The sequence below is a fragment of the Trachemys scripta genome, chromosome 22 (genome assembly GCF_013100865.1).
Source record: "Trachemys scripta elegans isolate TJP31775 chromosome 22, CAS_Tse_1.0, whole genome shotgun sequence".
Taxonomy (NCBI): Eukaryota; Metazoa; Chordata; order Testudines; family Emydidae; genus Trachemys; species Trachemys scripta.
The window spans coordinates 833-144,002 of NC_048319.1; the positions used below are offsets into that span (position 1 = coordinate 833).

The 143,170-nt window shown below is 42.1% G+C and overlaps 5 protein-coding genes and 3 long non-coding RNA genes across 19 annotated transcripts; 6 read left to right on the plus strand and 2 right to left on the minus strand.

Moving 5' to 3' along the window:
- Positions 1–10,057: 10,057 nt before the first annotated feature.
- Positions 10,058–50,243, minus strand: LOC117868973. 2 transcript variants are annotated; one of them, XR_004643747.1, is made up of 4 exons: positions 50,144–50,242; positions 48,494–48,541; positions 47,609–47,731; positions 10,058–11,014 (listed from the first exon to the last, which is right to left on the minus strand). It is a non-coding gene; the product is annotated as an uncharacterized LOC117868973 (long non-coding RNA). The 2 variants fall into 2 exon arrangements; XR_004643748.1 differs by lacking the exon at positions 10,058–11,014 and adding an exon at positions 24,930–26,279 and having other exon boundaries at positions 50,144–50,243.
- On the plus strand, positions 14,166–48,789 carry TPM4 (tropomyosin 4). 4 transcript variants are annotated; one of them, XM_034755407.1, is made up of 9 exons: positions 14,169–14,536; positions 24,815–24,940; positions 29,791–29,924; positions 34,507–34,624; positions 35,113–35,183; positions 37,250–37,325; positions 38,887–38,949; positions 39,036–39,105; positions 48,625–48,671. In XM_034755407.1, exons 1-9 carry the CDS (start codon positions 14,423–14,425, stop codon positions 48,654–48,656), a joined length of 804 nt encoding a protein of 267 aa, XP_034611298.1. In that variant the 5' UTR covers positions 14,169–14,422; the 3' UTR covers positions 48,657–48,671. The 4 variants fall into 4 exon arrangements, with proteins under 4 accessions (XP_034611297.1, XP_034611298.1, XP_034611299.1 ...); XM_034755405.1 differs by lacking the exon at positions 48,625–48,671 and adding an exon at positions 42,286–42,508 and having other exon boundaries at positions 14,170–14,536; XM_034755406.1 differs by lacking the exon at positions 37,250–37,325 and having other exon boundaries at positions 14,166–14,536; positions 48,625–48,789.
- Positions 15,669–17,529, plus strand: LOC117868974. The gene is made up of 2 exons (XR_004643749.1): positions 15,669–15,708; positions 17,408–17,529. It is a non-coding gene; the product is annotated as an uncharacterized LOC117868974 (long non-coding RNA).
- Positions 50,244–50,406: 163 nt separating the features above from the next.
- RAB8A (RAB8A, member RAS oncogene family) lies at positions 50,407–68,300 on the plus strand. Its single transcript, XM_034755409.1, has 8 exons — positions 50,407–50,574; positions 52,010–52,070; positions 54,980–55,040; positions 55,635–55,712; positions 57,111–57,200; positions 61,806–61,871; positions 62,600–62,650; positions 63,967–68,300. The coding sequence occupies exons 1-8, from the start codon at positions 50,415–50,417 to the stop codon at positions 64,057–64,059; spliced, it is 660 nt and encodes a 219-aa protein (XP_034611300.1). The 5' UTR covers positions 50,407–50,414; the 3' UTR covers positions 64,060–68,300.
- Positions 68,301–70,108: 1,808 nt separating this feature from the next.
- Positions 70,109–80,363, plus strand: LOC117869056. 5 transcript variants are annotated; one of them, XR_004643765.1, is made up of 4 exons: positions 70,109–73,069; positions 76,702–76,859; positions 78,059–78,422; positions 79,709–80,363. It is a non-coding gene; the product is annotated as an uncharacterized LOC117869056 (long non-coding RNA). The 5 variants fall into 5 exon arrangements; XR_004643764.1 differs by having other exon boundaries at positions 70,109–72,741; positions 72,955–73,069; positions 76,702–78,422; XR_004643766.1 differs by having other exon boundaries at positions 70,109–70,883; positions 72,955–73,069; positions 76,702–78,422.
- CIB3 (calcium and integrin binding family member 3) lies at positions 79,379–95,149 on the minus strand. Of its 3 annotated transcripts, none has more exons than XM_034755549.1 (7): positions 95,023–95,149; positions 94,610–94,712; positions 94,216–94,250; positions 89,546–89,657; positions 88,994–89,141; positions 80,660–80,855; positions 79,379–79,822 (listed from the first exon to the last, which is right to left on the minus strand). In XM_034755549.1, exons 2-7 carry the CDS (start codon positions 94,658–94,660, stop codon positions 79,801–79,803), a joined length of 564 nt encoding a protein of 187 aa, XP_034611440.1. In that variant the 5' UTR covers positions 94,661–94,712; positions 95,023–95,149; the 3' UTR covers positions 79,379–79,800. The 3 variants fall into 3 exon arrangements, with proteins under 3 accessions (XP_034611440.1, XP_034611439.1, XP_034611438.1); XM_034755548.1 differs by having other exon boundaries at positions 94,610–94,725; XM_034755547.1 differs by lacking the exon at positions 95,023–95,149 and having other exon boundaries at positions 94,610–95,011.
- Positions 95,150–98,572: 3,423 nt separating this feature from the next.
- Positions 98,573–101,900, plus strand: FAM32A (family with sequence similarity 32 member A). 2 transcript variants are annotated; one of them, XM_034755486.1, is made up of 4 exons: positions 98,573–98,734; positions 98,931–99,072; positions 99,314–99,367; positions 101,445–101,900. In XM_034755486.1, exons 1-4 carry the CDS (start codon positions 98,658–98,660, stop codon positions 101,511–101,513), a joined length of 342 nt encoding a protein of 113 aa, XP_034611377.1. In that variant the 5' UTR covers positions 98,573–98,657; the 3' UTR covers positions 101,514–101,900. The 2 variants fall into 2 exon arrangements, with proteins under 2 accessions (XP_034611377.1, XP_034611378.1); XM_034755487.1 differs by lacking the exon at positions 101,445–101,900 and adding an exon at positions 99,649–101,430.
- Positions 101,901–103,250: 1,350 nt separating this feature from the next.
- AP1M1 (adaptor related protein complex 1 subunit mu 1) lies at positions 103,251–128,949 on the plus strand. Its single transcript, XM_034755210.1, has 12 exons — positions 103,251–103,472; positions 104,560–104,716; positions 107,732–107,799; positions 111,073–111,203; positions 112,326–112,473; positions 117,523–117,649; positions 118,772–118,914; positions 120,382–120,453; positions 123,698–123,856; positions 124,293–124,418; positions 125,707–125,782; positions 126,395–128,949. The coding sequence occupies exons 1-12, from the start codon at positions 103,431–103,433 to the stop codon at positions 126,415–126,417; spliced, it is 1,272 nt and encodes a 423-aa protein (XP_034611101.1). The 5' UTR covers positions 103,251–103,430; the 3' UTR covers positions 126,418–128,949.
- The last annotated feature ends 14,221 nt before the right edge of the window (positions 128,950–143,170 follow it).

The window sequence follows — 143,170 nt, forward strand, 5'->3', positions numbered from 1 at the left end:
GCAAAAGGTCTCTTGTAAGGTATCATTCCAAAGCTTATAATCTACTGAATGTGATCATCTGATTTGTATAAATGTACCACTCTTGTATCTAAAACTAGAAATATAAAATGTAACTCTGAGGGCCTATTGTAATTGTGTAAAGTGTGGACCATTAATGATGGTTTGGAATCTTGATGACTCCCATTGTCTGCAGATGGCTGTATTTACCTGTGAGTCTTCCTGTATATGTGTGTGCTGGCAAGTGAGTAATGAAGTCTTGCAGTGACATGTGATCATGTCACCTGAACTGGAATCCATCTTTAACCTGGTGCTTTTCCAGTGGGGGGGGGTGGAAACCCAGAGAGACAAAGAGTTCCCGCCTTATGCAAAAGATATATAACGGGGGGAAGAGAACAGAGAAGGAGAGAAGCCATCATGAAGAATCCCCTAGCTACCACCTGAGCTGCAACAAGAGCTGTACCAGGGGAAAGAATTGTGCCCAGGCCTGGAAGGTGTCCAGTCTGAGAAAAACTTACTGAAGCATCTCTGAGGGTGAGATTATCTGTATTTAGTTTGATTAGGCATAGATTTGCGCATTTTATTTTATTTTGCTTGGTGACTTACTTTGTTCTGTCTGTTACTACTTTGAACCACTTAAATCCTACTGTCTGTATTTAATAAAATCACTTTTTATTTAGTAATTTACTCAGAGTATGTATTAATACCTGGGGGAGCAAACAACTGTGCATATCTCTCTATCAGTGTTATAGAGGGCGAACAATTTATGAGTTTGCCCTGCATAAGCTTTATGCAGGGTAAAACAGATTTATCTGGGTTTAGACCCCATTGGGAGTTGGGCATCTGAGTGCTAAAGACAAGCTGTGAGCTGTTTTCAGGTAAACTTGCAGCTTTGGGACAAGTGATTCAGACCCTGGGTCTGTGTCTGGAGCCAGATGGGAGTGTCTGGCTCAGCAAGACAGGGTGCTGGAGTCCTGAGCTGGCAGGGAAAACAGGAGCAGGGGTAGTCTTTGCACATCTGGTGGCAGCTCCCAAGGGGGTTTCTGGTGTCACTGCTGCTCCAAGGCAGACACACACTGTCTGTGTAACCCTGACTGGCCACTGGGTGTTACTGATGCTCAAAGGAAAACACCTTCTGTACATTACCCTGACTGGCCACCAGGTGTCACTGCTGTGCCATGGGAAACATGCTCTGTACATTATCCCAATTGGCCACTAGGTGTCACTGCTCCTCCATGAAAAGAACAGGAGTACTTGTGGCACCTTAGAGACTAAGAGCATAAGCTTTCGTGGACTACAGCCCACTTCTTCCCTCCCCCCATGCCTTACCTTGACTGGCCACCGGGTGTCACTTCTGTGCCAAGGGAAACATGCTATGTGCATTTCCCTGACTGGCCGCTGGATGTCACTGCTGCTCCAAGGGAGACATACTCTGCATTTCCCTGACTGGCCACCGGGTGTCACTGCTGCTCCCAGAGAAACACATTCTTTGCATTTCCCTGACTGGCCATCGGGTGTCACTGCTGTGCCAATGGAAACATGCTCTGTGCATTACCCCGATTGACCACTGGGTGTCACTGCTGCTCCATGGGAAACAGACTCTGTGGAATGCCCTGCCTGGCCACTGGGTGTCACTGCTCCTCCAAGGGAACCACTGTCTCTGCATCATCCCGACTGGCCACTAGGTGTCACTGCTGGTCCAATGGAACACCTTCTGTGCATTACCCTGAGGGACCACTGGGTTGGGGCAGGTGGGCTTTGCTGGCCTCAGTCTCTGTGCTGAGCAGGCTCTGGCTGCAGGATGTGAGGAGGGATGAGGGACCCCCCCAGCCAGGGTCTTGCTGCCCAAGGGTCTTGCTCCTCTACGGCAGGCTTTGGAGGAGGTGGCTCAGCAGCTGGGAGCCTGCATCCTTGTCCATCCCTGAGCAGCAGGTTGTGCAACGGGTGTATGCACTGGAACTAGCACCAGTGTACTGCTGCAGAGCCAGGCTCTGCTGGGTGTGGGCTGCAAGAGTTAGAGGGAGAGTCAGAGATGGTGCAGGAAATGGGGGCCCGGAGGTGACGGGGCCAGCAGCCATGAGCTGAACCCAACAAGCTGTCAGACTGTGTTGTACTTAAAGTACTGCACAGGATCTTTTCAGGGGGAATAAGACAAAACGCCACTTTTATTAGTAATACATGTATTCCTTAACACTGTATCATATGCATATAATATATTACACTTACACTCACACACACACACACAAACAAACACACTCCGTCTTGTTGTTACCAATTAGTTGCTCCTCTTAACTTCACTGGCCAGGTGAGTTAGATGGGGGAGGGGGTGGAGCCGGGCTTCTCCCAATCCGGATCGATGCTCCCATGTTGACAAGACGAGACCCGGGGTCCTCTGCAAGACACCTCACTTTTATAGCAGCTTTCCTCTTATGCAAATCTATACCAGAGTCAAACTCTGTGTCTGTCCCCATTGGTCCTTTGTGCTGCTTTCTTTTGAGTGTTGTCCCAATGCTGCAAAGAGGGTGTTTCCAAAAGAAGGTGCTTGCTTCTAACCCCCGAGGCCGTGGGTATGTCTGCTTGTTTTTAATGAGCCCACTTGACACGTTTTATTGGGTCTGGCTCCCAGCCCCTCTCCAACAGTTGAGGCTGTCTGGAGGTGCTGCCTTCCATGCCTTGCTCATCCACACCTCATTCATTCAACAGGGCAATTGATTAAGAGTGGGGGGGAGAGCTCTTGTTCTACTGCTAGCAAAAAGAAATTTTTCTTCTATTTTATTTTATCCTTAGGGGCTATAATATTATACCAAGGGCAATGCAAAGTTTCTAAATGAGGCTTTGATACAAAGTCCCATGAAAACAGAGGTCACACGTGGGTAGACCCACCACAAGGTTATATGAAGAGGCACAATGTAAAGTTATATGAAAATTATCAGAGATTTATCTACAACTGTGACGTCACCATCCATCCCTTCAGCCATCTGTCCAACCCTTCAGCCCTCCATGCGTCCCGCTGCATGCCATATACACCCCTCCACCCATCCGCATGCCTTACACACTCATCTAGCTCCATATGCATCCCTCTCTCTCTCTGATTGTCCGTTCAGTGACGAGCACAATGAGAACTGGACCCTGAGTGAGGATTTTGGGTGCTGCAGTAAGGCAGCTGTGGGGTGATAGTGCGGGTCTAGGAATCTCTAGTCCCAGCCCCACTTCTTCTGAGCCCGAAGTTATGACCAGGAGTCCACCTTTGTTGGTCCCAGACCTCACAGCCCCATAGACAAGCGACTGGCCACTCACACTGTGACCCAGTTACAGCAATAACATCTCCCCAAACTCTCTATGAAGATGGAGGGTGGGAGGAATGGCTCCCTGAGCCTAGTAGGCCATACGGATCCTTTCCAGTATGGCAGGGACCATGGACATAGGCAGATAGATCTTGCTTAGGCCATGGGAGACCAAGGGGAGGAGGTGCAGGGAGGAGGCTGCATGCCTCTGAACATGACAGGTGACATGGACCCTCCCCTGGGTGACATGGGGGGCACACAGAGCCTCTCCCAGAGCAGATAGATCCTGCCTGGAGCATGGGAGACTGCTTTTTAATTCAAAGAGCCATTTTCAAACCTCACATTGGGCATCAGTTAAATATAGGGTAATTATTGTTTGAAATGCATAANTTCAAACCTCACATTGGGCATCAGTTAAATATAGGGTAATTATTGTTTGAAATGCATAAACAGAGACCTCTGGCTATTGCTTGAAAACAAGTTTAGTTTGAAAGGTATTTTATAAGCATTTTATTAATAATTTGAAGCTTCCCTGAAAGTTTTTATTATTGAGCGGTGTGAATATTTACCAATAAACCCAATCTCTTCATTTTAATGTCAAGTGTTAGTTTCCATATTATTATCCTGATTCATGAGGATTTTTTGGCTGCTTTATATATATTTACTACAAAATAAGTGATCTGATGTTATGTAGCATTTATAAGCCATACCATAGGGATAAAAATTACTGAAATAAAAAAATCAAAGCCAGTGAGGCAATGAAATTGCTGTGCACTCCATAAAGTCTCCATCACACACACCACCTACTAGCAAGTGGCTGTCGGAAAAAATCCTCTGCTTGTTTTCCCCACCTGTCATAGGCACTAAGCATTATTTTTCCCTGGGGTGCTTCACCCCCACTCCTCCCCAAGGCCCTCCCTCCGCCTCTTCCTGGCCCCGGCTCCCAAGGCCACACCCTCACTCCATCTCTTCCCGCCCCAACCCCTCCCCCAAGGCCACTGCTGCCTGCCACCCGCTGCTCTCCACCCTCCCCCAAGCGCTTCCCCCAGCCGCCGAACAGCTGTGGCTAGTGGGTGCTGAGCACCCACTATTTTTTTTCCATTGGTGTTTGGGCCCCGGAGCACCCACAGACTCACTACCCGAAGACACACTCCTTCCTTTGAATCTGTGAATGGAAAGACCTGCCTAGGAGCTAATCAAGCTACTCTGATTATGCTAACACATGACCCCCCAGTTTCACAAACACCTTTGAAGGCTACTTGTCTTGGTGCAGTTAGAAGCATCATATATTAATTAGCATTTACTGGAAAATTTGTTTCTGCTGCAGACCTTCTGTTCAGCAATTCAAAGAACCTTGATTTATAAAGGAAGAAATCTGACCTTTACACCTGGACCCATAAAGAGTTTGGCCCTGCTCCTGCGAACCCATGCAGTCACTGGATGTTTCCAGGCCCAGGACCGGCGTTAAAGCGAGATGTTCACATGGGTACCTGGGGAGAGGAGAGGCAGGCTGCAGCTGGGGTCGGGGGCTAAGGCAACACTCCAGGGAGTGACTCTGGGCTGGAATCTGCAAAACCCAAAATAACCCAATGCCCCCACTGGAGATCACCAGGAAGGTCACAAGGCACAACAGGGTGGGGACTGAAACACAGGAGAATGGGACTACAATGCCCATGATGCAACAGGGCCCGTCAGAGCATGGCAGGCAAGACCATATTAATCTTTTGTCTTCACCCTCTCACTGTGAAATCAGTGTCTCCCAGTGCCAGTGCGGGCGTCACCTCCTCCTACGATCTTTGCCTAATAGCAGCACCACCCACTCAGGGCACAGCCTGTCACTGCAATCCCCACTTCCCTTCCTACTGACCTACGGATTGGGAAACAGCGAGCAGAAGTTAAGTTACCCTAGTAAAAGCTCTAATGGTATTCAACTAGAACAGGGGGAGGCAACGTATGGCACGCGTGCCAAAGGCGGCACATGAGCTGATTTTCAGTGGCACTCACACTGCCCGGGTCCTGGCCACCGATCCAGGGGGCTCTGCATTTTAATTTAATTTTAAATGACGCTTCTTAGAAATTTTAAATGACGCTTCTTAGAAATTTTAAAAACCTTATTTACTTTACATACAACAATAGTTTAGTTATATATTATAGACTTATATAAAAATGTTAAAATGTATTACTGGCACGCGAAACCTTAAATTAGAGTGAATAAATTAAGACTCGGCACACCAATTCTGAAAGGTTGCCGACCCCTGAACTAGAACCACTAATAGGAAGTTATTTGTCCTGGTACTCACTGTAATAGTGTCTGACCAGAAACAGTGACTGGAAGCTACTTGCCCCAGTACGCTAACAGCATCCCACGGGGAACAGTGACTGGAAATAATTTACACAGGTGATCTCACCTGAGGTTCTAGGAGGTTGAATGTTACCTAAATCCCAGACCATAGCTCCTGATCCCCTGGGGAAGTGTTTTGGTTTTGGGGGAGCGGGGGCAGGGCCGGCGCACCCCATTAGGCGACCTAGGCAGTCGCCGCGATTTGGGGGGGGCGGCGACCACGGCGGTATTTCGGCAGTGGGACCTTCCGCCGCCTCTGTGGGGAGGGGCGGCATTTCGGGGCGGGATCTTCCGTCGCCTAGGGCATCAGAAAAGCTGGCGGCACTCCTGGGTGGGGGGGAATATGCTTTGAAACTTCAGGTCCCAGGATCCCCTTGGCCAGTGGGGATGGGGGAGGTGTGCAGAGGCTCATGAGAGGGAAAGAATCTACATCTCTTTTGATTTGGGGCAGGGGGTGGTGGAAGAAGTGAGGCAGGTCTTGCAACTAAGCTCCCGTGATTCCCTTGGGATTTTCAAACTACAACTCCCAGATTCTCATCTCTGTCAACTAAGTCAGGGCCCCACCTTCCACATGCTCTGCAGTTTTAAAGCTAGAGTTATGGGCATATAGCCTTGATAAACTACGCTCTGCCTGGGGCTGCTGTAATGTGTCTTCACCAGCACAAGAGGCTCTATTCACACAATCCCAGCCTCCTCCAGGGCCTACTCCGTGCAGTATTTCAGGGACTTGTTGCAATGGGGTGGCCCCTTGCTCTGTTGCTGGAAGTAGCAGGGGATTTATTGATGGTCTTTTGCCTCCTTCAGGTGCTGATAGAGGATACCATGGTACACCTCGGTAAGTGCAGACAGTGCTGGTTAAGTGTTGCACATACACCATATTGCACTAACAAAACCCTAGTTTCTGCATCCCTCAATCACAGCTAGTGCAGAATGCGTAGCCTTCTTTACTGAAGACCCTTAGGGTATGTCTACACTACGAAATTAGGTCGAATTTATAGAAGCCGGTTTTATAGAAATCGGTTTTATACAGTCGATTGTGTGTGTCCCCCACATAAAATGCTCTAAGTGCATTAAGTCGGCAGACTGCGTCCACAGTATTGAGGCTAGCGTCGACTTCCGGAGCGTTGCACTGTGGGTAACTATCCCACAGTTCCCGCAGTCTCCGCCGCCCATTGGAATTCTGGGTTGAGATCCCAATGCTTGATGATGAAAAAACAGTGTCACAGGGGGTTCTGGGTACATATCGTCAGGCCCCTCCCCCTCCATCAGAGCAACGGCAGACAATCGATTTGTGCCTTTTTACCTGGGTTACCTGTGCAGACAACATACCACGGCAAGCATGGAGCCCGCTCAGCTCAGCTCACCGTCACCATATGTCATCTGGGTGCCCGCAGACGTGGTACTGCATTGTTACACATGTAAGCAGAGTCAGGATGAGCTCTACCCTGACATCTGGTGGTGAATTATGGTGAGTGTGGAAAAGAACTCCAGGGGCTGATCTGGTTTGCATAGGCACACCCACTCGCCTGGCATGAAACACCAGCAACTCAAAGTGGTTACTTTGGCTGGTGTGGGATCCCCAGTTTCTCTATTATTGGGGCAGGAAGAATAAAGTTTTGTTACCCTGATTCTGTGAATCAAGGCCAGTGGAACTGTTGTATGACAGAAGGACTGAGTGAGTCCTTCACCATTACCTAAATAGCACTTGCTTGACAAGGGGCATGGGTTACAAAACCCAGTGAATTGAGAGAGGAGGGGGACAGGTATTTATATCTGATGGTATGGGCCCTCTTTGAGGGTTTGAAACACCAATTGTACTATCTCTTCTCTCCACTGTTGAATGTCAGAGCTAACTTTGATTCCATTAGGAGTCTAGTTACAGGCTGCTGAGCTGAATTCACTTTGGGCCAATGGTGCATTAGCACTGGGGCTCCCCTACTATGAGCTGAAATCAGAAAAGCGCTAAAGTTATTAAGAGCTGAGATCACTGAGACTGTGTTAACTAGTGGGGGAGCCTGAATCTATATTGCTAAGCAGCTGGTGGAGCAGCTAGCGAGTGGAGCCTCACGGGGACGGTTGGAGAAGCAGTGAGCAGAGCAGAGCGGAGCCTTGTGGGAGCGGCCCAAGGAACAGCTGAAGTGGAGCAGAGCTGACCGGCTCACAGGTCGGTGAGCAGAGCGGAGCAGCTGCCAGAGCAGTTCGTGGACGGCGGGAGCGGCTCACGGGACAGCTCGTGGAGAAGGCTGCAGCGGAACCCCACGGAGAGGCAGCCAGTCGGCCCCGGATCACGTAAGGTGCCCCTTAACACCCTGCGTGCCTCCCCCCCCCACCGCTTGAACTCTGGGGCTGCACTGACCAGGGACAGAGACTTTGGGGGGTTGTTGGACTTTTGGGACTTTGGTGATCCTTGGGTTGCTGGACCCAAGAGACTTTGGGGTTGTTGGACTTTTGGGACTTTGGTGATTCTTGGGTTGCTGGTTTCAAGAACCAAAGAGAAAGGACACAGCCCAATTTGCTGGGGTGGGTTTTTGCTCATGACGCCTGTTTGTGTTGTTTTTCCAATTTAATGCTGATGTCGTTTACCTCATGTTATTAAACATTTTCTGTTACACTCAGACTCCGTGCTTGCGAGAGGGGAAGTATTGCCTCCTAGAGGCGCCCAGGGGGTGGTATGTAATTGTCCCAGGTCACTGGCTGGGGGCTCGAGCCGGTTTTGCATTGCGTTATTGAAACGGAACCCCTAGATACAGAACCCGGCCCTTGTTGCTGCCAGGTTAGATGGGCAGAAGGGTTACACACAGCAGCAGTTAATTGCCTTTTGGCAGTAGACGGTGCAGTATGACTGGTAGCATTCATCGGCGATCTGGGTGCTGGCAGATGTGGAGCTGCATTGCTACACAGCAGCAGCTCCTTGCCTTTTGGCAGTGGATGGTGTATTACGACTGGTAACCGTCGTCATCGTACTCCTCAGTGAGTTCGGTCAGAGGCACCTGGCAAGACATGTTTTGTCTCCTGGAGACTGAGGCCTGCCAGCAGTCCTATTGAACTGTCTTGATGATGATGGCTAGCAGTCATAGTACAGTATCTTCTGCCAAGCACCCAGAAGATGCCAATGGCTATCAGTCATGCTGCACCATCTGCTGCTAGCTTAAGATGTAAAAAATAGATGGACCAGATTTGTTCTGTATTCATTTGCTTCCTCCTCCCTCCGTGAAATCAACGGCCTGCTAAACCCAGGGTTTTGAGTTCAATCTTTGGGGGGGCCATTCTGTGTGACAGTTGTTTGTGTTTCTCCCTGATGCACAGCCACCTTTGTTAATTTTAATTCCCTGTACCTGTAAGCCATGTCGTCACTCGCCCCTCCCTCCCTCCGTCAGACAATAGTTTCGCGCCTTTTTTCAGCACAGATGCCATAGCACTGCGATCATGGAGCCCGCTCAGATCATCGCAGCAATTATGAGCACTATGAACACCACGTGCATTGTCCTGGAGTATATGCAGAGCCAGAACATGCCAAAGCAAAACCAGGCGAGGAGGCGATTACAGCGAGGTGATGAGAGTGATGAGGAAATTGACAGGGACATAGACCTCTCATAAAGTACAGGCCCCAGCAATGTGCAAATCATGGTGTTACTGGGGCAGGTTCATGCTGTGGAATGCCAACTCTGGCCCCGGGAAACAAGCACAGACTGGTGGGACCGCATGGTGTTGCAGGTGTGGGACGATTCCCAGTGGTTGCGAAACTTTCGCATGCGTAAGGGCACTTTCATGGAACTTTGTAACTTGCTTTCTCCTGCCCTGAAGCGCCAGAATACCAGGATGAGAGCAGCCCTCACAGTTGAGAAGCGAGTGGCGATAGCCCTGTGGAAGCTTGCAACGCCAGCATGAGTTAACTGCGATTAATCAGACTCAAAACAATTTTGCATAATTTAAGATTATCATAACTTTGCTCATATATATTTTTCATGTCTATCTTGTCCAAAGCATTAAGAGATGAAAATATCAAAAATAATTTAAACATTGAGAGATTCTACAGAGCAAAAAACACACTTCTGCAATCCATATTGTTCTTGTCGTACTCTCCAATTCAATGTAAGTGTAGTTAATAAGAGTTTTCATGTGGTAGCTTCCAGCTCCTATGGTTATATTTTAGGCTCTCTGCTTTGGGATCCAGTTTTATCTGACATAATTCCCTTGATGTTAGTACTGCATCGGACCAGTTTTTACTGTACAAGGCTTTGGATCAGGATATTGCCTTTTCCTGTGGGATAGATCCAATTTCCAATCTGAGAGAAGTGCTGACTCTGCTTCCCATGCTGCTTCTCTATGTCTGTTTCACGTCATCCAATTAGTCACTATCTCTTGCAATTATTAGAACTGTATAACAGTAGGACAGCATCTGGTACAGGGGACAGAATGTAATCAAATGTGCACAGAATGGAGAAATTTCTTTTAATTATAATAAAAAATTATAATTTAGTCACTGCAGAGATGTCAAAAATGTACAACAATCATTATTTGCAATAAGTTATGCAACCAGTTCTACATTTAATGATAACAAGAAGTAAAAAGTCTGAGGAACTCTTCAAGAACTATTTTGGAGCTTATTTTATAGTAATATCAGTTCATTTTTCTATCAGATTTATCTAAATGTTCCCCAATGAATATATTTACACCTCACTAGGACATACTGCTTACTTTGTGTTACCCCTTACTGTACCTTAGTTACTGTGTAGTGAATGAGGTAGATCTTATTAATTTAGTTGTAATATATGGGCTAAAGGTTTTAATAAAACTCAGTTACTGTGCAACATTAAACAATGTTTAAAAGCTCCAGGGTTTGATATATAAAGACCTCAGACTCCTTAATACCATGGCAAATATACTATAAAACTCAGACCAAAACTTAGAAATGTATTACTTGAAACACACAAAAGGAAAGAAGCAAAATAAGATAAAGAACAAATAATAAAAACCTATCAAAGTCTTTTCTAGAGACATGAATAATTAGTTAACATCTCTTATTTAGTCAAATAGCCCTTGGTGTTCTATTATTCAATTTTGAATTTAGAATAATAGTCACTTTCCTGCATTAGACAAAATAGACACAGGAGAGAGAGAAAAACTAGGATAATAAAGATGGGGAAAATACAGCTTAGGATACAGGGTGGCTGGTCAGTCATGGGACAGATGCTTTGGTCTTGCAGGTCAGCCATGAAAGCTATTGTTCTGGACACTGGCTCTTCTCCCCGGACAGGGACATTATCTAGTTGGTCTGGTCAGGTCCCTCTCCTTCAGTCATCCTTCTCAGGGTGAGCAGAGCTGGATGGGCCATCTCATCTCATTGTACTGGTGCTATGCAATACAGCTGATTTCAGGATCCAGTGAAAAGCTGAGAGAGAGAGGACAGGAGGAAGATGGAGGAGGCAGAAAGGAATGCACAAGGGAAGGGAAGACAAAGGAGGACCTCAGATGTATCAGGCTGGGGTCTTCCTTTGTGCAGCAATAATGATCAAGCTCCTCACTGTAGTACCATGGTCTGGTATCATGATAACAATCCTTCCACCACAGCTGCAGTGATGGTAAAAAGCACTGCACTGTGTTTTCACCAAGTCTCTTTTTAAGGACCGCAAAAGGGACCAATAAGCTAAATAGCCCATCCTTCCATTATTTTGTCCGCCAATTAGGCCTAATTCCCAACACATCAATTTTTGGTTACCTGATTTCTGACTTTCTGCTCATCTTGTTCACCATTCATAATACATAGTCTTTGACTGATATCAGTAAACCCTTTTTATTTAGAGTGACCAGATAGCAACTGTGAAAAAATGGGACAGGGCATGAGGGGTAATAGGCACCTATATAAGAAAAAGTCCCCCAAAACAGGAAATTTGGTCACTCTATTTTTATTTATATTAATTCAGTCTTTGTCTCCTTTGATCCACATCTTTTCTTAAACAGTTTTATATAACAGATCATTGTAACAATTTGTGAACCTTTATCCACTTTTCAGCAGTTAAGCTTGCAATTTAGATAAATGTATAGACCCAGTTATTACAACATGTCTCACTCACGGCATACATCCACTATGCGCTTTACTCAGGTAAATCTGTCACACAGTCCTTACCACAGCTTGCCATACCCTGGAGCACTGGTGGAGCACTGTTTAACATATTACTATTATTTTAAAATGTTATGTATATACAGTATGTGATTTTCTAAGCTCATGACTCAGTCAAATTAGAATAAATTTTTCTCCAGAGCATTGAAGTGTCCATTCAGTGAGGATTATTTCTCTACCAAATTACAATTTAATTCTGTTTAACAAAAGGAGAATTCCTTTAGTGAAACGTCTAAATTAACAGAAAATAAAATCTATTTTTTTTTTAGCTCCCCTGTAGTGGGGACAAACTTGTGTGACTCAAATGGTTTAACAAGGATTCCCAAACTGGTTCACAAAGGGTTTACTTGTGATCTGCAGCGTGTTGGCTGGTCACATAATACTGGCTCCTTGTTTCTGGCTGCCACGTAACATTAAAGACCCATTAAATACCCATTAAATACTTTAATAATATTTTTTCTTGAATAGCAGGGGCCATATTCAATATTTTCATCAATGACTTGGATAATGAAGTGGAGAGTGCTGAATTCAACAAGATGAAATGTAATAAAAACAAGTGCAAAATACTTCACTTAGGAAAAATCAAATGTACAGCTACAAAATGAGGAATAACTGGTTAGACAACAGTACCTCTGAAAAAGCTCTGGGGGTCATAATGGATCTCAAATTAAACATGAATCAATGTGATGAAGTGGGTAAAAAGGCTAATATTCCGGGGTATATTAACAGGAATGTTGTATTGTTTCAGAGTAGCAGCCGTGTTAGTCTGTATCCGCAAAAAGAACAGGAGTACTTGTGGCACCTTAGAGAGTAACAAATTTATTAGAGAAGTGGGCTGTAGTCCACGAAAGCTTATGCTCTAATAAATTTGTTAGTCTCTAAGGTGTCACAAGTACTCCTGTTCTTTTTGAGGAATGTTGTATGTAAGGCATGGGAGGTAAGTGTCCCGATCTACTCGGCCTGGGAGGCCTCAGCTGGAGCACTGTTTCCAATTCTAGGTACTGCACTCTAAGAAAGATGTGTACAAATTGGAAAGAGTCGAGAGGAGAGCATCAAAAATGATAAAAGGTTAAAAAACTGGGTATTTTTAGTTTTGAGAAGAGACGACTGAGGTGGGAACTGATAACAGCCCTTAACATATCTGAAGAGTTATCAAGTGGATGGTGATCTGCTGTTCTCCATGTCCACTAAAAGTGGGACAAGTAGTAATAGGCTTAATCTGCAGGAAGGAAGAGAGATTTAGGTTAGATATTAGGGACAACTTTCTAACTATGAGGGTAGTTAAGCTCTGGAATAAGCTTCCAAGGGAGGTTGTGGAATCCCCTTCACTGGAGGTTTTTATGAACAGGTTGGACAAACACCTGCCAGGGATGTTCTGGTTTACTTGGGCCAATCTCAGTGCAGGCAGGGGGTTCGACTTGATGGTCTCTCAACGTCCCTTCCAGCCTTTCATTTCTGTGATAGTCCAGATGGTCATGAAAACAAAGAGCATGAGATAATTTATTTAGACGTAGTCCCTGCCTGTGGGAGAGTTTGAGAACCCCTCCTGTATGACAAAAATGGACCCAAATATGCTTTTGTCTCCTGAACATTAGATGTTACCATTGGGCAAAAAGCATCTCTGGAAAACACACTTTATTAATATACATAAAATGTAAAAACTAAAACAAACTTTCCCTCAATCATATTACAAGATAATAGTTTATGAATGGAATCAGATTAATTGACAAAATACTTGTGACATTTCAACTTTATAGCATCATCTCCCAAATGAATTAGAAAATAGATATTATTCCCCCAAACATTTAGGGGGAGAATTTTCAAAGACCGAAATGGCAGGTAGGTGCAAAATGAAAGCCTATTAACATCCCCATCTTGGGTACCAATCTGCCTTCTGTTACATATATGAAACATCTATTGCAAGATTATTTATAGGAATTGTACCAGGCTAACTGAAAGCAAAATTTGGGACTCCAAGGGTTTATGATTTTTATACCTATAATTTTGTTATGCATTTCACAACATATCAAACATAGGATATCTGTTTCCCACAAGATACATGTTTTTACTAGTTTCTCTTTACTAGTTTACTAGTTTAGTCATTGTCTCAAATTTTCTGCGCATGAACATTTTTCAGTTTCTAAATCCATAAGGATCCTTCCACTTCCTCCAGATGTTATTCTGCTTGCTTGCTATGTATGGGAAGACAGACTATTTCCCATAGCCCTGTGGACTGTTTAACTGCTCTACAAACCAGAGCTGTTAATGAGCTTTGTTTCAAGCATATGTGTTCATATGTCAACACTTTTGCTTATGTCAGAAGGTTAAAAATGGAAACATTTTTTTCCTTTAAGAAAACAGACACCCAAATAAGGAGATGACTGAGTGCTTAAGAGTCCCCTAGTGAATCGCTTCCAGCTTGTTCCTTAGAAAGGCTGCACATGAAAGGTCTGGGGCTGGGGGGGGGACCAGGGATTTGGGCTGCATCCAAAATATTGAGTAAGGGTCTTTGAGACTTTAAAGCTAACTACAATCATTCAAGGGTTCACTGTGCTGCACGCCTAGAGCAGTGCTCTACTACTTTCACAACCTATTTTTAAGACTGTTTACTACAAGTTTGTTCTTGCAAAGCTTTTCTTCTCTTGTGTGAGAGAGACACAACCCCATCCTCCAGCAAAAATGGAAGCCATCAAGAAAAAGATGCAGATGTTGAAGCTAGATAAGGAGAATGCAATTGATAGAGCTGAACAGGCTGAAGCAGACAAGAAAGCAGCTGAGGACAAGTGCAAACAGGTGAGTAGGAATAAAAATAGTTGTATATCTACATTATGGAGAAAATTGTAATAACATATTAAAAATGTAAGTAGCATATCTTTGTGATGGTGAGGAAACAGAATAATATTGTTAGGTCTCCTCTATTTTTCTGCATACCCTCCTTTGAAGTATTTTGCATTTTAGTAATATATTTCATGCATGCAGATGGGACAATCTGTTAACTTTTCCTATTTGCTCATCCATTTTGATTTGGGACTCAGTGAGGTCAGCAGCATTTCTAGACTACTCAGTGTACTTCAGAGAGTTCCTTTTTTGAATCCTACAAGATTCCTTGTTTAATTTCCTTGAGCTTGCACCTTCCTTGAAGAGACCAGAGCTTTATATCTTAAACAAGGATGATACACAGTGGTAGAGCTGTTAGATTTTTCCTAGGCAATGCCTGATCATGAATTAAACCTAAGGTTGAGGCAAAATTAATGCAGATCACCTAACTATTCCTCAGTGTGAGAAATGTCCCTCATTTGAGTACCAACTGACCGAGACCACCTACTCCAGATAGTATGGTAGGATTTCTGTTATTGGGAATAATCAGAAATATTGAATCCTGAAATTGAGGTAAGTTATTTGTGTGAACTAATCTTATGGAGAACTCTAGGAATGCATTGCTAATGCTGTATTTGGGATTTTTACATTGGCAGAGTACACAGATCAAACCACAACTGTCTAATGCAGTAGGATTTAGATCTAACTCAAACATTTTGAGTCACTTGGGTGTCCTTTGTTACAAATCACTCCTCTCTAGTGATTAAATATCGCAAAACAAAAAGAGATCATCATAGCACAAAAGTGTTCTAAGTAAAATGTGTTTTATAGTAAAGACTAAGAGGTTTAGACACATTAAAATATTTTCCACAAACATGCAGTCATTGCTAAATGAGATTGGAAGAGGATTACAATATGTTTATTTGTATCCCAATGCACCAATGACTAGTGTTGGAGTGCAGGCACCATACCAATACTAACAGGGATTTTATATTGACCTTCAGATTCAGGTCAAATACAGCACTTCCTGCAGCGCTTCTGAACATAAGAATGGCCATATTGGGTCAGACCAAAGGTCCATCCAGCCCAGTATCCTGTCTACCGACAGTGGCCAATGCCAGGTGCCCCAGAGGGAGTGAACCTAACAGGTAAAGATCAAGTGATCTCTCTCCTGCCACCCATCTCCACCCTCTGACAAACAGAGGCTAGAGACACCATTCCTTACCCATCCTGGCTAATAGCCATTAATGGACTTAACCTCCATGAATTTATTTATCTACTTCTCTTTTAAACCCTCTTATAGTCCTTGCCTTCACAACCTCCTCAGGTAAGGAGTTCCAGAGGTTGACTGTGTGCTGTGTGAAGAACTTCCTTTTATTTGTTTTAAACCTGCTGCCCATTCATTTCATTTGGTGGCCCCTAGTTCTTATATTATGGGAACATGTAAATAACTTTTCCTTATTCACTTTCTCCACACCACTCATGATTTTATATACCTCTATCATGTCCCCCCTTAGTCTCCTCTTTTCCAAGCTGAAAAGTCCTAGCCTCTTTAATCTCTCCTCATATGGGACCTGTTCCAAACCCCTAATCATTTTAGTTGCCCTTCTCTGAACTTTTTCTAATGCCAGTATATCTTTTTTGAGATGAGGAGAACACATCTGTATGCAGTATTCAAGATGTGGGCATACCATGGATTTATATAAGGGCAATAAGTCTCTGTCTTATTTAATCTTTTTTAATGATTCCTAACATCCTGTTTGCTTTTGACTGCCGCTGCACACTGCATGGACGTCTTCAGAGAACTATCCACGATGACTCCAAGATCTTTCCTGATTAGTTGTAACTAAATTAGCCCCCATCATATTGTATGTATAGTTGGGGTTATTTTTTCCAATGTGCATTACTTTACATTTATCCACATTAAATTTCATTTGCCATTTTGTTGCCCAACCACTTAGTTTTGTGATATCTTTTTGAAGTTCTTCACAGTCTGCTTTGGTCTTAACTATCTTGAGTAGTTGAGTATCATCTGCAAATTTTGCCACCTCACTTTTGACCCCTTCAAAGAACTCTAATAGATTAGTAAGACATGATTTCCCTTTACAGAAACCATGTTGACTTTTACCCAACAATTTATATTCTTCTATGTGTCTGAGAATTTTATTCTTTACTATTGTTTCAACGAATTTGCCTGGTACTGACATTAGACTTACCGGGTCTGTAATTGCCGGGATCACCTTTAGAGCCCTTTTTAAATATTGGCGTTACATTAGCTATCTTCCAGTCATTGGGTACAGAAGCTGATTTAAAGGACAGGTTACAAAGCATAGTTAATAGTTCCGCAATTCCACATTTGAGTTCTTTCAGAACTCTTGGGTGAATGCCATCTGGTCCCGGTGACTTGCTACTGTTAAGTTAATTAATTCCAAAACCTCCTCTAGTGACACTTCAATCTGTGACAATTCCTCAGATTTGTCACCTACAAAGGACGGTTCAGGTTTGGGAATCTCCCTAACATCCTCAGCCGTGAAGACTGAAGCAAAGAATTCATTTAGTTTTTCCATAATGACTTTATCGTCTTTTAAGTGCTCCTTTTGTATCTTGACCATCCAGGGGCCCCACTGGTTGTTTAGCAGGCTTCCTGCTTCTGATGTACTTAAAAAACATTTTGTTATTACCTTTTGAGTTTTTGGCTAGCTGTTCTTCAAACTCCTTTTTGGATTTTCTTATTATATTTTTACACTTAATTTGGCAGTGTTTATGCTCCTTTCTATTTACCTCACTAGGATTTGACTTCCACTTTTTAAAAGATGCTTTTTTATGTTATTCCTTTTTATATTCCAGACTATAAGTTCCACATGAGACAAGTTCAGAGGGTCAGTACTACTTAAGACTCATCAGTTTCACCCCGAAGACCAGGCATAAAAGAATGCAATTCTGAATAAACACAGAATGTTGAACAATAATTGTAGCTGAAATGCTTCACAAAGTCAGTGTTTTTGCTCAAGTTTTGATGGAGGAGAGGGAAGGCACCCTTTATCTGAAAAAGACAAGGGAGGCTGCGCAATCCCAGTTGTCTATACAAGGTTGCTTAAAGTTGAAAAGTAAAAGGATTGATTTGGAAAGGAAAAAGCTGCATCCAAGTGGAAAAAATGTATTTAATTTTAATTGAAGTTATATTTAAGTTTACATTATTTGCTTTAAAAATAATTTTTACCATCTCAGTCCATGTCCCATCAACCTAAAACCAATAGTGTATGTAGAGACCTGGTGGGAACAGAATTTAAAAATATAAAGAATCCACTATGATCTCTGCTTTTAAAGAGGTGAAAAAAATTCCAATTATTCCTTATTTATAGTATTAGTGATATAACAGGAGTACTCAAAACGTTCTAAACACTGTATAGCAACCCTTATGCATGCACATTATGATCAAGTAATTAGACTGTATCATGTGCTATTTTTTTTCCACACAACCCTACTTCATTCAGTGCACAAGATGTATGGTGCTTAGTGAATGGGTAGTTATTCACTATTTTCTTTGTTATCTTCATTATTAAGTGTACCCAATTCCTGCAGTGAATACAAAATTATTAACATCCTCACGAGCTTTTCTATTGTGCTCTCCTTATAGCCAGACTACGCATGCTCCATCCCAACACAATGCACAGGTCTGGTCACACATAAGAATGCTGAGGGGATGAAACACCCTCAGTTTCTCTGTGGGGATGATGCACATGCAGTCTGATTAGCAGTAGGAGCTGTGAGAGGCTTGAGCATGCTCAGTGATGATGCTTTGGAGCTTTTTAAGCTGCTAAAATCAGACTCTGAGCATGTGCGTACTGTGATTTTTTTCAAAGACTTATAACGTCGTCAAATTTGGCTAGATTTTCAATGTGACTGCAAAAGGTACATCCCTGACATAAAGGCCACTTACCCTACCAAATTTCAAGTTCTTGTTCCAAAGCATGGGGCACTAGAGCTGCTCAAATAAAAGGTTTATCAGCATTTTTAACAGGGGCAAAATGATGTATTTTTCCATATTCTCATTCTCTGAAGCAGCTGAACTGTTTTGGCTGAAATGTTCCCAAAAAATTCAACCTGCAGGAGACACATGGCACGCAAAATTTCATCCCAAACAGTTAAAATTTGGCAAAGTGATAAGCAACAAAACCAGTTTTATAATGGAAAGTTGTTTGTAGCTGTAACTGAAAAAGAAGCTAAAAAATATAAAAGAAAAAGCCTGCCCAATAGTGGCACAATGTGGAAAATCTGAGAACAGGACTCAGATCTAAGCCCCCACTCTGATGTCAGCAGAGTCTGAGAGCATGGCTTGAGATAGCAAAAATTCTCTTCTCAATTACACCAGTATTAATCCAGAATAACTACCTCTACTTCTGTAGTTACTCTTGAATTACACTGGCCTAGTCTAAGGCCTGGTCTATACTACCCGCCTGAATCGGCGGGTAGAAATCGACCTCTCGGGGATCGATTTATCGCGTCCCGTCGGGACGCGACAATCGATCCCCGAATCGGCGCTCTAACTCCACCAGCGGAGGTGGTAGTAAGCGCCGCCGACAAAAAGCGGCAGAAGTCGATTTTGCCGCCGTCCTCACAACGGGGTAAGTCGGCTGTAATACGTCGAATTCAGCTACGCTATTCACGTAGCTGAATTTGCGTATCTTAAATCGACTCCCCGCTGTAGTGTAGATGTACCCTTAGAGAGCAAAATGTATTCCCAGCATGCACAGCACAAAGATGAAATTACCATTGTGCCACTCTAAAGTGACTTATCAAGTGTACTCAAGGAATAATAATGACAAACTTCTGATGGAACACTATCCAGTGTCCCCCTCTGCTAGAAAAAAGATACCATATTATGGGCCTTTGTGCATAGGAGATCTGAAGGGGAGGAAACAAACAGCTGAATGGGAAGAAACCCCCAAAGGAAAAAAATCTTTATACTAGGGCTGTTGATTAATCGCAGTTAACTCATGCATTTAACTCAAAAAAATTAATCATAATTAAAAAAATTAATCATGATCAATTGCAGTTTTAATTGCACTGTTAAATAATAGAATACCAATTGAAATTTATTAAATTTTTTGGATGTTCTTCTACATTTTCAAATATATTGATTTCAATTACAGTACAGAATACAAAGTGTACAGTACTCAGTTTATATTATTTTTATTACAAATATCTGCACTGTAAAATAACAAAATAAATAGTATTTTTCAATTCACCTCATACAAGTACCACAGTGCAATCTCTTTATCACAAAAGCGCAACTTACAAATGTAGATTTTTTTTTGCACTCAAAAACAAAACAGTGTAAAACTTTAGAACCTACAAATCCACTTAGTCCTCCTTCTTGTTCAGCCAATCACTAAGATAAACAAGTTTGTTTACATTTACAGGAGATAATACTGCCTGCTTCTTATTTACGTCACCTGAAAATGAGAACAGAAGTTCACATGGCAATTTTGCAGTTGGCATTGCAAGGTATTTACATGCCAGATCTGCTAAACATTCATATGCCCCTTCATGCTTCGGCCACCATTCCAGAGGACATGCTTCCATGCTGATGATGCTCGTTACAAAAATAATGTGTTCATTAAATTTGTGACTGAACTCCTTGGGGGAGATTTGTATGTCTCCTGCTCTGTGTTTTACCCGCATTCTGCCATATATTTCATGTTATAGCAGTCTCGGATGATGACCCAGCATGTTGTTCGTTTTAAGAACGCTTTCACTGCAGATTTGACAAAACACAAAGAAGGTACCAATGTGAGATTTGTAAAGATAGCTACAGCACTCAACCCAAGATTTAAGAATCTGAAGTGGCTTCCAAACTCTGATCAGGATAGGGTGTGGAACATGCTTTCAGAAGTCTTAAAAGAGCAACACTCCGATGCGGAAACTACAGAACCTGAACCACCAAAAAAGAAAATCAATCTTTGCTGATGGCATCTGACTCAGATGATGAAAATGAATATTCGTTGGTCTGCACTGCTTTGGATTGTTATCGAGCATAACCCATCATCAGCATAGACGCATGTCCTCTGGAATGGTGGTTGAACAGACATATGAATTTTTAGCACATCTGGCACGTAAATATCTTGCAATGCCAGCTACAACAGTGCCATGAGAACACCTGTTCTCACTTTTAGGTGACATTGTACACAAGAAGTGGGCAGCATTCTCTCCTCCAAATGAAACAAACTTGATTGGCTGAACAAGAAATAGGACTGAGTGGACTTGTAGGCTCTAAAGTTTTACATTGTTTTATTTTTGAATGCAGCTATTTTTGTACATAATTTTACATTTGTAAGTTCAACTTTCATGATAAAGAGATTGCACTACAGTACTTGTATTAAGTGAATTGAAAAATACTATTTCTTTTATTTTTACAGCGCAAATATTTATAATAAAAATAAATATAAAGTGAGCATTGTTCACTTTGTATTCTGTGTTGTAACTGAAATCAATATATTTGAAAATGTGGAAAAGATCCACAAATATTTATATAAATAGTATTATTAACAGCGCAATTAATCGTGATTAATATGTTTCATCGTGCGATTAATCGCGATTAATTTTTTATTCGCTTGACCACCCTACTTTATACATAGTATTAAACTTTTGGTTATGATTTTTGGGGATACTTACATGCCCCCCAATCTCTATAGTATCTGAGTGCCTAGTTAAGTTGTCTTCAATGTATGGGGAACTGAGGATCAGAGAAATTCAATGACTTAGAGGGGTGGTAACTATGGTGTTCATGGAAGGAATTTTTATTTGCTTTGCTTTGTCACTTTTATTAGGGTCTTAGGTCAAATTGTTGGATTTGGAATTTTTAAAATTGTAGTTTTGAATATTTTCCAAGGGCATTTAGATTATAAACATAGAGTATAAGGGCACTAAGGGAGTATTATGATCACCTAGTCTGACCTCATAAAAGACTCAGACTATAGTATTTCATGCTGTCATCCTGCATCTAACCCAATAAATTGAAGTCAACTAGTGTATCATTTTAAAAATTATCCAGTTTTGACTTAAAGATTACCTGTGATGGAGAGTTCACCACACCCCTCATCTGTTTCAACGATTAATTACTTTCACTGCTAAAAATCTGTATCTCATTTCTAGCTTGAATTTTGCTGACTTCAATTTACAGCCACTGGATCTTGCTATACTTTTTTCTACTATATTAAAGAGCCCTCTAGTAGCAAATATCTCCTCCCTACCTAGGTACTTATAGACCATGATTAAATCATTGGTTAACCTTTTCTTTGATAAACTAAATATCTTGCACTTCTTTAGGGATCAACTTAGTATAAACCAGGGGTAGGCAACCTGTGGCACATGTGCCAAAGGCGGCACCTGAGCTGGTTTTCAGTGGCACTCACACTGCCCAGGTCCTGGCCACCGGTCCGGAGGGCTCTGCATTTTACTTTAATTTTAAATGAAGCTTCTTAAACATTTAAAAAACCTTATTTACTTTACATACAACAATAGTTTAGTTATATATTACAGATTTATAGAAAGAGACCTTCTAAAAACGTTCAAATGTATTACTGGCACGCAAAACCTTAAATTAGAGTGAATAAATGAAGACTCGGCAGACCACTTCTGAAAGGTTGCCGATCCCTGGTATAAACTACAAACATCTGTGAACTGTCCAGACTAGTCTTTATAAAGGCATTAACTATGATGCGTCAATTGGCAATAAAAAAGGTAAAAAATGCTAGCAAAGACAGCCCTTAGTCTCTCATTGTAAGGTTCATTTTCCAGACCACAAATCATTATTGTTGCTCTTCTCTGAATACTCTCAAATTTTGCAACTTTCTGTTTAAAAAGTGTGGAGACAGTATTCCAGTTGTAGTCAGACCAATGCTATATACAGAAGTAATATTACCTTACTCCTTCTCAATATTCCCATTAATATAGCCTAGTATTACATTAGCCCTTTTTTCCACAGCATCAGGCTACTTTGAGCACAAGTACAGAAATGTATAACAATGTACATACACAACATGCTAATCAAAATCATAAAGATATCCTCCAGGGTACAATTAACAAAGTAAAAGGACTGCACTAAAAATTAACATACAGATAAAGGTGATTTAAATTAACTGTTTTAATAGACTGAACTTATTCAAGGGATGAGTTAAACCATCATTCTCCCCAATGAATTAACTATTCCCAGGATAGAACAGAACAAAGGTGGTATTACGAGTTCAATGACAGATCAGACAGTCTGCAGGCACACCAGTTATGTTATCAGCAAGAAGTCTCATGATAATAGAAATTCTCCAGGGAGCAATTTGTCATCTGGCAGTCTCCCAGCAGGATATAAATAGCAACTTTTTAGAATACAGTATGGGTTTATATGGTATGGTCGAGTGATAATGAGATAAAATGGAACATACCTTGGATGACCCATATGTCCCTCCTTCCATTGGAGAACCATATATGGTTTAAAGCTCTGAATCTTTAGGGAAATAATGTTATGACCATCAAATCTAACAAAATAACTATCTCAGTGAGTGGATGGTACCTCTGTATTTCAGATAACGCATTTGCCGTGATCATATTCAACATATTTCAAGCAATGCCTCAATTTACCAAGTGAAGCGTAGCAGTGCTTGCTAAGGAAGATATGGACTCTAAACTCTACTCTGCTTAATACCTGTACTTCTGTGATTCATTCTCTATCCTCATGCATATGTTAAGGAGACAATAGATCCAGTGTTGTATTTACATATGGACCAAGTGGGCTATAGCCTATAAACAAAGGGCAACACAGTCCAAAGAGTAAAAGACATACACAGAATTTATTTTTCATAATGTTTCAAATGTATGTTTCATTAAGAGTCTCCCTGAACTCAGGGATACTGGGTATAATGCATTTTTCCTATATACATGACATTTTCTTTATTATCAGGATTCAATGACAGTACTGTAGGTAGAATGCCAGTGATGGGGACAAGCTTGTCCCTGCCTTCCCTGAGAAGGAGCACACTGTGCTAGCATAATTTTTTATTTCCGACCAGGGCAACATAGACGGTTACTCTATCCATGGATGTATGGGGTCAGATTCTCAACTTGTGTACGTTGTCATAGCTAAATTGAAGTAAGTGGAGTTATGCCTACTTACAACAGCTGAGTTATAGAATCATAGAAATGTAGCACTGGCAAGGACCTCAAGAAGTCATGTAGTTCAGCCCTCTATGCTGAAGCAGGACCAAGTATACCTAGACCATCCCTGACAGGTGTTTGTCTACCTTTTCTTAAAAGCCTCTAATGACAAGGATTCCACAACCTTCCTTGAAAGCCTATTCCAGAGCTTAACTATGCTTATAGTTAAAGTTTTTCCTAATATCTAACATAAATCTCCCTTCCTGCAGATTAAGCCCATTACTTCTTGTGACACTTTTAGTGGACATAGAGAACAGCAGATTACCACCCTCTTTATAACAGCCCTTAACATATTTGAAAACTGTTATCAGGTCCCCACTCAGTCTTTTCTCAAGACTAAAAATGCATATTTTAAAAAATTTTCCTCATAGGTGAGGTTTGCTAAATCAGTTTAGAAACATGGATATAGCATGGTTTCAGAATAGGCAGCAGGTTTAAAACAAATAAAAGGAAGTGTTTCTTCACACAACACACAGGCAACCTGTGGAACTCCTTGCCAGAGGATGTTGTGAAGGCCAAGACCATAACAGGGTTCAAAAAGGAACTAGATAAATTCATGGAGGATAGGTCCATCAATGGCTATTAGCCAGGATGGGCAGGAATGGTGTTCCTAGCCTCTGTTTGACAGAAGCTGGGAATAAGCAACAGGGATGGATCACTTGATGATTACCTGTTCTGTTCATTCCCTCTGGGGCACCTGGCACTGGCCACTGTCGGAAGACAGGATACTGGGCTAGATGGACCTTTGGTTTGACCCAGTAGGGCGATTCTTATGTTCATTATGTGAATGCCAAACAGCTTGCTCAGCTGCCATGTTAGGTTTATTAGCATACTGTAAAACTGTGTAGGCTACTTGGCATCTAAACAACTGAAGTTACAGAGCGACTTTGAAAAATCCACAATTAGATATCTCTCCATGGCCTCACTTTAAAAACATCTTAACATAATTTAAAACGAATAGTAGGAAGAAGTTTTTGGCTATCCTTATCTATAAGCAGAGGAACCAATGTGTCAGAATGTTCACAACTTATTTTTCTTTCTCAAAAGGTAGAGGATGAGCTGGTGGCACTGCAGAAGAAGTTAAAAGGAACTGAAGATGAACTGGATAAATACTCAGAAGCTCTCAAAGATGCTCAGGAAAAACTGGAACAGACTGATAAGAAGGCAACAGATGTATGTACCTGCACAGAATGCAGATGTGTAACTAACTAGAAATGGTATATTTTACAACACACAGGATATTGGTTGTATATTTGATTTAGTGTTAATTTATTGCAGTAGTTTGCCCAAAGGAAAAAGGCAGAGACAATTATGTCATGGTTGAGGTACATAACTCCCCACCCCCACAAAAAAATGATATTGGTTATCTAGGATTACATCTGTTGCTGAATTAGGAAGCTTCCTGCTGATCCACCAGCACAAGAGTATCCTAAAACCAGCTTACTTATTCCCAGGAGATGCTCCCCTGTGTAGGACCATCAGATATTTTAGAGCCATTTCCTGTACAGTTACCCCTCCCTGTTACTGGCAGAAGGAACATGATGGGGGGCTTCCAAGTACCCTAGTAATCCCCAACTGACATAGTGGCCCCTTGGGACTGTTGGCAGTTGATACAAGTAAGAACAGCCTGACAGCTGCTGTAACTTGTGCAGAGGATTGGCCTGACACAGAAAGGCCCTAGAACTGGTGGCTTAAAGACACTTTGCACTCCAGTTTTCCTCAGCCATAGATGAGGATCTAGCCCTCTGAGTTAATGCTGGGCAGGTGCAAATTCCACTGACACAATCACTAAGAATCAAGCACATTATCAGTTAAATTTACAATCCCATCTACAGTAGCAGTTTGCTTACCTTACCATCCAGATATTGTACAACCCAAACATGCTGCACAAACCCACAATTACATGAGAGACTTCTCTCTTGGACAGCCTATTTCCAGGGGGAGACTAAACCATTGTGTGCCACAGGCTGAGAATAGGCAGGCCAGGAGAGTTTAATCCAAGTTACTGTGCTCAATACAGGGGTGATTGGGTGGGGTTCAGTGGCCTATGGTGTATAGGAGATCAAACTAGATGATCTGGTGATCTTTACTTTGAATTCTTACACAGAAACTCTGAGGATACATGCAGCCAATTCCTGTAATTGCACTCCCACACAAACCTTCCCTGGGTCCTCAGCCTGACTAAAGTGCTTTACTGATACCTACAGATGAACCTGAATCATTTACTGAGTGCCTGAAGCAGCCCTGGAGAAATGGCCTGACTTATAGCCCTTTCCATTCCTGAGCTATCCCTCTGCTGCTGGGGCACAGCACTGCCTTGCTGCTGAAACTCTTCTTCCTCCAATAGCTCCATTCAGGCCAGACTCTTCCCTTCTAGCCTCACCACCACCATGTGCCGTCCTGGAGAGCATGGGACAGACTTTCTTTTTCTTCATGCAGAGACTGATGAAGTCCTTCCGTTCACTTTCCTTTGTCATTCATTCCAGATGGATAACTTGCTGCCTTTAAGTAGCTTTTTGGAAGTAGAAAGCTAAAGTTACAAGCAGAATCTGAATGTGCAGTTTAATAAAATCTCTCTCAAAGGAGAGCTCTAAGCAATTTCCCCCTTCTCTTAAACTACATGTTACTTTAACATAGGTTGAAAAAAACTGAACATGCTGGAAAAATAACTTAACTCTTGCTGACTTTAATAGAGCAACCCTCTGCTATTAGGGTGACCAGACAGCAAGTGTGAAAAATAAGACAAAGCCCCTAATAGTGGGATGTTTGTCACCCTATCCACTATTGTAAGCCTCAGAGCATGTAAAGAATGCTCCCCATGCGCTCCCGATTGAGACTGCTGGTTTCACACATGTATGTGATTAGCCATCCCGGGATCTTCCTGGTCTTTTACCACATGGATCCAGTGAATTACTTTCACTGTAGATTGTGGCAGGCTTTAACTGAAGAAAGGTTGGGTCAAACGGTCTCCAACTTTCAAGTAGCCACATATCCATTTTCAGGTACGGTTGCCAACCCTTCCAATTTTGCCGGGAGTCTCCCGGAATCGGGCTCTATCTCATAGAGGCTACTGAAGCCAAACTGGGATATTTTAGGTGCTAAAAGTCTGGCGGCGCAGTGGGATTAAGGCAGGTAAGCACCTCCTGGCTGGAGCCTGCACCTCACACTCACACCCCACACCAACCCCCTGCACCCAAACTCCCTCCCAGAGCCCGCACCCCTCATCTCCTCCCACACCCGAATCCCCTGCCCCAGCCCTGAGCCCCCTCCAGCACCCAAACTCTCTCCCACAGCTTGCACTCCACACCCCCTCCTGCACTCCAACTCTCTGCCCCAGGCTCAGCCCAGAGCCCTCTCACACACTCCAAACCTTTGGCCCCAGCCCCAACCTTCAGCCCCAGAGCCTGTACCCCAATCCCCTGCCCCAGCCTGGTGAGAGTGAGTGAGGGTGGGGGACAGCAAGCGACGGAGGGAGGGGGGATGGAGTGAAAGGGGGAAAGCCTTGGGGAAAGAGTGAGGCCTTGGAGCAGGGGACAGGGCAAAGGTGTTTGGGTTTGTGTGATTAGACAGTTGGCAACCCTATCTTCGGGAGATGTTTGTTACAGGTTGGAATCCTGTTTCATTAACACTGCATTTTAAGCTGAAAGCATCTGGTGAAGGAGGTTACCAGTGCTGGATTGCTATAGATGGCTTTTCTAAGATATCAGTAGTTTTTGTATGCGATCTGCACATTCAATAAATAGTACTTAAGAAGAGAACAAATGAAATGCTGACTGACTTGTGATTAGAAAAATTGAATAACCAAACTGCACTAGGAAAACAGGAGGCACCCTAGCACCTGTCATACAAAAATCCACCAGCCAATAGTTATTTGCTTTTTTCCAAATAGTCTGTGTTTTAGTATAATATGGTTCCTTTTACTCAGTATATATAGAAGGGATTAATTTGATCAGCTTGTCTTGATGTATGCATTGAGAGATTGCTGCCTACAACATTTCTTCACTACCTTGTTTAGTCTAGTTGTGAGTTATTCCAGTGATGGGGCTTTAACTACTTCTCAGACTATTCAACAGTCTTTAAACAGATCTAATTGTTAGGAAGTATTTCCTGATATTTTATTGCTCACTTTCAAACCATGTCTGCTAGGTAAACCCTCCCTTGTCTCCTGTTTTCACCTTCAGATTCCCTTAATTATTGTTGGGCCCAAGCTATCCATATTTGGGGTGAGGAAAGATTTTAGGTACTAAACACTCAACCCTCTAATACTTAATTTATCTTTCTCTGAAACCACTCTACATTAATGAGATGTCTCCAGTATGGGACAAGTTGACATCCTAAGAAGTTGGAGATTTAAATCCTAGAACTGCTTCTCTCTGATGGCAATATTGATATACCTCCTAGACCATAGGGGCGTGGGGAGGGAGCGCCACCCAGCTCCGCTCCTGGCCCTAGCTGCCAGCGCCGCCCCCAGGTCCCTGGCTGCCAGCCCCAGCCTTGGTCACCTTACCCCGTCCATGTCCCCCTCCCCTCCCAGAGCCATGGCGTCACTCCCAGCCCATGGAGGGGCACAGACAGGGTAAAGGGGGATGCAAGGTAAAAAGTTTGGGGACTACTGTCCTAGACCAACAAGACATATACATATTTAATTAATATAGTATTTTCCTTCCAGATTATTAAAGAAGTTAAGTGATTTAGAAAAACCTATCCATATAGCAGGAAGTGTATGTGCTTTTTGATAAAACACTTTTAGATTATGGTAAAAATTTTATTGTCTCATTTTATAGCAAAACTTTGTGTTAACTTTTTCTCCCAAGACCATTATATTGTCCAGTATTTTTCACCAAACCTTTATGCTGAAAACAAAAACAGAGGATGGATTAAAGAGCAGTAATTCAAACTGTTTCACATTTAAAAAATACATTTGCACTGTTCTTCATAGACAAAGTGGAATTTCAGAATGTCAGTTTTGGATTCAATGGCCAAAACCTGTAAATTTGACTTTCCACATCCCAATTTAATCAAAGCTAAACCACATTAATCTGCCTTGAATTTCACCAGTGAAACTTTATGCCATTAGAGAATCCTTCTGAAAGATTCTGGCAAGTCACAAGAGGCATCTGGGAGATGTGACAGCTCAGAATTAGTGATCTGTCCCTTTGAACATTCTTGCAGGATTGGGTTATCTTAGATATTAATATAACTCAGTACTGCAAGATGCCTACTACATTTTTTCACTGTAATGGGAATTCCATATTTAAAAAAAAATAATAATCAAGAATTGTATAAATGACAGGAGTCCTATCAACAAGAAGAGTTCATCAGACCAGCCCCCCCCCAGTTTCCACCATGGGCCCCAGATTGTCTCCCTATCTCCTATTTTCTCCCCTCTCTGCCCAGTCTCAGAGGGCTATATAGAAGTGGTATAAAACAAAGTGGAATTATTTTTTGAAAGTTTCTTGCTGTGCCACATGCAAGCAGATGAGTAACTTTCCCCTGGTGGCTCCCAGACCATCCCCTGGCCAATCCCCATTTATAAACTATGTGAGATTTATAGACAGTGGAGCCCCTACTGTACACAGAAGTTGCTTTAACTAAATTCCATTAGTAAGCCATCCAAAGCTAGGGTTAGGATCTTTGACAAGACCAAAACTATAAGCCAAATGTGGAATTTCTGGACTGAGCCATTTGGGAGTTAGAAGAAAAAAGTTCCAACCAGATTTCTACATGTAGAACCTCCCATCTCCACAGTACAATTAGCTGAAAATGTTTTTCTTGTTAAACAGATTTTTAATGGTTAATTCTGTGTGATGAGGAAGAGAAAGTGTGGGTGTATTTTTAATAAAAACATTCTATATTTTGAAATTCCTATAGTTATATAGCTAAAAAACTAGAAAGCATCTCTTCCTAGAGTTCCATGCATATAAATAGTGAAAATGAAGTAATTAGAGGTGATCATTTTTGAATTATTGGTGTCTAGCTAGTTGGGTTTTATTTAACCAGTGCTGTTTGATTGTTTTGCATAGGCAGAAGGTGAAGTGGCAGCTTTGAATCGGCGTATCCAGCTGGTGGAAGAGGAGCTGGATCGTGCCCAAGAACGTCTGGCGACAGCCCTGCAGAAACTGGAGGAGGCAGAGAAGGCAGCAGATGAAAGTGAGAGGTAGGCATCCAAAAGGAACGATGCAGAGAAGTGACTTACATCAGAAGATCTCAGTAGTAGGCTACTTTAACAGTCTTTGAAGGTTTTAAAGACTTGGTGCACTTAAGTTCCGTTTCCCACTCACTCTTTCAGATGCTACTTTTAGTATTGTGAGAAATAAAGGGCCACAATGAAAGAAGTGGTTCGGGACTATTTAGAAAAACTGGACGTGCACAAGTCCATGGGGCCGGATGCGCTGCATCCGAGGGTGCTAAAGGAGTTGGCGGGTGAGATTGCAGAGCCATTAGCCATTATTTTTGAAAACTCATGGCGATCGGGGGAGGTCCCAGATGACTGGAAAAAGGCTAATGTAGTGCCCATCTTTAAAAAAGGGAAGAAGGAGGATCCGGGGAACTACAGGCCAGTCAGCCTCACCTCAGTCCCTGGAAAAATTATGGAGCAGGTCCTCAAGGAATCAATTATGAAACATTTAGAGGAGAGGAAAGTGATCAGGAACAGTCAGCATGGATTCACGAAGGGGAAGTCGTGCCTGACTAACCTAATTGCCTTCTATGATGAGATAACTGGCTCTGTGGATGAGGGGAAAGCAGTGGATGTGTTATTTCTTGACTTTAGCAAAGCTTTTGATATGGACTCCCACAGTATTCTTGCCACCAAGTTAAAGAAGTATGGGCTGGATGAATGGACTGTAAGGTGGATAGAAAGCTGGCTAGATCGTCGGGCTCAACGGGTAGTGATCAATGGCTCCATGTCTAGTTGGCAGCCGGTTTCAAGTGGAGTGCCCCAAGGGTCGGTCCTGGGGCCGGTTTTGTTTAATATCTTTATTAATGATCTGGAGGATGGTGTGGACTGCACTCTCAGCAAGTTTGCAGATGACACTAAACTAGGAGGCGTGGTAGATACACTAGAGGGTAGGGATCGGATACAGAGGGACCTAGACAAATTAGAGGATTGGGCAGAAAAAAACCTGATGAGGTTCAACAAGGACAAGTGCAGAGTCCTGCACTTAGGACGGAAGAATCCCATGCACTGCTACAGACTAGGGACCGAATGGCTAGGTAGCAGTTCTGCTGAAAAGGACCTAGGGGTCACAGTGGACGAGAAGCTGGATATGAGTCAACAGTGTGCTCTTGTTGCCAAGAAGGCTAACGGCATTTTGGGCTGTATAAGTAGGGGCATTGCCAGCAGATCGAGGAACGTGATCGTTCCCCTTTATTCGACATTGGTGAGGCCTCAACTGGAATACTGTGTCCAGTTTTGGGCCCCACACTACAAGAAGGATGTGGAAAAATTGGAAAGAGTCCAGCGGAGGGCAACAAAAATGATTAGGGGTCTGGAGCACATGACTTATGAGGAGAGGCTGAGAGAACTGGGATTGTTTAGTCTCCAGAAGAGAAGAATGAGGGGGGATTTGATAGCAGCCTTCAACTACCTGAAGGGGGGTTCCAAAGAGGATGGAGCTCGGCTGTTCTCAGTGGTGGCAGATGACAGAACAAGGAGCAATGGTCTCAAGTTGCAGTGGGGGAGGTCCAGGTTGGATATCAGGAAAAACTATTTCACTAGGAGGGTGGTGAAACACTGGAATGCGTTACCTAGGGAGGTGGTGGAGTCTCCTTCCTTGGAGGTTTTTAAGGCCCGGCTTGACAAAGCCCTGGCTGGGATGATTTAGCTGGGAATTGGTCCTGCTTTGAGCAGGGGGTTGGACTAGATGACCTCTTGAGGTCCCTTCCAACTCTGATATTCTATGATTCTACAATCATAAAAGTGTTACTGCTCTGGTTAATAAGCTGTTCCCATTGTCTAGACATTTCCCGTTTCATCCAAAAAATGACAAAAAACTTTCAGTATATCATATACATCCCAGCTGCCCTTTTGGGGAAGCTAAACTTCCCAAGGGCTATATTCTCCCTTGTCCTGTTCCTCTCCAGCTGTCTAACCTATTTCTTTCCCACCATGATCTATTGTAATTTGTGTCCCATTTTTCTTTAACAAAGCCTGTTATCTCCACTGGGAAAAACTGTTATCTTTATTTACCTCTTGAGCACTATGCACACTCTTATGATACTATAATAAAAATTAAACATAAAACTGCATGAAGTTACAACTAAGGTTGCTGAGTGCAATTCAGGAGAATACATACCATTGAACGCATCACTAATCCTCATGGAAATCTCAAGCTAAGGCTGCAAAGACATCTGATGCAGCTCTCAACACTCAGTTCATACAGTCAGATAATTAAAATAGAAGAATTCTCAGTTGTTAGCCCCAAACACTATTTAACTTTGCCTCTCAATTTATTTTATAGCTGGATTCAACTTCCATTGAAGTCAATGACTGATTTCAGTGGGAGTTGAACTGAGCCCTTAGCCGTTTTAATACTGCTTGTTACTGCTCCACCTATAATATATACTTATTCAATGTCTAAATTGCATAAATCTTTCTATTAGAACTCTGTTTTCAATTGCCTATAACTTGGACAATTGCTTAGGATTTGGACTGAAAGCTTCCAGGTTGGTCCTTGCCTCAGATTGAAAGTCTGAGCAAAAATGACTCAAGTGTTTCCAAGAATGAGGACAGTGAGAACTAATCATATTAAATAACATTTCTGATGGTTTTAACACTTATGTCTCTCTAAAGTAAAAACTTTAAAGTTGGCAGCAGAGTAGTCCTGAGATTGGAGAGGTGTTTTGTCGTCTCCATTAAATATATTGAAATTTGGCAGTTACAAATACAGAAAAATCATAATTTGCACATAGACAGTATAACTTGTTATATGCTTGCTCTTAATTTTCTGAACATTCTCACAGGCTCCCAGACCTTGATGAACTTTCTGTATCACATGCATACAATATGCACAGCATTTGAGCCGGCTCCTGTTTGGAGCTCTGCTTTCCCGCCTTAAAATACTTGTTGATCTAAGGAGAAGGGCATTGGACAGGGAGCCAAGAGACCACACATTCTAGTCTCACCTCTTCCATTGATCAATAATGATTCCATGTACTTACAGTCTTATTATTGAGCAACTCCTCATACACCTACCTTTTGAAGTAGATACATATCGACCACCCTATTTTGCAGAAGAGGTAAGTGAAGATCTGTGATGTTGCACCAGGTCACTGCTGGCAGCTTTGGTAATAGAACCCGATTTTCATGCACTTAGACACAATGCATTTTATAATTAATATGCCAAATCTATGTGTTTGACTATGCTGTTTGTAAAAATACTTGTAACATATTTTCGCCTGTCCACTCAAGTGAAATAGCATCTAATCAGAGTCCTGACTCTGTCCCTTGCTCTAACCACCAATCCATATTTCCCTCCTAGAGAAATAAAATCCAAGATTATACTGCTGTCTAGTAAATACCTGTGCATCCCATTGTCAAAGAATGTTATGTATACCCTTCTAGTAGCTGTATGTAGGGTGGACATTGCACCATCTGGGCCTATAATCTGTTGTGACTCGACATCTATTCTAAGATGCTAAAGGCCTCCCCCATCAATAGACCATAAAAGAGACTTCCAATGCCTAAGGGCCTTGTTGGTTAATTTATGGCAGAGGGTGCGCTGATCATATATATATCCTTTACCCAAGCATCTCAGGCAGTGGGTATGGGAGTTTGAGACCAGAACACTTATTTCAGAAGAAGGGGTTTTCTTCAACCTGGTGTTTTTTGCTGGATCTGCTATCTGTAAAGGTATTGCAATTTCTAGAACCAAAGCTGTGCTCGGAATTCTATATGCTTATGAGCCTTGGTGGCAGTGGCGTTGGAACAATTTTTATGATGGGGGTGCTGAAAGCCATGGAACAAAACTGTAAGCCTTGTATATGATGGAAACCACTTCAAGCTAGGGGGTGCTGCCACACACCCCAGACCCTGTAGTTCCAGCACCCTGGCTTCAGGGCTCCCTGGCTCTGCAGGCTAGAGTCCAGAAACTATTAGTTGCCATGAGTTGGGAGGGGAAATGTTGGATCCAACAAATTTTACATTGGCCTTTGATATTATTTTACTCTAACAGTTTACAAACTGCTCCAGATTTGAGCTCTAAGAAACAATTTCTCAGCATTTAAACAAAAGCCTGGCCTCAATAGTTTGTCTTGAATGAACTAATATTTGTCCTGGGTAAAGCCACAGAGAAAAGTATTTAGCTATTTTGTTTTTAGCTATTTCCTCTTTACCTAATTATTCTAAGGACTACAAACTTGAGTAAAATTTTAAAAAGAAAAGTTCCCACTAGTATCGCTCAAATATGTTTTAATGATACAAGCAAATAAATGTAATATACTTAAAGTATATTGGGATCTTGCTAAATGGAAGAAGCACAATAAGCTAAGGAAGAATCCTGCATCATTCAATAGCTGCAAGCACTGTTAAGTTCAGACAATCTGATAAGTAGAGATTCATTCCAACTAGTATTATCAGCAACTTTGTTAGCCAATAAGAGCATGATAGATTGGTTTGGGTTCAAGTCACAGTAGTTAGATATTAAGAAGTTCACAACAGGGCCTGTTAGGCTAAATGTGCTGACTGGCTTGTAGTAACCCCATCTCTCTGAAACAATCTGCTTTGTTTCCTTCTATAGAGGTATGAAAGTTATTGAAAACAGAGCAATGAAGGATGAAGAAAAAATGGAAATTCAGGAGATGCAGCTGAAAGAGGCTAAGCATATTGCTGAGGAGGCTGACCGTAAATATGAAGAGGTAAAAATGGCGCTGCATGGAAGTAGTAGGTGCTGTTTGCTTTGGTGAGAAAGTGATAAAAGAAAGTATCTGGAAGAACTTCAAACAGTCATATAGTCTGTTTAATACTATTTGTATACTTTCCATAAAGTGGTAGTTCAAGTTTGAAATATATTTTTGGGCACAGCAAGGCCACAAAAATGCAGTTCCTAACAACCTGAGAATTAACATGAAATGAGCTTGTTACATCTTACACTGCCTAATGCTAGGAACATTGAAAGTCTCTCTGCTTCTGCGGAAGGGATCCTGCATTGAGCTCACTCTCCCTAGCAGCTGATTATAGGGTGTCAAGAGAGCATGGGCCAGATCTCTGTAATGTGTTGTCTATATGTTGCATATCTCCAGACTGGGTATTGCTTCTAGCCTTTATCTGAGAAGAAAGAAACCTGCAGAGATGTGGAGCTTTGTGGAAAACAAATAGGGAAAAAATAATTCTCCTCTCTCTGCAGGTTGCGCGTAAACTGGTCATTTTGGAGGGTGAACTAGAGAGAGCCGAGGAACGTGCTGAGGTGTCAGAACTGTGAGTGGCTGTTCAATGGTTCTGCATGTACATAAATCATTTTGAAATATCAGACTAGAGATGGAAAGACCTTATTAGGTCCTATCTGTTCCCTGAATGCAGGGGAGAGGGGAAGGGCCTGCATAGTATGTAGAGCCTTATCTCAGGGTTTTCATAGTAGCATCACTGTAGGATCCAAGTACACCTCTACCTCGATATAACGCTGTCCTCGCGCGCCAAGAAATCTTACCGTGTTATAGGTGAAACCGTGTTATATCGAACTTGCTTTGATCCACCGGAGTGCGCAGCTCCCCCCCGGAGCACTGCTTTACCACGTTATATCCGAATTCATGTTATATCGGGTCGCGTTATATTGGGGTAGAGGTGTAGTGTATCTCATTAATGTAAAGGTTGCCAGTATTTAGAGCTGGTGAGAGATGGAATTTCCTGAAGAATGGAAATTTCAAATATTTTTAAAAAGTTTTAGTTCCCTGTCATTCAGGAATCTCTACGAATTCCCTGATGGGAAGCCTATTAGATCTGAGAGCCTGGCATGCTCACGAATGGTGTGGAGAAAGTGAATAAGGAAGTGTAATTTACTCCTTCCCATAACACAAGAACCAGTGGTTACCTAATAAAATTAATAGGAAGCAGGTTTAAAACATAAGGAAATACTTCTTCACATAATGCCATCAACCTGTGGACCTCATTGCCAAGGCTGTTTTGAAGGTCAAAAGTATAACTGAGTTCAAAAAAGAATTAGATAAGTTCGTGGAGGACAGGACCATTAATGCCTATTAGTCAAGATGGTCAGGGACGCAACCCCTTGCTCTGGGTGTCTTTAAGCCTCTGATAGCCAGAAGATGGGACTGGATGACAGGGAATGGATCACTTGAGAAACTGCCCCGTTCCGTTCATTTCCTCTAAAGCATCTGACACCGGCCACTGTTGGAAGACAGGATCATGGGCTAGATCAGGGGAGGGCAAACTACGGTTCGTGGGCCAGATCCAGCCCATCAGGTCTTTCAGTCCGGCCCGTGGGATTGCCAGCCCCGTGGCACAGCAGGACTAAGGCAGGCTCCCTGCCTGCCCTGGCCCTGTGCCACTCCTGGAAGCAGCCAGCACCATGTCCCTGCGACCCCTGGGGTAAGGGGGGCAGAGGGTTCCGTGCGCTGCCCTCGCCTGCAGGCACCACCCCCCGCAGCTCCTATTGGCTAGGAACGGGGAACCACGGCCAATGGAAGCTTCAGGGTTGGTACCCACAGGTGAGGGCAGCGCGCCGAGACGCCTGCCCTACCCCACCCCCAGGAGCCACTGCTGGACACGCTGGACACTTCCAGGAGCAGCACGGGGCCACCAGGGAGCCTGCCTTAGCCCCGCTGCACGCCGCTGCCACCCCTGAGCCCGAACCCTTCCTGCACCCCGCACCTCAACCCCCTTCCCTGAGCCTCCTAACCCTCTACCTTGAGCCCCCGTCACACCCCTCCTGAACCCCAACCCCCTGCCCTGAGCCCGTCGCACCCCGCACGCCTCCTGCATGCCAACCCCCTGCCCTGAGTCCCCTCCTGCACCCCACATCCCTCCCCCGAGTCCCTTCCTGCACACCACACCCCCTCCCACACCCCACACTCCCTCCCACACCCCAACCCCCTGCCCCAGCCCCACATTCATGGCCCTGCGTACAATTTCCCCACCCAGATGTGGCGCTTGAGTCAAAAGTTTGCCCACCCTTGGGCTAGATGGACCATTGATCTGACCCAGTACGGCCATTCTTATGTTCTAATTAAATTCCTGGTACAATTAACAGAAGATACCTGTTCACAGAGGACAGCATGGAGCTCTAAGATTCAAGAAAGGAAATCAAGCAGAACAAATAAGCCTAACAAGCTATATTTTGCTACAAAAATCTATTTGCTACAAAAGTCGGCATAGTATATTTTGGGAAACTGTAAATGCTATGTACACCAACTTAGTGCACTGAGTGTATCTAACAAGTTGGCTCACATTTTACTTGTTTAGCACATTTGGAAACCAAACAGCATAATATATGGAGAAGAACTGATCTGATCACCTTTGTCTTTGTGTAGAAAATGCAGTGACCTTGAAGAAGAACTAAAAAATGTCACTAACAACCTAAAGTCCCTGGAGGCTCAGTCTGAGAAGGTTGGTTCTTCCTGATTAAGAACACAGAATGTTTAAGGTTCAGCAAGGAGAATGAAGAGTTGGTGATACAAGTTTACAGCAATCACAAAAAAAGAGGAATCTGAAAACTTATCATGCTTTTTGTATTGATTAACTGAGGAATTATTGGAGGAATTGGTGTGTAAGGTGAATTTGATACCAAAAAGTCTTCTGTAGAAAGCCAGTACATTTGCTTGTAGTAGGGGTCCTAGGATAATCTGACTGGAGATCTAATTGTGTAGAATTAGTCCCTTGTGCTATCAACATATTAGACCCAGGGTATGTTACAAGACATACCAATTTACGTAATATTGTGAGGCTATGTTAACTGATACTGAATGATTTCACAAAGTTGTATGGCTGGGGGAGCAGGGGTCAAGCAATTGAAGAGGGAATGAACCACTGTATTGTATGGTAAGTGTCATCTTACCTGTGCAGTGCCCATTTTTCTAGTGTTTGCAGTTGGGAGAGGGGTTTTTTGGGGGAAGGAGGTTGATGTCTTTTGGTGTGTGGTTGTATTTATTAACAGTTAACACTCTTGTAAGGGGGTTTTGGAGTGAACGTTGCATTTCTGGGTTATTCAATACTTGAGTTTTGGGGAATGAAACATGTTCAGGGAAGGCACACGTAGTACAGGGCATTGTTGTGCTACTACAGTCTTAACTCCAAATTACTCACACTTTTTACTTTTGAATCTGTTTGCTGGCATCACTTACAAAGTTTTTCTAGCACAGAAGACTAACAGGCTAGAAATATATCTCACTTATTACTGAACCTTTTAGAAGTTGTAATATATAGCTGGATACCTTTACCTGGAATTGTACTGAAATTCACATGATCTCTGCCCTGAGGAGCTCACAAGAGTAGTTCAGACAGAACTTGTCAAATGATGAGCCATGGTGGATGAAGTGTAGAGGAAAAGCAAAGGCAATACAGCTGGTAAGGTGTTTTACAAGAACAACAAAATTGGGGCATGGTAACCAACTTTACATACGCTTCTCTTGTGTCTTCTGACAATTTAATTCAAGTATCTGGGTACCAGAATGGGCACAGATACTGAGTAGAGACTAAAGAATTTTAGTCCAAATAACTGACTTTTGAGGAGGGGCTTGAAAATAAGTGAAGTCACTTGTTGAAGAATAGCCTGTTCCAGGGAGATGGGATGGTTTGAAATTACTTCAAGGACATGAGTTTCTTGAGGTAGGTAGGTAGGGGTGTGTGTACGTACACACACACACACACACACGGCTCCACTTTTTATTATATGTAAATGGTGCCATAGTCCAAGGCAAAGAATATAGCCCCTAAGCAAAAGACAAGGCATTCAGAATTTTATTCAGACAGTGGGCAAACAAGAAACCTCAAGAAATACAGTGACATGGTTGCATCCGGGAAATGGGATGATAGTTAAGGAAAAGCATTTTAGAATGACAGGAGGCTACTACCAGTTGGCTCTTAACAGTAGCCTAACAAAGAAGTTAAACTGTCTGATGTTTAGTTTTCCTACCAGTTTCTTAACAGATTGTTCGCCCTGTTTTCACAGTACTCTGAAAAAGAGGATAAATATGAAGAAGAAATCAAGCTTCTCTCTGACAAACTCAAGGAGGTGAGACGATCCGTCCCAATGAATTTGCATTTCAGCAGAGATTGTTTCTCGTCCAGTATCTAAGATTCTGCACAATCTTTTTCCAGGCTGAAACACGTGCTGAGTTTGCAGAAAGAACGGTTGCTAAACTGGAAAAGACTATTGATGATCTGGAAGGTATGAAATTACTTTTGAAATTTTTACTGTTTTTACAAGACCCATCAATTTCAAACTGAGAAACAATAAATTCTAGCACTATGTATTGTCTGTAGATTATGGGGAAAATCTTTATACTACTGTAATTACCTGTAGCGAAACCATTAAACACAGTTATACTATAATATTTACTTTTTTCTCAGCATTTTCCCCTAAAAATTCATCCATTTGGTAGTACTATAGAGTCATCTGAATCTGTGGATAGCCTATTCTCTTGATTAAGAAATGAGCACTTAAAATATGTCTGAATTCTTAATAGGACAGAATGCTCTACTGAACATAACACTCTATTACAGATTCTATACTTATTAAACACCATTTAATCCCTTGGCATGGGGTGAATGTGTCCCCTGCCTCCATGTAGCTGAATTTATGTTCATTTTGTCCTGATTAAGCCAGTCAGTTGGACTATCAGACTAAATCAGTTTTCTTGGAGGAGTTCCAAAAAAAGTTGTCCCTTATAAACTGAAAGCTATGCATATGAGATTCATACATGTAGACATATTGTTCATTAATGTGCTTTGTTCCTGTAAATTGCTTGAAGAAGAACATAAGAGCATAAAAACGGCCATACAGTGTCAGACCAAAGGTCCATCTTGCCCACTATCCTGTTTTCTGACAGAGGCCAATGCTAGGTATCCCAGAGGCTAGGGACACCATCCCTGCCCATCCTGGCTAATAGTCATTGGTGGACCTACATTCTTCAAAACTTAGCTCTCAGTAGAAAAACAGTGATAGTTAATCTGGAGATGTGAGGGCCACACACTAGTCTACAGACAGATGGTTGGGTCCAAAAGCAAACTAGATCCCAAATTTCAGGATGATTGAGATTGTGTTCCAATAAAAAGGACAGGGTATCAATCCCAGAAGCTGTGCTAGCATCTCTTCTGAATAGAATAGCTACCACTCCTTCCCAGAGATCACATGCAACAAGTAATAGCAAAGGAATGTAAGCAGCAGAAACCATGACTATAGGTGAAAATTAGTGTGGTCAAGTGATTTAAAAAACAAAAAACACACAATTAATCGCACTGTTAAACAATAATAGAATACTATTTATATGCTCACTTTATATTTATTTTTATTATAAAAAATTCACACTAAAAAATAAAAGATAGTATTTTTCAATTCACTTAATACAAGTACTGTAGTGCAATCTCTTTATAATGAAAGTTGAACTTACAAATGTAGAATTATGTACAAAAATAACTGCATTCAAAAATAAAACAATGTAAAACTTTAGAGCGTACAAGTCCACTCAATCCTACTTCTTGTTCAGCCAATCACTCAGACCAGGGGTCGGCAACATTTGGCACGCGGCTTGCCAGGGTAAGCACCCTGGAGGCCAAGTCAGTTTATTTACCTGTTGACGTGGCAGGTTCGGCTGCTTGCGGCCCCCACTGGCCGCGGTTCACCGTCCTGGGCCAATGGGGGCGGCAAGAAGCGGCGCAGGCAAGGGATGTGCTGGCCACGGCTTCCCACCGCCCCCATTGGCCCGGGACGGCGAACCTCGGCCATGTGGGGGCCACGATCGGCTGATCCTGCCGTGTCAGCAGGTAAGTAAACTGGCCTGGCCCGCCAGGGTGCTTACCCTGGCGAGCCACGTGCCAAACGTTGCTGACCCCTGGCTCAGACAAACAAGTTTGTTTACATTTGCAGGAGATAATGCTGCCCACTTCTTGTTTACATGTCACCTGAAAGTGAGAACAAGCGTTCTCATAGCACTGTTGTAGCTGGAGTAGCAAGATATTTACGTGCCAGATGCGCTAAAGATTCATAGGTCCCTTCATCTTCCACCATCATTCCAGAGGACATGCGTCCATGCTGATGATGGGTTCTGCTTGATAACAATCCAAAGCAGTGCAGACCAACGCATGTTCATTTTCATCATCTGAGTCAGATGCCACCAGCAGAAGGTTGATTTTCTTTTCTGGTGGTTTGGATTCTGTAGTTTCCGCATCAGAGTGTTGCTCTTTTAAGAGTTCTGAAAGCATGCTCAACACCCCATCCTGATCAGATTTTGGAAGGCACTTCAGATTCTTAAATCTTAGGTCGAGTGTTGTAGTTATCTTTAGAAATCTCACACTGGTACCTTCTTTGTGTTTTGTCAAATCTGCAGTGAAAGTGTTCTTAAAATGAACAACATGCTGGGTCATCATCCGAGACTGCTATAACATGAAATATATGGCAGAATGCGGGTAAAACACAGAGCAGGAGACATACAATTCTCCCCAAAGGAGTTCAGTAACAAATTTAATTAATGCATTTTTTTTTAAAAAGTCTCATCAGCATGGAAGCAAGTCCTCTGAATTTTGGCCAAAGCATGAAGGGGCATACGAATGTTTAGCAGATCTGGCATGTAAATACCTTGCAATCCCAGCTACAGAAGAGCCATGTGAATATCTGTTCTCACTTTCAGGTGACATTATAAATAAGAAGCAGGCAGCATTATCTTGCGTAAATGTAAACAATCTTGTTTGTCTTAGCGATTGGCTGAACAAGAAGTAGGACTGAGTGGACTTGTAGGTTCTAAAGTTTTACGTTGTTTTGAGTGCAGTTACATAACAAACAAACAAACCAACCAACCTACTCTTGATGACGCTGCTTCTTGGCAGTATTTCCGCGGCGACGCCTCTTGATGTTGCCGTTTCTTGGTGGCATTTCGGCGGATGCTTCTCGTCAGCCAGTACGTGGGTGCACATAGATGCCCTGGCGGGCACCATGGCACCCATGAGCACCGCATTGGGGACCACTGCTGTATACCAACTGCACCTAATCAAGGGGCCATTTTATTTTATTTATAGGAATAGAATTTATTTTAAGGTTCGTTATCTGACTCAGTTGTGACCAGTAGGAAGATCTGGCTTCTAAATCTTTTCTAAAACTCTACTGAAAATTTTTTTTATAAGAAATTGAAACTCCTGACATTTTGGCAGTTAGCACATGCGTATAGCTTTTGCCTTATAGTTTAATGTTCTCTAATCTTGTTTACATGCTTTCTTCTCATCTTTATTTTCCACCGTTTATCCTCACTTGCTGCATTCCAATTGTTCTCCATATCCTCTACCATGCATCTCTTGCTGTGGACTGTTTTACTACATTTCTTGTTGAACATCTTGCCTTGGGCCCTTGGATCTGTAGACGAGCTGTATGCTCAGAAGCTGAAGTACAAAGCTATCAGTGAGGAGCTTGACCACGCACTCAATGATATGACCTCTTTGTAAATGCATTTCCTCTTTTGGCTTTGCCTTGCTGCACTAAGATTCTGCCTTTAATACTAGTCTGAGTAATTCCTAGTACTAGTCCATCAGTCTTTTTCTGTAAAAACTGAATTAAATAAAAACAAGCTACCTTGATACCTGTACATTCTCTGCTTTTTTTCTTTTCCATGATTAGTTATGTCATTAATGTCCTTCTTTTAATTTGTTCTTTTATAACATGTCTGGTCAGATTTTAGCAGAGCCCTGTAATTCTCACTAGGATACTTTTAGGAGAATTAGTTTAATTGTACTCAGATTGATTCTTTAAAAACCAAAACCTATCCAGTTGTTAGTTAAAATGTAAGTGACGGGTCACATAACAAAACTGGAAGAAAGTTCAAATAAAGTGGCATGTAGGACAAAATAAAAAATGAATATAAATCCCACCTGCAGCACTCATATTACTTCAGTGGTTATTTATTTCCTGGACAGCAGTGACTATAATGAACGCGCAAACAGGAACTGTGCAAAGACCCAACTTCAGGCAGCAAAAACAGATCCAGAGATACACTTGCTATGCTATTGATGCCCCTTTGTGTGCTGCATCAAAATAAAACCACTCACAACTGGGATGTAAACTGATGAATGCTGTCATAACTAGTATCTTAAATCAATCAACTACTCCTTGAACAGAAGGATTTTAGGTAGTTTATTCCTGTCCAAGCAGATTTGAATTTGATTACAACTTTGAGAGACATTAAATCAAAAGCTTAATTACAATCTGAATATGACACCCATTCATTTAATAGTGTCCAATCATTTTCTAGATATTTCTATTGATACTTGCATGTTGATTAAGGACAATGTTACGTGGATTGTAAATTGTCTGGAGGATCCCTAAATAACTATTATAAATGACAAAGTGTCCTGTGAAAAACTACAGGGATCTGCTAAGTCTGATCTTATTCAAGAGGAAGTAACATCATTACATTCAGAGGAGTTGCAGACACCAGTGAAAAGGGAGAAGTAATCCAAAGGAACTTAAAGAAATACCTGTTAACAGCAAGCTAATGCCTCTGATCAGAAAAATCCAAATACTTTTCAGTTTTCAGCTGTATGCATATGACACCATGAGAGAGGTAATAATCCTTCTGCATACAACACTTTAGTAACCACACCTGGAATATTTTGTTTAGTTCTGCACACTTCATTAAATTGACAAATGGGAGGGACCTCAGCAAGGAAGCTCAGAAAAGATAACTAGAATGGCCAGGAGGCTGAAAAGTAACCTATAAAGAAGTTGAACTATGCATATTTAGGGCTCTTAATCTAAATGACGACAATGGCCATAGTAGAAGATAGAGATAAGTCTACAGAGTGTATGAGTGTGAAAATAGAGGATGAAGTGTGAGTGTTAAAATGGGATGAAGAACTATTTAGCATACTAAAAAGGGATGAAATTGAAATTGAGAAGGGTTTTATCTTGAGTAAGGAACTGTGCCAAATCAGATCTAGTAACTCTAAAATTTCAGTATATTAGAATACCCTTGTTAAGACTTTAAATGTGCATATCTTGGATTTCTGTTTCAAGAAAAGAAAGAAACATTCAACATATATATATGACCTTGAATCTGACTCTGCTGGTTTGGCCAAATGCATACTTCCTATTTTAGATTTGAAGCCAAAAAGAAACAAACAGTGCTTTTCTGTAAGAAAACTGGCATATTTGAACTATTATTTTGTGGTATAGTTTAAAAAAAATTATAAATTCTATTCTGTTTTCCTGCATGAAGTCTTTATGCCTGATGTCAACAAATAGGGGAAGAAAGAATTATTCAAATAATATATTAGGAAACTATCATGAATACAAAAAAAAAAATTAATGCAATATTGTGGTTGAGTTTTGAAAGGCACAATAGTCAGGAAAGCCTTAGAGTTCCTGATGCAAATATAACTCACCCCCCCCCCCCCCCCTCACACTTTGTAGCTGCTTAAATTTCACACATTGAAATGAGCAACCTGGCCCTAACTTGAGGTGCAGACCATCCCTGGTCATCCAGTCGCAGCTTCTGGCAGTCAGTCAACCTGATTGGCAGAAGCTGGGACTGGATGACGAGGGATGGATCATTCAATAATTGCTCTGGTCTGTTCGCACCCCCTGAAGCATCTGGCAGTGGCCATCGTCAGAGAAAGGATACAGAGCTAAGTGAACTATTGGTCTAACCCAGTATGGCCATTCTTATTTCTAACCCACATTTCAAACTGAAAGCAACAGGAGTTGCAGATATATCAAATATATATACTTGGACTGACGCTGAGATGGAAATAGGAGAGACTTGTTGAAAGTTTCTAGGTAACGATAAAAGGGGTAAAAAACGAGAGTGATGTCATGATAGGGGTCTACTACAGATCATCTAACCAGGAACAAGAGAGGGATGAGGCTTTTTTTAAAGCAACTAACAAAATCATCCAAAGCACAGGACTTGGTAGTTATGGGGGACTTGAACTATCCAGACATCTGTTGGGAAAATAACACGGCAGGGCACAGATTATCCAACAAGTTCCTGGAATATACTGGAGACAAATTTTTATGTCAGAAGGTGGAAAAAGCTACGAGGGGAGAGGCTGTTCTAGATTTCATTTTGCTAAACAGGAAGGAACTGGTTAAGAATATGAAAGTGGAAGGCAGCTTGGGTGAAAGTGATCATGAAATGACAGTTCATGATCCTAAGAAATGGTAGGAGGGAAATCAGCACAATAAAGATAATGGATTTCAAGAAGGCAGACTTTAGCAAACTCAGGGAGTTGGTAGGTAAGAGCCTATAGGAAGCAAGTCTAAGAAAAAAAACATTTCAGGAGAGTTGGCAGTTTTTCCAAGAGACATTGTTAAGGGCACAAGAGCAAACTATTCCAATGCATAGGAAAGATAGGAAGTATAACAAGATACACACACACCCCGGCTTAACCAAGAGATCTTCAATAATCTGAAACTCAAAAAAGAAGAGTCCTACAAAAAGTGAAAATTAGGTCAAATTACAAAGGATGAATATAAACAAATAACACAAGTATGTAGAGACAAAATTAGAAAGGCCAAGGCACAAAATGAGATTAAATTAGCTAGAGACAAGAAAACATTCTACAAATACATTAAAAGCAAGAGGAAGACCAAGGACAGGGTAGTCCTGTTATGTGGTATACCTTGAATTTAGTAATGCTTTTGATACTGTCTTGCATGACTTTCTCATAAACAAACTAGAGAAGTACAACCTAGATGGAGCTACTATAAGGTGGCTGCATAACTGATTGGAAAACCATTCCCAGAGAGTAGTTATCAGTGGTTCACAGTCAAGCTGGGAGGCCATATTAAATGGGGGCTCTCAGGGATCAATTCTGGATCTGGTTCTGTTCAATATTTTCATCAATGGTTTAGATAATAGCATAGAATACGATGATTTAGATAATGACATCAAGTTTTCAGACAATACCAAGCTGGGAGGGGTTGCAAGTACTTTGGAGAACAGGATTAAAATTCAAAATGATCTGGACAAACTGGAGAAATGGTCTGAAGTAAACAGGATGAAATTCAATAAGGACAAATGCAAAGTACTCCATTTAGGAAGGAACAATCAGTTGCACACATACCAAATGGGAAGCAACTGCCTAGGAAAGAGTACAGTGAAAAGGGATCTGCGGGTCATCGTGGAACACAAGCTAAATACGAGTCAACAGTGTAACGCTGTTGCACACACACACACACACACACACACACACACACACACACACAAAGTAAACATCATTCTGGGATGTATTAGCAGGTGTGTTGTAAGCAAGACATGAGAAGTAATTCTTCTGCTCTACTCTGCGCTGATTAGGCCTCAACTGAAATATTGTGTCCAGTTCTGGGGACCACATTTCAGGAAACATATGGACAAATTGGAGAAAGTCCAGAGAAGAGCAACAAAAATTATTAAAATTCTAGAAAACATGATCCATGAGGGAAGACTGAAAAAATTGGGTTTGTTTAGTCTGGAGAAGAGAAAACTGAGTGGGGACACAAGTATATAAAAGGTTGTTACAATGAAGAGGGAGGAAAATTGTTCTCATTAACCTCTGAAAATAGGACAAGAAGCAATGGGCTTAAATTGCAGCAAAGGCAGTTTAGGTTGGACATTAGAAAAGATTCTTAACTGTCACAGTAGTTAAGCACTGGAATAAATTACCTAAGGAGGCTGTAGAATCTCTGTCATTGGAGATTTTTAAGAGTAGGTTAGACAAACACCTGTCAGGAATGGTCTAGATAATACTAAGTCCTGCCTTGAGTGCAGGGGACTGGACTAGACGACCTCTCGAGGTCCTTTCCAGTCCTACGATTCTGTGATTCTATGTCTAGTGCACTTCTGAAAATTAGGCCCTCTGCTTCTCAGTGTCTAGTTGTAACTGCCTGGTTTGGAACCTTTAGAACTCAATCAGAACTCTGAAGGAACTGTTTTATAAATAAATAATAAATTAGAAAGGGAATCTCTAGCATTATATGTGTGTGATCCATACTCCATTTTTCTTTTGCTGGACTTTTGTAATTGGTGCAATCAAATCCATCAATGCTTGTGATGGCTCTCCCACTAGTACAAATCCCATGAGTCATATTGGGAAATATATGCCAATGGAAGCAGTTGCGATTGTTGTCAGTTCTACATCTAGTGCTAACAATACCTCTAAGGAGTGGTCTACACGGGGGACAATCAGGAAAGGTGAATCAACTAAAGTCATGCAGTCAATGTGTATAACTTAGTGTGTTTACCTCCGTCCCCAGGTAGATGTTTTAATTCAGGAGCAATGTAACCTTAGGAGGACTAAGTTACAGGAAATGTAGACCGCTTTACTCCTGAACGAAAGCATCCACAGGGGTTAAATGTACGTTATGTGCATTGACTTCACACCTTTAGTTGACTTGCCTTAATTTTGATAAATGGCCTGGTAGAGACATGTAATTTAGTGTTTAGGAGGAGGAGGGGTGTTTCACACTAACTTATGGGGTTTTTAGTTAAAATGCCTATTGTCCACATAATACAATTCTTCTTTCAACTTAAATGTCCAGTTTTTTACCAAGAGGATAATCCCTTTTGAAGGTGCATTAAGTTAACTAAGGAATGAGTTAGTGCAAAATAAGATTTGTGTGGATGCATCTATTTCACATTGACTTAGCAGTCCTCCCACTGTTATCTCATACTGCAATGCATGATGCCAGGCCCGAGCTGTCTGTTTACCTGTGCGTCTTCTACTGTTATGGCATCTTGATCAGATTTTTGCTGTGAGGCCACCACCAAATCTCATTTGTCATGGGTCTGCAGTCTCATCCCTTTTGGCACTGTCCAACGTTGACCAGGACTCTAAGTAGGTGAAGGAAGGGAGCTTCTCTGAAAGCCAAGATCTCTTCCTCACACAAAAGTCTGAGGCAGTCAAATGAACATGCAGCTCCTGAAAGCCAGGTGGACACCCAGCCTGATAGACTTGGGGAGGGGACTTCTGCGAGTAAGTTTGGTGCTATATTAAATAACTGTATAGAAGGGTTGAATATTTTTTTGTTGTGGATGCCTGCTAGCTGCTGCCATTGTGGGCAGATGTGATCTAGGATCCTCTCTGGGCCTGCTAGCTTGGAAATATCCCCCGGGGCTTTAAACGGCATCTGCACTGGGGAAGTTTAGTTCCATGACTATTTGCTGCCCATATATATTAATAGCCCACTGGGCTGCCCCCCCTCCCTATACCACTATGGTCTCCTTTCTCATTCCAGATTCCTCAACCACTATGCCCTAGCCCTCCCCCTAGTCAAGTAGGATTTTAATAAAGAAACACTATAATGTAACCATGTTCATTGAAACACTAGATGCTGTGAAAATAAAGCAATATTTAAAAAAAAAAAAAAGGACACTGATTTATAATTTGTGCAATGCCCTGAGATTTCAGCTATCTTAGCATTTTATGAGATACATTTCCCCAAAGTGGGACAGGACAGAGATAAGGCAAGTCAGCCTTCCAGCTACGTTAACCCTGTAAGTTCTGAACTATTGCAGAACTCTTCATTTTGCAATGCATTTGGTGCATGTTGGAGATGCGATAAAGCAGAATTGAAGGCAAACAAAACATCTTACCATCTTCAGAGTCACTCCAGACTGGCAAAAGGCTACGGAAATGGCATTCTAAAAGAGAGGAAAAAGCAACATTTTATCATTGGTGACATGAAAACTGAAATTAGTACAATAACTACTTGTTCTGTTTTCAGTTCCCCCAGCTCTTGCACCCGAAGCCCTGTGACCGCAACAGACTGGACTATTATCTACTGTGGTTCACGTGGCCAATCTCCAGGGCAAGAAAAGAAATACAAAGCAGGAAATGTGGGGTGAGCTGCAGTCAGAGTCCAGAACAGGACTAAGAAGACAGAGGACTGGAGAGGAGTTTTCATTGCAGAATAGGAGGCCAGAGAAATCACTAGAAGACCATTGAACTGATGAGGCAAACTCTAGGAAACCTCTAGGATGTGCCAAACCAGCTCCTTGAACTGATGACAAAGCAGTTTTGCTGGAGACCCTTAGAGTGCCATCTTCCCACCCAACACTACAGTCACATCCCAGACATATCCTGCAGCCTGTGGACAATACTGCTTCCTGAGAGCAGCACCTGTACGTCCCAGAATTCCATCAGGCACTTTCCTGGGATGTGGTGTGTGGAGGAGAGTGAAAACACTGAATTCTGGGAACCCACCTTCATCCCCACAACTACAAACAATGGCTTCTGCTCTCACCATTCCACATATGAAGGGAAAGAGCACCCAGAAATCCTGTACAATCATGTTTACTCTGCACTTACAGGCAGGTTGTCCATGTATCTGCAGAATTTAAAAATGAGCATTTTTTTCAAAATGCGACATATTTTATTGAGCTGAAATTTGCACTGTATTATTGTTTGTTACCAGGGTTACAAACTGGGACAGACTTATTCAATTTCTTGTTTTCATTTGATGTTTGTTAAAGTTTTGCTTGACAAAAGCTCAAAGTGTAATAAAATTTCAAATCTCAAACACAAAATCAACTTTCAGCAAATTGTCACACTAAGCGACTACAAAACACCAAATCCACACTCTCAAAACAATGAACACTGCCAGAGAGCATAATATGATTAAAACATTTCAAAAACCTCCCAGTATAAACAAGACCTTAGAATCAGTAAGATGCCAAGACACTGCATTTTAAAAGAACAAAATCTCTATTACTTTCCCGGCAAAAGCGAGAATGAAAAGGACTTGCTGCACATAGAGATAGACAATTAAAGCTCTAGCAGTCATTTTCAGTCCGCGATCTCATCTAGTTGGGGTTGGCCCTGTTTTGAGCAGGGGGTCGGACTAGATGACCTCCTGAGGTCCCTTCCAACCCCGATATTCTATGATCCCTCATCCCTCATTGAAGGTTTGGCAGCGGCTGCCGGTGTGAAAAGCCCGTTTACTAGACACAGCCCGTGGCCCTGCCTGTCCCCGACAGGCGCGGGCGGTAACCGCGCAAGGACTCAGCAATGGGTTAGCCGCAGTTCTACGTTTCTTTCAACGTGGCCAACGAGACTCGATTAAGCCGGTTTCGCTACGAAACTCCTCCCGGGGCCGCGCGCTAGCAACGGGGCCGCCGCTCTCCCCACACGGAGCGCTGGCTTGTAAAAACCTGGGCTCAGCTCGCCCGACCCCAGACACCCCCCTGGAGCGAGCGGGCGGGCGGCCCCAGGGAGATACGTAGGCCCAGGACCGTGAAGCTCACCGAGCTACTCTGGCTCTAGCCAGCACCTCGCCCTGCTACCGCCACCGCAGGACCTCAGGAACGGCAACACGCAACAGTGCAGCCAACCAATCAGGGAGCAGGTTACACACTCGGCAAGGTGCCCTACCAATGGGGCTTTGGCTCTGTGCTCTTCCTGCTCGGGAGCTGGCAGGGCGGGATGTGAGGTGACGCATGCCTCAGCTAGCCAATAAGAGCATGAAGCGGGTGTGAGGGGCAGTCGTCTCATCCTGTGAGGCTGCGCGAGAGGCGGATGCTTCCTGAGGGGCGGGGCCCAGCCCGGTGGAACATGGCGAAGACCTACGATTATCTCTTCAAGCTGCTGCTGATCGGGGACTCGGGTGTGGGCAAGACCTGTGCGCTCTTCCGCTTCTCCGAGGATGCGTTCAATGCTACCTTCATCTCCACCATCGGTGAGCGCTGCCCCCTCAGCCGCCTCGGGCCCTTCGGGGACGGCAGTGGGCGAGCGAGCGAGACGCGGGGGGGCGTGTGTTGCTAGGGGCAGGGCGGCCCGTGTGGCTGCGGGATAAGGGGGTGCCGGGGGGCAGGGGCGCTGCGTGTTCGGGGCTGGCGAGGGCAGCTCCGTGTGTCTGTCCATGGCGTGTGCACGCTTACGGATACAGATAGCCGGTAGGCCCGAGCCGCCGAGTGCGGGGTGGGGCACGGGGCCGTTCGCCGTCGGGAGGGGGCCGCACGCGGGATGAGGGGAATGATCTGAAACTGAAGGATTTGTATTGGCACTACGGTGTATTGTTGTTTGCCACTGTAAATTAAATCTAAATGGGGCACGCTCAGTCCGCAGTAAGAGTCTCCACGCTGATGTGCACCGAAATAACTGCCAATTCCAACCCGGTCTGCACTACACTACGCACTTTTGCTGGTGTTGGTTAAGGACATGCGGTTTGTTTGCAACATTTACATTACCAAAAAAGCCCTACCGTAGGCGAATATATACCAGGATAAAAGTGCTTTTACCAGTATAGCTTATTTTGGATGGAGAACTGGTATAAGCTACACCACTAAAAGCATTTTCCTGCCAATATAAGCTGTGTCTGCAGTAGGAGGGTTTGCTGGTATAGCTGTACCAGTAAATTTATTCTAACGTAGACTGTGCCTTAGTTATTTCAGTTCCAGTTTGTGTGCAGACAGGTCCTTAGCTAGATAGTGTACTTCTATACTTTTTGCATAGCAGTTGAGGTTTCATACACTAACAAACGGGGGGAGTAATGTTACATCTGTAGAATTACATATGGAATTAAAAAATAAACAGTGTTGCTCTGAAATCTGACTCTTATTTTAGTATGACTAAAAAATAACTGTTTTAAAATGTTAATTTTTCTTTGCCAGTTTTTGACATGTTGTCTTAGTAAGAAGAGACTACCCCACTGTTAAAACAAATTCTCTAATAGTCTATTAGAATTGAGAAAAGAGAAATCTAATAGATTGTAATTAGATGATACTTCCAGCGACCCTGTGTGGCATAATGCTTTGTTGACCTTGATACAGCTTTTCTGAAGTTATATTGAACTGTACATTCTGGTTCAGCTGTAGCTACAGTACGTCAGGCTTTGGATGTGACTGTACTTAAAGGGTTTTTATTTATTTGGTGTAACAATGTTACAATTTCCCTGCTGGTTTACAACAGGTCAGCTTTCAACAGAGGCTTTGTGAATGTCTTTGTTCAGAATGAGCTAAATGTTATTAAGAACTCCATGGACATTCAGAATTCACTTTGCATCTAATCTATTAACTAAATGGAATGGGTGTTGTTTTGGAAAGCTAAAGGGGGAAAAAGTGTTAATTTGGTCTTTACTGGAAATCTTAATTAATGTAGTTTTTTTTCCCCAGGTATTGACTTTAAGATTAGAACCATAGAGCTAGATGGCAAGAGAATTAAACTGCAGATATGGTAAGCATTTTCTTTTAAAGCTATATGAATTAAGATAAAATGTTTAGCTCATGCCTAGTATCTCTCTTTGCTTCACAATTTGCATACTGATTGGTGATATTATCAATAGGATTTTTTGCTCTAATCCTGCTCTTTGGGAGATTATAGTATCTGAGTTTATTGACGATGGGGTTTATGTAAAATAGATCCTGTCAAACTAACTTGATATCTTTTTTTTTTCTATGAGATTACAAATTTGGTAGCTAAAGGTAATAAAGTTGATATAATACACTTCTGTAAAGGTGTTTGATTTAGTACCACATGATATTTTGATTTTAAAAAAATAGAATATGAAATTTAACATGGCATCCATTAAATGGATTAAAAACTGGCTAAGTGATAGGTCTTGACAACGTAATTGTAAATGGGGAAATCATTGAGCAAGTATGTTTCCACTGGAAACAGTGGAGTCTTGCATGGATAACACTAGAACTAGGGGTCAGCAAATGAAATTAATAGGCAGCAGGTTTAAAACAAACAAAAGGAAGTATTTCTTGACACTACACAGTCAACCTGTGGAACTGTTTGCCAGAGAATGGTGTGAAGACCAGGATTAACAGGGTTCGAAAAAGAATTAGATAAGTTCATAGCCACTGATGCACCTATCCTCTATTAGCCAGGATGGGCAGAGGTGCAAAACCATGCGCTGAAGTGTCCCTAGCTTCTGTTTGCCAGAAGCTGGGAATGGGCAACAGAGGACGGATCACTTGATGATTACCTGTTCTGTTCGTTCTCTCGGAAGCACCTGGCATTGGCCATTGTCAAGACAGGATACTGGGTTAGATGGACCATTGATCTGTCCTAGCATGGCTGTTCTTATGGATCAGTTCTTGGCCCCATGCTATTTAACATTTTTATCAGTGACCCAAAGAAAAACATAAACACTGAAAGATTTTAGGTGACACACAAACTGGGGGAGTGATAAATAACGATTCAGAGATGCCTGGTAAACTGGTTGCAAGCAAATATGTATTTTAATACAGCTACAAGTAAATATATATATATTTAGGAACAAAAAATGTAGGCCAGACTCTATCCAGGGAAGCATTGACTCTCTGAAAAAGATTCGGGGGTTGTGGTGGATAATCATCTGAACACTAGGAGCTTGTGTGATGCTGTGGCCGAAAGAGCTAATGCGATCTTGGAATGCATATACAGAGGAATCATAGAGATCGGAAGGGACCGCCAGGGTCATCTAGTCCAACCCCCTGCCAAGATGCAAGATTTGTTGGATCTAAATCATCCAAGACAGATGGCTATCCAGCCTTCTTTGGAAAACCTCCAGCGAAGAAGCTTCCACAACCTCCTGAAGTAGTTTGTTCCATTGTCTTACTGTTCTTACAGTTAGGAAGTTTTTTTTCTTGAAATTTAATCTAAATCTGCTGTGCTGTGGTTTGAATCCATTGCCTCTTGTCCTGCCCTCTGTGACAAAAGAGAACAATTTTTCCATCCTTTTATGACAGCCTTTCAAGTATCTGAAGACAGCTATCAGATCCCCCACCTTAATCTCTTCCAAACTAAACATACCCAGGTCCTTCAGTCTTTGCTCATGTGGCTTGCATTCCATCCCTTTAATCATCTTTGTTGCTCGCCTCTGGATGCTTTCCAGTTTCTCTACCTCCTTTCTATACATTGGTGACCAAAATTGGATACAGTACTCAAGCTGAGGCCTAACCAACGCCAAGTAGAGCGGTACTATCACCTCCTGTGAACTGCCTGCTATGCCTGTTAATGCAACCTAAAATTGTATTTGCTTTTTCTGCAATAGCGTCGCATTGCTGACTCACGTTGAGGTTGTGATGCATCACAACTCCCAAATCCTTCACAGCCGTGCTGCAGTCAAGCCAGTTTCCTCCCATTCTGTATCTGTGTGTATGATTTTTCTTCCCAAAGTGTAGCACCTTGCATTTGTTTTTGAATTTCATTTTATTGTCTATAGCCCAGTTCCCCAATTTATCAAGATCCCTCTAAATTTTTGCTCTATCCTCCAAAGTATGGGCAACTTCCTCTAGCTTTTTGTCATCTGCAAACTTGATCAGTATGCTCTCTATACCTACATCCAGGTCATTAATGAAGATGTTAAACAGCATCGGACCCCAAGCAGATCCTTGTGGAACCCCACTTGAGACCTTCCTCCAATCCAAGATCATTCCATTAATCCTGGAATCTCAAGTAGGAGTAGAGAGGTTATTTTATCTCTCTTTGGCACTGGTGCAACTGCTGCTGGAATACTGTGTTCAGTTCTGGTGCCAACAATTCAAGAAGGAGGTTGATAAATTGAGAGTTCAGACACCAGCCATGAGAGTGATTAAAAGATTAGAAAACTTGCCTTTTTAGTGATAGACTCAAGGTGATCGGTCTATTTAGCTTAACAAAAAGAAGGTTAGGGGGTGACTAGATAATAGTCTAAAAGTATCTACATGGGGAACAAATGTTTAATAATGGGCTCTTCAGTATTGCAGAGAAAGGTATAACACAATCTGATGGCTGGAAGTTGAAGCTAGACAAATTCAGACTGGAAATAGCTATACATTTTTTTGCAGAGCGTAATTAACCATTGGAACAATTTACCAAGGGTGGTGGTGGAGTCTCCATCACTGATAATTTTAAAATCAAGATTGGATATTTTTCCAAAAGACGTGCTCGAGGAATTATTTTGGGAAAGTTCCCTGGCCTGTATTATTCAGGAAGTCAGACTAGATCATAATGGTTCCTTCTGGCCTTGGAATCTGTGAAGATAAAGCTGTAGATTTGGTGTGTTTAAAGAATGTTCCTGTAAAGTTTTTAATGAAATTCTCTCTAGTGACCTTAATTTCAGAATGTGTTCAAGTAGTTTGCATGTACTAATTGGATTTGCTTAATTATTTTAGGGACACAGCTGGGCAGGAACGGTTTAGAACAATCACAACTGCATATTACAGAGGAGCAATGGTAGGCATGATGTAGCTGAAATTTTTTTTTAATCTATTTATAATTTGCAGAAAGTGAAACCATTCAAGTTTTACTATGAAGCATAAGCATTTATAACTGTAATGAGCTTCAGAACTTGAACTCCACTTGGTGAAGTATTTGATAAGACCAGTGCTCCCATCTCTGTGTTCAAATTACGCTGGTGTGGGAGTCCCACAAAGTCAGACTTCCAGTGTGACTTGCATGTGCATTTTGGTGGCAAATAAATAATGTGTGGCTTGCTAGGACCTAGGTTGTAGAACATCTCAAAGATTCTTGTACTCTGATATGTAATAAATTTAACTCAAGCTACATAGTAGAATGCTGTTTGTTTTTTTTGTTTCCTTTCAGCAGTTGCTTCTCTATGCAAGTGGCTTCGTATCAAAGGTTGATGTGGTGTTTGTTTTTTGGCGGGGGGAGGGTTTTTTTTTTTTTTTTAGCTCTTTTAATTCTAGCCTTTCAGAATTTATTTTTCTTTCTGTCTTGGACATGTCTGTAATCCTTACAAAAACAATTGTTAGTTGAAATTAAGTTGCCATGTCTTTTTTTGTTTTGTTTTGTTTTTTTAATCTTTAGGGCATCATGTTGGTATATGACATAACCAATGAGAAATCTTTTGAAAACATTCGGAATTGGGTCAGGAATATTGAAGAGGTAACTTCCCATTTTATTTACAGGAATCTTTAATATTAAATATACTGGCCCTATGCAACCTTTAGAAAAATAGTTAGTCAAAATGGTTCAGGACTGTGAAATTTGTCACTAAGTTGTGTATGTTAAAATAAATATATAATTTTTTTTTGTGTGGAGTGGGTTGGAGAGACGGTGTTAGTCTGAAGCTCCAAATTGGTAATATCTTCTGGAATTTATTAGTCAGTAGTAATTCAGTATGCCTGCATGTAAGAGCAGACTAGATGAACGGGAGTCTTTCCTGCAATTAAGAAATCCAACAGTTGACTGATTCTACCCTGACAGCATTCTAATTATTTCTAAACAGAGCACTTTCTGGGCATTGAGTGGCACCAGTATATTGCAGGCATGAGGCATTGTCCTAGTTGGAGCCGTAAATCCCTGGAAAATGTTCAGCATCAAAGTTGTCAATGCTTTCAGCACAACACCTAGTTCATCTTGTTGATGGCATTCTGCATTTATTGAGCACTTCTAGAGTTAATTCAGTACTTAGTCAGAATTCAGAAATTATTTGTTAATCTTGCAATGTGCAGTTATGAAGCTTTAAACTTTATGAACGTAGAAAAAACAGTGAAGGATAGAGAGAAGTGATTGTGATATAGACTTAAAATGTGTGTTTTTCATGATGTGAAGTAAAAAATGTTGTAGAACTTGTACAGCTCACTTATCACATTACTTTGTCCTACAATTACCATTCTACCTCTCTTCACTTGACTCCCATTGTCATAATAAAGAAAAGTTTCCTAGTCAGCTGAGCTGCTTCCTTTATATTTTTCCTTCACTGGGAGCATGCCTAAAAAGGGTGAGGTGACATGGCCTCTTGGGCCAAAAGCGATTTGTTAACCCCTGCGTTGCCAGTGTGGGGTTGATACACCCCGCCACATAGGTACACAAGACAAGATACAGAAAGCATCATAATTACTTCAGGTGAATGTGAAGCAATAGTCTGGATAACTTTCTCTAAGACTAATGGTGAGCTGAAAGTTAACATCTTACCTGCTTCTAATTAAAAAGCCAATTTCCCCTTTTGTGTGTGTGTGTGGAGAGGGAGTGTACATATTAATAAACATTGCAGTTCTGAAATGGCAGCAATGGATATTATGGTATGAAAAACTAACTTTTCCTGTAATATAGTGTAACTAAGGCAGTGAATTCACAATAAAGTCTGTAGCTTTTGGGGGATGGGTGGAAGAGAAGAGTATGAGGTATGTTGTATGTTCCTGGCATGCTGTCAGAACTCAGTGCAGAGTATAATGGTCTCTTGTAAGAGTGAATACATATTAAAAGTAAACGTCATGAACACACAGCCAACAAATGTTCTGCAAATAATTTATCTTACCTTTGTGCCCATTTTCATCTTAGCACGCATCCCCAGATGTCGAAAAGATGATTCTTGGAAACAAATGTGATGTGAATGATAAAAGACAAGTTTCTAGAGAGCAAGGGGAGAAGGTGAGTGCCCCAGTTCCGCTCTCTGGATAGACACTAGTCTGTTGTGATTGAATCCCATGTTCTTCTAAGCCCCTTTGGTATGGACAATGACCAGTTCTGAGCTCTGAGTCTCTCAGGCACAGTCTCTGACCTCCTTCTTGGGCAGTGAGAGCCACAGTCGTGCCACCATGCTGGAACTGGTGCTACAGACTTCCTCAGTCCCCAGTTGTTTATTTATATTCCTCCCAGAGTTCATCTCCCTGTGGGAGCTCTGGTTTCTTAAGTCCTTCAGAGAGAACATGGCAGTAAAGCAAGGAACATAGACTTAGCACAGGAGTTTCTTAATCACAAGCACTTACACATGAGTTACAGATCTATGGAAAACAAGAATCCTGAATGCAATCCCCCTATTCCAGTGGTCCCCAACGGCGGCTTTTCGGCGACGCCTCTTAATGCCACTGCTTCTCAGCGGCATTTCAGCGGTGACGCCTCTTGACGTTGCTGCTTCTCGGCAGCATTTCGGCGGATGCTTCTCGGTCCTTGGTGGCTCGTCGTCTGGTGCCCGCCACACCAAAAAGGTTGGGGACCGCTGCCCAGTCTGACTTCCCTGCCCCAGTGAGTTTTGGGTTTGGTATTAGTCCTTAAACCAGGCAGCCTGTCCAGGCTTCTTGGCCTGGTCATCTTGCAACTGGCAGTGTAATGGAGTCACCTGTTTAGAAGCACCCCTTTTTAAAATAAGCTTGGGGTATGTCTACGTTGCAATCACTGGGTGTGATTGCAGTTCAAAAAGACATACCTGAACTAACTTTAATCTCACTAACTCAGATCTCAGAACAGGAACACTGTGGCTATACAAGCATCAGTGCAGACTATAGAAACCCACCTGAAATCCTGGTAATTACTTGCGGGGCTAGCCCGCACTGAAGCTTGTGCTGCCACAGCTTGTCTGCTCAAGCTGCAGTTACACCCAGCAATTACAGTCTACACATATTCTCAGTCCCTCTTGTTGCCCATGTGTTTCCTCTGGGGAAATTCCAGGGTCCAAAGTCAGTTGCCCTGTTAGTAGAAAACCCATTGTTCCAGTAGGGAAGAGTCGTTCAATGTTGATGGCCTTTGATTGCTCTGTGTCAGGTTTTCAAACAGTTTGTCCACTCTTTGTCCAGCCTCTGCTGTGAAATGGATACTCTAATCTACTGTTTACAATGCTAAATGACATTCACAGAAATGAATTCATTAATTTGACATAGACATATCCCCCAAATTTTCACAGTGAGAACAGCATTGTATAGTGTATCATTGATCTTTATTGCAAGAGTTAAAATTTTAACAATTCTGGAATGCTTCAGGAAACTCATCAGCTGGTGTTTCATTTAGGAGTACAGGTAGTAAATGTGAGCATAGAATAATTCTATCAACGTGTGCAGTATTGCATGTAGACTGAATTAGTCTTTTTTTTTTTTTTTTTCCCAAAAGCAAGTGTTGTCACCCTTTCTCTAAAATGTTCCCAATGTATTAGGCTGTGTATCCTAAAAGTCTTATTGCTTAAATTAATTTATTTTTAATTAGAGTTTTAAATACAAAAATGCACCTATCCAATCTCTAGACACCTTTTTGACACTTAATGTATTTTTAAATTATAATCATAGAATATTAGGGTTGGAAGGGACCTCAGGAGGTCATCTAGTCCAACCCCCTGCTCAAAGCAGGACCTAATCCCAACTAAATCATCCCAGCCAGGGCTTTGTCAAGCCTGACCTTAAAAACCTCTAAGGAAGGAGATTACACCTCCTCACTAGGTAACCCATTCCAGTGGTTCACCACCCTCCTAGTGAAAAAGTGTTTCCTAATATCCAATTTAAACCTCCCCCACTGCAACTTGAGACCATTACTCCTTGTTCTGTCATCTTCTACCACTGAGAACAGTCTAGATCCATCCTCTTTGGAACCCCCTTTCAGGTAGTTGAAAGCAGCTATCAAATCGCCCTCCATTCTTCTCTTCTGCAGACTAAACAATCCCAGTTCCCTCAGCCTCTCCTCATAAGTCATGTGCTCCAGCCCCCTAATCATTTTTGTTGCCCTCCGCTGAACTCTTTCCAATTTTTCCACATCCTTCTTGTAGTGTGGGGCCCAAAACTGGACACAGTACTCCAGGTGAGGCCTCACCAATGTCGAATAGAGGGGAACGATCACATCCCTCGATCTGCTGGCAATGCCCCTACTTATACAGCCCAAAATGCTGTTAGCCTTCTTGGCAACAAGGGCACACTGTTGACTCATACCCAGCGTCTCGTCCACAGTAACCCCTAGGTCCTTTTTTGCAGAAATGCTGCCTAGCCACTCGGTCCCTAGTCTGTAACAGTGAATGGGATTCTTCCGTCCTAAGTGCAGTACTCTGCACTTGTCCTTGTTGACCTCATCAGGTTTCTTTTGGCCCAGTCCTCTAATTTGTCTAATGTAACAACATACCACAAATTCTCTTCCTTTTTGAAATTCTCCTCCACCCTTCCATATTTTCAGATATGAGAGGGAGGAGATCATAGAATCATAGAATATCAGAGTTGGAAGGGACCTCAAGAGGTCATCTAGTCCAACCCCCTGCTCAAAGCAGGACCAATTCCCAGCTAAATCATCCCAGCCAGGGCTTTGTCAAGCCGGGCCTTAAAAACCTCCAAGGAAGGAGACTCCACCACCTCCCTAGGTAACGCATTCCAGTGTTTCACCACCCTCCTAGTGAAATAGTTTTTCCTGATATCCAACCTGGACCTCCCCCACTGCAACTTGAGACCATTGCTCCTTGTTCTGTCATCTGCCACCACTGAGAACAGCCGAGCTCCATCCTCTTTGGAACCCCCCTTCAGGTAGTTGAAGGCTGCTATCAAATCCCCCCTCATTCTTCTCTTCTGGAGACTAAACAATCCCAGTTCCCTCAGCCTCTCCTCATAAGTCATGTGCTCCAGACCCCTAATCATTTTTGTTGCCCTCCGCTGGACTCTTTCCAATTTTTCCACATCCTTCTTGTAGTGTGGGGCCCAAAACTGGACACAGTATTCCAGTTGAGGCCTCACCAATGTCGAATAAAGGGGAACGATCACGTTCCTCGATCTGCTGGCAATGCCCCTACTTATACAGCCCAAAATGCCGTTAGCCTTCTTGGCAACAAGAGCACACTGTTGACTCATATCCAGCTTCTCGTCCACTGTGACCCCTAGGTCCTTTTCAGCAGAACTGCTACCTAGCCATTCGGTCCCTAGTCTGTAGCAGTGCATGGGATTCTTCCGTCCTAAGTGCAGGACTCTGCACTTGTCCTTGTTGAACCTCATCAGGTTTTTTTCTGCCCAATCCTCTAATTTGTCTAGGTCCCTCTGTATCCGATCCCTACCCTCTAGTGTATCTACCACGCCTCCTAGTTTAGTGTCATCTGCAAACTTGCTGAGAGTGCAGTCCACACCATCCTCCAGATCATTAATAAAGATATTAAACAAAACCGGCCCCAGGACCGACCCTTGGGGCACTCCACTTGAAACCGGCTGCCAACTAGACATGGAGCCATTGATCACTACCCGTTGAGCCCGACGATCTAGCCAGCTTTCTATCCACCTTACAGTCCATTCATCCAGCCCATACTTCTTTAACTTGGTGGCAAGAATACTGTGGGAGACCGTATCAAAAGCTTTGCTAAAGTCAAGAAATAACACATCCACTGCTTTCCCCTCATCCACAGAGCCAGTTATCTCATCATAGAAGGCAATTAGGTTAGTCAGGCACGACTTCCCCTTCGTGAATCCATGCTGACTGTTCCTGATCACTTTCCTCTCCTCTAAATGTTTCATAATTGATTCCTTGAGGACCTGCTCCATGATTTTTCCAGGGACTGAGGTGAGGCTGACTGGCCTGTAGTTCCCCGGATCCTCCTTCTTCCCTTATATATAATCCTATATAATGAAGTGTTATTCCCCAACCATTGGGACAAGAGTTTCTAGGTGTGTAATGACAAACTTTTTGAGCAAAGGAGGAAAATTTACATGCTTTGGAAGTCCTGCTTTTCCCTGAAGGCCAGTGGAATGGGGCACATTGACACCTAAAGCTGGAAGAGACAGTCCTGCTAATTCCTCATAAATGACAGTAGAGGTCCGTAAAGGTACAGGGAGCCACCAGAGCAGAACAGCTTGCAGGCACTTAGTTTTATAACTTGTAAGAAACTTCATTCTCATCATCACCTATTCTTGCTGTTTTGTTGTTCTTCTAATTTGTGTTTCTTATGCAAAAATATCAAATCTAGCCCATACTCTTTGTGAAGGTTTCTTGTTGGGATTGTTATGAGAGCTTTGAAAAAATATGCATATTTTTACCTTAAATATGATGCTTTTAATTTTATTTTTAAACAAGACTGCAAGTTAAATCCGTGTAATATAACTAGGATACTAAAAAAACAATTTGGGTAAAGAGAAATATTTTTTTTTAACTTTTAAAAGATTCTGTGGTATCTGAATTTCAATTTAATGCTGCCACTTTGCAAAGTCCTCCTTTCAGTACCATGGCAGGTCTTGCACAGTGAGAATGAATTCTTATTCAGGGCTTATATCTGATATTCCCCTTTTTTTTTTTTTTTTTTTTTTCTTTCTTCAGCTATCTATTGGTTTTGGAATTAAATTCATGGAGACCAGTGCAAAAGCGAATATTAACATAGAGAACGTGAGTATTGATTTTTTTTTTCTCCTAGTACAGACTATTTTATATGATTTGTACATAAAAGCAATAGGAGCATCTATCTATTTTGACTACATGCTGTTAAATCCTATCCGTTATTGGCAATGGGTTTTTAGTTAACTTAGACTGTCTCATGGAAGTATTTTGCAAAGAGCACGTTCCACTATGTAAATTAAGTTAAAATAACTTTGTACAATCTTATCTGTATTTACTATGATTCTCTGCCTATTAAGAACATTTCTTCTGTCCATCCTGAGGAATGGTTTTGGTATGAACCCCTCTGTGCTGGGCCAGTGTGAATGTGTGTGAAATCTCTCACTGTGCCCTCCAAAGGTGCCACGGTTGGGGGTGTCTGGCATCCTGCTGCAGATTCTTCAGCTACTGATGGATTGACTTGAGCTGGTATATCCTTTCATGTAGTAATCTGCACTAAATCAGCTTGTAGTAACTTTCAATGACTCTTGCACATCAAACCAAAGTTCTGTGGATCAACAGTGGTCCTGGAGAGAGACACTTTCTCTCTGAAATCAAGAGTCCGTTTTTTAACCGTTAAAGGTTTCCAAATGGTAGGTCACAAAAATATTCCTGGCTAAAAAGTTGACATTCACCAGTACTTCTTGGTTTTGGAGTTATGAAAGCAGCTTTTATTAAACGAACTTCCACATGTATAGGTAGCTAATAAAACACAAGTTTTAAATATGCTCTTACTTTAGGCATTTTTCACTCTTGCGAGAGATATCAAAGCAAAAATGGACAAGAAATTGGTGAGTAACTGTTACTGAGTCCAAGCCACTTGTGGTGGTGGTGGTGTTTTTTGTTGGTTGGGTGTTTTTTTTGTTTTTTTTTTTAAATCCCACTACAGTATTACATTGACTAGAATATTTGTTTTTTGAGGCCTATTCCACTTAGGCACATTGGTGATGGCAGAAATTTTTGTCAGTCCTCCAATCAACTCTCTGGGTGCTTTTTGAATACAAACAGATGGCTAATTCCTATAGCCTAAAGTCATAATTGAGATAGTTTTTTAAATAGAGATTCTCTAAAGTTGCTAATAAATCCTATTTTGCTTTACTGAAATTGTGATGGGAGCTATAGCAAAGAAACTAATCAAGGAAATTCCTCACTTAGAGGCCTTGTCTACACTATGGGGGGAGATCGATCTAAATTTATGCAACTTCAGCTACGTAAATAACATAGCTGAAATCAGCATACATAGATCTACTTACCATGGGGTCCACACTATGCTATGTCAACGGGAGACACTCTCCCGTCGACTCCCCTTGTGCTTCTCGTTCAGGTGGAGTACAGGAGTCGACAGGAGAGTGATCTGCAGTCGATTTAGCGGGTCTCCACTCGAGCCACTAAATCAACCGCTGATGCACCGATCGCCACATGTTGATCCCCCGGTAAGTGTAGACAAACCCTTACGTTCTGATTGAATCATAGAAATTAGAAATGGGTGGAGGCCGATCAGGTTGTTCTGTACTGGACCCAGTGTTCTCCAAAATATTATCATGTAACCAGTTCTAGTTATGGGACTAGCTTCTGGGTTTTTTATCACCAAATCATGTTTCACCTGGTGGATTTCTAAAAATTTCCTTCACGCAACAGATGAGACTGCATGAATTTTGGTCTTATTTATTAACAAGTTTAACAAAGAAGCATTGTGTGACTTTTACTGAAACAAATTCCTATATAGGTTTGTTTGTGGTTTTTATATATAACGACCACCATGTGACATAGAAGTGGGTGCAGATATAACTGCTGTATTTGGGTCTTGCTGATGACTCAGATGTTTTAACGAGACCAATATAAAAGTCATGGATGCTTTCACCTCAATAGGCATTTGAATCCAGTAGGTGCATAAAGAATATGCACGGTCCATGTTTGGTTGAGCCCGGTTTAGCAGAATTCATTTTTTGTTGTCTTGTTTTGATTTTGGGGGGAAGGGGGAAGGGAGCTGGGGGGTTTGTTTTTTGACCTGCTATAGAGAGCATTTTGAATCCAGCTCAAAAGTAAAGTAATCTTGCAATCACTCTAGTTAAATATAAATAACCTTTTAAATTCTTTGCATCTTTAGGAAGGCAATAGCCCACAAGGCAGCAACCAGGGAGTCAAAATCACACCAGACCAGCAAAAGAAAAGCAGCTTTTTCCGATGTGTTCTTCTGTGAGGGACACTGCCTTAACCTGAGCATCTGCTCAATCGAACTGGACTGTGCCTGTTCTGAGTGAGATTTCCTCTGTGTGTGGATTTAACACTTTCAATATGTTGTGTCACACTGTGGCCATCAGAATAAGATTAAGAAATTGTTTATTTTAATAACTGTCTGACTCTTCAATTTTGGAGATGAAATTTTTTAAATATTTTTCTGTCACACCTTCCGCTTGGCATATGCATTGTTTAGGGAAGGGATACAGATCAAAAGTGACCTCCAATAGCACCTTTACTGACAAGCTTCACTCTCTGGGCGGGGGTTTATATCTAATGTGTCTAAAGTAGAAAAATTAAGTTTAAATGACTTCACACTGAAATGCCAACATTAATAAACTAATGGTATGTGTACATGATACATGCATATAAATGTCTATAGATACATAGAGCACAATCACTTCAAAACAACAAAAATGCACTTATTTTAAACAGTTACTTATAGCTTTCAAATGGTGGGTAGAAGCTTTCTGCATATCTATCCTTTTGGCTATCACAGGACAAAATCATTTTTGTCCGTCACTAGTTCAGTTCCACCGTTCTAGACAATCCACCAGTAAAAATTAAATGAAATACAATGCCTCATCAGAAAGAAAGAAAATATCTATTTTTTTAGAGAACCAAAGTGTGCTGTAAATATAATAAATCCTTGATATGAGAAGTTTTGGAGGAAAAAAATTTATTTTCCCCATGTTAGGGAGGACCATCCATAATATATTTGTCGAATATCTAGGCATCTTTTAAATTGAGATAATTTTATTCTATACTCTTGTGCAAATGATCTGTGTTTCTAATCTGTTATCTATAGTTCTAGACCATGGTTCAAATATATAGACCACCTTATTCAAAAGTAACGATATAACTGAATAACACTATCATGGGCTGCATAAATTTTTAATTTCATAGTTGAGAATGACTTCAAACAAACCTTTCATGATTTAGTGGTTATTTCTAACTTGTGAAAACAAAAATGTATTGCATTGCTCCCGTATGAAAATGCACACTCCATAGATTGACACTTTCTGAAAACTGGCTCTTTTTTTTTTTGGCTGACATTTCTCTTGCTCCCATGCCATGATTGCTTAAGATTTAAAGTGGTAGTGAATTGTTTTAATTATGTATGGCAATGCAAACGATGAGGTACAGGAAAATTGGGGTGACCCTTAAAGAAAATATACTTCTGTGTATGTACACTTTATACACACAGACACAACACATTCCAATATATCAAACTTAACAGCCAAGCAATTTTAAGCTCTTTTTATGCAGCTTTCAGGTTAATGGTTGTAAAACTGATTTTAATTAACTGGATTTGAAAAGAAGCCAACAAGTGTAAGCTATTTAGAAGCTGCTCTTTCTGTCCGGTAACTGGCATAATGGTAAAAGAGCACATTTGAAGAGAATGAACGTATCAGCAATGTCCTGCAACTCACTGGAATTGTTAACATGTTTTGTTTACATTGACAACTGCACTTAAGGGAAAAATAAATTAAAGCTCATTTTAAAATTGAGTTTTTACTCCCTACCTCTCTTTCCTTGAAGTCTGCGTGAATATGTTCCAACCTCTTTTCTTGCAGTAGCTTTCACTAGTGTCACTAGAGTTAAAGGTCAAATATTAAAATATTTTATAATAATGTAACTAATTCTCCTACAGGCAAATATGAGCTCAGCCTTTTGGCTCAAACTGAATACCAAACGGAAACTAAAGCTTTACTCTCTTGCACACTTACCATGTAACTTTTTTAAATGGCTTTTTTCTATGCTGTCAGCTACCCTTTGTCCAGTGTTGACATGTTAAACTGAGCTAATTTTGTTCATTAAGCCATCTGCATGTAACATGCATATTCGAACAAGAATCAAGTAAGGATTGTATAGTATGAGGACTTGGCAAGCGTGCTGAATGATAGACTTCTCTAGAGTAAAAATAATTCAGTTAATCATGGCTACATACGCAAAATAAAAAGATCCTTTGTATTTTTGCATACAGCTAATACAGAGGTATAGGATGGACATGCAATGCTATGATGGTAGGCTAAAGAAGCATTTTAAAAACATTCTAGGTAGTCATGAGCAGTTGGGGGTGGCTTAAGGGCGAGATGGTGGAACACTGTTGACAAACAAGAGTCTCTAACATACGTTTAAATATGTTAAAATGTTTAGTTTCTGTTTCAAAGCAGCGAATGAGGAATGTTCAGCCTCCATCCTTATACCCTGTGGTAGCTGGGTGTTGCAGTCCATGTTATCCTTTGATTTGTGACTGTAAAATGGTAGGCAGTCTGATACGCTATGCGGCCTACAATTACATGGCATCCCATGCTACAGAGTTATCAGGCTTGATTTGGGAGGGAGGAGGGGAGTATTCACTTCCAAACAGAGGTTGAAGGATGGAGTTGTGATCTTCACTTTTCATTTTTCTAGATCTTAATGGCTTGTACATTAGTCCTTTTTAATGTAAGTTAACATTTTTGTATGTGAATGTCCCATGTTTATGCAGGTGGTTGTACCTGTTTATATACCTACCTTACAGCATCATGATTTTTCTTTACAATGATTCTATTGTACTTAATTATATTTTTGCTCAAACTCAGGAAGTTTCATGCAGTTAACTGTGATTTGTTGTCACCACTGTACATCTAGGATATATAGACTTGACATAAAAGTTAAATCAATTTTAAGCAACATGAAGGCTGACATTCTAACATAGCAAATATATATAGTGAATTAATGTATACAGTTGGATACATGCTTTCCCTAAGTGCCGCTAAACACTGACAATGCTACATACAACTTGTAGCACTTTCACAGATCTTGGAATTCAGCATGTAGCTGGACACTTTCACTAGCACTTTCATAATTAAATTGGTATTCTAGAAAAAAGATGGTTTTATATCAACATGGCCAGAAGAAGCAACAAAAGAACAATAGCATATTCATTCATCACATATGTTCAACAGCTACTATTTGTACCACGCTTTTGTTTATAGATGGAGGGCAAATCTCCATTTTTGGTGTATCAAGTTTTGTAAAACTTCAAAGAACTCATTAGTTACTCAAACGTATTTAACGCACTTGCTGCAAAGCTTTAGGTGTTTTTAAAAACAACTAAAAATCCAGCAGTTACTCTAACAATTGATGCTTGGCTTGCACAGAAACAAACCTACTTTTCGAGCACAAACTCAAAGACATTATCTCAATTGTCTTCATTTAATGACCATCACAAGATCTTGTGGTTGACTTGATCTTTGACGGTGGTTGGAATATTTTCAGATTGGCCCACCCAAACAAAGGTCTCAGACTTTCAATACCCTATCTTTCAGTAATGAGTGAGGGTGCTTTTTAACATGTTGTCACCTGGATGTGCACTAAATGTGGTCACCTGAGTGCACTCAATGTTTAGCAACATCAAAGCCTTATGCCAGCATCAGGCTTTCAGCCTCAGATTTATGAATCCTATGGATTATTTTAGTCCCCTTACTGCTGAGAAACATTTGGTCCCTCCCTTTAAGTGGGATGTTACTAACAACTTCTGTTTGCTGTTAGGGTGTTCTTTCCTCATACTTTCTCTGGCTGATACTAGTGCCCAGAGGCCACCATGGTTTAAAGGTGTTCTCTAGGACTTGAAACAGTTGGGTGGTACACTGAAGAAGAGACTGGCAAAGAGCTGCTTGGAATAAGATCTTCATTTGTACAGGATGTTTATAGGGGGATATGGAAGAACTGACCAAGGCACACACAAATTTGTGATCATTCCTAGGCATTGCAAAGACTCATCCAAATGAATGCTGTTGGGTAGTGTGCAGTCTGATTACTGCAGGGTGACTTCTCCATGACTGATTTTTTCAGATGATCAGGGTGGGTTGGTGAATAAGGTAGATTGGCAGGCTGGTTTCTCTCCAGCCCTTGCTGCAAGAATTATATACTCCCAATAGAGTGTCGGTCAGGGGTTTAGTGTGACTTGGTCACTAAGGAAAATCTAAACTCATTCATACCAACTTTTAAAAAACCTGTAAACATTTTTCTTTCAGTGTTTTTTAGGATGACCACTGTTGGCTGCTCCTTCTGTGACAATGCCTTTCTTAAAATGCACTCATTGGTTTTCATGTTTGTATTTTTAAAAGCTGTTATGTTTATTATGTGGTATTTGTTTTTACTCTGTTGTACAGGACCCTGAACATTGCATAAATAAATTTCTTATGAAAAGAGCAGAACTTTTTTCTTTGGTTTCTGCCAGTTCTGTTCATCTTCCATGTATAGCTTCCTAAGTAGAAAATAGGGTATTTCTTCCATTAGAGAGAAGGGGCAAGAACTTGGTAAGTTCTGGTTTGGTCTCAACTCTTTTTTCTTAATTTCCAGTCGTCTGTTGAAAAAATACCCAATGTTGATCTTCTGAGACAACAATATCTAGCATAAAGATGCTTAGCAACGAGGCTCATTTTACTGCAGAATCGAGTTGACTACTTTCAATTTTATTGGACCAACATCTGTTGATGGAAGGTTACAAACTTTCAAGTTACTCAGAGCACTTCTTCAGGACTGTGTAGCTTGAAAGCTTGTACCTTCCACCAACAGATGTTGGTCTAATAAAAGATACTATCTCACCTACCTTGTCTTATATCTTGAGGACCCACAAGACTACAACAACACTGCAATTCAATTTTTTATTCTGTGTGTTCCCCTACTTTAGCACCCACTCTTGCATTTATTTGGGAAACTGCCATAAGTGGTGGTTACTTAATTTTGTTGAAACTGCCACACAATTAAAAAGTTACATTATTTCACAGACCGATGTGGGGATTGAACCTGTGAATCTTGGAGTGTAAGTGATTTCAGTGTTAAATGTATATGTAGCAAAATAAATCATTTTTATGATATACAAATTCTTAACATAAGTCTCAGCTATAAGCTGTAGGATTGTAGACATAGGGCCAGTAATGTACAAAGCATAGGTTTAGAAAATTGCTGCAGTAATGTGTGGAAACTGGTCACTGGTGTAGGAGATGGACCATCATAAGCGTATACAAAAAGTAGCAGTGATAAATTGGATTATTTTATATAACCACACATAGAGCTTCCCCCAACTTCCTTATCTAACTACATGTATGAATTTAACTAGGGCAAGAGGAATGCAATAAATGCCAATATTGGTGTTTCCAAACTTCATAGTCTTAACTCATTAGTTTTATTGTCAAGTATCAGGAGTTGCATCTGAAGAAGTGAGGTTTTTTTTACCCATGAAAGCTTATGCCCCCCCCCAAAAAAATTGTTAGTCTTTAAGGTGCCACTAGACTCCTTGTTAGTTTTATTGTGTATTGTGAGTAATGGCTCAGGTAAAATGGTTCCAGCATCCCCATCTTAGGGCACTTTTTCTTTTTACAAAACCAGTTCTGAATTTATTGTGGAGTTCCTTCCAGCTCCTACTTCCCTCTGGCCAGCATGCTTATCCCCTGTCATATTGCTAGCAAACAGCAAAGAGGGATGCTAACTGCTTATATGGCATTGTACCAATGGCCTAAGTTAGTTGCACATTTCTGATGCAGTACAAGGTGCTAGTGGAAAGCTGTGAGGAAATGTCCAATTAACTCTAATACAGAGGGACCACTCCACTGGCTGCTGAATTAGATACATGTCTGCTGTGTATCCATGTCAGCTGTACTTAACTGTCAGCACTCACGGTGAATGGTGTAGTTGTAGCTGTGTCAGTCCCAGGATATTAGAGAAGCAAGGTGGGAGAAGTCCTATCTTTTATTGGACCAACTTCTGGTTTGGTGATAAGGACAAGTTTTCAAGCCACACGGAGCTCTTCTTGAGCTCTGGGAAAGATACCTCAAGTATCACATAAATGCCAAGTGGAACAGATTGTTTAACATAACACAGCACATTCCGAGAGACCATTCAAGCACTTTTGTGCTAACTACTTATGCTAAACAATCGGTTCTACCTTGCATTTAGCTGTGACACTTGGAGTACCTTTCCCAGACTTGAAGAACAGCTGTGTGTGGCTCGAAAGCTTGTCTCTCTCTCCAACAGAAGTTAGTCAATAAAAGATAATACCTCACCCACCTTCTCTCTCTAGCACTCATGGTGAGCTTTTGTAACACCTGCAAGTAAAATAGAACCTGCTAATAGTGAAGTCTGATTCGCTGAACCTCAATTAATTATGTTCCTTTATGTCATGAGTCCTCATGCTGCTCAGTGTCCTGAATTAAATATTCTGATTCAGCAGGAGCATTTGAAGGTGAGAAGCATTGTGTGCTTTCCCATATTAGTTAGAAAGACCTTTTAATTGTCTCTTTCAGAAAGGCTATACAATCAATTGTCAACAGTTATAATCAACCTCATTAATGCCTTGACCATGAAATAACTTCAGCCCAAAGTCACTTGAGTTAATATTTAATTGGTGGATGTTCGGTTAATGTAAACCAGCACCTGAATAAGGTACTCCATCTATCTTTGGCCCCTCCAAAGCTTGTATTTCATGTCTTTATTTGTTGATATAATAAAACATACCATGTCTTTTGTCTACTGGACTTTATAACTTTGAGATTACCTTATTGTATTCTGGTTTGTTTACTGGGATACAAAACAAGCAGCACAATTACTTTTTATTCAAATTTACTTCCATTAGTATTCAGAAATCTACTTCCTGGAATTCTTAAACAAATATTTCACCAAGGAAACTTTGATGTAAGGCCTTACCCATCTGAGACATGTCAACACTGATCTGAAAGCTAAAACATGGCTGGAAAGAGGCAGAATGTGTAGATTAACAATACTGCAGCATTTGAAGTAAGGTACCTTGATGTTTTACATTATGAATGTGCTATGATGTGCGAATTCTCATAGTAAATTCAAATGCTGCAGTTTAACAATCTTTTTCTGAGATCAGTATTTGTTTGACACTTAGGGGTTGGGGCCCAGCTAAGGCTTTTCATTTGTAGAAATAATTTGTGCCTGAATACAATGGCTGCTACATGATTTGCACCTGCAAACAACTATCTGAGAGAGAGAGACCACCTTTGTGGTGCCTTGGCACTTAAGAATTACTGAAACATTCAAGTTGATGTTTCCCTAGTTTAAAAGAAAGGGGGCAGCTAACTGGCCATTTTTAGTGAGAGGTCCTTGACCCTGGAACTTGCTGCCCTGTTGGTGTCTTGTTACCAGATTCTATGAAGCTGCTCTGCTCTTCCCCTTTTGAGGAGGGGATGTGATAGAAAAGGTTTAACCAGAACTGTGGTGGCGTGTGATTTTAATGCTGATTTTTTTTTTTTAATGGGTGAGGGGGAAGGAGGAGTTAATTATTTAAGTAGTAAGAGTTGTAAATGGTTTTATATTCTTGTTATAGTTATGCTAAGAAAGTTGGATGGATGCAATTAAAACCATGAATAAAATTAAAAATAAATAATTTTGTGAAACATTCCTGTCTTCAGTGGGCTTTGGATCAGGACCTAAGGACAGATCTGTATGTTCTTTGCTTGGCCTTGAGAAATGTAATTGCCAAATCAATTTAATTAAACCAATATTAATATTTTTAAAAGGGTTTCAACCTGTTCATGTAAAACTTAAGTAAACATTTGTCAAATAACAAATACAAAACTGTTTGCCAATGCGTAAGTACATGAAACACTTAAAACTTGGTACCTCTGTCGTATATTTGAGCACTAACCATCTTAATGGGCCTCTTACTGGATTTCCAAGTATTTATTTTTACAGGGCATATAAATATCCTTTGAAAGATTTAGTTTCAAAATTTAGAAAACTGTTAGATTAGTTTAGTTTTCACCCACACACACTTATTGTACAAATGTCCACTCCCTTGCATCTGTACACACACCCAAGGCATTCAAACACCATTCTTAGTTCCAATTATAAGTATTGGAGTATGTAATGCAGCATGATCTGGTAGAAAATGGAAGAGCAAAGGCAAAAATTTTTTTTGTAAAATCTAATGTTGTTAAAAGAATATGATCTTTGCTACCACCCCAGGACTGACCTGTGTAGGAAATCCAGGGCATCTCTTGGATAAAACGAAGAACTGAACCTTAATTTTTTGCAAGTTTACGTGTGAGACTTTGGACATTCTAACAACACATAAAAAGTAATTTATTTTATTCATATACCAAGAATTAGAGTCCCCTTTCCTCACATTCTTGGTTGAAGAAGCAAAACCTGCAGTAAACCAATTTTTTTCCCTCTGCACATACTTAAACCTTGGTTTGAGGTGAGAAGCATGCTTTATCTGGATTCAGTAGGCAGCTCTTATACTGTCATTTTGGCTAATATTATACTGCATATACATTGTTTTTAGCATAGTCAAGAACAGTCAGGTGCCTCAATTTTTACCTTTCATACAAAAGATGAATGGACATTTTTGCTTTTAATCTCCAGTTACACAAAGCCCACGTGGGTGTCTTTTACACACAGAAGAAGCATACTAATCCTACTTTAAATTATATTTACTAATTAATATTCAATGACTTATCTCCACCAAATAGCAGACTCTCTCAACACCATCTATTTCTTGCTACCATATGAAGTGCACAGGGGAAAATATTTTAAAATATATTTAAATTCCCCAGCAAGCAGCTGCATATCTCAGAATTACCGACACCTATTCAGCTCTAATACAGACCCATTGTAGAACCAGGTAAGGAATATAGGTCTAGATTTTTACAATTATTTGGGTGCTGTTCTGCTCAGTGTTACAATGTGCAAGTCCCGAAGCCTGTGTCACTTTTTAAAATGAGACTTGGGCTCCTAAGTCAGTTAGGTATTGCAAGGCTGAGCAGAGCAACATTTAAATAGCTCTTAAAATCTGAGTTTTCTGTTTTGATTAACAAGATTTTTTTTTTCCTGCCAGGAAGAAAGCAGGTGCTGGAGTCATCCTATACCTTAAGATGGCTTATGGAAACTCAGACAGATTGGTTTGTACACCATGGTGTGCCCTCATGGTTCCTCGGAGTCATCCCCAGAAAGTGAGAATTGTTGAACTATGATATTTCAATACAATAGTAGGAGAATAATCAACATTCCTATTATGAAACCTGCTTCTCAGTTGTTAAAAATTGGACCAAGTTTGTTTGAACAAGACTGCCATGAAGATTTTTAACTAATTATTCAAATTAATAATGATTGCTTGCTTTGGTCTGTTTTAAATGTTGGGAGGTTAAAAAGGAATCCCGTATATACTCAATCATAAGACGGTTCATTTATAAGCCCCCCCCCCCCCCGATGGATAAGTAAAAATGGAAATATTTTATGACACGTTCATAAGCCGACCCTATCATTCAGGGGTCGGCAAACTGGTTCCCGGGCCATCAGGATAAGCCGCTGGCAGGCCGAGACGGTTTGTTTACCTTGAGCGTCTGCAGGCATAGAGGTAAACCTAAGTAAACAAAGTGTCTCAGCCTGCCAGAGGTTTACCCTGATGGTCCGTGACAGAAACTGGTGGGGAATTTTTTTTTTTCGGGGGGGGGGGGGGAGAAGCTAGGGGTCAGGGGAGTAACCCCTGTGACCACCTCCCACATGACCCCACCCCTAGCCTGGGGCCCCCACACTCTCCCCTTCCCACCTTAGCTGGGGCGGGCCAAGAGAGGATGTCTCTGGCCTGGCCAGAGCTGCTCCGGCAGGCTGGGCTGGGCGGCGCAGCTGCAGCCTGCCAGCCCCGGAGCATATGCTAAAATGTTCTTCTGATTCAGGGATTTAGTAGTACCTCAATGTAAACCAGAAGAGCTATAGGAAACCTGGGATACCCATATATTAGAGATCAGATGTATTGGGGAAAAATTAATTCCCTAGTCTCCTCAGTGCTCATGAGCAGCCATGGAATTGGTGGCAGAATGGACTAGATTGAGCTTTTAGACTCAATTCCTGTGTAAGAGGTTGTGCACTCCTGGACTATTCTGGAGAAGCTTGGATGCAGCACCTTATTGCAGCTCTTATGTAGTCAAACTTACTTCCCTTCCTGCACTGGTGCATGTGTTGGGAAGGGCAAAGCCAAGTATTTACTCACTCTTTTGCCTCTCTCCATGCCCACTTGCTTCCAGGGAGCACCAGACACCAGGGTCCATGCCATGATGTGGGAACACTAATATCATACAGGAGAACTGGGGGAAGAGGAGGTGTATGAAAACTTGTGAGAGAGAGGTCTTACTACTACTTACTCCCTAGCATGGCTATACAAGGCTGGGTCACAGTCTGACCCTGTATTAACATGGCTGTAAGTCTCACACTATTAAACACATCCCCATGATCATTGTCCATCAGGTAATCCATTTCAATATCTATATTACACCATGGTAATCAACAGCTGCTAAGCAGATGAAATCCTGGCAATCTGAGTTCTGTCTGCTGTCTTTGCCCTTTGTTGTACAGAAAGTTCTCAACTCAATACTGAAATAACTAATTTAACTGACTAGTGAAAACCAAGAAGATACCTGGAGAGTCACAGGACAGTAATGTGCACTGACTCAGGATATAGTGATAGCTCACTCTTATAAGGAATCAGATGTAACAAACTTATATTACTTTAGAGAACTATTGTGAAGTCAAAACTCAAACTGCAAATTTGAACCAAATTCAAAAGTTTGGTGCTTACAAAACTCATTCCTAATTCAACCACCTCTGTGAATGAAACCTTGAAATGCTTCATAAGCATTCAAAACATGTCAGACAAAGAACTAATGCAAGTCCTGTCTCCTTTTTCAGTCTGAGTAATTTAAAATGGTCAAGCTGAAACATGTTCCAATCTTTTAATATTTCATTACAGGGCTGCTGAGGATTTATTGCAGGATAAACCTCTGGGATGTTTCCTCATATGAGTTAGTGAAAGTCATATTGGTCATAGTCCCTCATAAAAATAAGAAGCCAACATTCTATTGAAATAATTCCAGATAGCTGAGACTGATTAGCGAAAGTCTGGATCCCCAGGAATATTTTGTCATATATTGCTTTTGCAGTGCCTCGCAGTAACCTTTTCAGCATGTCTTAAGCTGTAAGGACCTGTTGTCTCTGATGGCATCTTGCAGATATTCTCCATCCAACTTGTTGCCAGTGTCTCTCTCACTAGCTGTGAGGTTGTTGTCATTCTGACTACACAGTCCGTTTTAATAAATATGATTTCTGCTTCTAACAGACCAGCACCTTAGCTGCTGGAGGGAGAAGAGGCCCAGGAGCAGATTTACAGGCTGTCTTTCAGGCATTCAGATATCGTAGTGGTGGGTGTGATATAAGAACCTGAATAGAATAGGATTCTAATTCTTTTTTGTCTGAGCCTAAAAACCTGTTGATTTAGCATAACAAATGTTTTTTTTTAAATACAATTTTTACTGTCTACTCAGCTACTATTTTTCATATTTAAATATTTTGGTTGTTTTAGAAAAATGTTTACAGTGACCTGCAAAGGGAAATCCTATATTTGGGACCCTCCTTTCTTTGTGACATATAAAGCAGATCTGAAAGGTTTTATTTAAATTTCAACTTTTTTTTCCTTTTTTTAAATTTTGTTAACATTAGAAATATCAGGTCTCTTCTTCCCTGTTCTGCTGGAAGAGTCTATATGCAACTGGGAGGAACCAATGCAAATATAATAGCACAAGAGTATGAAAATATAACAGTTGAGTAGGAGAGGGATTTTTAGTCACTGTTTTGAACACCAATTTAATTCAAACTTGATATATGCTTGGGGGAGAGGGGAAAAGCTGACGCTTCAGTCACTCTCACCCCTTCAACTGAGGCTGAAAAAAGAACTGGAACAGGAGTTTAATTTATCAAGAGTCCTCTGGTTAAAAACGTTACAGACAACATGTGATGTTCTGGAGGTAAAAAAATCTAACAGAAAAAAACTTTCCATATCTCTCTGTCATCTCTGTTGTATGAACACTTCATAAGTATTAATGGACTTATCTTCACATCACTAGAGTGAGCTGGGGAAGTATTATCCCCATTTTACAAATGAGGAACTGAGGTACAGGAATGGAGAAGTTTGCCCAAGACAACCCAGGAAATCTATGGTAGAGCCAGGAATGGAAGCAGATCCCATGAGTCTCAGTCTAGCACCTTAACCACAAGACCATCCTTCTTCAGTCCTGCTTTGTATGGCTTCTGTTTTCAATAATTGTTGTATGGCCCTAGAGACTGGGAAATAGGTACTTAGATATTTGTTCCTCTAAATATTTTACAAATCACCATAAAACAGTAAAAGGCCCAAGCACAATTTTTCCTCTGCTGGTTACCTTTTAAAAATTACACAGACAAGACAATGACTTTAAGAGCTATTGACAGCACAACAAAATCATTTGAGGACATTTTTTATGTTTAAGAAGTAGATTAATAATTTGCATAACAGACACTGTAGAGTAACAGCCTGTTAAAAATTTTTTTCCAACTTGTATAGAACTCAAAACAGGCAATTAACTTCACAAACCCAATGTAGTGCAGACTAGCCAGGGGGTTCAGCTGCAAAAATCGGGACTTTTTATGGGGAAAATGGGACCACAATTACAATGAAAAGTTCTTTAATAAAGTGAAATCTGTTCTCCTGGTCTGTAATGTACTGAATCAAAAACTCTATTCAGTGATGATAGTATCTTTATCCATTTTCTTCTAGTGCCCTGTCCATGCTTCCTGACTGAGGAGTTACATAATGGATGGTTCATTATTTCAGGAAAGATTACAAAATATAAGACATTGGAAGACTTGGTGAACTTTCGTAAACATAATTCTATCAGACCTTACAATTAACTGTTAATCCAACCATGTGGATAGGTAAATCAAGTAGGAATGTGCATCATCTTTTGTTTTTGCCCTAGAGTCGAGTACTGTAACTGTATTTTACTTATTATGCAGAAACAATATAAACTGCTCCTGGGTCTATGAACATAAGGAAGAAATGATATTGTTGCAGCTTTCAGTAATCATACAGTGCCGCTGGCTGGGTGATACAGGTGGTGCTACTAATGTGTGGTTGATGCTTATTAAAATCCTAGATAACTTTATTCTGAGTCAACCTCTCCGGACGCTGCTCCACTTAAGTGACACACAGGAGGGCAGTTGAGTGCTGAGAAACCGCAGACCTGCAGTAGCAAAGGCTGGATACAGAAATAGAGTTTGAAAAGAGATGCAGGACTAGGAATTCCCCTCCCTTGATCCCTCAGACAGGCTTTTAAAGTTGTTTTATTAATGAGAAAATGAGCTAATATGTGGTGCTCAGCATTCCGGGCTGCATCCCTGCTTTCATTTTCTAATGTTAACTTGAGCCATTATTTATATTCAGGGTCCCCAGTATTCAGTGATGCTGTAGCAATGGAATTTGCCATGGAATTATGCTCCAGAATCACTTTTTTTTAATTAAAAAAAAAATGGGAAGCAATTGTAATAAATGCAGTGATGTCTGCCTGAGTCTGCAGACAGGCTGAACCAGTAGCTGTAAGGAGGATGTGAACTGCCCCATTCATCTCAACAATGTTTATCAAAACCTAACAATTATAATTTGTCAATTTTAAAAAATATTTAATTGGCCACTTTAACAGAAACATGCAGCAAACATGCTTATCCCACAGCCCTAAACAACCTTCCATAATTCCCCAGCTGTCCCCTAACCAGCTCCCCAAACCCCCAGCTTCACTCCTGACAACTTCTGCAAAGCAATTAAGCATTTTCAATACAAAATTTTGCAGCACATCAAAAATTTACCATCCTTGCATTTTTAAATTAATGAAATTTAATACCAAATTAAATAACACAAGAACGTTGTTCCAATTGAATTATTCATTTTCACATATAATTCTGTAAAAAAAAAAAAAAAAAAAAATCCAATTTTACATATATCTGAAACAAAGACCAAATTTTCAGTCTGCTGCACTAGAACACCGCAGATTCCAGGCTCAGGTTCCTTGACATCCTGCAGGTCACATAGGGTCCTGTTCATAGCCTTACTCACTGTTGTCTATTTTTTTTCTTTTCAGGAGAGTAATTAAAATACTGATTATGAAGAACTGTTTTCTCACAGAGTTATTTTAAATAATTATATGAGTTGTGCAAATCTCTTAGTGGCCTTGCTCCCTGAGAATCTGACTGAAACCAGCGGCTGCATTTCAGGGTCCACGCTAGCACAGCAAACTATTCCAGGAAACAGAACAACAATGCAACTTAATCTTCCAGCAGATCAGGAAGCTCCCCCACTCCCACCCAGGACAGTGGCACCCAAATGATCCTTCAACATTAGTGACAAAGAACCTTCTTCAATACAAACTGATCGTCCTAGCTGCAGTTTGAATGGACTTTATGCTCCAGTTACAGAAGAAATGAAGTCTGAGTCAAATAGATCTAGTAAGTAAGATAGTCTAATTACAGATATTAAATCTATCAAATTTCAAGTTCTCGTTTAAAGCTTTTTGTATTTACAACATGCAAACAAAACAAACTATTGATAGAACAATCTGAATTGAGCTATCAATGGAGAAAACATCTAAACTAATGGAAAACAATCTGTAAAACAACAGAACAATCTATAATGGATTAGGAAGAATACACTAGGATATTAAAGGAGGATCATGGATTAAGATTGAATTTACCTTTAGATACAATAAAAGATGCAAATTCGTATCCAAATATATATTTATATATATATTTTGTAACATCTTAAAGCGTTAACCTTTAGCGGCATCTGTGGAGCAATTCCACTTAATCTTGGAGGATTTCTCTAGCACTAGAAAAAGCTAAAAGATGGCTTTTAAAGTGAAGTAGTCAGATAAAGACTTGATAGTAGTGTACCAGGCAGGATACTCTATTTGCCTAACACATTGCTGGAAAGCTATACACCTCTACCCCGATATAACGTGACCCAATATAACACGGGTTCTCATACAACGCAGTAAAGCAGCACTCCGGCGGATCAGCGCATCAGCTCCCAGCCGCGGCGCTCCGCCTCTCGCCGATGTGTTGGGGAAAGGACGCCCCCCCATACTCACCTGCGGTGGGAAGCGGAGCACCACGGTTGGGAGCTGGTGGGACCTTACACACACACACACACACACACACACACACACCTTCTCCCAGCGACACGGCTGGGGCAAGGAAAGCGGAGAGGGCTGGGGCTGCAGCGCTCTGCTTCCCGCCACAGGTGAGTACAGGGGGGGGCCTTTCCCCAACCTCCCCGCACTCACTGGCTGTGGCGGTCAGGGGACAAGGAGCAGGGAGGCCAAAGCAAGTTCGCTATAACGCGGTCTCACCTGTAGCGCAGTAAGATTTTTTGGCTCTGGAGGACCACGTTATATCAGGGTAGAGCTGTATATTTTTTGTAAGTTCTTTTTAGGGCCTGGCTCTCTCTGAACTACAAAAAATAGTTTATTCTGAAAATGACAGCATGTTGTGCTACATGTATACTCCATTACCGCATTACAGATCAGATCTGCTCAGGCTGTAAATCAAAACAAGACTTTTTAAAAAATATTTTATTGGCAAAAAAACCACTTCTGCTAAATTACAGTTCATCAGGATTTCCCTTTGTATCTTCTAAAGATTTAAACGAGACAAAACAAGACTTTTCCAACTTGCTCTTCAGTGTCTGAAAATCCTTATTTGGTCCTCTTTATTTCTCTCTTTCATATGAACAGTAACCCCAAGCAAAGTAATTCTGAAAGCAGATGATAATGACATTGCAGACTCAAGATGCAGCTCTCATCTCTCTCTCTCTCTTTCACCAGATTCAGATTCGAATGTGAAATGTACTATTTACCAAAAAAAAAAAAAATCAGTTATGTGTGGCTTTTCATCTGTAGATCTAAAAACACTTCACTAAGGCTGAATAAACTAACAGCTGAAAGCCAAATGCTAGGACTGTGTTGCAAGTTGATGATTGTTTCATAGACACATTTTTTGGTACCTCGTATTTTTGTGTAACTGAAACACTTCATAGGATAAGACAGAAATCAGAAACTGAGTCTGGAGAGAAAAGTATAATTGAGTGTATGCTGAATAGTAGTATTTATGAACGGTAATTCAGTATAGTGTGTGACAGAGATCCAGTCATCCTTAACTTGGGCACACTTTATTTTATTTTCTGGTTTGGGGATAAGAATTTAAAATGCTGAAGTTTGAAGAATCTTATGATATAATTAAAATTTCTTTAATTTTAAAAGACTGTTTCCGTTGCAGTGTTGCCAACTCTTCCAAATCTATCATGAGTCTCTCAGTATTTTGTAAATCCCATCTCCTGGAGTCATGAGATTATGTGAGAATCTCCTCTCTCTCTCTCTCTATATATATATATAAAATAAAATTTTCAAGCAAGTTTCTAGCACTCCTGGGTGTGGAGAAAAGTTGTAAAACATGGTCTGCAGTTCAATAAACAAAAGAAATAAAAACCCAAAGCATTTTTTAACCTTGTTAATTTGGGGAGATGGGGGTTGACTCATGTTTTTTCAATGGTTAAGGTTGGGAATAGTGGCACTGACTGTCAGACAGGGAAGTTTTTAATTTGCAAGTGCTTGTAAACCATGTGCTTGTAAAGGGCCTCTGATAGAAAGTAAGGAGGATTTCCCTATGTATAACAAGGCTGCTGTTACCTGAGGAAATCAGGAGCTCGTACTATCATGTGCTGAAAATCTTCCACAGAGAGTCTGCCATCATTGTCTTGATCAGCTTCATCAATCACCTTATCACATACAAGACAAACCTCCTCTGGGGTAAGTTCATTTCGGGTCAGTTTGTTAACAGTTTTCTCCAAGTCTGATTTGCATATGTAATCATCATTGTTAAAATCTGTCAAAGGAAACAGAATTAATAAATTCAAAATTACAAGAGCTGTCCTCTACATGTCTCTCAGCCAGCCCCACAGTGAAAAGCTGTGTGTGTGACTCATTACCAAATCCCAATACCTCTGAATAATGGATCCGAAGAAGTGGGCTGTAGTCCACGAAAGCTTATGCTCTAATAAATTTGTTAGTCTCTAAGGTGCCACAAGTACTCCTGTTCTTTTTTCTGAATAATGGGACTCCCAAATAGAATTTTAGAATTGTACACTCGCAATTTTTAATTTGCATTTATAAAATTACTTAAAAGGCACTGTAATGGGGCACCTGCCCCGCACCGGCCCTGAGAGGGTTAAAACCAGCCTAGGGAGGCTGAGGGGCAGGCAGCCAAAGGAGTGGCTGCAGGGGAAACAGCCTATTAGGGTGATTTCTGTAGATAATTAGGACGGTGGCTGGACCAGCCAGTCAGGGCTCAGCCGGCCCATATAAAAGGAAGCTACAGACCAGCGCCAGTAAGTCTGCTACAGGGGGCTCTTGATGGGCGGTCAGGACTTACAGCCTCCTTTCTCGCCCCACCCAGCCACTGAAGGAGCGGCCTGGCTGTGGACCGCCAAGCCACTGTGAGGAGTGGCTGGGCTCTTGTTGGACAGAAGAAGCGGGGTGGGGAAAACAGATGGTGACACAGCCAGAGGACTGTGGCACGAAGCAGATGGTGAGAGAAAGAAGCCGTAATGGGCCTGCAGGGAGAGGCAAGGGTGGGAGCTACCACCAACCGAGGGTGCACCCGCTGGGACAGAGCTAATTCCCAAAACACCCAGCAGGAGCTGCCAGTGATACTGCAGATGATACTAAACTGCTAAAGATAGTTAAGTCCAAAGCAGACTGTGAAGAACTTCAAAAAGATCTCACAAAACTAAGTGATTGGGCAACAAAATGGCAAATGAAATTTAATGTGGATAAATGTAAAGTAATGCACATTGGGAAAAAATAACCCCAACTATACATATAATATGATGGGGGCTAATTTAGCTACAACAAGTCAGGAAAAAGATCTTGGAGTCATCGTGGATAGTTCTCTGAAAATGTCCACGCAGTGTGCAGAGGCGGTCAAAAAAGCAAACAGGATGTTAGGAATCATTAAAAAGGGGATAGAGAATAAGACTGAGAATATATTATTGCCCTTATATAAATCAATGGTATGCCCTCATCTCGAATACTGCGTATAGATGTGGTCTCCTCATCTCAAAAAAGATATACTGGCACTAGAAAAGGTTCAGAAAAGGGGCAACTAAAATGATTAGGGGTTTGGAACGGGTCCCATATGAGGAGAGATTAAAGAGGCTAGGACTCTTCAGCTTGGAAAAGAGGAGACTAAGGGGGGATATGATAGAGGTATATAAAATCATGAGTGATGTGGAGAAAGTGGATAAGGAAAAAGAAGAACAGGAGTACTTGTGGCACCTTAGAGACTAACAAATTTATTTACTTATTCACATAATACAAGAACTAGGGCTCATCAAATGAAATTAATAGGCAGCAGATTTAAAACAAATAAAAGGAAGTTCTTCTTCACACAGCGCACAGTCAACTTGTGGAACTCCTTACCTGAGAAGGTTGTGAAGGCTAGGACTATAACAGCGTTTAAAAGAGAACTGGATAAATTCATGGTGGTTAAGTCCATTAATGGCTATTAGCCAGGACGGGTAAGGAATGGTGTCCCTAGCCTCTGTCTGTCAGAGGATGGAGATGGATGGCAGGAGAGAGATCACTTGATCACTGCCTGTTAGGTTCACTCCCTCTGGGGCACCTGGCATTGGCCACTGTCGGTAGACAGGATACTGGGCTAGATGGACCTTTGGTCTGACCCGGTACGGCCTTTCTTATGTTCTTATGTGTATGAGTTACCCTGTGACAGACACCCATCCACAAACTCTGCATACTCAATCATATAGATCCTAAATAGTTTCACCAGTACAGAGTTTACCGTGGTGCCAGGCCCAGAGTCAGAAGGAGGCCCAGAGTCAGAAGGGGCCCCAGCCAGCCTGATCCCCCGGCCGGCTGAGCCAGCCAGGAAAGCTGCTTCCACCCTTGCCCTGCCTCTTCCCACCCCTGCTCTGCCCCAGGCCTGGCCCCCCCTCCACCCCTTCTCCCCCTCAAGCTCCCTCACCTGAGCTACACGTCCCTGGGGACTGCAGCAGGGGTCGGGCCCGCCCTGCACTCACTGGGCGGTGGGAAGTGGAGCGCCCCTGCCCCAGCCTGCTCCACTCCACTGGCTCCTAACCATGCTGCTGGTGAGTGCTGGGGGGATGGTCTCCCCCTTCCCCCGCGAGCCTCAGAGTGTAGCAGGCTGGGGCCGGGTCACTCCACTTCCCACCGCTCCGTGAGTGCGGGGTTGGGCCCACCCTGCAATCACCGGGCAGCAGGAAGTGGAGCAACCTGGCCCCGATCCGCTCTGCCAGCTTGTGCTTGGGGGGTGGTTCTTCCCTGCCCCCCAAGCCTGGGGAGGCGATGGAACGGTGGGGAAGGGGCATAGGATGGGGAAGAGAAGAGGAAGTGGGGATGAAGGGGGTGGGGAGAAGAAGGGGCAGTGGGGAAGGGGCATGGGATGGGGGAAGTAGGGGCCCAGCATGCAGCATCCCTTTGGCAGAAGCTGGGTTCCCCTGTTAAGCAGGCCCATCGAACCCTCACCCTGACAAGCCCCACCTCCCCTACATCTGTACCATCCCGATGAGCCCCCCCCAGACACCCTCCCCATTGAGCCCTCAACCACCTGTACCTGGACCCCCACCCAAATGAGCCCCACCTCCCCTGCACCTAGACACTCCCATCCCCGCTGAGCCCCGAACACCTTCACCTGGACCCCTGCAGAATCCCATTGCTCCTGCACCTGGAACTCCACAATGAGCTTCTGTGCATCCAGATCTCCCACTAAGCCATCTGCACCTAGATTGCCCCACAGAGAACTCTTTTACCCCCACCTGGATCCCCCCACACTAAGGCCCTCTGGACTTGGATCCTGCTTCTGGGCTGAGCCTGCTCACCCCACACCTGGTGCGCCTGACACGGGGGCAGGGCCCCAGGGTGTTTCTGGGGCAGGCCTGGCCCTTGCACTGTGTCAGGGTCGGGTACAGCCTCACTGCTGAGTCCCTGGGGGGATGGGGGGGGAGTCTGCAGGGTAATCTCCCACCTCCACGCAACCAGTGGCCTGTGCTCCCCACTGCCATGTTGGAGCCTCCACATTTATTTGACATAAAATTTGCAGAATTTTAAAATATTATGCACAGATTTTTTATTTTTTTGGTGCAGAATCCCCGCAGGAATATGGGGTGCTGTGATGGTGGGACTGTGAGGAAGGTGGTGGGCAGTGGGGAGGTCTATGGGTACGGGACGCTGGGTGAGCGGTGTGGTGTGCAGGGTGCTGTGCAGTTGTGGTGAGAGGCCAGCGGGGGAGGTCTCTGGGAGGGGTGGGGGCTGGGCATAGAGATCTGTGGTGGAGGTCTCTGAGCGAGGGGGCGCTGGGCATAAGAGTGGGACACTGGGCAGGGAGACGGTGTGGTGCGGGCCCGCCCTGAAGGGGAAGGGGCATGCTGGCAGCACAGGGCTGGGCAGGCCAGTGTGCATTTGGCAGCCGCAGGTTTGTAAACAGTGCCCTCCTGCTAGGCTGCGCAGAGCGGGACTGCTCCCGCCACACTGTGCCTCATTGCCCCCAGCCCTCCCTTCACTCTGGAGACTGACCATCCTGCACCCCTGCACCTTGCCCCATGGAGGCCCAGAAATATGTCTGGGGCCGGGCCCACAAAAAGTTAATCCGTCCCTGAGCTTCACCCCCTAACAAAATCCCCGCATAATCAGAATAGCAAACTAATATTAATGAACTAAATGAATAATAAAGCACAGTTAAAGGAACTGTCTGATTTCCTTCCCGCCCCCCATGCTGAGTCACTTCCACTTAAGAGTGCAAAAACTGAACTTGCTGTTCTGTTTGTATTGCATAATAGATTGTTCGGCTTTTGTTGAAATTGAAAGAAAATTCAACTGAAAACAATATTACAAGAAAGACTAAACTACTCCTGTTCTTAAAATTCCCCTATGAGAAACTCTGATATAAGGCAAGGCTTTTCAAAGGACCCCATTGGAACTGGGGCAGGCAGAACTTTTCCAATCAGCCTAATAGTTTTTTCTTAAATGCTGCTTCCTCTAATCATGAGGATTGGAGATTAAATAACTGCTTTGGATGAAGCACCAGGAATTCTCCAGCAGATGTCAGACTCTGATCAGTTGCACCCTCCAATCCCAGTAAAACCAGATCAGAGCCACTCAAGTGCTTAATTAAAGAAAATTTTAAAAGGGGAAGGAGAAATACCAGGAGAATCTAACAAGAAAGGATTAAATGGCAAGACAAAACTAATTAAAAATGTGTATGTGCCAGAGGATGTAGGACCTGCCAACTTGTTTTATGGTAAGAAAAATTTAAAAGTCACAACCTAGCTATCTGCATCCAGCAGAGATGGAAACTCAGTATATGCAGCAGGAGAATGGGAGCCAGCTACTATAGAAAGGAACCATGGAACAGATCAAAAGTTGATCCTCATATTTAATCTAAAGAGAGAAATCCCTGGGGGTTTTGACATACCAGCATTGGAGACATTCCTGGTGGATGGGAACTCCCAGAGGTAAGTAGGAAACGAGTCATGTCTTCCACTCTCCTCCATAGCTCCCCACCCCCTCAATGGGATTTCTGGTCAAAGACACCACTGTTAAATGTTATTGAACTCTTACATGGATGGGTTAAAGTAATCTACCATACGAGATGCATGGATGGCCAGGAAGTGCATATCTGAACATGCCAATTAAGCCAGTCAGGGACCCAGAAGTCCTGGACATAGCAAAGTAGTTGGTACTGGATAGCAAGTACTGATGTCAGGTTGACCAGAGTAGTCAAAGGACAGAATTGTTTTCATAATATGTAGGTTTCTCTGTAACTAAGCTAAAAAGGCCATATCTAGTTTAGCTTATGAGAAGTGTAAATCTTGATATGTTAAACAAACTGCTTCTTTTAATTCCATTTCCTCTGTTTTTAAATCAATCTTGATTTTGGTCATGATTATTCGTCACGAACGATTACTGGTGATCACTCATGATTACTAAGTAATGTCACACAGTCCATAGAGAAAAGAAAACCTTGTAACTGCTAAGGCGAGGTGCTGCTGATGGAAGAATTTATAGAACCTACATGTCCTTCTCAGGCTTGGGCTACAATTTACCAGTATAACTCTTTCAATTGGGGTGTGTCTTCTGTTTCCAGACACTCTTATACCGTTAAATAGAAAAAGCCTTAGGTTATGTGTACGTTGTCCCGCAGTTCAGCCCATGGGGATGTGCACAACAAAGTCCTGCACTGTAACTCCCCTGTGTGGACATTGTGGGCGCAAACAATAAGTTTCCTAGTAGCCCTGTTTGAAGAGGATTATGTTAACGTGAACTAGGAACATTTTAGTTCATGCCTGCAGCAGCCACACAGGGGAATTACAGCACTGAACTAATATGGACAGACTTATACTGGTATAAAGCTGACTTATACCATTATGGCTGTTCCCCTTCTTTTACGGGAACAAGTTATGCTGCTATAAGCACTTTTATATTGCTATAACTGTGTCTCTGGAGAGACCAGGGGTTGGGGGAGGGAATACATTTTAACTACACTAGTATAGGTTTCCAAAAGGGCCTATATGGGATAAGTACAATGTGTATTCAAACAAATGGGGGGGGGGATAGCTCAGTGGTTTGAGCATTGGCCTGCTAAACCCAGGGTTGTGAGTTCAATCCTTGAGGGGGGATCTGGGGCAAAATCAGTACTTGGTCCTGCTAGTGAAGGCAGGGGGCTGGACTCAATGACCTTTCAAGGTCCCTTCCAGTTCTAGGAAATGGGATATCTCCATTAATTAAACTTCTTGAAATGGAGGTTGTGCATTACCACCATGGTCAGTTCTCAAAGTTTCAGGCGTCAGCAAATTCTTTAGGTTCTGTTATGAATCCTCCAATAAGAATATAAGAATGGCCATACTGGATCAGACCAAAGGTCCATCTAGCCCAGTATCCTGTCTACTGACAGTGGCCAATGCCAGGTGCCCCAGGGAGAGTGAACCCAACAAGTAATGATCAAGTGATCTCTCTCCTGCCATCCATCTCCACCCTCTGACAAACAGAGTCTAGGGACATCATTCCTTACCCATCCTAGCTAATAGCCATTAATGAATTTAACCTCCATGAATTTATCCAGTTCTCTTTTAAACGCTGTTATAGTCCTAGCCTTCACAACCTCCTCAGGCAAGGAGTTCCACAAGTTGCCTGTGCACTGTGTGAAGAAGAACTTTTGTTTGTTTTAAACCTGCTGCCTATTAATTTCATTTGGTGACCCCTAGTTCTTGTATTATTGGAATAAGTAAATAACTTTTCCTTATCTACTTTCTCCACATCACTCATGATTTTATATACCTCTATCATATCCCCCCTTAGTCTCCTCTTTTCCAAGGTGAAAAGTCCTAGCCTCTTTAATCTCTCCTCATATGGGACCCGTTCCAAACCCCTAATAATTTTAGTTGCCCTTCTCTGAACCTTTTCTAGTCCCAGTATATCTTTTTTGAGATGAGGAGACCACATCTGTACGCAGTATTCAAGATGTGGGCGTACCATCGATTTATATAAGTGCAATAATATATTCTCCGTCTTATTCTCTATCCTCTTTAATGATTCCTAACATCCTGTTTGCTTTTTTGACCGCCTCTGCAGACTGCGTGGACATCTTCAGAGAACTATCCACGATGACTCCAAGATCTATTTCCTGATTTGTTGTAGCTAAATTAGCCCCCATCATATTGTATGTATAGTTGGGGTTATTTTTTCCAATGTGCATTTTGAAGTTCTTCACAGTCTGCTTTGGTCTTAACTATCTTAACCTCTCGAGGTCCCTTCCAGTCCTAGAATCTATGAATCTTGAGCAGGTTAGTATCATCTGCAAACTTTGCCACCTCACTTTTTACCCCTTTCTCCAGATCATTATGAATAAGTTGAATAGGATTGGTCCTAGGACTGACCCTTGGGGAACACCACTAGTTACCCCTCTCCATTCTGAGAATTTACCATTAATTCCTACCCTTTGTTCCCTGTCTTTTAATCAGTTCTCAATCCATGAAAGGATTCTCTTTTATCCCATGACAACTTAATTTACATAAGAGCCTTTAGTGAGGGACCTTGTCAAAGGCTTTCTGGAAATCTAAGTACACTATGTCCACTGGATCCCCCTTATCCACATGTTTGTTGACCCCTTCAAAGAACTCTAATAGATTAGTAAGACACGATTTCCCTTTACAGAAACCATGTTGACTTTTGCCCAACAATTTATGTTCTTTTATGTGTTTCGACTAATTTGCCCGGTACTGACGTTAGACTTACCAGTCTGTAATTGCCGGGATCACCTCTAGAGCCCTTTTAAAATATTGGCGTTACATTAGCTATCTTCCAGTCGTTGGGTACAGAAGCCAATTTAAAGGACAGGTTACAAACCCTAGTTAATAGTTCCGCAATTTCACATTTGAGTTCTTTCAGAACTCTTGGGTGAATGCCATCTGGTCCCGGTGAGTTGTTAATGTTAAGTTTATCAATAACTGAGGGCAGCTCAACAGAAGTTTGAGGCTTGGTCTACACTAGGAACGTACGTCAGTATAACTATGTCACTCAGCCATATGGAAAATCCACATCCCTGAACAACATAGTTGTACCAACATCCACTCACCCCCCTGCTGTAGACAGCATTGCATCAATGGGAAGGCTTCTCCTGCTGACATAGCTACCGCCTCTTGGGGAGGTAGAGTACTTACACCAACATGAGATGCTCACCCATTGGTGCGGGTAGCGTCTTCACTGAAGTTTTCACTCTTCTCAGAGTTGTACATGTAGACATGCCCTAAGAGAGATGACCCCCTTGGCTGTGATGATGAGGGCCATCTAAGTACCAAAGTACATACACAGACCCAACTGAGATGGCAGTTTGCAGTGCATATCTTAAGTGCTCTTGCATCAAGGAACCTTGAGTCAAATACAGCACCAGGATTACCTCCAAACTTTACTATCTATGCCTGTTTCACTCACCATAAATTTTAAAGGCATAATAAGCTTTGAGGTCTCTGGGAGCCATTTCACTCAGGACTGAAAACATGTCCAAAAAGTCATCTAAAGTCATGTTGCCCTCTCCATCCTCTGAGAAAACTTCTGCTATCCGTTGACGGAATGGATTGTCCTGTGGAACAGGGATGCAGGATAAAACGGGTCAGTCTTTACTATCATTTATGTCAAGGCATTTGACGGACTCAGTAGTAGCCCAGCTCTAGTTTTGCCCTCTCTTTATTTTAACCCAGGTGTGGCAGACAAACACCCTCTTGCTCTTCTACTCTTTTAGGTACTGAGGCTGACTCAGAGACCAGCTTCAGCCTTCTCTACTCTACATGGTGCTTCAAAATGTTTTCAAAGAAAACTACTGGAAGCTTCCAGAAGGATGTTGGAATTAGAGAGCTATTCACTAGGGAGCCAGGATTCAGATATCTTTCAGCCTCCTGGTAATTAGTACAGGATGAATTATTTAGCAGAAGAGGAGGAAAGTGAAATGTGGCTCCCCATCTAGCATCTGTGTTCCTTGGACTGTACCTTCAGCTCTGCCATGCTGCCAATGAGTTCATAGGGAAGCTTCACATCTGGTTTATCTATGTAGCTGAGTGGGACCAGCTGTGGGGCCAGGTCTCGGTATCTGTAAAACAGTCTGGAAAGGGAAGGAAAGACTCATTTAGGGCTCAGTATACTCATGGCTCTAATAACAATGTCTGTCTTTTCAATATTGCTCTTTATACTTCACATCATTTAGCAGGGTGGTTACATTTAAATGTCACGTAGTATGCTTGATGAAGGGAGAAACATAGTGTGAAATATACTTCCTATATTATATATTAACCAGAAAAGTTATTTTCAGTGTTACATAAAAAAGAAGGGGGTGAAAAGGTCTGTTCAAGAACTAGGCAGCTGTACTATGGGAAACAGAATGACAGAAGCAGTTTTCTAACGTTATTTAGTAATTTACTACTGCCTCAGTTATGCTTCCACCTCACTTCTGCTAGTCTGACATTGCTCTATCAGCAGCCATTTTTTACATGATTGTGTTACTGAGAGGAACAGCCTTCAAAGTTCTCAATGCTCTAAGACTAATCCAGCTAAAATTCCACACTGGAGAAAATAAAATAACATAAAACAGTATTTCTAACTATCTGGATTATTACTACTAAGCCAGCAGCCTACAATTGTCCACCCCTCATCCCCCCACCCCCCAATATCCACCACAGGCATCTTAGCGCTTTGCTGACACTCAGTGTAGACTTTCATCTTGAGAGACCAGAGCGTGCTCCCTCACACTCTCATGCATCTTCCATGGCCTGCCTATCTTAATCCCCAACCCCTAATCTTTCTAGCCTGCTAGTCCTTTTTACTCTATGATCCAGGTTCTCTCTTTTGTCTCCACCCCCTTGCCTCTTCCCTGATTATTTATTATTTGTATTACCATAGCAGCTAGGAGCCTCAGTCATGGACCAGGATACAATTGTGATAGGTGCTGTACAAACAGCACAAAAAGACACTCTGCCCCAAACAGTTTACAGTCTAAGTTGGCTGCCACCTGTCATGCAGCTGGCTCATGAATGTTTTAGAGGCTGATAAAGAAATTGGCCAGAATGGCAGGAATCACATTGCTCGTCTAAGAACTGAAAATTGTCAGATGTTGCAGCTAACTGCCCTGCCAGCAGTTTAGGATTCCAGACACTGATTTGCAAACATATTTGCAACACATTGAAATTTCAGCTGTTTCTTCAGGAGTCCCATGCAATGTGGTAAGAGGACACTTAGCTCAGCAAACTAGGAACATGGTCTCTTTGTGTCTCTTATTAAACTAATTCATCTGCCAGCCTTAGTAAATGATCGAATGGCCATTCACATACAGCAAATCCTGATCTTCCTACCCTATAGAGTTGGTGTGACCTCCAGTGCAGATGCAGTTCAGCTGACTGGGGAAGGCAGGCCAGGAGGCTGGAATCCCCTCAGAGGATACACAGCCCCTTCAGATTAGGAGCCTCCTTCTGGTGGGGTGCCAGCTGGGGGAGCAGGAGGTGGCTCTGCTACTGCACTGTCCTTCCTGGAGAGAGAATCTAACTAGGATAGAAACTACAGTACTGCAATCTTTAGATGGCTCTGTAACAGCTGCAGAATGGCTCTCCTGCTGCTCTGAAGCCTCTAGGAAAGGATTCCTCCAGCCCCATCCCTATACAATTCCCCTGGTCAAGTCCCTGTGCTTGAAATGGGGTTTGCCCCCCATTGCAGCAATATAACAGGCTCAGTGCCTTGTCAGATTGAAAAGATTTCTATTTTCATGAGTCATAGAAGGGCAAATTAAGCCAAACCCTGTCTCAGTTCAACTCTATCTGACTAAACCTAGGAACAAAACTGGGTCAGATCTCTGGGCTCTAGTCTGCTTTCACTCTGCTTTTCTCAGATGGATTCTAAGGGAAAGGGAAGCTTGTAGGTGTTCTGCACAGTTTTTTCCCCTGTGCTGCAGTGGCACCTCAATCTGTGTTTTAGTTTCTTGAACAGTCCTTGTTCTCCGCAGGTCCTTGTTCCCTGGATAGAGGAAGTTAATAAAGGCAAGAGATGGCCAAGTTCTTTTTACTAAAAACAAAAGAAAAAATAACAACCCCCCCCCCCCCCCACACACACACACACACACTTTTTGTCTTTTAAGTCCTCCTCAAGATATTAGTCACCAGTAGCCTTTTCCATGTACCTCTGCTTCCCAGTTAGCCACCCAGGCATTAGTACCCCTGCTTGAAGGCTGCCTTACTTGGCAAGTGTATCCCCAGTTTATGGCCAAAAGAGCTGCCTCATATCCACATGCATAATCCATACTGGGATGTATGTGGGCAAATGCTGCTCATGGCTCTGTGCGACCATGAATTCTGAGTGAAGCTCTTTTTAGTGATCCCCTCCTAGTGAACAAGGTGATGCAGAGGAGAGAGGGAAGAGCTGCTGGGTTAGAAAAGAGCTGTAAAGTACTGCACCACATTTTATAAACTAATTCTACAGACAATCTTCTCTGTAATATTTCATTCCAGCTCCCATTGAAGTCAAGGCCTCTTATTGTGGTTTTAAATATGGATTTAGGTGCCTAAATGAAGGCACACAACTTTAAACATTTTGGATGTAATAATGACTCATAGATTTTTAAGGCCAGAAGGGACCACTGTGATGCAAATAAGTGATCTTCAAAAGATCTCAGGAGAATTAAGAATGGGGTGCAATAATGGAAATATTTTATGCCTACCTTGCCTTTGAAATGAGCAGGCCTTTTCCCCCTGCAAAAACAAACAAGCAAACCCACAGGTGCTAGGAATAGAGAACACCTCCAGGACCATCTAGACTACCCAGTGGTAGGAGTCCTCTACCCTAATCTCTTAGGCTTCCTTAGATACCTGCTAAAATTTCCCTTGCTTTTTTCTCAGCTTTAAGGTTTAAAAAAATGGGCTTGTTGTACCCTTCAAATGTGGGACTTCATCCTGCCTTTTGTTGCCCACCCAAACCTCCCACTGATTTTGTTAGGACTCAGAGCTAAGAAAGGGAGAAGATCTATAAAATGACCTCAAAAAGTGTTCATTTTTCTCAGTGCTGTTTACTTATATTCTTGCACTAGACTGAGGAGACCATTCACAGTTGTCACCAATTAAAATGGTATCAAACAATGGGACAGAATTTTCTAAAGGGTTTCCTATCAATAATAAATGCCTTATTCATGATATAATTATGGTCTTGGCCTCTATTCAATACACAAAGACACAAACAGCTTAGGTTTAATTTATTACAGATGTTCACTTCATTTGCATTTTGTGCTGCACAGCACTCATAAACAGCGACTAGGGTGGGCAGCAATAGGAGATCACAGTCTGCTGTAGAAGGGCACTCTACTTTCCAAAGGAATTGGCACACTGATGTTGTGCAGTGACAACCTAAGAAAGGGGCAGGTGCTGGAAGTGTTTCTGCTGATTAATTTGCTGCATGGTAAATGAGAACCAAAAGCTGATTTCCCCATGCAAACGGTTATCCACCACATCAGCAGAATACACTATTATTGTGTGCCAGCACCTGCAAAAGTACACTGTGGTACCACTAGGAGAGGAGACCAGGTTCAGGTTGCCAATTAGACTTTTGATCTCTCAGCCAATGAGGCATATAATGTATTACAAAAATCACTAAGCCCTTCCTCCTCACCCCCTTGTGCCCAGGTGACTAAAGATCAAACGAATTGGCCAATATGTACCACTTACTGGGAAGAGGTCCTAAAATTTCTGGAAATGAGCGATTCAGGCTAACCCAGGCCTTGTGCTCCAACGAGGCACCAGGCTTCAAAATATCACCACAGCTTTCACATATAAAGTCCCAGTGGGTGACATCATGTTGTCTCAGCAAAAGCTTTTAGGCTACTTTGATGCTGGCATGATTACTGTGGAATCATTTTTGTGAAATAATTTAATCCCTAATCTTGTTTCATGGGACTTGGGGCTTGCAAAAAAGTCTCAGGAAAATATCATAAATGCAGCTGTAAAAAGTGACAGAAAACAATAGATGCTCTGGAGACAGCACTATATTGTCAGGACAAAATTAAAAGCTTTCACTTTAGCTTTTGCTCTGTTTTAATAGACAAAATGAGCCAACAAAAGTCATGGAAAAGAGCATATTACAGGGTCAAAGCAGAATGATTTCAAAGCTAGAACAATCCTGCGTTTGTAAAGAGATGAAACAGAGGCTCTAATTACATTTTTATAAATCTAAGAAATTATAGTTACCATTAAAAAAACTAAATCTGCATGGCACTAAAATATTTCTTAGGTTACACTATAAAGACAATAGAACTACTGGGAAAATATTTAATCAAGTAGATGGCATATGCCAAGGGTAGCAATATTCTGTGTATCACTTGTTATAAAACAAGATAGTGGGACATGGGGCCCTCTGGCAGAGTATTTAGTGAAATACTTAGATGTAATTTGTTATTGTGTTTTGGGTGGAAGTGGCTGGCATGTTAATTGAATTATAGATTTTTGTCTTAACTAAAGACATTGAACATGATTTTTCTGCATGTGTTTATACACTCTGCGGTTATCTATGACAATGACGCCGTATTAAATCCTACTTAAAACATATTAAAAAGATTACTAAGATCACTAGATGAGTGGCCTGACTTTATTATAATCTCCTTATAGTTTTACAGACAAAAAATATAGACGCACCTCAGAATTTCTTTCCTTGTAAAGAATGTGCAGTCCTGTAAAATATGGAAAGATATAAAATGTGGTGGTGAATTTTTTTTTTTTTTTTTAAACACACACTGGCTCAAACTCTTTCCTGTTGTAAACATACTGACTTCACTGGATTTACATTAATGATGAAGCTGGCCCAAGCTTTATAAACTTTCTGTTTACAATTATAGAGTAATGTTTGACAGTTTCTTCTCACATAAAAAAGGTAAAGGGGTATTAAACAGCCATAAACCATTTACTCTAAAGACTTCGGACACCATTTGATAGTCCTGTTTAGTGCCATATAACTAAGTGCTGGAGATTGCTTTAAAACAACCTGCCATTATCCTGCATTGTGTCTAATTTGTCTTTTGTTTGTTCTTACCTGATATGCATCCAGCTGCTCTGGAGTGAAAATGGTTTGTTTATTGCCCATTTCTGTTTCTGAATCCTGATTCTTGTCCCATTGCTCTTTCCCCTTAAGTTACCTGTACAGGAAGGCTGAATATTGAGATATGAAAAGCTGCAACAATGAGGTTCAGACAGAGCGGAGGATCAGGTAACCACCTTCCCTGCTTCATGGATTTCAGAATCATAATAGGAGCATTTCATCAAATCTTTAGTCTGAATACATAAGACTCTCATACAGCATCATTCACCTGCTTCCTGTGTGCTCTGCAGAGACTCATATTACAGCATTTAACAAACAACTAACACAATTTCTATCCCTTGTCTCTGAACTAGATAGGGGACTGTGTGGATTTTAGTTTTATGTTTCTAGCAAGTAAATTCACATACCTAATGACTGCTAGGAACTCTCTTTCTTCCTTCAACATTCAGCAACTCACTCTAAAAAAGAATCACAGTGAGTATGGTTTTTCATAGATTCATAGATTCTAGAACTGGAAGGGACCTCGAGAGGTCATCGAGTCCAGTCCCCTGCCCACATGGCAGGACCAAATACTGTCTAGACCATCCCTGATAGACATTTATCTAACCTACTCTTAAATATCTCCAGAGATGGAGATTCCACAACCTCCCTAGGCAATTTATTCCAGTGTTTAACCACCCTGACAGTTAGGAACTTTTTCCTAATGTCCAACCTAGACCTCCCTTGCTGCAGTTTAAGCCCATTGCTTCTTGTTCTATCCTGAGAGGCTAAGGTGAAAAAGTTTTCTCCCTCCTTCTTATGGCACCCTTTTAGATACCTGAAAACTGCTATCATGTCCCCTCTCAGTCTTCTCTTTTCCAAACTAAACAAACCCAATTCTTTCAGCCTTCCTTCTTAGGTCATGTTCTCAAGACCTTTAATCATTCTTGTTGCTCTTCTCTGGACCCTTTCCAATTTCTCCACATCTTTCTTGAAATGTGGTGCCCAGAACTGGACACAATACTCCAGCTGAGGCCTAACCAGAGCAGCGTAGAGTGGAAGAACGACTTTTCGTGTCTTGCTCACAACACACCTGTTAATACATCCCAGAATCATGTTAGCTTTTTTTGCAACAGCATCACACTGTTGACTCATATTTAGCTTGTGGTCCACTATAACCCCTAGATCCCTTTCTGCCGTACTCCTTCCTAGACAGTCTCTTCCCATTCTGTATGTGTGAAACTGATTTTTTCTTCCTAAGTAGAGCACTTTGCATTTGTCTTTGTTAAACTTCATCCTGCTTAACTCAGACCATTTCTCCAATTTGTCCAGATCATTTTGAATTATGACCCTGTTGCAATCCCTCCCAGTTTGGTATCATCCGCAAACTTAATAAGTGTACTTTCTATGCCAATATCTAAGCCGTTAATGAAGATATTGAACAGAGGCAGTCCCAAAACAGACCCCTGTGGAACCCCACTTGTTATGCCTTTCCAGCAGGATTGGGAACCATTAATAACAACTCTCTGAGTACAGTTATCCAGCCAGTTATGCACCCATCTTATAGTAGCCCCATCTAAATTGTATTTGCCTAGTTTATCGATAAGAATATCATGCGAGACCATATCAAATGCCTCACTAAAGTCTAAGTATATCACATCCACCGCTTCTCCCTTATCCTCAAGACTCGTTATCCTATCAAAGAAAGCTATCAGATTGGTTTGACATGATTTGTTCTTTACAAATCCATGCTGGCTGTTCCCTATCACCTTACCACCTTCCAAGTGTTTGCAGATTATTTCCTTAATTACTTGCTCCATTATCTTCCCTGGCACAGAAGTTAAACTAACTGGTCTGTAGTTTCCTGGGTTGTTTTTATTTCCCTTTTTATAGATGGGCACTATATTTGCCCTTTTCCAGTCTTCTGGAATCTCTCCCGTCTCCCATGATTTCCCAAAGATAATAGCTAGAGGCTCAGATACCTCCTCTATTAGCTCCTTGAGTATTCTAGGATGCATTTCATCAGGCCCTGGTGACTTGCAGGCATCTAACTTTTCTAAGTGATTTTTAACTTGTTCTTTTTTTATTTTATCTGCTAAACCTACCCCCTTCCCATTAGCATTCACTATGTTAGGCATTCCTTCAGACTTCTCAGTGAAGACTGAAACAAAGAAGTCATTAAGCATCTCTGCCATTTCCAAGTTTCCTGTTACTGTTTCTCCCTCCTCACTGAGCAGTGGGCCTACCCTGTCCTTGGTCTTCCTCTTGCTTCTAATGTATTGATAAAAAGTATTCTTGTTTCCCTTTATTCCTATAGCTAGTCTGAGCTCATTTTGTGCCTTTGCCTTTCTAATCTTGCCCCTGCATTCCTGTGTTGTTTGCCTATATTCATCCTTTGTAATCTGTGCTAGTTTCCATTGTTTATATGACTTTTTATTGGTCCCGAGTCCTTTTCTTGATGTTCATTATAATACACATTCTGCACCATATGCTAATATTATACTGTATTTTTGACTGTGTACAGCAGCAATACTATACTCAATCTCTCTCTCTCTCTCTTTTTTTTTTAACATCCATCCCGTGCCAATGTTGGCACACAATGCAGAAACCATTCCTCTGTCATTTACTGCTGTTTCTTTCCATTTGCTCTATGGTATTGAGATTGACTATTCTGCCCTCATTGCTAAGGTTTCTCTTCTGTGTCCTCATTTCTCACACCAGTTGGTTTCCAGTTGACACCTTCATGTGTTAGTCTGTTTTGGATTCCAGTCTGAATCTGGATTACATGATCCAAAAATGCCAAGTGCCCACTTCTCATTCTAGTGGAAATGACTGACATCTCTACATAATTAGTGTCTTTCAGTTGAGGTACTGCCAACCTCAAGCATTCAACGGTCATGAGTCAGGCCCCAAAAATCATGAGGTTTTTTTTGGGGGGGAGGAATGTTTGGCAGAGGCACTGGAATAATGTGTATAGTGGGGGCACTGAGAGCCATTGAACCAAACTGTAAACCCTGTATATAATGGAAACCACTTAAAGTCGGGGGTGCTGCAGCACCCCCTGCACTCCTAGTTTCAGCACCTATGAAGTTTTGGGGTTTTCTTATTTGCCTTTGGTTTCTGAGCCTTTAGGGTTCGTTTGCTTCATGTTTTCAAGCTTTTTTCCTGCAACCATCAGGGCTAGACACTTACGTGTCTTAAAAATAATCAAAGCTGAGATTTTCACGTTACCTCCTGATTCCAACAGCTGGGACTTTAAGAAAAACACCAAATATTATTAAACTTGTAATAAAATTGTGAGAGGTGACAACTGTCAGGACAAAACGAAAAGATGGCGCTTCAGTTTCTGCTTGGCTCTAACAGACAAACAAAATGAGGGCAACGAAAGCCAAGGCAGCCAGTATGTTAGTGTCAAAGCCGAATGATTTCGATGCTAGAACAGCCCTGCGTGGGTAAGGAGACAAAAGTGATTTTAAACCAGAAGAAACAGATCCTCTCCACCAGCGCCCTAGCTCTCACCGCTCCCTCCCGCGCTATGCTGTTGTGTGGGCGCCAGCCCGTGGGGGTCGCCGTCCGAGCGCCTTCCCCTTTCCCCAGCCGGGCTCAGTGAGGCCAGGCTCCAGAGGGGAGGCCAGGGAGGGGTTGGTTTTTCCTCCTTTGTGCACTGCAGAAAGCTCCGCTTGGGGTGAGGTTTTTCCCGGGGCCGGGGAGTTGTTGGGATGGTCACGGTGCTTACAGTGGAAAAGCTACCCGTGCACTACACAACACTCCTAGGGTCATCCCGCGGGGAGGCCCCGTCCCGCTCAGGGGCGGCGGCTGCTGCTGACAGCAAAACAAGAGCCCTCACGCCCGGCTCGGCCCCCGGCTCCCAATCCCTGCCCGGCTCACGGGGCGGGGGGCGGGGTCAGCCCCAGCCCATTGCCGCGAGGGAAGAGGCGGGGCCTGTGCGACTCGCGGGCAGGAGCCCTAGCTCCACCCTTAAGCTGTTGCCCCGCCCACCGGGCCCGTTCCGCGGTGTGTAACCCGGAAGCGCTCGGGCGCCTGGCCTAGGCCCTGGCGCGGGATGGCGGATTATGAGAGTGTCCAGCGCGCGCCGCTGCGGCTGAAGGGGAGCGGTGCGACCCCGGCGCTTGGGAAGCGGTGAGCTGCTTGGGTTTGTCAGTGGGGCTCCCGGCCTCTGGTGGGGGGGTGGTTCACTGTCGGGTGGGCTCCCGGCCTCTGGGGTGGTTCACTGTCGGGTGGGCTCCCGGCCTCTGGTGGGGGTGGGGGGGTGGTTCACTGTCGGGTGGGCTCCCTTGGCCTCTTCTCTGAAGCTGCCTGGTCTGTTTTGCTCCAGGAAGAAGAAGAAGGCGGCTAAGGACAAAAGCAAAATCCTGGAGCAGATCGTGAGCAGTAAGAAGCAAGAGGAGGAGAAGAAGCGGGCTCTGGACAAGCGGACCCCTGCACAGCTTGCCTATGAGAAGATGCAAGAGAAAAGGGTATGGGGCCAGCTCCTTCTGAGCAGTGCTGGGGGGCGGGCAGGGGTGGGAGAGTAATGGTTAAGGTGTGTTTGGCCTAAGTGCAACTTGCTTTTACTTTAGACTTGCCTAAAGGATATTTCTGTAGCTTGCCCCAAGGCGAAGGTCAAATCTAAGTTGTGAAATGCAGACTCAGTGTGTTATGTTCACACATGCAAAAAATGAAGTATCACAGCACTGTGTTTCTATGTTCAATTTTTAGCAAATGGAAAGAATACTGAAGAAAGCCTCCAAAACACATAAACAAAGAGTTGAAGTAAGCAATGTTCCCTTTAATTTTTTACATTCATGTGTGGAATCAATTTTGTTATGTGCACCAACATGGAGGTGATATGTGGTGGGGGGGGGGCCGGGGGGGGGGGGCTGGGGATGATGGGTTTGGGGTGCAGGCTGCCCTGAGGCTGTGGTGGGGACAGAGGACTCCCCCGGGCCTCTCTTGCTGCAGCAGCTCTGGCCGGGCTGGGGGAGAGGTGCCTCTTCCCAGCTGTGGCAACTCCTCATCTTTGGCCCAAAGACTACTACTGTTTTTTTTTTCAGATATGGACTTTATTTAGTTTCCTGAAGATTTGACTACTGCAGTGTCCTCTGTGCAGGCCTGCATGTTACATTGACCCAGAAACTTAAACTGGTACAAAATACAGCCACATGCTTAGTAATCAGAATCCCTAGCTTGGGAGCACAGTGAAATGGTAAAACTTGAAGATGATACAGTGATTTAGGTTCTTCAAATCTAGAGAAGACTGAAGAATTTCATAAGGACCTAATAAACTAGGTGAATGGGCCGTACAATGGGCTATGGAATTCAATATTGACAAATGCAAGGTGTAATGCATATGGTACCCATTGCTGGGTTCTAAATGAACTATTAAGTAAGGGGGAAAAGTAATCTGTGTTGGTATATATAAAGTAAATGATTGGAAATATAGAAACTAGTGGAACATCTTCACCTGAAATACTGTGTTCAGTTCTTGTCACCCTGTCATCCAATCTCAAAATACATAACAGATGTAGAAGGGACTCTAGAGCAGAATTGGGCAAACTTTTTGGCCTGAGGGCCACATCTGGGTATGGAAATTATATGGTGGGCCATGAATGCTCACAAAATTAACAATTCAGAAACTTGATTTAATAAAGATACATTTTAGTGGAAATAAACATAAAACCTTACTTACTATTATAAATATATCATCATAACAACGTATTCTGATAATTAAACTAAATTTACCACCTTTCCATGCCCTTTCTCTCTAGCCTGAATTTGTCGGGCGTCAGCTTCCAGTCATTGGAACTCATTGAGATTCACCAGCCTCCTGCTCTCAGAAATCTCCTCCCACATAGGTCCCAACAGCCCACAGCTTTGAAAACCACCACTGAGCACTTACCTAAGCCAACAAGTAGCAGGCACATGGGCTTGCACATTCCAGGCTCTGATGGTGCGTTTGGGTTGTGCAGCCGGAGTAACATGCGTGCCCTCACGCCTGTCAGACAGGTCCTGAACACGCTGGAGCACTGGGCGGGCAGAGCAGGGCAAGCCCCCACCCCCAGCTGGAGCGCTGAAGCGGGGCAATGGAGCTCAAGGGTCAGATTAAAAGGTTTTACGGGCTGGACGCGGGCCATAGTTTGCCCACCCCTGCGCAAGAGACAAGCAGCAGAAATAGAGGCATTAAGAGACTTGTATATGAAGAGACAAATGGAGGATTAGGACTGTCCTTGTTTTGGAGAGAAGACAAGGATATTAGTGAGGTATATAAAATAGGTGGTATAGAAAGGTAAATGTGTTATTTCTATGTAATCTTGTTAAATACAGGAGAAGAGGAATAGTGAATGAAATTGAAAGGCAACAGATTTACAACTGATAAAAGAAAATTAATCTGTGTAGCTCACAACCACAACTTATTGAAGTCAAGAGTTTTTACCAGGATCCAGTAAAGGATTAGCCACCTATAAGGATTTCTTAAATGATACAAGGTCAAAAGCTAACCACTTGATGGGAAATTAGGTAGAAACTTTCTTTCTGGGCATTCTATTCCATAACTGTCCATTGTGGGGTTTCTTGCCCCTTTCTCTGAAGCATCTGTTCATTCCCTCTAAAGCACCTGGCATTGGCCACTGTTGGAAGACAGAATACTGGGCTAGATGGACCATTGGTCTGACCCAGTATGGCTGCTCTTATGTTTTTATCTGGTACTGGCAGACAGTATACTATATCAGTTCTGCTAATGGTTTGATTTGGAATTGCCAAGTATAAACATGGTGGAGGAAATAGCAAGGTCAGGTATGTCAGTAATATATATCTTAAAATACTCTCTTTTTTTTTTTTTTTCCCCTCCTAGGATTTCAACAGACACTTGGATGCTCTGACTGAACATTATGACATTCCCAAAGTTAGCTGGACTAAGTGAATGTCTTCCCTTCCACAGTTTTGGATTCTGAGTAGGCTTTTTATTCAAAGGAAATGACTGTGCAAATCTCTGCTCTCCGAGTTGGATATTTTATTAATGTTATATAAACACTTGCATCCTGACACTTTTTCATTGTTCATTTAAAACTATGTTCATAGCACAGCCATCTTCTTGAACTACTAGTTAAGGCCCTGAGCCTCCACTCAGGTGCAAGGATATGGATCCTTTGCAGAGCTCTCTGCAGGATCAGGGCCAAAGGTAGTTCATGCTTATTGGAGAAATTTATCTAGTAATTGTTCTAACATTATCTGGTAGATAACCTCTTCTCTTTTTTCCTTTGAAAGGAGAACTTTGACAGTGTCCTACATAATAAACTTCATTTATGAATTCAAGGGATTATGTCATTTGTCTACATCTAGAATTACTCTTAAATATTTCCTTGTTGCATCCTAAAACCCTTCTTAAACTGCTTGTAATTCTTCAAAATAACTATAGACCTAGAACTACAAATGAGAAATGCTTATTTACAAGCTTTTTTCTGTGATTGGATTACATATGCAAGGGGGAATGGTGGCACCTAGATGGTACAGTGGCAGTTATCAGCCTTACCCTGCTGAACTGATTCATATTTACAGTTCTTTAGTCCCTCATTCTGTTCTGGAAGAACACTAAGTGCCATTCTTGGTTAAAATCTTAACATATTTAATTATGAAAACAATTAAAATATTGCTCAATTAATATTAATCTTGGGAGTTAGAACATAAGAACGGCCGTACTGGTAAGACCAAAGGTCCACCCAGCCCAGATTCCTGTCTGACAGGTGCCCCAGAGGGAGTGAACCTAACTATGCTTTGAGTATGGTCTTTCAACGTGTTATGCACCCACCTTATAGTAATTTCATCTAAATAGCATTTCCCTAGTTTGCTCATGGCAATGTCATGTGGGACTGTGGCAAAAGTCTTGCTAAAATCGAGAAATACCATATCTGCTTCCTCACATTAACTAGGCCAGTAACCCTGTCAAAGAAAGGAGGAGAATTCACTAATTGATACAGACAGGACAAAAGGGTGAAGGTTAGAGAGGTTAAAAAGAAAAAGTAGATAAAAGCACTCTAGTTAACAGTGGTGAACAAAAGCAGATTTGACCTAGGTTCATCTGTGGGTCAGCATGTGCCACTCAAAGGACATGGGGTGGCAGGAACACCTGCTTCCTCCCCTAAAACGGCTTATGCCACAGAGTGGGAAGTGCAGGTCTAGACCTGGGGCACTGCGGCCCTTCTGGGAAGCAGCAAGACAACAGCCTGTTCCTGATGCGAGGCCCTGCCCACCACAGCGCTGTCCTGCGAGTCTGTTCCATCAGCTCGCTATGGGTCCGGTCAGGCTGATGCGCCACTATGCTCATTCCACCATTACTCACTTTCCTCTCCTCTGTGTAGGGTGACCAGACAGCAAGTGTGAAAAAGCGGGACATGGGCTGGGGGGTAATAGGAGCCTATATCAGAAAAAGACCCCGAAATTGGGACTGTCCCTATAAAATCCGGACATCTGGTCACCCTACCTCTGTGGTTACCGGCACTATAGACTAGAGGAGCAAGCGAGGGCCAGAAGGGCTCGGATGAGTCTGATCCCTCAATCACTTCCGCTGCTCGGCCTGTTTCCACTAGAAGGGCTCAGACAAGTGCCTCCGCCCTCTCTATAGGTCGCTTCACAGCCCTGTCATTTCGCTGACGTGCCGCCGCTTCGCCATATCCTTCCGCCCAGGCCGTGACTGCGAGCCGGACCCGAGCTTGGCAGCTTTCTCAGCCGGCGGTGGGGGTTTGAGAGCGGAAGCAGCCGCGGCTGAGTTTCCGGCCGGAAGTGAGATCTGGGCGGGTTCTGGGGGCGCTGGGCCGGAAGGCGCCGAGCACCTGGGGGCGCGATGTCTGCCAGTGCCGTATACGTGCTGGACCTGAAGGGCAAGGTGAGGAGTCGGAGGGACGGGGCCTTGGGCTAAACCGTGGGGAACCCCTCCTGGGAGAGGCGGGTGGCTCTCCTGGAGCCCGGCCTGAGCCTATGGAGTGGCCCCGGTCTGGGAATGGGCTCAGCTTCCTCATAGTCCGAGGAAACATGGGAGTAGAGGGGCCCGAACAGTTCTGGAGCGGGAGGGGATCTCTCTAATCTCTTCCCAGCCTTCCCCTGTTTCCTCACCTCAGAGCTGTCCTAGGGTAATATTCCCTCTCTAGCTTGCTGTGGGTGCCCCCCTGTCTGTCCTGGGGCCCTAGGATGGGGATTCCACCCTCCCCCAATTTCCTCTAGCCCGCCGTGGGGCCTCAGGTTGTGGTTACATCGTGCCGATAATGCTGCCTTGGGTTAAACTAGAAGCTTTATTTGGGCTAGACCTTGTCGGTGCTTGGATGGATGACCAGTGACCGTCCAGCTGCAATGTTGCAGGAAATGCTGATTTTTAGTAGAGCGCTCTCTTCCTCCTCCATTTTCCCCTTCTGGACCCTTTTCTCCTAGTTTTTAGTGTATGAAAGCTCATGCAATTTAAGGGGCATTCAGCTGCTGAAGGGTCTGATTTTGGGGTAAGTGAAATTAAGATATTAACTGCTTATGGCAATTAAAAGATACCAAGATACTTTAACAAATGTTATTAGCATGCTAACTCTGGTTTCTTGACCATATTCCATTTTGGGGTAATTACATTCTGCATATCCAAATTCCTTCTGTGATTTTGTTCTGTAAGCAATATATTTTCTGTCTCTGATGTTGGTATGTGCTATTTAACAGCTGCTATCATTCTAAAAGCTGTATTTGAGTTGTGAATGAAAGAGTCCCAAGTACAGTTTGGAATTGAGTTAGTTAAGCAGTTTGGGATTCCACTGCATAAGTTGTAAAGTACTGAACTTTTAAAATGTAAATAAAATTTTACTTTATGTTGAAATTTGTCTTGTATCTTTTAATGTAACTTAAAAGTACTTCCCAAGGATCATACGTGTTGTTTTCAGATGGTAACGTCAGCATTTGTTTTTAAAACCTATTCAGATTTCTTTGTATGTATATTGCAGGTCCTCATCTGCCGGAATTACCGTGGAGATGTGGATATGTCTGAGGTGGAGCATTTCATGCCAATTCTTATGGAAAAGGAAGAAGAGGGAATGCTTTCTCCCATTCTAGCTCATGGAGGAGTTCGTTTTATGTGGATTAAACACAATAATTTATATCGTATCCTTTAAAGCAGCGGTCTCCAACCTTTTTATGCCCCAAATCACTTTTTGAATGTAAGGGAAACCCAGGATCTACTACCCCCACACACACCCGGTCGCTTATTCTCCCCCCCCTTCACTCACTTTCACTGGGCTGGGGTAGGGGGTTGGGGTTCATGAGGGGGTGCGGACTCTGGGCTGGAGCCGAGGGGATTCTAGTGTGGGAGGGAGCTCTGGGCTCAGCCTGGGGCAGGGGATTGGGGGGGGGAAGGAGGGGCTGTGGGCTCTGGGAGGGAGTTTGGGTGCAGGAGGGGGCTCCAGGCTGGAGCAGTGTGTTGGGGTGCAGGAGGGGGTATAGGGTGCTGGCTCTGGGAGGAGGCTCGGGCTGGCACTTGGGGTGCAGGAGCGGGTATGGGGTGCTAGGTCCGGGAGGGGACTCAGGGCTGGGGGTTGGTGTGCAGCCTCCCGCTGAGCAGCCCTTACCTCCAGCAGCTTCTGGTTGGTGGCTGGCGTTAAGGCAGGCTCCCTGCCTACCCTGGCCCCATACCGCTCCCGGAAGGGGCCAGCACACCCCCATGCACCGGGGGCAAGGGCACATGGTTCTGTGCACTGCCCCTCTCTGCAAGCACTGCCCCTGCAACTCCTGTTGGCCACAGGTCTCAGTTCCCAGCCAGTTGGAGCTGCGGGGGTGGTGCTTGCAGGCAGGAGCAGCATGGAGAGGGAGACCCTTGCCCATGGGGCTGCACTGGCCACTTCCAGGAGCAGCATGGGGTTGGGGCAGGCAGGGAGCCTGCCTTAGCGGCAGCCCCACTACACCACCAGAGAGCGCGATTGACCAGGAGATCCTCTAGGATCGACCGGTTGGTGACCATTGCTTTAAAGTGTAAACCTATTAATATAGTGAAACTGATGAGCACGTTGGTGGATTTTCACAATTTGGGCTTGAATGAAATAGGGATGTAAATAACATGTAAAAACAGTAACCGTGTAACCGATTACAATTCTATTGGTTAGACGGTTAAACGTTTAACCGGGAAACTAGCGGTGCAGGGGGTGCTGCAGCACCCCCATGTTTTAGGTGGGGGGCCCCCAGCAGCCGGCCCCATGGCCAGCATCCGGGCGTGGGGCCAGCCACCAGGACCCTGGCAGAGTTTAATTGTTAACAGAAACTGATAAGCATCAAGCTTATCAGTTAACCGGTTGAACTTTTACATCCCTAGAATGGAAGTGACATGAAAACATAAGGGAATAAGTAACATAAGCTCACAAGAATGATTTTACTGATTGAGATTTACAAAGATGCAAAAAAAAAATGTATATACTTAAAAAAGGCGTTATTCTTTTCATGTCAGACCCTGTGCTAATAATTTGTACGAGAGTGTTTAAGTGCCAATTTAATATAAGCATTTCCTGAATCTTTATTTTTGGTCTTTACCTGCTGTGACAGGTTCGGTCACAGAGACCCCCTTGGGGCTGCCACCTGATATGCTGAGACTACCTCTGAGCCCGTTTTCCCTGGCAGCTTGGAACTTCAGTACACTGTCTTGTTGAGCCAAACATGCTAGCCTGCTGCAAACACAGACCCAGGTCTGAACTACATCCCCCAAAGCTGCAGGCTTAACTGAAAACAGCTTAAGAAGTGCTCCTGTCTCTAGCACCCAGATACCCAGTTTCCAATGGGATGCAAACCCCAAATAAATCCGTTTTACTCTGTATAAAGCTTATACAGGGTAAACTCATAAATTGTTCGCCTTCTATAACACTGATAGAGATGCACAGCTGTTTGCTCCCCCAAAATTAATTATTTGCTCTGGGTTAATAAGTAAAAAGTGATTTTATTTAATATAAAAAGTAGGATTTAAGTGGTTCCAAGTCATAACAGAACAAAGTAAATTACCAACTAAAATAAACAAATCATGCAAGTCTAAACCTAAGACAATAGGAAACTAAATGGAGGTAAATCTCACCCTCAGAGATGTTCCAATAAGTTTCTTGGGGGGAGGGATAGCTCAGTGGTTTGAGCATTGGCCTGCTAAACCCAGGGTTGTGAGTTCAGTCCTTGAGAGGGCCACTTAAGGATCTGGGGCAAAATCAGTACTTGGTCCTGCTAGTGAAGGCAGGGGCCTGGACTCGATATCCTTTTGAGGTCCCTTCCAGTTCTAGGAGATAGGATATCTCCATATTATTATTTTTTTGACAGACTAGACTCCTTCCTAGTCTGGGTCCAGCAATCACTCTCACCCCCGTAGTTACTGCCGTTTGTTCCAGTTTCTTTCAGGCATCTTTTGGGGTGGAGAGGCAATCTCTTGAGCCAGCTGAAGATAAAATGGAGGGGTTTCCAGGGCCTTATGGGTAGAAACCCCTTTGTGGCTGGAAACCCCTTTGTTCTCCTGTGTAAAATCCCCTCAACAAGATGGAGTTTGCAGTCACCTGGGCAAGTCATGTCCATGAACAATTCAGCTTTTTGCAGGCCGACGCCATTGTTTGCATGTTAGTTTGAACGTTCCCAGGAAAGCTCAGATATGGATTGGCATCTTCCAAAGTCCATTGTCAGTTAAGTGTTTCTTTATTTGGCAATTACTGAGAATAGTCCTTTCTCAAGAATGCTTCACTGAGGCTACTTAGAATCAAAAAAGTACATAGGCAATATTCATAACTTCGAATACAAAAATGATACACACATACAGACAGCATGATTATAACCAGCAAACTACAGCCTTCCCATAGACACCCCACTTGGCTTCCTCTTTACAAGACCTGGTGCAACCATAGGACCCTGGTTGCAACAATGATCTATATGGCCACAGTTTGTCAATAACGTCACACCTCCCAATAGTTAAACAATCAGAAATGACAAAACAAAGCCAAGGATTCTCAGTATCGAACGACTCAGGAAAGAGGAATGTTATTGCTGCTTCCTTAATGTTTGGGCCAGCTGTAATAACATAGTAAAAGGGTTTTGAAAATGTATTTAATGATACATATTTTTTAAAATGGTAACTTTAAACACCGGTTCCTGAACATACTTTTTCAGTTGTTGCTACTTCTAAGAAGAATGCTTGTGTGTCTCTGGTGTTTTCGTTTCTTTACAAGGTGGTTCAGGTGAGTATGAAATTGGTCAAATAATCTTTGTTCAGATAACTCAACATATCTTTTATATAGAGGTAGAAATCTTTTAATTTTATAGTGCTGTGCGGAAATGGCATATCTAGTTTATATGGTGGTTATGTTAAGATCTTTCTGTGTTAGCCACTAATATTTATTTTGTGTTGTACAGGACAAAGATACTGACAGAATCTTACAATATAAGAGAAAGAGATAAAATGTGAAAGTCAAAGGAGAGGCGACTTCACTGAATTTTTGTGTGCTTTGTGGGCATTGTGGAAGAATCAATTTTTAGGAGGTATTTGAGTAATATGGTGACTTGATGAGCTGGACTAGGGAGCCTATACTGCAGTTAAGAGTCAGGAAAAGAAAAAAGAAACAAACAGGCCTTGTATTCTAGAGTGTAGGGAGCCAAAGTTCAGCAGACAAAACAATGTCTGAAATGTTGTCTGTAGGTAGCTGTGTGTAAGGCCATGAGATTGGGGTGAGAATTTTAAGCTCAATGCAGCATGCAGATAAATGCCAGTGGAGAGATTCAAAGATCTGGGTGTTGTGCTCAGGTTGACAGGCAAGGAAGATCGCTTTTCAGCAAGGTATTCTCCAAAGCACTGGTTTTCAACCAGGGGGTTGTGTACCCTTGGGGGTATGCAGAGCTCTTCTAGGAATTACATCAATTCATCTAGATATTTGCCTTATTTTACAACAAGCTACATGAAAAAGCACTAGCAAAGTCTGTATATAATTATATGGTAAAAATGAGAGAGCCATTTTTCAGTAATAGTGTTCTGTACATTTTTTTTTTTTTTTTTTTATGTCTGATTTTGTAAGCAAGTAGTTTTTAAGTTAGGTGAAATTTGGGGGTATGCAAGACAAATATGACTCTTGAATGGGGTATAGTAGTCTGGAAAGGTTGCGAGTCACTGCTCCGAAGCATATATTTGGGAAGAAAACTGTTTTTGTTTTTGTTTTTTTTTCTTTAGTGATGTTCTTAGTATGTGACTTCTGGAAGGGACTACTTTTCTAGGATAAGGCAGAGCTTGGAGGTGCTTAATGGATGCTGTGTGGTACATTACAACCTCTGTGGTTAATGTTTTTTTTTCCCCTTAACCAGGGTGACAGATATGCTTCCTGGATGGAATATTTATAGGCAGGCATATTCCACGTACACTGTAGTTTGTTTTGATTTTCAATGGCCACAACCCTAATTTGCCATATAAAATACTGGCTGTGTTCATGCGTTTTTGTTAGTAGCATGTGTATAAAGCTCCAGCTAGTTTAAAAAAAAAAAAAAGGGCTGGGGGAGGGAGGTGGCTATTAAATGGACATTGGAGGAAAGCACTTCTGTTTGGTGGGCAGGTTTTAAAAATAGGCATTTGGGGCCCAGTCCACTCTGAGCTGGAGCAATGTGTTTTAGCCAAAGATTACAGATATGCATAAATGTAAGGAACTGCTTGAAAGAAGAGAATCTGAGACTGAGTTGGTTTAGATTTCCAGTGCATAGGTTTTGAGGCTAAGCCCAGTGTTTATTTCAATAACTGTTATATCCCCACACACAAAAATGTTAAAATAGTACTGGGGAAGGGTGTGTGTGTGTGTCACACACTTCATAGCTTTTGTAGCTTGAGTATATTGCATACACCAGGGGCTCCTTGCAATCCTCCATTCCCCTCACAAGATCTCTGGGTGTCACCCTCCCATCCCCCTCTTTTTCAGGGGCTCCCTGCAATTCCAGCCAGTCTCTTCTCTGCCAGGGTCTCCATGTGCCCCCCTTCTCTCTCCTCTCATACCAGGGTTCCCCCCATACCATCAGCTCTGTGCACACCCCCATTCCCCTCTATGGCCTGGGCTCTTTGTGACCCATTTCCCCCCCCCCCATGCCAGGGGCTCTGTGCACCCATATTCCTCCTTCTCCCCCATACCAGGATCCTCCAATCTCCCTCCCCTCCCCCGTACACACACACACCAGGTGTTCTGTGTGCCTCATTCCTCCCTCCATGCATTTTAACATCCCTCATTTTCCTCCATTGCAGGTGTTCTATGCTCCCTTCCCCATAGTAGGCTCCCCCTTTTTCCCCCATAGCAGGGGGCTCTGTGTGAACACTCATTACCACCTCCCCCCCATCCAAGGGCTTTGTAAGCCTGCCTTTATCCTTCCCTGTCTTCATACCAGGCAGGGTCCCTCAATCTCCTCCCCACATACTGAGGGTTCTGTGTACCACATTCCCTCCTCCCCATACCAGGGTCCCCCCATTCTCTCTTCACATTCCAATGGCTGTGTGCAGTCTCCCCATTCCCCTCATGCCTCCCATTCTCTTTTCTCATGCCACTATTTTTTTGTGAGAAGGAGAGAGAGAAGCCATTCAAGATGTTAAGCTACTGGGAGTATACAGTTTTGTAGCTGCGCTGGTCCCAGGATATTAGAAAGACCAGGTGGGTGAGGTAGTATCTTTTATTGGACAAATTACTGTGGTGAGAGAGACGCTTTCAAGCTTAAACAAAGCTCTTCTTACCAACAGAAGTTGGTCCTAGGGATGTAAAATGTTTACTGGTTAACCGATAAGCGTTAGTCTTACTGGTTAACCTACCTTAACGGTTAACCCTCCGGCCAGAGCGGCCCCAGCAGCCCTGTGCCGCCCAGCCAGAGTGGCCCCAGTGGCCCCCGTTTAAATAGTTGAACTTGAATCGTTTAAACTGTTAACTTTTTAAACAATATTTACATCCATAGTTGGTCCCATAAAAAAAATCTCACTCACCTTGTCTCTCTACTGGGAGTATAAGCAGAGATGAGTAGGAGTACCTTTATGTGTGAAGGTGTTAATGGTGCCATCAATGAATTCTTTGCAATTGTCTATAGTTCAGAGGTGCTAAAGAGCTGATGGGGCTGTATTTGTCCCCCATTTTCCCTTTTTGGGTTCTGACCATTGGTACCGAGAACATTCCCTGAAATTTTGAAATTGATTGGATGTGGTGGTCAAAAGTTATTGTTACATACAGAAATGCCATTGAATGGAGTATAAAGCCTTTGCGAGCTTGGCCAATTATGGTTGTAAAATAAAGAAATTCATTCTAATTTATAATTTGAAAAAAATGAAACACTTGAAAGTCAGGAAACTTGGATTTTAAAGTTCAACAAAATACTTTAATTCTCTACTATAGCTCACCAAAATTCTTATGGTTTTTTTGTATTTTCAGAAATGGAGGATTGGAAGTAATGTGAACTAAACTTACTTTAATTTGAGACTTCAGTGTTTTCTAACCTTAACATTTCAGGTATTTTCAGAATATTTCAAGGAGTTGGAAGAAGAGAGCATTCGAGATAACTTTGTTATAATTTATGAATTGCTTGATGAGCTCATGGATTTTGGCTATCCTCAAACCACTGATAGTAAAATTTTACAAGAGTAAGTATCAGTGTACTGGCTCTTACATAAGAACGGCCATACTGGGTCAGACCAAGGTCCACCCAGCCCAGTATCATATCTATCAACAGTGGCCAATGCCAGGTGCCCCAGCGGGAGTGAACCTAACAGGTAATGATCAAGTGATCTCTCTCCTGCCATCCATCTCCACCCTCTGACAAACGGAGGCTAAGGACACCATTCCTTACCCATCCTGGCTAATAGCCATTAATGGACTTAACCTCTATGGATTTATCTAGTTCTCTTTTAAACCCTGTTATAGTCTTAGCCTTCACAACCTCCTCAGGCAAGAAGTTCCACAAGTTGACTGTGCGCTGTGTGAAGAAGAACTTCTTTATTTGTTTTAAACCTGCTGCCCATTAATTTCATTTGGCGGCCCCTAGTTCTTATATTATGGGAACATGTAAATAACTTTTCCTTATTCACTTTCTCCACACCACTCATGATTTTATATACCTCTATCATATCCCCCCTTAGTCTCCTCTTTTCCAAACTGAAAAGTCCTAGCCTCTTTAATCTCTCCTCATATGGGACCCATTCCAAACCCTTAATCATTTTAGTTGCCCCTTTTCTAGTGCCAGTATATCTTTTTTGAGATGAGGAAACCACATCTGTACGTAGTATTCGAGATGAGGGCGTACCATTGATTTATATAAGGGCAATAATATATTCTCTATCCCCCCCCCTTTTTTTTCTTCTTAAATACCAGGTGATAGATGCCTTGGGAATATTTATGAGCATAAAGATGTTAACTTGTATGACTTATTGTAATAACTCTAGTAAAACCTTGTGGGGTCAATTTGTAGGTTTTTCTTTCTTTTATCATCCTGAAAGAAAAAAAATCAATAGGACACTTCTGTCAAAAATCTGTTAACCTTTTCCTATCTTTGTTGATGGACTGATACAGTTTCCTATCAGGTACATAAACACATGATCTGACTTGACCTGGCATGAAAAGATTAGTTAATTCAAATTAAATCCTAGAAAATATTATCAGACTTCCTTTGTTTGCTGCTGACATAATAATATTTGTGACACTAAACAAATTGCTAAGCTTACAGAACGTAACTTTCATATTTTTAAAAAACTTATGTGGTTCTGAAGGTATATCACTCAAGAAGGCCACAAACTGGAAACTGGAGCTCCACGCCCACCTGCCACTGTTACCAATGCTGTTTCCTGGAGGTCAGAAGGGATAAAGTATAGGAAAAATGAAGTGTTTCTGGACGTTATAGAATCTGTTAACCTCTTGGTGGGTTTATATTTTACTTGAACTTTATCTTTCTTTTTTAGTGAGAATTGTAATAATCTGTAAATATGCAAACACAAAATGAAAGCAGAAGTCAGTGTATGAATAGTCTTAATTAGTCTATCAAATTATAGTATTACATTTGAAATAATTTACATGTCACCAGATTGAGTGATTGATAATGATAGTAACTTAAGCTATTATAAATAATACTTGTGTACCTGCATTTATATTATGCTGCTTAATAGATTTTTTTCAGCCGTCAGGGAGCTGCTTTTCCATGCTAAACTTGAAAAACAAAAGGACTCCTTGTATTCCTGCCTAATCCTCACACTCTGAATAAAACACACTCTATGCTACTCTAATGGAATGATTCCCAAGGATATATGCAGTGTTGTTGTAGCCCTGATGGTCCCATGATATTAGAGTGACAAGGGGGGTTGAGGTAATATCTTTTATTGGACCAACTTCTGTTGGTGAGAGAGACAAGCTTTTGAGCTACATAAGAGTTTTTTCAGTTCTGGGAAAGGTACTCTGAGTGTCACAGCTTGTCTTTTGAAAGTGTTGTGCATGTTTCCTTTGAGGGTGAGCACTGATAAGTCAGATATAGAGTGATCGCTTTGTGAAAAGTGTACACCCACAAGAGATAGGGTGTTTTTGTTTTTTATCATTTTACTGTGGGAGTTTATTTGAGAGCATAGTGATTGTCTGGTTCACCCAGTTAGTTGTTGGAAACATTTAGTCCACTGGATGAGGCATACCACATATGGTTCTAGGCATGTGTAGGATCCATGGATCTTGAAAGGTGTATTGTAAGGGGTGTTGCTATATCTCCACTGCTACAATGATCCACAGGTTTTGCACCTGTTGTTCTGGCAGGGTCTGGTGCCACTTTGAGTAGGTGTGTCCTGGTCTGTGGGGAGCTTGCCTCTGACAATGATCTTGGAGAGGTTAGGGGGTTGTTTAAAGTGATCTGACATTCCTTTTTTTAAAGGGACAGTTCCATAGTTAAGCCCTCCTGCAAGTGTCCTGACTTTTTCTTAAAAACGGGCAAATTGTCCGTATTTTCTGTTTTCTGTCTCTTCCTCCCCCTCCCCCCCCATCAGTACTGGCGGTTCCTGCTGCTGGCTAGATCCCTGCTTGCCAGCTGCCTGCTCACCAGCGGTGAGTGGGTGGGGGGGGTCCAATGGCCAACAATGGTGGTGTGTGTGTGCAAAGCTGATGGGGGGGGCAGAGCGCAAGGCCAGCCGTTCCCCCTGTTGGTCCATCAGCACAGCCCCCACTGCATGTTGGCTCTCAGCCAGCAGGGCCCCATCCTGTTTCCGACCAGCACTGATTGCGCACTGCAGTGGTTGGTGAGTGCAGGCAGGCGCCATGCGGCGGCCGGTTACGTGTCGCCTCTGCTGCCCACCTATCGGCCCTTTACATGCTCCCGCTCTCGCTGTCCTTTCCCTGCTTTGCCCCTTCACCCTCTCTCCCCTCCATATTTCTCCCTCCCCCGCAGGACACGTCCCGCTCCCAGCGCTGTGCAGAGAACCAGCCCCTGGTCGGAGCATTCAGTTCACCAACAGCCTGGCCAGCAGGCTCCTTCCTTCCCCCGTTGCCTCTGGCTGGGTTGGTGCCCCAGGAAAGTGCAAGACCCTCCAGCCCAGGGCACTAGCCAGAAGGAACCAAGTCCTACATGTGCCAAAGCCCCCACAGCGCTGGCATGGGGCAGCCTTTCCACCCCTCAGCTAAGCTCTGGAGTAGCAGCAGGGGAGGAGAGAGCGATTTCGAGCCTGTTCCCGGGCAGGGGCTTAGCAACCTCTTCATTTCCCTCTCCCCACTATATCTTGCCCCCAGGGAGCCCAGGGCTGCTCCATCCCCTAGGCACCCTCCCCTGCTAGCCACCTCTCTGGCCCGGTTTGCTGAAGCCTCTGCAGTCAGGTTCTCTGGGCCCTGGTGCACAATGCCTCCGTAGGGCTTAACCCCTTCCTGCCCATGCTGTACCTGGGGAACAGGAGGCAGCTGGGTTATGTCGATGGCCAGCAGAAGCCTGGAGGTGTTAGCTGTCTTTCGACACTGTGAGGGCAGGAAGGGACAAGCTGCTTCCAGCCATAGGGGAGCGGGCGGGGTGGGAGAGGAGGAAAGAGATGAGCTTCTCAAAGACATGGGCCAGGTCATCCCTCCTCCCCTGTGGCTGGAAGCCGCTCCCGTCCCTTCCTTTCTGCACAGTGCCGAAAGGCTGCTGCTAGCCACATTCTGGGGTGAACCCTGGCAGAAATCTGGGGACGGGGGGCATGCGATCCTGCGTTTTACACACACAGACACCACGTCTTACCTCGAGAAGACGCGGCGCCAGGTACCAGGAGAGGCGGGTCCGTCCTGGGGGCTCAGCCAGGGATGGGGGGCAGAGAGCGCCGAGTAGGGAGGGTTAGTTGGTCAGTCACCTGCCCCATGTGAGAGAGGTGTATGGGAGTGTGTGTGTAGGAACTCTCCCTGTGTGAACACTAAATAAAAATAATCCAACTACGCAATATTTATTTTTAACAAAGGCTCAGTCAACTTGATGTTAGTTTGAACATTTGAACTGCATAGTTCTGATTGATTGCTGTTGAACTTGCTTGAACACTAGTAATTTTACGAAGTGTCCCATATTCAGCATGGGGAAATATGGTCACCCTAGTGTTGTTTGAAGGCCAGAAGTGGGGGTTCAAGAACAGCCTGTTTCAGGATGGAGTCCCCATCGAGTATGGGTTGTATTGTTTCATGATACCCCATATGGCTTCCAGTAGAATGGTAGAATGTGGAGTCAAAGGGGGTTTTACTTCTGTATTGAAGCAGATTCTCTCATGGTATTTGGGAGGCCCGTTCCATGATGCGATCTATTTCTCTGATGGCGTGTCCTTGTTTGGTGAATGCAGTTTTGAGTGTGTTAAGGTGTATATCCCGGACTCTCTCTTTAGATATTCTGTGGTATCTGAGGGCCTGGCTGAAGATAACAGATTTCTTGTTGTGTTTTGAAGTGATTACTGGATCTACCACACGTACCTTCATAGATCCAGCAAGTACTTAAAGAAACAATTTCTCAATTTGGTGCCTTCCTTGTAAGGTTGATGAACTTAAATGCTGTAATTTCAAAATTAGGGCTGTTGATTAATCGCAGTTAACTCACATGAGCAACGCAAAAAAATTAATCGCAGTCTTAATCACACTGTTAAACAATAGAATAGCAATTGAAATTTATTAAATATATTGGATGTTTTTCTACATTTTCATATATATTGTATTCTGTGCTGTACAGTAATTGAAATCAAAGGTATATTTTTTTATTATAAATATTTGCACTGTAAAAATGACAAAAGAAATAGTATTTTTCAGTTCATCTCATACAATTACTGTAGTGCAATCTTTGTTGTGAAAGTGCAATTTACAAATGTAGATTTGTTTTGTTACATAACTGCACTCAAAAACAAAACAATGTAAAACTTCAGAGCCTACAAGTCCACTCAGTCCTACTTCTTGTTCAGCTAATAGCTCAGACAAACAAGTTTGTTTACATTTACAGGAGATAATGCTGCCCTCTTCTTCTTTACAATATCACCAGAAAGTGAGAACAGGCATTTGCATGGCACTTTTGTAGCCAGCATTGCAAGGTATTTACATGCCAGATATGCTAAACATTTGAATGCCCCTTCATGCTTCAGCCACCATTCTAGATGACATGCTTCCATGCTGATGATGCTCATTTAAAAAAAAAAAAGTGTTAATTAAATTTGTGACTGAACTCCTTGGGGGAGAGTTGTATGTCCCCAGCTCTGTTTTACCTGCATTCTGCCATATATTTCATGTTACAGCAGTCTCGGATGATGACCCAGCACATGTTGTTAATTTTAAGAACACTTTCACTGCAGATTTGACAAAACGCAAAGAAAGGTACCAATGTGAAATTTCTAAAGATAGCTACAGCACTCAACCCAAGGTTTAAGAATCTGAAGTGCCTTCCAAAATCTGAGAGGGATGAGGTGTGGCGCTTGCCTTCAGAAGTCTTAAAAGAGCAACACTCTGATGCGGAAACTACAGAACCCAAACCATCAAAAAAGATTAAATCCGCCTTCTGCTGCTGGCATCTGACTCAGATAATGCAAATGACCATGCATCGGTCCGCACTGCTTTGGATTGTTATTTAGCAGAACCCATCATCAGCATGGACGCAAGTCCCCTGGAATGGTGTTTCAAACATGAAGGGACATATGAATCTTTAGCGCATCTGGCATGTAAATATCTTGCAACGCCAGCTACAACAGTGCCATGAGAATGCCTGTTCTCACTTTCAGGTGACATTGTAAACAAGAAGTGGGCAACATTATCTCCTGCAAATGTAAACAAACTTGTTTGTCTGAGCGATTGGCTGAACAAGGAGGAGGACTGAGTGGACTTGCAGGCTTTAAAATTTTACATTGTTTTATTTTTGAATGCAGTTTTTTTGTACATAATTCTACATTTTTTTAAGTTCAACTTTCATGATAAAGAGGTTGCCCTACAGTACTTGTATTATATGAATTGAAAAATACTATTTCTTTTCTTTTTTACAGTGCAAATACTTGTAATCAAAAATAAATATAAAGTGAGCAGTGTACACTTCGTATTTTGTGTTGTAATTGAAATAAATATATTTGAAAATGTAGAATACATCCAAAAATATTTAAATAAATGGTATTCTATTATTGTTTTACAGTGCGATTAATCGCGATTAATTTTTTTAATAGCTTAACAGCCCTATTCAAGATGTATCCTAACAACAATAGTCTTATTACCTATTTTTTGTTAGCAAACAAAACTCTACATGTCATCCTCAGCGCAATATATATTCTGCGCCAACACTCGAGATCTTTGTCCAAATATACGAATTTGAATGAAAAAATGTGTTTCCTGGGATTATGGTTAAATTTTCAATGTGATTTATTTTGGGTTCCTATTCTTGTGAAAACAGATAATTGTAAAATCATTGCACATAATTAGAGATTGTTTCAATAGCTGAGGAGAATGACTCCACCTTCCTTTGCTCTTTAGGTTAGTGCCAATGGAAATGTATTGCGCAGTGAGATAGTTGGATCCATTAAAATGAGGGTCTTTCTCTCAGGAATGCCAGAGCTTCGCCTCGGTTTAAATGATAAAGTACTCTTTGATAATACAGGACGTGAGTATGTATACAACCTTTCTAAAACCATACAGGGATATTCCCTGGTTTCTTTGTCTTTGGGGCACTTAAGGCAATGCAGCACATCCGTTCAGATAACAGGATTTATTCTAGGATGGTGGGTTTTCTAATTTCCTAGTTGGGAAGGTTGTATCACTGTATAAGAGTAAAGAGTAATATTAGTGTTAGCAACTCATTTAATGTTTTATCGGATGGGAAACACTCCTTTCGGGGGCAGGAACTTAACAGATTCATTTGCTATTTGCTGTGAAGACCTGGTCTTTGTTCAGTTAAGAAATCGTCCATTTCTAGCCTTAATGGCTACTTATAAAACAATGATGATTTCCATCGTGCAGGCTCATATCTCTGTGAACCTCATTTTAAGGAACCATCACTTGTTTTTGCTCCAAAGTTACCTACATTACATGCAAATTTGTTGTCCTCTCTTATTGTTGAAAATATTTACAATTAAATTGTAATTTAAAGAATAATTTTATAGAAGGAGCTATTCACACTAAAGGAATTAATCCCGCATCTTAAGTTGCTGCATTAATACTTTTTAGTGTGTCTCATTTTTTATCTTTGTTACAAAGTCTTAAATGTGGGCATTGGCAGATTGAGGTATATGGAGGTGTGTATTCAAAGCATATGAACAAGAGAGGAGGTAGTGGGAGGGGAGTTGAGGAGGAATTAAAATACAGTACAGTCTGGGTGTCAGGATAGATGCATTGGTTGTAAATGAGTGGCAACCTCATCCTTGGTTGTGCACTTGTGAAATATCAGGGGGAAATACCTCTTCCTTACATTCTTTGGGACGTGTAATGCTTTTCTTTCCCTTAAGACCAGAACTCCAATTCCATATTTCCGGTGACTGTACTGAGCAAAAAGAGTAGAATACGTCACTTAAGTTGATCCACTTCAATGGGTTACTCCCAAGCTCTTTCTACTAAGATTCCTATATTCCTGAAGTTACTGTACTGAAGTTAGAAATAGTGTAGAAGTAGAATAGAATTAATGTGGGGAGTCTGAGCAGCTGACTGCTCAGTTGCTTTATTGCTGTGATGGCCTAAGAGGTAGGCTTTTCATGTGCTACACAAATTGGGGTGTATGTTTTCCTGATAGGTGGCAAAAGCAAATCGGTGGAACTAGAAGATGTAAAGTTTCACCAGTGTGTTCGTCTCTCTCGCTTTGAAAACGACAGGACAATTTCTTTCATTCCACCTGATGGAGAGTTTGAACTCATGTCATATCGTCTTAACACCCATGTAAGTCTGGCTACGTATTTTGATCTAGACTAAAATGAATTCGTGCATGAAAACATTTTATATTGTAGGTAAAAGTGTAAAAGGCCTTTCCACTTTCACTGAAAAATTAATGTTTCTTTAAAAAAGTATGAGTTTTAGATATTATCGAGCTAGCTGTTAATAGTGAAGTTCCATGCTTACCTGAAGTAGACTATATAGACTACTTCACGGCACTGGGAAAAGGAGAAGCAATTACTACCTAAGGGCTGGTCTACACTGGCAACGCTAATGTGCCTTGTGTGGTCGCAGTGCAGCACTCTTTTTTAAAAAAAAAAAAACCACCTCCATGAGGGGCGTGGTTCCCAGCGCTGGGGGCGTGGCTATACTGCACTGTCTATACTAGCGCTTTACAGCGCTGAAACTTGCTGCACTCAGGGGTGTGTTTTTTCACACCCCTGAGCCAGAAAGTTGCAGCGCTGTAAATTGCTAGTGTAGACAAGCCCTAAGTCTAGTCACTGATTTGCCTACTGCGAGAAGGATGAGAGAGCAAACGACACATGACTGATGTGTAGTCACATTACTTAACACGCTACTGGAAGATGCTTGGATACAATGGTAATGAGCGCATTATAAGAACTAATATAGAAAGGGAAAGACCAAGGCAGTAAGATCTTTCTTTACTACAACCACCTGAAGAAGCTGGCAACATACAGTGAGGAGGAGAAGGAGAGAATTTTATTGGGTTTAAAGCCTATAGTGACATTTGTGCATTGACCCACTTGGAGCAAAAACATTGTAAAGGACCTGCCTGCCCTCTTATGCTGGGTATACCTATGATTGGGGGGACTGGAAAACCTACTTCATCAGTAAGTACCCAAGAACGGTATTCGTCTGCCATGTCTCTGTATATATCGAGGACCCGTACTCTGCAAAACTCTGGCAAGAAACAGCAAACTCAGAAGACCTTAAAAGCCTGTAGGACTTCTGACTTTTAATTATTGGAGTACTGAATTTAAACAAATACTTTAAGTCCAGAGTTATTCTCTCTGTTTTTAGAGCTAGCATTGTTTAATAACTCAAATGCCCTGAGTTATTAAATTTGTTGGGTTAGAGTGAGAATGTTTTTCTGCTTTGGGGGTTAATTTCTCTGAGATTAGGGTTAAATTAAGAGTTAGATACTCATGTAATTGAAATTATCTACTTTTTCTTAATCTATAAATACTTGTCAAACTATACATATGGAATATTTTAAGGACTTCTTGACTAACGCTCAGGTATCACTGATCATTATTTTTGCATATTACATATTTAATATTTTTCTGCCCAGTATCTTTGGAATCTGATCTAACTCTTGTCTTAAACAGCACCATGGGCTTCTCTTATTGATTTTATTTGTATTTATTTATTTATTTATTTTGCTCTGTATGGAAATATATCATTTTCCTGACAAGGTCAAAATAAGACTTATAGTTGTTTGTTCTCCAATAGGTAAAACCGCTCATCTGGATTGAGTCTGTGATTGAGAAACATTCCCACAGCCGCATAGAGTATATGATCAAGGTCAGAGATCTCAAAATGCCTACGCTTAATTTCAGTCTCTTTCTACAAGGCGAACCATGTAAACTATCTTACTTTAAACATTTTGTTATTTAAATCGTACATTTGATTTCTGGAAAACTGCTCCTGGACGGGTTAGATCCCCCTTCTAGAATGCCACCTTGATGTACTGGGGTTTCACTGAGCCCCTTCTGCTCCACCAGCCTGGATTCTCTCTCCCTGTTTTCCTGAATTAGGCTCTCCAGCCTCTTGCAGTACACACACACACAGGTAGGGCCACACCCAGCTGCAGACACAGACTGAAGTCAGCTCTGTGTGAGAGGATTCACCCAGCACTCACATGCCCACCCCCTTTGGGGAATAAACTCAAATTAATACTGTCTTGCATTGTATAGAAAGATCTGCACAGCGCAAGCTCATAAAAATTTGCCATCTCCTCAATGTTGAGAGCTATGCACAACTTCTTGTCCCACCCAGTTAGAAATTGCACAAACTGAGTTTAATAATGAACAAAAAAATTTTAACTATAAAAGGCAGATTTTACGTGATTATAAGGGATAACAGAACCAAGCAGATTACTGAGCAAATAAAACAAAACATGCATACTAAGCTTAAGATCTTAAAGAGACTGGTTTCAAGAAGTAATTTCTCACCCTAAATGTTATTTTAGGCGAGTTGTAGAGTTTTGTAGCTTAGAGTTCCAGTTATTTCTTCTTACAGACTGGACTCCCATCTCAGTCTGGACTCACCCCTGCCTTTCCCCTTAGTTCCTTTGTCCCTTCAGTCTTTCTTCTTGGGTAGGCAATGGAGAGGAAAGCCTAGATTAACCCTCTCCGCAGCCTTAAAAAGGATTTACCTAAAGCAGGAAACCTTTGTTTGATCCCCATCCCCCTACAGAGGAAAAGTGCCAGCAGTGTCTAAGGTGGTATTTTGCATCAGGTGACATTATCACCTGACCTTGTAGTGTCAATGCAGCATCCCAGAAAACTCCTCAGGGAGGTGGGAGATTAGTATCTTCAGAGTTCTATTGTCCTTAAATGGCTCATTCAGGATGATTGCTTACTGTTTGGTGGACATTTCCCCAAGTACACACACAGTTGTAATTGTTACATAGTCAATATTTCTAACTTCAGATACAGAAATGATACATGCATACAAATTGGATAATCACATTCAGTAAATCGTAACCTTTCCAATGATATCTTACATGAGCCATCTTGCATAAAGTGTATCTTAGTTATGCCATATTCATATCATAACCATATTTCTATGAAGAATATGGTGTGTAACATCACAGCTCCTTCCATAAATATTTATCTGTTTTTACTCAATTCAAAACCTACTCAGCTAGTGCAGAGGATGTGTTCTGCCTGTAAGGCAGTATGACTTACTAACAGGGTAGTGCAAGTTTTTTAATTTAAAAAAAGAAGTCTTAACATTAGTGTTTGTAAAAGCACTTTAAAGATATAAAGTCTTATACACATGCTAAATGTATTAATAGGATCATAATGGATTTTATTCATCTTTTGCATACTTCCATTTGACAGTTAATCTAGTTCTGATCTCTGCATTACACTTTTGTGCATGGATCTTTCATAAGACTCCTGACAGAAAAGGATTAATAGATTCTAGGACTGGAAGGGACCTCGAGAGGTCATCGAGTCCAGTCCCCTGCCCGCATGGCAGGACCAAATACTGTCTAGACCATCCCTGATAGACATTTATCTAACCTACTCTTAAATATCTCCAGAGACGGAGATTCCACAACCTCCCTAGGCAATTTGTTCCAGTGTTTAACCACCCTGACAGTTAGGAACTTTTTCCTAATGTCCAACCTAGACCTCCCTTGCTGCAGTTTAAACCCATTGCTTCTTGTTCTATCCTTAGAGGCTAAGATGAACAGGTTTTCTCCCTCCTCCTTATGACACCCTTTTAAATACCTGAAAACTGCTATCATGTCCCCTCTCAGTCTTCTCTTTTCCAAACTAAACAAACCCAATTCTTTCAGCCTTCCTTCACAGGTCATGTTCTCAAGACCTTTAATCATTCTTGTTGCTCTTCTCTGGTCCCTTTCCAATTTCTCCACATCTTTTTTAAAATGTGGTGCCCAGAACTGGACACAATACTCCAGCTGAGGCCTAACCAGAGCAGAATAGAGTGGAAGAATGACTTCTCGTGTCTTGCTCACAACACACCTGTTAATACATCCCAGAATCATGTTAGCTTTTTTTGCAACAGCATCACACTGTTGACTCATATTTAGCTTGTGGTCCACTATAACCCCTAGATCCCTTTCTGCCGTACTCCTTCCTAGACAGTCTCTTCCCATTCTGTATGTGTGAAACTGATTTTTCCTTCCTAAGTGGAGCACTTTGCATTTGTCTTTGTTAAACTTCATCCTGTTTAACTCAGACCATTTCTCCAATTTGTCCAGATCATTTTGAATTATGACCCTGTCCTCCAAAGCAGTTGCAATCCCTCCCAGTTTGGTATCATCCGCAAACTTAATAAGCGTACTTTCTATGCCAATATCTAAGTCGTTGATGAAGATATTGAACAGAGCTGGTCCCAAAACAGACCCCTGTGGAACCCCACTTGTTATGCCTTTCCAGCAGGATTGGGAACCATTAATAACAACTCTCTGAGTACAGTTATGCACCCACCTTATAGTAGCCCCATCTAAATTGTATTTGCCTAGTTTATCAATAAGAATATCATGCGAGACTGTATCAAATGCCTTACTAAAGTCTAGGTATACCACATCCACAGCTTCACCCTTATCCACAAGGCTCGTTATCCTATCAAAGAAAGCTATCAGATTGGTTTGACATGATTTGTTCTTTACAAATCCATGCTGGCTGTTCCCTATCACCTTACCACCTTCCAAGTGTTTGCAGATTATTTCCTTAATTACTTGCTCCATTATCTTCCCTGGCACAGAAGTTAAACTAACTGGTCTGTAGTTTCCTGGGTTGTTTTTATTTCCCTTTTTATAGATGGGCACTATATTTGCCCTTTTCCAGTCTTCTGGAATCTCTCCCGTCTCCCATGATTTTCCAAAGATAATAGCTAGAGGCTCAGATACCTCCTCTATTAGCTCCTTGAGTATTCTAGGATGCATTTCATCAGGATTTTTTACAGTTCCCAGCTCTCTGAACCTGATCAAATAAGATTTTGTTAAAACCTGCAAATTGTGATGTTTATTAGGAGGTGGGAAAAATAAAAACCCATTGCTTACTTTCTCTAGGCAAAGAGTCAGTTCAAGCGGAGATCAACTGCCAACAATGTGGAGATTCACATCCCGGTTCCAAATGATGCAGACTCACCAAAATTTAAAACCACAGTGGGCAGTGTCAAATGGGTTCCAGAGAACAGTGAAATCGTCTGGTCCATTAAATCATTTCCGGTAAGCTGTACTGGTGTAGTGGTATCCCCTATTGCTGCTACTGTAAGCTAGTGTGACTTTTATTAAAAGTAAATCTTCTATTTATGGAATCTAGCATTTGACTAAAATTTGTTCTAGGCTCAGTTCTACTGTACTGTTGGACTAGTGGTACCATCTGCTTTCCCTCTCCCCTCATTGTAGGATTGGCACTTGAGGCAACAAGTACTTACCTTATCATTTTTAAACTGGAAAAGCAAAAAGGAAATCTTACTGTTTTTTCTAGATCTTGTTTAGGTATTAGTAACTTAATGCTCAGTTTTAACCTTTAGAAAAGGGCTACATGACTCTCCATTTTCATAGTTTTGAGCTGGTATGAGACCTTTGCCACACAGAAGCACTTTGGTTTTTAAAGGATATTTTCTGATAGAATGATTTGTTTGCCTTCTTCTTTGGATAGGGGGGAAAGGAGTATCTGATGCGGGCTCACTTTGGGCTTCCAAGTGTTGAAGCTGAAGATAAAGAAGGCAAACCTCCCATCAGTGTCAAGTTTGAAATTCCATATTTCACCACTTCGGGAATACAGGTTAATAAGACTAAAATTTTAATTTATATGAATGGAATTTGTTTTGTTCATTTAGCTGCTGGATAATGCTCTTTGTGTGTAACTGAACCAAAAGGTGATGGTGTGATTATATTATGGTTTTATAATGGTACAGAATGTGGCTTGTCAATTTTAAATTCAGCTACATAGAAGTACAAATCTGTTTGGACAATATGAATGATCTTTTCAGTCCAAGTTTAAAAAAAAATTATAATAGTTGTTTGAAGCTAGTCCCAATTAACTTTCTCATGACTAAGGGTGTGTACTCCATTTTCCTACCACTAAGCCAAAATAGATTTAAAATGTTTAAAGGAGGCTGCAACTAAAAGAGAGAGCTCAGTTTTGGGTTTTATTATTCCCAAAGCAAGCAAAAGCTTCTGAAAATGGGAATATTTATTTAGTTAAATCATAGGATTAGAATTTGACCTGTTGGTGCATTAAATATTTTGAACCTCCAGAAACTGTGTGTAAGTTGAGGACTTGTTCATCATAATTCTAAGATTTTGTACAAAACTTCTGTCTTCTTTTGTAAAAACAGTAAAAATCATATTAGGAATATTGGAATTGTATTGCAAGATCAGTCTAATGATCCATCTAGTATAATACCATGTTTCCAATAATGGCTAGTCCCACATGCTTCAGGGAATGTGAAAGAAAATCCTTTATGAACTGAACCATGAGAATTTATATTATTAATTTTTAAAATACATCCATCTCATGTAACTGGGTGCATTTATTATCCTTATGCATGTTTAATCTTTTCTGAAGCTTACTTAGCTTTTGTATGTATTGCATAGAAAAACATTTTTCCGGTTTACAAATTTCAAACAGATTTTTTTAGTTGAGTTTAATATCTCCCTTTCTCTTATAAAGTATAAAAAGCACTTTGTGCTACTCCTTAGGGTTAGAGTTATTTTGTATACCTCTCTCATATCCCCCATCATTTTGTCTCACCTCTGAATATTCTCTCTTCAATGTCTCATATGGAAGCATTCCATTCTTTTAATTTTTCCCCTTGACTCTGGATACCTACTATTTCTGCTATATCTTTTTGAGATGAGGTGATCAGAACTGTGCACATTATTCCAGGTGAGTTACCAGTTATTTACATGATGGCATGATATTTTTTAACATATCCCAGCATTCTACTCAGTCTTTTTTTGGCCACTGCTGCACATTGAACTGTTCAAGGCTTTTTGCCTAAAACATATCTTCTAATAAATGTTGCTAGGCTGAAGTCGAAAAGTAATTTAATGTGTTTTCTTTTCAGGTCCGCTACTTAAAGATAATTGAGAAGAGTGGCTATCAGGCTTTGCCATGGGTTCGCTATATCACCCAAAATGGAGGTAAATAGCAAAGCTATAGATTGTAGACACTGAAGTTGCCCATGTAGTTTTCCCATTAACACACTTTTCTCTTTGTATGTTCCCAAGATAATTTAGCTGCATGATTCCACTAGACTTCTCATTCTTTAATAATGTGCAGTATTGCTACAAATTATATTAATAAATATATTCCTCTGTCCATTTACCCTGCTATTATGGAAGTGCCACTGTTGTGACTTTATAGTTAGGCTTGGGTTGAGTGTTTTGCACCTAACACATTCAACCCCTTTGGCATATACATTTTAAGAAAATACACACCTCAAAGAAAAGACTGGCAGTCATGGAATCTGTTAAGCATTTGGGAAGGTCCAGTTTGGTGAACAGAAATTCCTATTCCTGGAATGTTTAACTCGGAGGCAAAATTTCCTTTAATTGGTTATTGAGCATGTAAACAGCTAGAGTTCTTCTAACATGGTCCTTTATACAGATCTCATTGTTATTTGAGTAATCTTTGCTTTAATTTGGCATTGGTATATCATAAATATTTCTGCTCTGATATTGCTACTTTTTTGTATTAATAAAATAAGATGAACTAATTTAACTAACTCTTCTGAATTTATTTTTCTCTTGCAGATTATCAGCTCCGAACACAATAGTACTTTTTCCAACCAGAACAGATGACAAATCTTCAGGTCTAGAATTTGTTTGTAGAAAAATTTGTGGTAGTGAAGGCTGTGAACATTGTCTCCAGGGTATTATATCAGCAAACTTGAACTGAGGAAGAGGAGAGAGTGTTTCTTTTAATTGTGTTCAACACTAAGTGTTTGGACTATTAGTGCAGGTTGTATGGATGTCTAATTCTTAAAGCATGTTACTACTTCTGCTAAATGCTGATCATATTAGGAGTAGCAGTTATTTTGAGAAGCCAGGATTGCCTTGCTAGTCATACTTCAACGTTCCATATTTTAAAAGTGTGTAAATACCATCTTTAAAACCAGTGGAAGCATTATTTAAAAACTAGAGAGGTCATGGTGCAACTGAAGTGGCTGCTAAGCATTCTTAGTTGTAAATAACCCTGGGCCTTTATTTCACACTGAAAACACCTGACAGTTTTGAGGCTTATTTCTTAGCTTGCAAAGGAATGATTAAAGGTAGTGATGAGTCAAGAAAGGTTAGGTTCTAAGTTCAAAATAAAAATTGGTTTTATTGACAAAGTTCAGCCCATTTAATATCTGTCAAACCTTGAAATATTGGGGGTGGTGTTTAAGCATAAATTTGATAAATATAGGTGCATAAACTACTATAGTAACTTGAAGGGGAAGACACATCAAGAATAAATGCCTATAGTCTCTGGAGTATTGTGGTCAATGCTTGTTCAAATTATGGAGCTAAAATGCAAAGCTGAGAAGTCCAAACAAATTAAGAAAACTCACTATCAACTATCATAAAACTTGCTTGGCTTTAATATTTCTAATTGCAAAAAATCTAAAATTTAAAGGTCTCAACTTGTAAATATTAAACTTCAGATTAACCATATTGGCTTTTAAATGTTTAAAACAACATTCAGCAGATGGAACATGTTTGTAAGTAGTAATAACTAATAGTACTTCAGGCACTTCCTGATAACTGATTGCTGTCATTAGAGGGGCTGGTAGATAAAAGAATAAGAAATTACATATCTGTCATCCAGGTTAGATTTAGGTAAATTCTTTTTTCTTCAATTTTCAAGGATTATTTACATCTTCTTCAGCTTCTCCTGAAAGGCTACTTTCTTTGACAGTCTCTTCCACTTGTAAATCACAGTTCAAAATGTTACACTTACGAGTTCTAAAGCTTGATTTTTTTTTTACCTTTTTTTTTTTTTTGAGGATGCTGCAAACTGCATAATTGCACCAATTTCAGAAAATGTTAAACAGTGGTTATCAGTGTTTTCTTTAAAAAGGACTTAAAACTTTTATTTTTAATGTGAATTTATTGCTCCTGCCAGGTTTTAGCTTAACAACATTGAAGACTGAATATCGCTGTCGACAACTGATGCAGCACAGATAATTGGGGTATAAGGTTTACCACCCCTATTCTGCCATGCTAAAGTGCCTGAGCTATGCCCCAGAGGGGAGAGGTCACTGTGCCTGTTTGTTCCTTGTAGATATGTATGCAATATTATATTAGAAATACTCACAAAATTCCACTGAACAATTTAGCTTTGATATTAGGAGGATTTGTCTCAGAAAGGACTAATTCTGCTGAAGATTGTAATAGCATTGTTTATTAAAGCAGCTGGAAAATCACATCACAGCTGGATACTTAGAATATTAAGTATGGATGCATGTAGTTTTCTGGAGTAAGGTTATAGGATTTTATTATCCACCAAAATGTTAAAACAAATTAAATCCTCTTACACCAGATTTTGGTTTTACTACTGTCATTTTTGGTTGAAATTTTAATCTTGAGACCAAACTGACCATTTTACAAGTTTAATATAAAGTGCTTAGCTAACCTGTTACATAGCCCCTCAGATGTTGTCTTCAGCCTACATTGTTTATGTAGTACTTTTAATTATTTGCTTGTTAAATGTGGCAGGTGTTATAGTTTTGGTTTTCCTTGTTGAAGCATGTACCTTACAAACCAGAACAGTATTTTACTGGCTCTTTGCAGCTGCTGAAGTTCGATTATATTGGAGTGGCCATAGGCAGCAAAGAACAAGAAATCATTCTTGCAGCATTAAACTCCACTGTCATTCTTCAGTCGCTGTAAGGTAAAAGGGTCTGAATCTGCCTGTAGATTAAAGTACCTCTAGTTAAGAGGATTGATTCTGAACTCCTGGATCATGTTTTATAAATGCTGAAAGTATTAATTTAATATGCCCAATTTAATTACTATCACGCTATAAGAACTGTCAACATTAAATGTTTGCAGTATGCAGGTCAATTAACTACATATGTGTTTAAATATCAAACTGCACAAATTACAGTAAAAAGACCTTCACAGTTTGTCATTCACATTATCAGATACTTCAAAAAAGGCCAATTTAATCCAACAGTGGCCCACATGTTCTGTATCTACCTACTATACAGATGTAAGGCAGAAATAAGAGCTGTGACATTAGTTTAGTGCTGGTCTTTGTTTAGAGACTATTTCTATAGTCCTCTTCCTTGGGCTAAATATTAAAATTTGTTCCTTTACAATTTGCAGTGGCGGTCTTCATTTTGCATTGGTAATTTGTCATCTCCTGGCTGGCTTCTATAACTTTAGTTTGGCAACCTGCAACTGTGAATTGAGTAATGCTGCTCTCCTTGTAGACAATTGTTTTAAAACAAGATGTTAACCACTTATCTCTATTATAAAATGAGCAGGAAAAGATATGTATGTATTCACCTAGGTTTCCAAATCAGTGTGGTTTCATAGGTTCTTAAAATTCCTATCATAAGTAGCTGGGAATTCAGCAATATAAACCAGCAAGGCTATAGTTCCTTGTTGCTTCGTGTGGGAACACTGAAAGGGTAACATCTCTTACAATCACTTTGTTCTGAAATGTGCACATCTAATTTTAGTAGCACCTTGGCATGTTTGAGAACGTTCCTGCAAAAATGCTGATTTGTAGGACCAAAACCAAGAGGCTTAACCTGCTGTTGGTGATACAGTTCTTACTTTTATAGGCTTGTTAATTTGAAACAGTGCTAGAGCACATAGACCTTTATTAATAACCTGTCTGCCCTTATGTTGCAACAGCCCTTTTTCAAACCCAATAATAGTTGAATGGAAGTGCTACATGAATTCTTACTACCAAAAAAAACCTGCTGAAAACGTATTCCTTTAATTTTACCATAAATAGTACTTAATATTATAACATTTGTAGTTCCTTTGAAGAAAATTCATACCTCTTTCTCAGACTATAGTTTAGTTTAACTTTTTGGTATTTAAAATATCTTTAGGTTTAATCTGAACTAACTAACTATGGTGGTGAAAAAAAATCAACTTCCTTTTTACTTATAATGAAGGGGCCCAAGGCCCCTTTGCATTCTCCACACCACCTCCTTTACTTCTTTCGCAGACTTTTAGCAAATCCTGCTGGAAATTGCCCTCTGGTCGTTCTCTCTTCCCCCTCCCCCCAAGGGGACACTGCTCCTGCCCCATTACCTGGCCCCTTCCCTCTAAGGGGCATTATCTCATCCCCTGTTCCCACTCGTACCTACACAACTACTCTGTAATATACTGACCCCTGCTACCACATTGAATGCTAGCAGTAATGGAGGTGGAAGAAAAATACAGCTGGGCTGGAGCCAGTTTCCTGCAGTTCAGAAAGGGGACCACCACTAACACCTGCTTGGGTCCCACCTTCTTCTCCACCCTTTCACTGCTAACTTTCCCCAGTACAGCACAAAGCAGAGGGAGAGAAGAGCAGGTAAGAATTGCCTCACCTTCTGTCCTAAGCTGGCTCTGTGTCCCCAGCAGCTGTTCCTTCCCCCAAGGCCAGCAGCTCAGATTCCCAACAGCAGCATCTAGTGGCTGAAGCCAGAACTGAAATACAGTACAACCTCAGACTGACTGGCCAATTGCAGGCCTCATTTGGAACTGGAAGTACACAGGCAGCAGCAGAGACCTCCCCCCCCCCCAAAAAAAACCCACAAATATAGTACAGTACTGTGTTAAAAGTAAACTGCTAGGGAAAGTTTAAATTTTTTTTACAAGGTAAAGAGACTCTGTGCTAGTTTCATTTAAGATCATTAAAAGCAGCATTTTTCATCTGCATAGTAAAATTTCAAAGCTATATTAAGTCAATCTTCAGTTGTAAACTTTGGGAAAAAATCATCATGTTCTGACCAAAACATTACGGAGTTACAAATAACCTCCATTCCCAAGGTGTTCATAAGAGGTTCTACTGTCACAGGAAATCCTGACTTGACAGGAGCTTCATGTCAGAAGTAACCTAAAAATTATAGAACTTCTGAAAATAGTGAGTGAGCAACTGTATTAGACACGTAGCTGCTCGCAGGGGTGCCTGTTTGCTTGAGGTCCATACAATAGTGTCCTTTCATAATGATTTGTAGCTCTCAGAACTTTATTAATAATGACCTGGCCTTTTCAGCTCAGCTATGAAGTATGGAAGTCTTGTTCCCATTTAAAAGAACAGGAAGCTGAGGTACTGAAAGGTGGTGGGACTCTAGAACTTGCTTTGAAAGAGAGCAATTTGTCCTTTTAAAGGAACATATAGGTGCATCCTACCATTGATTACTCTTCATGTGTGAGAATTCCAAACATGCATATACACAGTGGAGGTTCCAGGTGGAAATAATCAGGCCAGATTTCCTGTCCCTCTTGGGTGACTCTCTGCTCAGTAAACATTAGGACACATATTTGCATGTTCATATTTCTCCTGTTTTTAGTGCTCTCTGCATTTCTCATTAGAGGATAGACATTTCCAATTTAATAGCTGACCATTTGGTCTTTCTTCAGCATGAGGGCATTTACTAAATCCTAGCATCGTTACTTGCCTATTTCGATTGAGAAAGGGATCAAGCTATACAAGTATTTCAACATCCTTCTTCTGGTACCCTCAGTCTCCCAATGGCTGGTAGCCAGGGACAGGGTATCCTTGTAGCTGCCTCAACAGAAACTTCTCCATTTGGTTATGGTCTAGAATACCTATCTGTGGATTGCTTTCATCTCCTAGTAGTCTTCCCTTCTTGCTGAATGCCCAACTGTCAGTAAGAGCATGTGCCCCTTCCTCAGGCAGAAGCATGTAACTGTCACAGACTCACAGATCGTGCCCACTCTTGGCCCCGTGGGGGGTGCCTCTTTCAGTGAGGCAGCCCTTCTCGGGGGTCCACTCTCAGGGTCAGGCCCCTCCACCTCCTGGAGCCACACCTCTCTGAGCCTTAGCACATCTCTCTGCTGTGGGCTCTCTCAGGGAGTCCACTTGCTATGGACCCCTGGGGCCTCCACCCCCAAAGGGGTTGATGCAACCCTGTTCTCTAGACCAGAGTGACTCTCAGCCAGCATAAAATAGGATTTAGTGAGACTTGAACACAGCACAGGAAACTCTCAGGGCCTCAGGCCTAGCCTCCCTCAGCCCAGCACATCCCAGTCTCTCTGCATCCAGGTGGGCTCTGCCTGCTCCCCCTCTCCAGCCCAGAGCCCCCCTGCTTCCCAGCTGGGCATCTGAGATCCCCAGCACCAAGCCCCACCTCTGTCCATTGTAGGGTGACCAGATGACAGAAGTGAAAAATCAGGATGCAGGGGGAGCAAAAAAACAACAAGCCCCTCCCCTGTGCGCACCTGGACCCCCCCCAGGGCCAGAGGGTGCGCTCAGGCCACCCACCCGACGGGACGCTGGGCTACTGGCCCTTTAAAGGGATGGAGAAGCGTCTGGTTCACGGCCGGATCGCGGTTCCCACAAGTGCGGCCCCATGGCCCTGTCCGAGGGCCGGCCCTCAGAGCACTGCCTCCACTCCAGCCTCCCCATGGGTCTCCCCTCCCTGCAGCATCATCATCCCATCCCGCACAGGCTACCCAGAGTGGCATCGGACCACCCCCCCATCCTCCCTCCCAGAGCCTGCCTGGCACAGTCCCCCCACCCCGCCCCGCAGTGCTAGCCTCAGGATCCAGTAGGCAGGTCCCGTCCGGGGACCCCAGCGCCCCTCACCCACTTACTGCTGCACTCTGGGTCGGTGCAGCGCTTGCACTCGGCGAAACACCGGTCCGGGTGCTTGGCGGCCAAGCAGAGGGGCCACTGTGCGGGCAGGAGCAGGGCAACTAGGGCGAGGAGCAGGAGGGAGAAGTGCGGCCATGCTGCAGCCATGTTCGCAGGGCTGGCAGCGGGGGGGAGGAGGGAGCGTCCCTCTTGCTCCTGTCCGCGTAGCTCGCACACGGGTCGGGTTGAAGGGGGCAGGGGCGGGGGGGCTCGCTGCTGGTGCCTACAAGCCCTGCCCCTGCCTCTGTGCGTGCCTGGGGAGTGGGGCTGCAGCACTCTGCAGGCGCCTGCCGGCTGGTAGGAACTTAGCTGCACTGCACCAGGGCTCGGAAGAAGAGATAAGCAGTGCTGGCTTGCCGCGGTCCCCCCGATATCGGGACAAAGTGCGTCCCGACCGATGTAAGGTCAGGACGCAGGACAAGTCCCCTAAAATCGGGACTGTCCCGATAAAATCAGGACGTCTGGTCACCCTAGTCCATTGTCTTCTCTCCAGGGAAACAGGGTTGTAAACTGGGGCCTCCTCTCCTTGCTTCTGTCCTGTGGCTGGAACCGGCTGGTTAGGTCACTGGCACCTCACTCTGCAGCCCATTGTCCTCCCACTGGCCAGAACTGGATACAATTCCTGAGCTGGGTCTCCGGGTCCGGTTGCTGGAGTATCCATTCTCCAGGCCATTGGCTGGGGTCCCAAGTTCCCTCTCCAGTCCTCTGTAACAACAAACTCCCTCTCCTCATTAAACCAGTAACACCCAGGGAAACTGAGTCCCACCCCCTCCACATGCAAACCATTGAAACCCCACTGAAAACAAGAAAACAAAATCTCCCACTTCATCACAATAATACCTTCACAGCTAGCATGGATTTAGTTCTCTTGGCACCTCACACAACTAAATCTTTGGTGTTTAAAGTCTTTTCCTCTTGTTGATGGATGTTTCCTGAAGGAACTCTCCTTATTTCTGTCAGTTTGTCTGCATTGGGGGGGAGAGGAGGAGGAGAGGGGAAGACTTTCGCCATCCATATTTTCTTTCCTCCAGCCCACGTCTGAGACGTCTCACCTCCCACCCACCTACAGTATTCCTATCAACAAGTGTTATATGCTCTCATCTTGTTTCACACTGCTGCACTACTCACTCCTGCATCTGCAGCTTTCTCTGTGGCTTGGCCCTCCATCCAGGTCACTAAAGTCCTCCCTTTCCAGGGATTTCACAGTCTTTCCAGACCTGGTGGCTGGCTAGCATCTCCAATGCCCTTACCACTCCCCCATGGCTGGTAAACGAACCCAGCCCCACCCTCTACACCGGGTTCCATTCCAGAGATCCTATAACACGCAACCATAATCCATAGGCAGGTGTCTACCTCTTGCTGTTGTTTCCCTGGGCTTCTTCCTGCATATCCAGCTTCCCCCCTTTGCATTTGCCTGCCTCCAACTCCCTACACTGAGGAAGTGACTGTAGCCTTTTCCAGTAGCAGCCCACCTCTGCCGCCAGCTACCTGGCTTTATACAGGCCCTGCCTGTTCCTGCACAGGTGAGCCTGTCCTTAATTAGCTGCCTCCAACCTAAATTTCCCCTGAATGGAGCCTAATTAGCTGATTGGGCCCACCTGCCCTAATTCAGCTCTTGCAAGGCTAGTGTGGGGAGTCCACCCCATCACAGATGCCTCCACTTCATGGACAGTGAGCATGGTGAAACATTCATTTCCAATGTTTGTAATGGCTACTGTGATCTGGCTACTACCCTATTTGATTAGCAACTGAGTCTTTCTGCTTTTCAAGATGCTTATTCTTTGGCTGCAGGGTCCTACTAATGGCATAATAAAGTAGTCCTACAGCCTGTGGCTACAGTTTGTTTTATCTGGTGTCTGTCCATTAATCCACTGTCCTTGAGTGGGATAGAATTACTGGTAGCTTGCATGTGGCCAGTTCTACCTGTGAATGGCACATGTACAGAACCATACATGAGATGCTCACATGTCCGCATATCATCTGTTCTAATTGGCCTGAATTATTTAATTTTAAAAAATCATAAATGTTGCTCTAGCAAGCATGGTGGGCTGGACCACCTATGGTGAATGCCATTTTGGGGCTTAAAAGAGTAGATCTGTGTGTAGTTGAGGTGATTAAAGCCAGATGACTTTCTGGTCAGCTTGATGGCTGTTTAGAGTTGGAGAGTTCTGTAGAATTTATAGGAGAGTAATGTGTTAGATTCTGGCTTCCTGATTGTTCACCACTCACACCAGTGTGCAGTTAGTTTTATTCAATGATTTAACTCTACTTATTTTCTGGTGTACAATTCAGCTCTAGCCTGGGGCACTTAGTAGGTCATTGCTTTACACCAGATAGAATAATCATAGGCCTTTCTTTAATGTGCCCTGCTTCTTGCCAGTTTACAAGCTTTAACATTTAACATGGATGCAAATATGGCATGGTATTACAGTAGATATCTCCTTCTATTCCACAGATCAGGATTTAAGATTTGAAATACTTACTAAAATTATTTTTAAAAGGTAGTTCTGCACTTTTTTTAAACTGCTGGAGCCACATCTCATAATCCATGTTGTGAATCTATTTGGCTTTTTCATCTGTCTGAGTAATCCTGAGACTTCCATTTTACAGAAATTATTACATACTATGGCTGATCTTATTCTTCACCCTGGTTTCTAGAGTCTTAGTTTAGAGTCCAAAATCCTGAAGTCTGGGGTGAGTTATGAAAGAACTGTAAGGTTGTCTTCAAGTCAGTAGTAAACAGTGCTAAACAGCCTATTTGACAGAGAGGCCTCATGTTGCTATCAAGCTGGCAGTGTTCAGGGCTAGACCTACACATGCACTTTTTCTTGTACCTTAGTTTGGGTTTTCAAACATTTCTATAAAAAGTATGGAAACTTCGTAAGACTCTAGAATTATGACAAGTAGAATTCTGTGCTTAACTCACTAGTCAATATAAAACTATTCCAGGCACAACAGTCTCAAATGCTTTAAGATAAAACGTCCCATTTTCAGAAAGAAGCAGTTTGATGGCGGGGAGGGCGGGGGGGGGGAGGAAGCTCCTTCCCCTTTACTGGAAAACCAGGGTAGCTCTGAGGCAGTTAATGTGTCCTATCAGAGTTGGTGCAGGAGGTAGTGTATGTACAGTAATAGGACAACATATCTACCAGACACCTCAAAATTGCACTGGTATATTAACTTCAAATTACCCTACTGCCTGCTTAAGTCTCCTAAATGTTCTGAGGGAAAAGGTTTGCTATCTCCCTCAACAATTCTGTAACCTTTCTGCTTAAGGTTCCCAGCTTCTCAGACTTGTGTTTGGGCTGTTTAAAGTTAATGGAAGAGGATCAGTGACACATTCTTCCTTTAAATGTATGTATGTTTTCTGATTTGGAAGCTTGTGGCTGTTTCAATATTGTCTTGTAGAGTTCATTAAATAGAATCTTCAACAAAAGTAAATTTCTTACCTATTAACAGTCTTTGAACATGATTTCTAAATTTTGTATCTTACTCTCCACTCTGGCATGACTATACTTTCTATACCTTTACCGTTCACTGATTCCCCTTACCATTGACAGTCCTGCTTTTCTTGTATCAGGCAGTGGTAGTACATCAAGACAAGTACTAGAGGGCAGCAAGAGCAAAGGAATAAATTTGTCAATGTAAAATGATACATAACTACATTGCCCACTAGGGGACTGCACACACGTTAGATGTAAGTAGTTACATACTTCCACACGTTAATTAATCTAATGCAGTCACTGGGGCTCTGCCTGAGTGTGAGGGTGTGCCCACATGGAACTGGTTGCAAGATCTGTATCTTTAGTTGGTGTCCCTGAAGTTTTCCATTTGTAATATAGGGTATGCCTACACTACCCCCAGCCCCCATGCCTTCCTCATCTAATTTATAATGAAAAAGGGTTGTCAAAAAGGAACAATCCCAAGGAGCTCTTTCTGTTCCCATCAGCCCCCACAAGTGACTAAGGATCAACAATGACCTGGTCTTTATCCACTCCTTTTGTACGGGGAGATTTTGGCAAACCAGTAAAGTGCCTGAAACCAACTGCTTGCTTAACAAGTTTTCTTTAAGGAACATGTCATTCTATTACTAATGTATAAATAAGAGGGAAAAGTTTGAGGTAGGTGGACTCTTCAGGACTGGACTCTCCCTCTGGATGCATCTTGTGTTCCCCACCAGCAGATGGGCTGTGGTTGTGCCACTCGAGAGCCATATTCAGCTTCGGTAATTATCGAGGGTTGGGGATGTTTTACTAACCTGTTGTGGACGTGTGTAAGTGCTTGAGACTAAGTAAAGTTTAACTTTAAGCAGAGGTAAAAATAAGCCAGTCTGGTCCGGCGTACCGGCAAGAGCTTTCCCGGGCCCTTTAAATTGCCACCAGAGCCCCTGGGTGGCAGAGGTGGCTCAGGTGGTGATTTAAAGGGCCTGGGGCTCCGGCCGCTGCGGGGAGCCCTGGGCCCTTTACATCGCTGCCGGAGCCCTGCTGCCGGAGCCCCCAGGGTAACGGCAGTGGCCCAGGGCTCCAGCGGCTATTTAAAGGGCCCGGGGCTCCCAGACACCACTACCGCAGCGGAGCCCCGGGCCCTTTAAATCGCCGACAGAGCCCCAGGGGCTCCCAGCTGCTGCCACTACCCTGAGGCTGTAGTGGAGATTTAAGGGGTCTGGGGTGCCGCTGTGGTGCCCGGGAGCCCCTGGCCCTTTAAATCACCGCTGGAGCCCCGCTGCCGCTACCCCAGGGCTCCCGCAGTGGGGCTCGGGCAGCGATTTAAAGGGCCCGAGGCACCGCTGCAGCCAGGAGCCCTTGGCCCTTGAAATCACTGCCAGAGCCCTGGGCTGCCCCCATTACCCGGGGGCTCCGGCAGCAGGGCTTGGGCAGCAATTTAAAGGGCCTGAGGCTCCGGCCACTGCAGGGAGCCCCGGGCCCTTTAAATCTCCACCTGAGCCCAGGGTAGCGGTGGCAGCCGGGAGCCCCTAGGGCTCCATCCGTGATTTAAAGGCCTCGCATTTTCTGGGTTAAAGCCATGCCTCTTCCGGTTGAGGCCCCGCCCCCTGCTCAGGACTCCAGCGTACCTGTAAGTCCTTTAAGTTACTTTCACCGCCTGGCTTTAAGTTAAAGCACTCTTGTGTTGTCCTGTTTGTGCCAGCCATCTATTGGTCGGCCGGCCAGCCTGCCATGTCTCCCCTGATTGATTTCCTGACACCACCTTGCATAGAGTAAAAGTTAACAAGAGTTTTGGGTTGAAAGAACCCCTGGTAACACTTTGTAGTCATCCGAACACAGGATGGGGGAGCAAAGGGAGAAACTAAGGATGGGGTTTGAGAGGGGCTTAGGGGACCCACTGTCATCATAGAGCAAACTCCAAAAGGAAATATTTAACTTTAATATTTAGAAATGTTTTTCATAAAGCAAAATGTAAAAGCCCCGATTCTCCTCTCAGTCCTTTAGGTATTGGCTTCATTGTCATTCTACCCTCGACTCTCTTAAACCACCTCAAGCTCTCCCAGATGTTCCCATACCTTCCAACTGAACTATAATAAAAAATAATCAAGCCACACTAGAGAAAATCAGGTACTGTGTCAGCAGCAATTGCCTAAAATATTGGAGTTTTGTGTTCAGGACTGATCTTCCATCGCCACAAAGATCCAGCAGAAATGGAGGCTGGCCAAAGTGACACAACAAAATTGGAAATTCATAACAGGAGAGTTGGAAAGATTAGGACTATACTCTTTAGAGAGATGATCAGAGGGGATATGACAGGTATAGAAAATAATTAATGGTGTAAAGATAAATCAGCTGCTTCTGCTTAACTTTTCTCAAAATACAAGCACAATGGAGCATTCATTTTATTTTACACAGTGCCTCATCTCTCTTCATTATTCAATTTAAGTAGTACTGGGATTTGCCAGTGAAGTTTATGCCTGATTTGAAAGCTGCTTTGATGGTCCTTTCATTATTTGAGCAGAGTTCCTGTACATTCTGGCCCTTTCTGATTCATTTCTGACCAATAGCAAGTGACTATCTGCAGAACGAGTGTTTATTTTCTAAGTGTTTAGTTATTAAAGCAAAAGCACCAAGACAGAAGTGCTTCTAAATGTTGTGAACTTTACAATTGTTAAGGTTTCTGAGAGGTCACAAAGGTCCCAGATAACATTAGCAACTAAATGCTATGTTGTCCCTTTGCGCTATCAACAGGAAACATCTTTAACAGCACAGGAACTACAGCTTTGTAATTGGCTTGGTGCAAGAACATGACAGTATTTTTCTCATCCTATCAGGAGTCAGATATTTTGGGAGCTGATATATAAAGCACACAGCACATAGTGTCTTTTGAACATTGGGAACAGGTTAATGTGGGAAATTCAGTGGTGCTTTGCTATTTTATTAGCTGCTGTAGTTGTAGCATGGATTATTTTCTCATGCATTGTTTAGGCTGATATTTCATCACAAGTCATACATATTTACGACATTTTTGTGGATATGCATGTATGATTAGATATACTTAACACTGAGAGGAAGCTTTTAAAGAGACATTTAGCAAATAACTAACTGCAATCATTAATTCAAATATAGAAGTCCTTATTTATTCCTTATCAAAATGCCTATTGACATCAAAGGTACAGGATTAAGCTCCATATACAAAAACTTCAGTAACCTTCTAGATTATAGAACTTTATATGTGTGATAGCCTCAGATACTGAACTAATAAGAGAGTTACTACTGTGATCTGTACATTCAAAGGAGCAGTCTCTGTGCCATGCAATTAGTGAATTAAAAAGTTCAGTGCAAATACAACTCACTTTAAAGCAAAGCAAATGGTGTTTAACTGGGGCAGCAAAGAGTTGAGATGAAGAGTGAACAAAATTAAAGTTAATGTTCTGCACAGAGCCAAACTGTTGCTTGATATTACAAGCCTCACTTTTCCCATTTACTAAAGTGTATTTTCCACGGCTTCCTTTGCTGATTGGATCAATAGCAACTTAAGCTAGTAAATAAGAAAAATAATTCATACTAGCACTTAAATGGCTAAACCCTAACTAATCAGTCAGTTTTGTCCATTCATACAGCACGTGACACATCTTCAATTTTGCACTCTAATCGCATAATGAAGTCAAGTCACATGGAAGGCAAGATCAGGCCCAAAATGCTGACTATGGATTCTCTTTCAGTGTGAAATGCTTTCTCCTCTGAAGTAACTAGCTGAGAGCACTGGAGTGTTAAAGTCATGCCTGGGTAAAAAATAGATCCTGAAGAGCATAATAGAAAAAATTGTAATAGCTGGAAAGCTATTTTTAAACTTTCCTATAAAATGATAGATAGTCCTACAAACCCTTAGTCAGGTGATTAGGCCTGTGGCCGCTATTTGCCTATTTTTATACCATATCTAACATCGTAGCAGCTGATCCTGAATTTTCATGTAAGTAAGGATTGTGTTGGTGTGAATGGCTTCTCAGGACTGCGTCCCAGGAGACCAATCAACATTAGATTTTTTTAATTTCCATAATCTTTATTACAGTTTATTCATAAATGGCTGTCACTTTATTTCATAAATGTACAATATATGTTTTGAACTGCTGATGCTGTGTTCGGCAGAGCTGGATAGCAGGATTACCACCAGGCAGGTGAGGGTCTTGTTTTGATTTTAAGCATGTCCTCCCCCTGCAAAAACACCATGGGAGGTGATATTCACATAATTTTGCAGGTTTGCTTTACCCATAGATTATGCCATATTAACCCAGCATAATGCAGGTGCAAGATGCCATGCTAATGGAAGGGCAAGGTGTCTGCCTAGCCAGCACTGCCATAAAAAGTTGTGGTACTGATTTGGTGGGGGCACATCCAGGGTCCTACTGCTAGATCCTGTGAGCTGTGTAAGGTGACTGATTCCACCTTAAATGTTACAAGCTAAATTAAATCCAAACAAATTGTCTTAGTGCATTGTATCAAGCATCTAAAAGTCAGAGACATCTGAGATTTGTGGTTATCTGCATCCACGCTGAGATCGGCAAATATGGTCCATGGATATAAAGCAGCGATTCACAGATTTGCAGGGCTCTAGATATAAAATTTGGATTTGCATCCATCTGTGATCCACAAATATGGTATGCAGATATAAAATGGATATCTGCAGATTTGCAGGGCTCTAGTTATTTGCAGTGAGTTACGGTGGCCAAATTTCACAGATGGAGTATTTTCAGGAAGCAAAACCCTGTTTTTCTTAAACATGCCTGTGTAAGTAAATCTCTCTCTCTCTACCTTAGATGCTGTTCAGTATAAGCCAGGGGTTCTCAAACTGGGGGTCAGGACTTCTCAGGAGGTCGTGACCTCTCAGGGGGCCATGAGGTTATTACATGGGGGGTCACGAGCTGTCAGCTGCCACCCCAAACCCCGCTTTTCCTCCAGCATTTATAATGGTGTTAAACGCATATTTATATATTTTTAATTTATAAGGGGGTGTTGCACTCAGAGGCTTGCTGTGTGAAAGGGGTCACCAGTGCAAAAGTTTGAGAACTACTGGTGTAAGCTGAATTAAGATTCTAGGAAAAACATTAACATTTTGATTCTCCTGACATCCTAAAATATATGCGCTAGCTCAACCTGAAGTTATGAGGTAGATGAAGGAATACTGGTCGGCTCTGGGGGCGAGAATTCTATGGCATGGCAGGAGAGCAACAAATTTAGATTTCAAAAGGGCAGACTTTGAGAAACTAAAGAAACTAGTTAGTGAAGTCAACTGGACTGAAGAGCTGAGGCATTTAAATGCTTGCATCCCAAACAAGGAGGAAAAGGCTTGTAGGGAAGGGCTCCAGATCTAACTGGATGAATAACCACTTCAAAACAGATATTAGGCATAAGCAGGGAGCCTACGGGGAATGAAAGAAGGCACTGATGAGCAAAGAAAGCTATATCTTGGAGGTAAAAATGTGTAGGGCTCAAGGGAGAATTGCCAAAAGTCAACCAGAATTAGCCATTGCGAAGGAAATTAAAACAAATAGAGGTTCTTTAGCCGTATAAATAAAAAGAGACCATGAAGAGAAAAAGAGAACAACATAAAAATTAAGAAAGTAGTTAAACAGAAATTAAAAGGAATAGTCACAAGGGTGAAATGCCTGCAAACTGCCTGGCAACTACTTAAAAACACCATAATAGAAGCTCAAATTAAATGTATACCCCCAAATTAAAAAAAAACAGTAAGAAGACTTAAAAAAAAATGCCACCATACTAAACAGCAGCGTAAAAGAGCCAGTGTGAGGCAAAAGGCCTCATTTTAAAAATTGGAAGTCAAATCCAAGTGAGGACAATAGAAAGGAGCATAAACTCTGGCAAGTCATGTGTGAAAGTATAGTAAGGCAGGCCAAGAAAGAATTTGAAGAGCAACTAGATAAGGACACACAAACTAACAGCAGACTCAAGAAGCCTGCCAAACAGTCAGTAAGGCCACTGGACAACTGAGCTGCTAAAGGAGCACCCAAGGAAAACACGGCTGTTGCGGAGCAGCTAAATTAATTCTTTGCACCAGTCTTCACTAAAGAGGATGTGAGGGTGATTCCAAACCTGAGCTATTCTTTATAGGTAGCAAATCTCAGGAACTGTCCCAGCTTGAGGTGGCAATAGAGAAGGTTTTGGAACACATTGATACATTAAACAGTAATAAGTTACCAGGACCAGATGGTATTCACCCAAGAGTTCTGAAGGAACTCAAATGTGAAATTGCAGAGCTACCAACTGTGGTATGTAACCTATTGCTTAAATCAGCCTCTGGACCAGATGATTGGAAGGTAGCTAATATAATGCTGATTTTTTTAAACAGGATGCAGAAGTGATCCTGGCAATTACTGGCAGGTTAGCCTAACTTTATTACCAGGCAATTTGGTTGAAACTATAGTACAGGACAAATTTATCGGACACATAGGTGAACACAATATCTTGGAGAAGAGTCAAACAGGTTTATCAAAGGGAAATCATGCCACACCAATCTATTAGAATTCTTTGAGGAGGGTCAACAAGTATGTGGACAAGAGTGATCCAGTCACTATACTGTACTCAGAATTTCAGAAAGCCTTTGAAAAAGTCCCACATGAAAGGCACTTTAAGAAAACTAAGCAGTCATGGTCTAAGAGAGGAGGTCCTCTCATGGCTCAATAATTGATTAAAAGATAGGAAAGAAAGGACAGGAATAAATGCTCAGTTTTTCACCGTAGAGTGAGGTAAATAGCAGGGTCCCCCGAGGCTCTGTATCAGGACCAATGTTGTTCAACATAGTCAGAAATGATCTGAAAAGGGGGTTAACAGTGAGGTGGCAAAATTAGCAGATGGTACAAAATTAGTCAAGATAGCAAGTTCAAAGCTGACTGTGAGAGTTACAAAAGGCTCTCGCAAAACTGGCTGATTGGGCAACAAAATGGCAGATGAAATTCAATGCTGATAAGTGCAAAGTAATACACAATGGAAAAACATAGTTCCACCTACATATATGAAATTATGGGGAGAGAGAGAGAGAGAGAGTGTGTGTGTGTGTGTGTGTGTGTGTGTGTGTGTGTGTGTGTGTACACAATAGCTATTACCACCCGAGAAAAAGTTCTTGGCGTTATAATGGATAGGGCCCTGAAAACATTTGCTGCAGCGGCAATCAACCCCATGCTTTGGATGGCCCTAAACCTTCAACTGCCAGAAGCTGTGACTGGACAACAGGGGATAAAGCAATTGAAATTGTCCTGTCTG

Bases quoted from the DNA above. Each gene is read 5' to 3' on its own strand.
- RAB8A (XM_034755409.1), top strand. From the start codon at position 50,415: ATGCTTCCTGAGGGGCGGGGCCCAGCCCGGTGGAACATGGCGAAGACC. The intron at 50,575-52,009 runs GTGAGCGCTGCC...TTTTTTCCCCAG, and splicing joins TACCTTCATCTCCACCATCG to GTATTGACTTTAAGATTAGA. The intron at 61,872-62,599 runs GTGAGTATTGAT...CTCTTACTTTAG, and splicing joins CGAATATTAACATAGAGAAC to GCATTTTTCACTCTTGCGAG.
- TPM4 (XM_034755405.1), top strand. From the start codon at position 14,423: ATGGAAGCCATCAAGAAAAAGATGCAGATGTTGAAGCTAGATAAGGAG. The intron at 29,925-34,506 runs GTAGGCATCCAA...TTCCTTCTATAG, and splicing joins GCAGCAGATGAAAGTGAGAG to AGGTATGAAAGTTATTGAAA. The intron at 37,326-38,886 runs GTTGGTTCTTCC...CTGTTTTCACAG, and splicing joins TGGAGGCTCAGTCTGAGAAG to TACTCTGAAAAAGAGGATAA.
- AP1M1 (XM_034755210.1), top strand. From the start codon at position 103,431: ATGTCTGCCAGTGCCGTATACGTGCTGGACCTGAAGGGCAAG. The intron at 118,915-120,381 runs GTAAGTCTGGCT...GTTCTCCAATAG, and splicing joins CATATCGTCTTAACACCCAT to GTAAAACCGCTCATCTGGAT. The intron at 120,454-123,697 runs GTCAGAGATCTC...TACTTTCTCTAG, and splicing joins GCATAGAGTATATGATCAAG to GCAAAGAGTCAGTTCAAGCG.
- FAM32A (XM_034755486.1), top strand. From the start codon at position 98,658: ATGGCGGATTATGAGAGTGTCCAGCGCGCGCCGCTGCGGCTGAAGGGG. The intron at 99,073-99,313 runs GTATGGGGCCAG...TTCAATTTTTAG, and splicing joins AGAAGATGCAAGAGAAAAGG to CAAATGGAAAGAATACTGAA. The intron at 99,368-101,444 runs GTAAGCAATGTT...TTCCCCTCCTAG, and splicing joins CACATAAACAAAGAGTTGAA to GATTTCAACAGACACTTGGA.
- CIB3 (XM_034755549.1), bottom strand. From the start codon at position 94,660: ATGGGCAATAAACAAACCATTTTCACTCCAGAGCAGCTGGATGCATAT. The intron at 89,142-89,545 runs GTACAGTCCAAG...CCTGTTCCACAG, and splicing joins GCAGCATGGCAGAGCTGAAG to GACAATCCATTCCGTCAACG. The intron at 80,856-88,993 runs GTGAGTGAAACA...TTCCTTTGACAG, and splicing joins TTATGCCTTTAAAATTTATG to ATTTTAACAATGATGATTAC.